At 46.8% G+C, this 144,179-nt stretch overlaps 2 protein-coding genes and 1 long non-coding RNA gene across 16 annotated transcripts in view; all 3 read right to left on the bottom strand.

Moving 5' to 3' along the window:
• The window catches only part of LOC142256749 (IgGFc-binding protein-like), a 135,105-nt gene extending 127,419 nt beyond the window's left edge, over positions 1-7,686 (bottom strand). For 8 of the 14 annotated variants that reach the window (XM_075328615.1, XM_075328618.1, XM_075328616.1 and 5 more), the window contains exons 1-3: positions 7,671-7,686; positions 6,755-6,811; positions 919-963 (exon numbers count right to left, since the gene is read on the bottom strand). In XM_075328615.1, coding sequence (XP_075184730.1) covers positions 919-963; positions 6,755-6,791 — 82 coding nt within the window. In that variant the 5' untranslated portion in view covers positions 6,792-6,811; positions 7,671-7,686. The remainder of the gene's footprint in view (positions 1-918; positions 964-6,754; positions 6,812-7,670) is intronic. The other 6 variants (XM_075328612.1, XM_075328614.1, XM_075328613.1 and 3 more) reach the window with 1 other exon arrangement.
• Positions 7,687-26,609: 18,923 nt separating this feature from the next.
• LOC142256203 (uncharacterized) lies at positions 26,610-34,542 on the bottom strand. Its single transcript, XR_012727498.1, has 3 exons — positions 34,464-34,542; positions 33,341-33,385; positions 26,610-26,917 (listed from the first exon to the last, which is right to left on the bottom strand). It is a non-coding gene; the product is annotated as an uncharacterized LOC142256203 (long non-coding RNA).
• A 12,784-nt stretch (positions 34,543-47,326) lies between these two features.
• On the bottom strand, positions 47,327-123,181 carry LOC142256202 (neo-calmodulin-like). The gene is made up of 7 exons (XM_075327772.1): positions 123,137-123,181; positions 119,012-119,126; positions 114,490-114,623; positions 107,235-107,291; positions 102,482-102,601; positions 83,381-83,636; positions 47,327-48,534 (listed from the first exon to the last, which is right to left on the bottom strand). The coding sequence occupies exons 4-7, from the start codon at positions 107,269-107,271 to the stop codon at positions 48,309-48,311; spliced, it is 639 nt and encodes a 212-aa protein (XP_075183887.1). The 5' UTR covers positions 107,272-107,291; positions 114,490-114,623; positions 119,012-119,126; positions 123,137-123,181; the 3' UTR covers positions 47,327-48,308.
• Between the last annotated feature and the right edge of the window lie 20,998 nt (positions 123,182-144,179).

The following is a 144,179-nucleotide window of genomic DNA, read 5'->3' as shown; positions in this document are numbered from 1 at the left end:
TCGGTGTACATAGATCGTCTGTGACATTCCAGACGATCGCTAGCAGCAACCCGCTCACTCTTCACCCACCATAGCGGCGGTCCCTTACACCGCACAGTGGACCTTGACCGGCGGAAGCAGTCCATTTCCCATCTTGGCACGCTTCCCCGGGTCCCCCTCGTAACAGGTACCATATATATGTATACAGTATGTGTGTATGTGTACAGTATGTATATATAACAGAAGACAGAGGAAAGCTGAACACGCCCAACAATGTGAGTCACCATGTATCCATGTAGTGCACGGTGACAAATATGATAAAGGGTGCTTCCTTGCACCGGAAACAGGTCAAGGCTACTAGGTCTATGTATGTACTGTATACAGTATGTGTGTATGTATGTGTGTATGTGTATAATATGTGTGCATGTATGCATGTATACAGTATGTGTGTATGTGTACAGTATGTGTGTGTACTGTATGTGTGTATGTACTGTATGTGTACAGTATATGTATGTGTACAGTATGTGTGTATGTGTACAGTATGTGTGTATGTATGTATACAATATGTGTGTGTATGTACTGTTTTTGTACAGTATGTGTATGTATACAGTATGTGTGTGTATGTGTATAGTATGTGTGTATGTATGTATATAGTATGTGTGTGTATGTGTGTAGTATGTGTGTATTTATGTTTCAGTATGTGTACAGTATGTGTGCATGTTCTGTATGTGCACAGTATGTGTATGTATACAGTATGTGTGTATGTATACAGTATGTGTGTATGTGTACACTGTGTGTATGTATACAGTATATGTGCATGTGTACTGTATGTATACAGTATGTGTATGTAGTATGTGTACAGTATGTGTAGTGTGTGTATACAGTATATGTGTGTGTTCACAATATTTGTGCATTGTATACTCAAGAAATCTTTCTTACTTGGAGGGAGCCATACTGCTGGTCCCTGACTCAGACACTGCAGAACTGTGGACACAAAATTAAGATTAGAAGAGGTTAGATATTTTTCCCTGCCAGTATGTATCACATATCATGTATACCAGGCTGCGGAAATAACCTTTAGGGTATGTGCCCACGATCAGGAGCCGCTGTGTTCAGAATGCAGCGGGTCCTGACCAGGGGGGGATGCACGAGTCTCCTCCGCAGGTGACCGCAGGAGAACGCAGCTGCTCGTACCCAAGTTCAGGGTTCAGTGCACTGCGGTCTCTCGCTTCTGTTCTCCCTAGGGAGGACGCAGGCATTTCCGCAGCAAACAATTGACATGTTGCGGGCTGGAAACATGCACCGCAGGTCAGTGTTTGCTGTGGACAAACAAGCACAGTGGGCACGGGATTTCTAGGAATCCATCGACTGTGCTTGTCCTGTACAACGCTGACGTATGCTGCATCCAAAATGCTGCAAACACTGATCGTGGGCACACACCCTTATCTCGAATTCTGAAACATATTAAAAAAAAACTGGCGACATTTTTTGGTTCCCAAGCAAAACATCACTGGTTGGAATTGAGGAGACCTTGAAGAAGATTTCCCAAGAAAAGAGGAGGATTCTTTGTAAAATGAAGGCAGTCTCATACTCAAATATGTAATGGATGGAGAGATATAGAGCCTGAAATTCAAAAGTTTAAAACGTGGTTACCCTTGTGTTTGTCACCATAGTGACTGAATACCACATACAAGGGAGAAATACCACCATACCACGACCAGACCACATATTACCACCACATAGCATGGTGGCTCAGTGGTTAGAACTGTATGGTTGCCCTGATGGGGACAGTGTTGAAAATGTATGTAAGGCCCCTTCACACGTCCATGAAAAAACACGCACGTGTGTTACGTCCGTTTTTCGGGTCCATTTTCCGTTTTTGTGTCCTTTTTTTGTGTCCGTGTGCCATCTGTGTGAATGCCGTATGTTAGCCGTGTGTGCATGTTGGTTGTCCGTTTATGCGTGAGAGAAATAACTGACATGTGTATGTGTTGTCCGTGTGAATTTATGCGTGTTTGTGATGCACAATGTCGTAGATACATACCCGCTGACAGCAGACAGAATCGCGCGTACAGAATGAACTGGGGTGAACTTCACCCGACTTCATTGTCATACCGCGGCTCTGTCTGTGTCGCGTCCTGATTAGCGGTCACCCGTGAAGGACTCACCGGTGACCGCTAATCACCAGAGTGACTGAATGGAGTACCCCTCTCTCATACTCACCGTTCCCCGATCACCGGCGCGACGCTGCACGGCTGTTCACTAAACTCCGGCTGCTTTTCCTCTTTTGAAAAAGCCGGCCGCTCATTAAACAATCTCGTATTCCCTGCTTTCCCCGCCCACCGGCGCCTATGATTGGTTGCAGTGAGACACGCCCCCCACGCTGATTGACAACTGTCTCACTGCAACCAATCACAGCCGCCGGGGTCGGGACTATACTGTGCAGTTAAAAAAATAAATAAATAATTAAAAAAAAAACGACGTGCGGTTCCCCCCCCATTTTAATACCAGCCAGGGTAAAGTCACACGGCTGAAGGCTGGTATTGTCAGGAAGGGGAGCTCCACATTATGGGTAGCCCCCCAGCCTAACAATATCAGCCAGCAGCCGCCCAGAATGGCCGTATCCATTAGATGTGACTGTTCTGGGACTCTACCCGGCACTTCCCGATTGGCCCTGGTGCGTTGGCAATCGGGGTAATAAGGAGTTAATGGCAGCCCATAGCTGCCACTAAATCCTAGATTAATTATGTCAGGCGTCTCCCCAAGATACCTTCCATGATTAATCTGTAAGTTACAGTTAAAAAACAGACACACCCTTAAATTCCTTTATTAGAAATAAAAAACACTAACAAATTCCCTCGTCAACAATTTATTAACCCCAACAAAGCCCTCCATGTCCGGCGTAATCCACGGACCTCCAGTGTCGCATCTAGCTCTGCTGCATGAAGGTGACAGGAGCTGCAGAAGACACCGCCGCTCCTGTCAGCTCCACGCAGCAAATGAGGTGAGTAGCGCGATCAGCTGAGCTGTCACTGAGGTTACTCGCGGCCACCACTGGATCCAGCGGTGGCCGCGATTAACCTCAGTGACAGCTCAGCTGATCGCGCTACTCACCTCATTTTCTGCGTGGAGCTGACAGGAGCGGCAGTGTCTTCTGCAGCTCCTGTCACCTTCATGCAGCAGAGCTGGATGCGACACTGGAGGTCCGTGGATTACGCCGGACATGGAGGGCTTTGTTGGGGTTAATAAATTGTTGACGAGGGAATTTGTTAGTGTTTTTTATTTCCAATAAAGGATTTTTCAGGTGTGTCTGTTTTTTAACTGTAACCTACAGATTAATCGTCTCTCGGGGAGACGCCTGACATGATTAATCTAGGACTTATTGGCAGCTATGGGCTGCCATTAACTCCTTATTACCCCGATTGCCAACGCACCAGGGCCAATCGGGAAGAGCCGGGTAGAGTCCCAGAACAGTCGCATCTAATGGATGCGGCCATTCTGGGCGGCTGCTGGCTGATATTGTTAGGCTGGGGGGCTCCCCATAACGTGGTGCTCCCCTTCCTGACAATACCAGCCTTTAGCCGTGTGACTTTACCCTGGCTGGTATCAAAATGGGGGGGGAACGCACGTCAGTTTTTTTTAATTATTTATTTATTTTTTTAACTGCACAGTATAGTCCCACCCCCGGCGGCTGTGATTGGTTGCAGTGAGACAGTTGTCAATCAGCGTGGGGGCGTGTCTAACTGCAACCAATCATAGGCATCGGTGGGCGGGGAAAGCAGGGAATACGAGATTGTTTAATGAGCGGCCGGCTTTTTCAAAAGAGGAAAAGCCGCCGGAGTTTAGAGAACAGCCGTGCAGCACCGCGCCGGTGATTGGGGATCAGTAAGTATGAGAGAGGGGGGAGACTGACTGACAGACAGCGAGAGAGGGACAGACAAGACAGAGAGAGACCGACAGACAGACAGAGAGATCGACCGACGGACTGAGGGAGATTGACCGACATAGACAGGAAAAGAAAAAATGACCGACATCGCTAGAAAAAAACACAAAACGTACACGGAGCATACAGAGATGCATCCATGTCACGTATTGTGCGCACATAACCATTGACTTTCATGGTGTCTGCGTGTGCGTGTTCCGTGCAGAAAACGGACATGCTTCCGTGCAAAACAGAAACACATACGGATCACGGACACGGACACACGGCCATTATGAAATAATGCATGTGTGCCCTCAAACATAGATTAACATTGGTGCACATTTGGCCGTGTCTCCGGTACATACGGAAACGGACCAAACACGCACGTGTTTCACGGACGTGTGAAGGGGGCCTAAAGCAGTATGGAATTAATAGCGCTATATAAGTGAATATATATTATTATTATATTACATAGTGACTGAATTATACATCATAAAAGGGAGAAATACCACCACACCATGACCAGCCCACATATTACCACCACATAGTGACTGAATTATACTATACTGATCATTAATAAAAACACAAAACTAATAATGCTAACATTATTACTAGTGACATTATACATAGAAGCTCTGTATATAGTGTTTAGTGTACAGTTAATACAGTTAACACTTGACACATTTTACACAGGAGCTCTGTATATAGTGTATAGTGTACAGGTAATACAATGATTACTTGAGACATTATACATAGGGGCTCTGTGTACAGTAAATATAAAGCAGTGTATTGTGTACAAGTAATACGGTAACTTACCAATGTTGTCTCTAGGTGAAGTCATTCATCTTCGCTTTTCCTCTTCATCCAGTACAGACCGCTATCACTTCTTCCAGCCAGGACTCGCTGTTGCAGAAAATAACATGCAGACATCTATAGCGGATCCCGTCTACTGCACATTCCCCACTTTTTTCCTGTTTCTACTCTGTGCCAGATGAAGAAAAAAGCAGCATAGTGCCGCCCTGCACAGTAACAGGACCTCTCTTGTGTCCATCCTTATGGAAAACAGTATCCTCAAAAGTAAATATATATTACAGTAGTAGTAATGTCCCCTAATTGGCCCCTACAGCAATTATGTCTCCCTCTTGTTACCATAAAGTAATTATCCATGTTCCTAATTCTGGGACTCATGTAGTAATTATGTCACTCATCCTGGTCCCTTCCTGTAATAAAGTCCCCCATCATGTAACAATTTGCTCTGTCCTGACCACCTTCTGTAAGAATGTCCCCATCTTGTAATAATCCCCCATCCTGGCGTCTTTATGTAGTAACATCCCCCATCCTGGTGTTCATAATGTTTTCTATCCTGGCCCCCATATAATCCTTCATCCTGGTCCCCTTATAATCCCCCATCTTGGTCCCCATATGTCATATATTCCTGGTTTCCATATAATCCCCAATCCTGGTCCTCTTATGTCTTCCATCCTCAATATAATCCCCCATTTGATACTTCATATGTCCTTTATCTTGGTCCACATATAATCTGCTATCCTGGTCACTATATGTCATCCATCCTGGTCCACATATATTCTCCCATCCTGGTCCTCATATTTCCTCCATCCTGATTCCCATATAATTACCCATCTTGGTTCCCATATAATCCCCCATTCTGTTCCTCTTATTTACTCCATCCTGGTCCCCATATAATCTCCCATCATGGTCCTCATATGTCATCAATCCTAGTTCCCATCTTGGATCTCACATGTTCTCCATCCTGATATCCATATAAACTCTCATCCTAGTTCCCATATTTCCTCCATCCTGGTCCCCAATATAATCCCTCATTTGGACCTCAAATTTCCTCTATCCTGGTCCACATATAATCCCCCAACCTGGTCACCATAAAATCCCCTATCCTGGTTCCCATATATCATTCATTCTGGTCCCCATATAATCGCACTTCCTGGTCCCCACATGTCAATCATCCTGGTCTTCATATAATCCGCATCCTGGTCCCCATATATTATCCATTCTAGTCCCCATCCCGGATCTCATATGTCCTCCATCCTGATATCCATATAATCCCCCATCCTGGTCACCATTTGTCCCCCATCCTGATCCTCATCTAATCCCCCATGCTGATCCCCATATAATCCCCATCCTGGTTCCAATATGTCATTCATGCTGGTTCTCTTACGTCCTCCATTCTGGTCCCCATACAATCTCCCATCTTGGTCCCCATATGTCATCCATCCTTACCCTAACATAATCCCCAATTCCGGCCCCCAGATGTCCTCCATCCTGATTTTCACATAATCCCTCATCCTTCTCCCCATATGTCATACATCCTGGTCCCCATATAATCCCTCATCTTGGTCCCCATATGGCATCCATCCTGGGCCCCATATGTACCCTGTATGGCAGGTCTTTTGCAATTATTTTTTTTTAAAATAAGATTCTTCTTACCCGTCCCCGGTCCAGCAGTGACTTCTTCTTGCTTTTGTGGTGTCAACAGGCCGGAACATAGCAGTGACGTCATACGCCAGCAACCAATGCGCTGACATAAGCTACCAGACTTTTATAACTATTGCAGTGCATGAAGGGTTACCTACACCGTAATATGTTTCATCTGAATGTGCGTCTGAGGACGGTGCGCTTCCAGAACCAGGTCGGGGGCTGCTCCTCGCTCGTCTGGGGATTCGACTGCAAGTTTAAAAATTGGTTCCCCCGAACCAGAGAGAATTGAGTGAATTCCCCCCCCTGTGTACATCTGTCCCTGCAGGAAGCTTCTGATCCCAACCTCATCTGATAACATAAGTAATAACTAGAAGATACAAATGTATTAATGCTCCATACCGGGGATCATCACCAGAAAAAGGGTCAGCAGAGCCATGTCCAAGTAGATTGCAGAGTCTGGAAAACATAAAGTACATGCACTGTATTTCTATATGTATAAGCTCAATGCCAGTCTGCAGCTGCAAAGAAAGTAAAGTTCTAGGATGCATAAAGGTATAAATATAATATAAAAGTGTAAGACATCATATTGCAGCCCAGGACAGCCGGAGCCCGACAAAGAAAGATATAGTCTGCAGTCATATTCTGTCTATACTCTAGGATATCCTAGACCTCCAGATTACTCCTGAAGGTGAAGATGCCGATGTCCCATGTCTTACTATTCTTGTAACCAAATCTAATCTGTTACCCTGCCAGGGAAGGAAGGAAGGGGCAGGAGTGTGATGGAAACACAGATTAAGACAAACAGAGGAAAACAAAACTTAGACACACTGCAAACTTACAGGAAAAAAGTAAGCAACTAAAGAGAAAAGCGGGAGCAGAAAGGCAGCAACAAAAAAGACAACAAGCATTACCCCTGTAGGTGAAGACGTCAGAGTCCCATGCCTTACTATTCTTGTTACCAGATGTAATATATCACCTCCCTCCAGGGAAGGAAGGGGCATGAGTGTGATGGAAACACATATTAAGACAGACAGAGGAAAACAAAACTTAGACCCACTACAAACTTACAGGAAAAAACAGTAAGCGACTAAGGAGAAAAGCAGGAGCAGAAAGGCAGTAACAAAAAAAGACAACAAACGTTACCCCTGAAGGTGGAGAGTCCCATGCCTTACTGTTCTTGTGATCAGATCGAATCTGTCACTTCTATCCCAGGGAAGGAAGGGGCATGAGTGTGATGGAAACAAACAGATTGCCATCTAAAACTCCTTACGTTGATAATCTTCATCAAGGACAAATTAAATAAGTAGTAACTCACCAATAAGACCTCAGTAGTCAGTGATGGCTCAAGCAAGAGTCCAGAAGTCAATGTGATGCGCTGTGAGTCCTTGAGATGAAATTTATAGAAAAGTGATTCCAAGGGATACAATGGACTGCACAACGTCAGCCAATAACTATACCATGAAAGAATAGTCTTATATATCCTTATATAACTTTAGGAACAAGGTGCTACAGTCCTCCAGCACAGAGTACACTGGTTCTCTTTGTCTTTCCTTGGCTTGCTCTGTATCCGTGTACGCACAGGATCACACTTATGCACACGTGAGCTTGACTTTCGTCTTAGCCAATATCTTACATTTGTACCTGTTACTCCATCTTGTCTTGCTAAGGTCTGAAGCTCCGTCCATGAGACCTTTGTGAAGATGAGATGTTTTCTCCATTTCAGCTTATCCTGATGTAACCATCAGTGACCGGGAGAATCTATGTTTTCTACTTCTTTCTTGGAGACCCCACTTCCTCCAAGACTATTTTATCATACTGTCATAATGCAGGACCGGTATCCCCACTCCAGAGTTTCCCAGACATGACCCGGTGATGTCAGGGGTTAAATCCCATCAGCCTCATTCTGGTTTCAGGAGGCACTATATCTGGGTGTGTAGATTTCCTTCCTTTCTTAGCAGTCCTCCACTCGCACAGTCGCCGAGGATGGCTCACCTTCAGAGGGGGAGTATGTAGTGGCCCGGTCCAGATTGTGTCTGTTTCTTTAAGTACATTCACTTATATATAATATTATGTTATAAGTTATAAGTAAAGCATTTCTCATTTGTTGTGTTTTAGCACCATCTACTGGTGAAAACTGTAAGAATCTGAAATGTGCATTGGGTGTTATCCTATTGGCTAGTTCTTTGTCACATGGCTCAATAGGTGGAGCTATTCTCCAGCTTCTGTCTGGAAAGAACTGGAATGAACTGGTTCTGGCTGAGTCTCCTCTGAGGGCAGACATTATATGGAGAATCTCTTCACTACAAGACTCCTACTAGGCCCGAGGCCTAGAATTTCACCATTTACTGACTTTTACAGCCAATATACTGAAGGCTTCCTATCCTGAATCCTCACTGGCCAGATATACATTGGTCATCTCTTCAGACAGTAGGGCATACTGGGTATATACAAGACCCTACTGCACGCAGATTGGGGAAGTTTGAGGGTCTCCCGCCCCACTGCAATATTAGTGGCTTGCATGCCATTGTCCACGCACCAGCCGTCCAGTCTCCGTAGCGCGCTGGGCACCTTTCTACATTTGCTTACAAGTACTGCACGTGTCTGAACTAGCAGTGAAATTAACCCCAGGACTCCAGGTCTGTACAATCTTATTATCATATCTACCCTCTAAGCTCAAGAAACTCTGAACCTGCTTCTAAAAGCATACCAGAATTACATCTTAAACAAATTGTGCTCTTAAAGCTCCAGAACCCTAATTGCACTTCAGCATTCAACTCCAAGCTGTATTTGCCGTGGCCTACGCACAAAAGACTGAAACATACAGTATTTTCCGTGTTGTTTTCCTTTGTTCCTGCTGTATTAAAGCAACTGTTATCCCCAAGACCGTGTTTGTGGACTGTCCATGAGCTGTGGATACTGTGTGGGGGTGGATAGCAGGGAACATCAGGGCCTTGTAGACCACCCAGGGAACATGGCCCCTGCACCCTTGTGCCAGAACAGCAAATGTGACATATAGAACATTTGAGGTCCTCTGTCCCTGGGCCCTTACAAAGGTCGAATTTGGCATCACGAACAGGATCATTCCTCTGTGCCTATCTTCTCTTACTGCACTACAAGTCTCAGCATTGCTCATTAACCTCTATCTTGCCAGTGAATACTGCCAAAGATTGTTTCCTGTTTCATGCTGGGGTTAACAGCACCTGCACTAGCTCTTCTACTCTCCTGCCTTCCAAGTTACTCAAATAAGTGCAAATCCTCATTCACAGCAGTGCTATATTCAAGAGGGGGAGCCTTCCATCTCAGAGACTGTGTTGGTGCCTAATAGTGCATCCTTAAAGCTACAGTGTTGTCATTATTCTTAAAGAGACAGTACTTGCATCATCCCGAAAATGTCTGAACCTCTTCATAATGGCCAGGCCGAGTCTGTTAACTCTGTACCATCATCATCATCAGCTAGTGCTCCAGTGGAACGGGCTAATGCCGCCAACCCAGTTCCAGCCCCTGTCATGACTACCGGCATGCCATTCTTCATTGGATCCTCTAGTCTCCCAAGCTACAGAGGAGATCCTCATACACTTGCTGGGTTCAAAGAAAAGATTATGTATACTCTTGAGCTTTTCTCACTTTCTCCCCATCAGCAGGTACAACTTCTCCTGGGACAGCTTGATGGACCAGCTGCTGAGGAAGTCCGTTCCTGGCCATCAACTGAGAAAACCAGTGTAGAAGCGATCCTCACCCACCTGAGAAAAGAATTTGAACACCAATCATCCACCGAGGTTCGTCTCAAATTTTACAACAGACGTCAGGGACCAGGTGAGACTCTTAGGGACTACGCACTAGCCCTTCAGTCTGCCTACAGGGCTTTACAGCAAATAGACACTATAGATCCTGCTGCTGCAGAAAACATAATCACTGACAGATTCATAGAAGGTTTGGACTCCAGGCTAGTACAAAGTCAACTCCGCATGCTAGCAGCACAAAATCCAAACATGACTTTCTTAGACTTTAAAGCTCTAGCCCTGCGAGTCGTGGGTACTGACTCACCTTGTACCAGCTATGCTCTTGTGCCTCGTTCCTCAGACCTTGCTGCTGGAATTTCTACTGTATCTCCTCTTTCAACTGTTTCCCCTATGCGGGCCACACAGTCTGTGCAAGCCCCTACTCTCATTCATGCACCTCCTACCACGGATGCACTTGTCCAAGTCCTTGAATCTGTATGCCAAGCCTTAAAGGAGCTAAAAGACCAACCCCCTGCATCATGTGAATCATCTGAAAACTGGACATTGTCCCCAGAGTCACGTTCTATAGGTCAAGTCCTGATAGGCCCCCTCCTGGAAGGCCTCCATCTGGTGATTGTGTGTACTGTACTTATTGTGAGCGTCTTGGACACTACAAGTATCAATGTTATAAGTTAAACGGGCCACCCCCGAGGCCAAGGGCCGCCCCTCGGGAGGTGAATCCAAGGGATGGATAGATAGAGATATAGAGTAGGCATTAAAAAATAGGTGTGTGTATACGTGTATATGCTGTATAAACTTGGTTATAGAGAAAACAATGATATATACTAGGACACATATACTTCTGTTGCTTTATCACTTGTAATAAAAGGCATGGCCCATGTACAAGGTGCTGTTGTATCTCCAAAAGGAGGAAGTCCTCGTGTCTCCTATTCCTTTTCTTATATAAAGAAGTGATGGCCGACAGTTCAGGGGAGACAGATACAGGTCAGCAAACAGATTTCCATCTAAAACTCGTTACTTTGACAATCTTAATCAAGGACAAATTAAATAAGTAGTAACTAGAGTTGAGCGCGGTTCGCGGTTCGTGGTTCTCCAGTTCTAGGCTCGAGTGATTTTGGGGGCTGTTCAAGATCGAACTAGAACACGAGCTTTTTGCAAAAGCTCGATAGTTCTAGATATGTTCGAGAACGGTTCTAGCAGCAAAAAGCAGGGCTTTTTACAGCTACAGTGTGCAGGAGCCATTGCTGACAGCCTGCCAGAAGCTGGTAACCAAGATAAACATCGGGTATCCAAGCAAAGCGCTTTGGTTAGTAACCCGATGTTTATCCTAGTTACGTGCAGGAAGCCCACACTTTCCCGCTCAGCTCGCTCCGCCCCCTCCTGCCCGCGGCATGTACACACACATACATACACACATACATACACACACACACACACACACACACATGGTCCCGCTCAGCTTACCTGCGGTGATGAAGTCCCGCCATCCCGACCTCAGCGCTGTCACTGTCCTCCATGGCCGCCGCTTGTCACATCACCTCTCGCTTCCGACCCGAGACTGACTAGCGGTGACGTCACGGACCTCTCGTGATACTTGATGTGAAGGCGCCGGTCATTGAACTCAGTGACAGGGGCTGTCAGTGTGCTGGAGATCAGCGCAGGTAATGTACCTCGCTGACAGCAGCACTTGTCATCCCCTGCAGTGACCTGGGCTGACCCATTGATGTTAGCTCAGGTCACTGCACTGCTCTCCCAGCCAATGGGGAATATCCTGCTCTTCATTGACTGGGACAGTGTGGATCGTCATGGCAACCCCTTGGATTACACCAGACCTGGATTTGTTTTTCATTCTAATAAATTGGTTAAAGAGGGAATGTTTTGGGGAGTGTTTTTTCAAATAAAAATGTGGTTGTCGTCTATTTTTTTTTTATTACTGACTGGGTTGGTGATGTCGGGTATCTGATAGACGCCTGACCTCACCAACCCCAGGGCTTGATGCCAGGTGACATTACACATCTGGTATTAACCCCATATATTACCCCATTTGCCACCGCACCAGGGCGCGGGATGAGCTGGGGCGAAGCACCAGGATTGGCGCATCTAATGGATGCGCCACTTCTGGGACGGCTGCGGCCTGCTATTTTTAGGCTGGAGAGAGTCCAATAACCATGGACCTCCCTAGTCTGAGAATATCAGGCCCCAGCTGTCTGCTTTACCTTGGCTGGTGATCCAATTTTGGGGGACCCCTACGTGTTTTTTTTTTTAATTATTTATTTAATTTAAAATAACAGCGTGGGGTGCCCTCAGTTTTGGATTACCAGCCAAGGTGAGGTTGCCAGCTGTGGTCTGCAGGCTGCAGCCGTCTGCTTTACCCTAGCTGGCTACAAAACTAGGGGGAACCCTACGTCATTTTTTTTTCATTTTTTTGGCTAAATACAAAGCTAAGCACCCCTTAGTGCCACATGAAAGGTACCAAAGGGTGCTCCACTTTTTCTCCATTTTTTCTCCACTTTTTCTCCACTTTTTCTCCTCTTTTTCTCCACTTTTTCTCCATTTTTTCTCCACTTTTTTCTCCACTTTTTCTCCACTTATTCTCCACTTATTCTCCACTTTTTCTCCACTTATTCTCCACTTATTCTCCACTTATTCTCCACTTTTTCTCCATTTTTTTCCACTTTTTTTCCACTTTTTCTCCACTTTTTCTCCACTTTTTCTCCATTTTTTTCTCCACTTTTTCTCCACTTTTTCTCCTCTTTTTCTCCACTTTTTCTCCACTTTTTCTCCATTTTTTCTCCACTTTTTTTCTCCACTTTTTCTCCACTTATTCTCCACTTATTCTCCACTTATTCTCCACTTTTTCTCCACTTATTCTCCACTTTTTCTCCATTTTTTTCCACTTTTTTCCACTTTTTCTCCACTTTTTCTCCACTTTTTCTCCATTTTTTTCTCCACTTTTTCTCCACTTTTTCTCCTCTTTTTCTCCACTTTTTCTCCACTTTTTCTCCATTTTTTCTCCACTTTTTTCTCCACTTTTTCTCCACTTATTCTCCACTTATTCTCCACTTTTTCTCCACTTATTCTCCACTTTTTCTCCATTTTTTTCCACTTTTTTTCCACTTTTTCTCCACTTATTCTCCACTTTTTCTCCATTTTTTCCACTTTTTTTCCACTTTTTCTCCTCTTTTTCTCCACTTTTTCTCCATTTTTTCTCCACTTTTTTCTCCACTTTTTCTCCACTTATTCTCCACTTATTCTCCACTTTTTCTCCACTTATTCTCCACTTTTTCTCCATTTTATTCCACTTTTTTTCCACTTTTTCTCCACTTTTTCTCCACTTTTTCTCCATTTTTTCTCCACTTTTTCTCCACTTTTTCTCCACTTATTCTCCACTTATTCTCCACTTTTTCTCCACTTATTCTCCACTTTTTCTCCACTTTTTTCTACTTTTTCTCCACTTTTTCTCCACTTTTTCTCCACTTTTTCTCCACTTTTTTCTCCACTTTTTCTCCACTTTTTCTCCACTTTTTCTCCACTTTTTCTCCATTTTTTTCTCCACTTTTTCTCCACTTTTTCTCCACTTTTTCTCTACATTTTTTTCCACTTATTGTCCACTTTTTCTCCACTTTTTCTCCATTTTTTCTCCACTTTTTCTCCACTTTTTCTCCACTTTTTCTCCACTTTTTCTCCACTATTTCTCCATTTTTTCTCCTCTTTTTCTCCACTTATTCTCCACTTTTTCTCCACTTTTTCTCCATTTTTTTCTCCACTTTTTCTCCACTTTTTCTCCACTTTTTCTCCACTTTTTCTCCATTTTTTCTCCTCTTTTTCTCCACTTTTTCTCCACTTTTTCTCCACTTTTTCTCCACTTTTTCTCCATTTTTTCTCCACTTTTTCTCCACTTTTTCTCCACTTTTTCTCCACTTTTTCTCCATTTTTTCTCCTCTTTTTCTCCACTTTTTCTCCACTTTTTCTCCACTTTTTCTCCACTTTTTCTCCACTTATTCTCCACTTTTTCTCCACTTTTTCTCCATTTTTTTCTCCACTTTTTCTCCACTTTTTCTCCATTTTTTTCTCCACTTTTTCTCCACTTTTTCTCCACTTTTTCTCCACTTTTTCTCCGTTCTTTTTCTATGGTCGGTCTACCCATTAGCTCTGCCATGCATACTGTAGCTCTACACCTACTGCACATGTTACTTTATGATTGACATCTCTTTCGTACCAGAGCTGTCTAAGCCTACTCTGACCCCATATTTGTCATTACTATATTGTCCTTGTACTGTATTATGACATTTGTATCATGTGTTTCATTTCTTGCTGTGTTGCAATTTTTTTGCTGCATCCCAATTGTACCTCTACATTGTTCGAGTTTATGTTATTGTTCTCTCCCTCTTATGTGATACTGATTATTGTCATTTTTCATGATTACATGCAGATAAGTCCAATCTGACGAAGGCTCAGGCCGAAACGTCATTTATAACTTGTTTTGGACAAAAACATATATGCTTATGAAAAAAATTTTTTTCTTAATACGGACCAATAAAGAGTGATTTTGCATTACTATCCGTTGTGACTTACTGACTTAGTCTGGGAGATTTAGAGTGCCGAGGTTACTCACTAATTTTATCTATTATTACCTCTGAGCACCTATATACCAGTGAGCAGAGCTTCCTCTACAGTAGTTCTCCTGATTAGGCATGCCCTTACCTCATGAGCAGGGCATTGCAGCTTTGGTAGCAACCATTACGACATGGACTCTGCTGCTGTGGACCCGGGGAGAGTGAGTGCAGATTCATTGCACCCAAACGCCTCACATGAAGGGTCCGCACTCCTAGAAAATGGGGGATACGTTCCCTGAGTGTCTCCCCCCCATATTCTAGATGGTCCAGAGTCGTCGTGGGACCCCTTTATTTTTTTTCTTACAATAAATTGGTGAAAGAGGAAATGTTTTGGGGACTGTTTTTTCAAATAAATTTCTTTTGTCGATTTTTTTGTTTTTGTTAGTACTGACAGTTTATGATGTTGGGTATCTAATAGACGCCATGACATCACAAACTGCTGGGCTTGATCTCAGGTGACTTTACAGCTAGTATCAACCCGATTTATTACCCCGTTTGCCACTGCACCAGGGCACGGGATGAGCTGGGGTGAAGCGCCAGGATTGGCGCATCTAGTGGATGCGCCACGTCTGGGGTGCCTGCGGCCTGCTATTTTTAGGCTGTGAAGGCCCAATAACTATGGACCTTCCCACCCTGAGAATACCAGACCACAGCTGTCCGCTTTACCTTGGCTGGTGATCCAATTTGGGGGGGACCCTACTTTTATTGTGTAATTATTAATATTTATAAAATAATTATAAAAAAGAGCCTGAGGGGACCTCCACATTGGATCCCCAACCACGGTAAAGCTGCCAGCTGTGGTTTTCAGGCTACAGCCGTCTGCTTTACCCTAGCTGGCTATCAAAAATGGGGGGACCCAACGTCATTTTTTTTTTAACTATTTTTTAAATAGAAAAAATTAATGGGCTTCCCTGTATTTTGATTGCCAACCAAGGTAACGGCAGGCAGATGGGGTTGGCAACCCATAGCTGTCTGCTTTATCTGCGCTGAGAATCAAAAATACCGCAGAGCGCTACGTCATTTTTTTAAAGATTTATTTTTACAGCACTGTGATGTCCAGCAATCAAAATACAGGGAAGCCCATTTTATTTTTAGTTATTTAAATAAATAATTAAAAAAAATATATATGGGCTCCCGCTGCATTTTTTGTATTGCTAGCTAAGGGTAATCCAAGCAGCTACTGGCTGCTAACCCCCACTGCTTGGTGTTACCTTCACTGGCAATGGAAAATCCAGGGAAGCATTTTTTATTTTTTTTGCCAAAAAACTACAAAAAAAAGGACGTGAGCTTCGCCATATTTTTGTATGCTAGCCAGGTACAGCAGGCAGCCACGGGCTGCCTCCAACCCCCAGTTGCCTATTTGTACCCGGCTGGGAACCAAAAATATAGGGAAGTCCGTTTTTTTTTAATTATTTCACTTATTTCATGAAATAATTAAAAAACAAATGACGTGGGCTTTGCCCCATTTTTGTGTCCAGCCGGGTACAACTAGGCAGCTGGGGATTGGAATCCGCAGCACAGGTTAGCCCGAGGTTTCTGGGCGCCTCTACTGCGGATTTCAGTCCGCAGCCGTCCCAGAAAATGGCGCTCTCATAGAAGCGCCATCATCTGGCGCTGTATCCAACTCTTCCAACAGCCCTGGAGCCGGGTGGCTTGTTGGGTAATCATGAGTTAATACTGGCTTTGTTTTACTAGCCAGTATTAAGCCAGAGATTCTTAATGTCAGGCACGTTTGACCCGGCCATTAAGAATCTCCAATAAAGGGTTAAAAAAAACACCACACAGAGTAAAAATACTTTAATAGAAATAAATACACAGACACATTAGAGACTCCATCTTTATTACCCCCTGTCAGCCCTCCACGATCCTGCTCTTCTGTCTTCTTTCTTTCTAGTGTAGTAGTAGTGACGATTGTAGTGAGGATGAGGTTCACCAGCTCATCACTTGGGGCTGGGGAACCTCCATCCTCACTACAATCCTCACTAGTGTAGTAGTAGTGACGATTGTAGTGAGGATGAGGTTCACCAGCTCATCACTTGGGGCTGGGGAACCTCCATCCTCACTACAATCCTCACTACAATCGGGAAGCAGCGTGCAGCCTTCACTCCGTGAGTGATCAGTGCTGGCTGTCAGCGGTAACAGCGGTAACGCTGACAGACGCGTTACCATAGCAACGGTGCTCTCAGAGCCGCGGTTAGCGGTGACATCACCGCTAACTGCGTTGCTATGGCAATGGTGATCTCCGTTAATGACCGGCTGTGTCAGCCGGTCCCTAACGGAACGGGGAGTCGACCGTGTGCTAGAGCATGTCGCCGGTACACGGCGATACACATATGTGCACCGTGTACCGGAGAGATGCACTCGCAGGTCCTACATGACGTGTCATAGTCATGTGACCAGTCTGTAGCCAATGAGATAATAGCCACGTGACTGGTCACATGGCTATTTTGACGTCACGATAGGTCCTGCATCTCTGCTGGCAGTGCCGGTCACCGGGAGGATTCAGCGATCATCGGATGGAATAGCGGCAGGAGACAGAGTGCAGAAGGGATCGCGAGGACCGGTAAGTGTTATGGCAATGTTTATTAACTGTTTGTGTACATTTATTATGCATTTTTATGTGTTTGTGATTGCCTCCCATTCTAGCCTATACGTTCGAGTTTGGTTCGTCGAACGTTCGACAAACCGAACTCGAACGGGACCCCCGTTCGGCGAGCCGACCTCGAGCCGAACCGGGACCGGTTCGCTCATCTCTAGTAGTAACTCACCGGTAAGACCTCAGTAGTCAGTGATGGCTCAAGCAAGCGTCCAGGAGTCAATGTGATGCGCTGTGCGTCCTGAGATGTAATTTATAGAAGAGCGATTCCAAGGGATACAATAGACTGCACAACGTCGGCCAATAACTGGAACATAAAAGGATATAGTCTTCTATGTCCTTATATAACTTTGGCAACAAGCTGCTACAGTCTTCCAGCACAGAGTACACTGGTTCTCTTTGTCTCTCCTTGGCTTGCTCTGTATCCGTGTAATAGCCCATATCTGCTACGCACAGGATCACACTTATGCACACGTGAGCTTGACATTTGTCTTAGCCAATATCTTACTTTTATATCTAAATAGGAGACAGTTGCACTCTATAGTGCTAAGAACAATGGATATGGGAATATAGACATGCATTACTGCTATGAGAAATATGGAAAAATTGAGCTACTTAGCACCAAAAAATGGCCAATTACATTTGAGCCCAACAGCCAATGGCAAGGTGACCTTTTTGTTGGGCCCCTATCAAATTATTGCCTCTCTTTGGGTTAAAAAAAAACTACAATGGGCGGACAGGAACCTGCAAATGGAGAATTAAAATTGTCTGAGGCTGAAAAGCAGGAGTGCTCAATCAGAAGGTATGACCCTCTAATTTAAGAAAAAGGCTGATGGCACATCCCACCTTTCTAATGTGAACAGGTGCAAACTAAACATGAAACATAGTAACAAAAATTAGACAGTTGCCCTCTGTAGTGCTAAGACATGTGGAACAATGAATATGGGAATACAGACATGCATTACTGCTAAGAAAAAAACATGTAAAAATTGAGATACTTAGCACACAAAAATGGCCAGGTTTATGTGAGCCCAACAGTCAGCGGCAAGGTGACCTCTCTTTGTTAAGTCCCTATCATTTTTTAACTTCCAGACATTCCAATCAGAGGATTATATACCAAAAACCATTAACTAAATGTAACCTCGACAGTTTAAAAGAGATTCATGCGAGGAGAGTAGTTGAAATATTATTTTTATTGATAAATTAATTAAAAATATATTATCTAAAAAAACAGGGAACAAACTCCTATGAAGCAACATATGAATGGCCTGGGAACTCGGAGTTCAATTAGTTCTGTCTATAAAACCAGCATGAAGAGCACATATTAATCTATATTAATTGGCATGTAACAGTATTGAATAAATACGGTTTATATTTATACATTAGCTGTAGTATCCGGCGTTGCCTACAATAGTAACTGTCTCTCTCCCACTCTGTCTGTCTCCATAGATGTCTGTCTACCTCTCTCTTTCCCTGTCTGTCTCTGTCTGTTTCTTTCCCTGTCTTTCCATTTCCCTGTGTGTCTCTTTGTCTATGTTTGTGTCTGTCTGTCTCTTTGTCTCTTTCACTGTCTTTCTGTGTCTGTCTCTTTGTCTGTCTGTCTCTTTCCATGTCTGTCTCTTTCCCTGTGCCTGTCTCTTTCCCTGTCTTTCTGTGTCTGTCTGTCTCTTTGTCTGTCCATCTTTATCTCTTACTCTGTCTGTCTCTGTCTGTTTCTGTCTGTCTGTACCTTTCACTGTCTGTCTCTCTTTCCCTGCCTTTCCCTTTCCCTGTCTGTCTCTTTCCCTGTCTGCCTCTGTATGTCTCTTCCCCTGTCTGTTTCTTTCCCTGTCTGTTTCTTTTTCTGTCTGTCTCTTTCCCTGTCTTTCCATTTCCCTGTCTGTCTCTTTCCCTGTCTGTCTCTTTGTCTATGTTTGTGTCTGTCTGTCTCTTTCCCTGTGTCTGTCTCTTTTCCTGTCTTTCTGTGTCTGTCTTTCTCTTTGTCTGTCCGTCTTTGTCTGTCTTTCTCTGTCTGTCTCTGTCTGTTTCTGTCTGTCTGTATCTTTCCCTGTCTGTCTCTCTTTCCCTGTCTTTCTGTTTCCCTGTCTTTGTTTCCCTGTCTGTCTCTTCCCCTGTCTCTCTTTCTCTGTCTGTCTCTTTCTCTGTCTGCCTCTTTCTGTCTGTCTCTTTCCCTGTCTGTCTGTCTTCCTCTTTCCCTGTCTGTCTCTGTTGATTTGTCTTTGTCTCTTTCCCTGTCTGCCTCTGTCTATCTGTCTATTTCTTTGGGAACTCCTTCAAGACTGTTGGAGAACCATTTCCGGTGACTACCTCTTCAAGCTCATCAAGAGAATGCCAAGAGTGTGCAGAGCAGTAATCAAAGCAAAAGGGGGCTACTTTGAAGAACCTAGAATATAAGACATATTTTCAGTTTTTTCACACTTTTTGTTAAGTATTTCATTCCACATGTGTTAATTCATAGTTTTGATGCCTTCAATGTGAATGTACAATTTTCAGTCATGAAAATAAAGAAAACTCTTTGAATCAGAAGGTGTGTCCAAACGTTTGGTCTGTACTGTATATATAAACACACACATACATACACACATACACACATACACTCAGCTTTATATATTAGATGTAATTAAATGTAAACATAAACACACTTGGGGTGTGCTCACTTTTGAAATTGAAATGCCGGCCCACAGCCTGTGTGTTGCATGGACCGCACCTCCCTGCTCTTTTAACAATTTGTGAGGAAAGGGGCAATTGATACTGTGAAGGTAGCCTAGGCTAAAGATTGCTTGTTCAAACGTAATAAGATTATCTGTGTATGTAAATAATCAAAATATAGATGTAGTTGCATAATTATCTGTGCGTCTATATGGCAATCGCACAGACGCCATAATATGATTCTAAGCTGTATAGTCAAAAAAGGGTTACCAAGGATAAGTGAACAAATGTACAAACAATGAACAAAGAAGTTACTTATGCTTATCAGTAGTTTCACACAAAGGAGGAATGTGTCATCTGTGGGATAAAATGTGGGTTTCTATGTCCCTATGCACCTCCGTGTACTGTTTAAATGTGAGAAAAAAGACAGATTGATACTTTTGTACATGTCTAAAGGTTGAAATGTAATACTAATATCTGATCTATGGAATACACGAGTTCAAACGCAAGCCTGGGCTCAATCAAAGAACATGTCCTGTGTTCATTATTGAGTCTTATCATATCTGCGCAGATACCTAATTTGGCCCCGTGCCTCTGCTGCCCTGAACAAGACTACATTAGCAGTCTTACCCAAATTTCTCCCTTGACAATATTACTGTACCGCTGTGTTCCTGGAAGGATTTTTAATATCCAGACTCCAAAAAGGGTGAGAAACTTATGTCTTGTGGGTAATGCCAGGCGTCTGCGACCAAGAGGCCTAGACCGGTCACTGTAGCATGTCTTCCTTTTTCTATAGGCCTGTCTGTTGCACGGACCTCTCTCGGTACTTTGTTGACCGACTTTGATAAATGGCTCCACAGAACCTGGAGCTAGGGAATGGCCATGCATGATTAGGGTGCAAACCTAGTGGTGGCACAACGGCTGGGTGATATCATGTGTGCACTGCATGGATCAACGTGGCTGTACTGCAATTTCTATGACAGTCTTATGTCCTTAATGCGCTGCTGCAGAGGTCAACTCTTGCTAGCCTGCCTATGACTCAGCACACAGCAGGTCGACACCCGAGTTTGCCATTGTTGATCCCAGACACCGGAGAAACCATTGGAAAGAGTGTCAGAATCTGCAATGTGAACAGAGTCCAATGCCTTCATGACAGTCAAAAAAAGTTTGTGCAAAGCTCCGTGTGACACGGGAACGTGACAACTGGCTTTTCTTCCTGTGTCTCGCTGTGGTTTTCCACTGAACATTGAGAGAATTAGGAAGAGCAGCTCGCCGGCACGTGACTGTAAGTTTCCAAATCACATAGGAATGATTTGTCACATGATGACTGCTCAAAGGAGTGTGGCAGTGAAGGCGCCAAACCTAATTCTTGCCCTTGGCGCTAGAAAACCTAGATCCGTCTCTGCATTAGATCGGATGATTTGGCCAACATCCATCTTGGCCGCCTCTCCTATAGAGAAGCAGGTCTGATGTCTCCTAGAGTCCAAAATCAGATACGCCTGACCAATATCTCCCAGATAACTGTTGGCAGAACCCGATGTTATTGCCGTATTCGACTAATGTGTTTGTGGTCCTTGTATTAATAGCATAGTGGCAATAGCAGCTCTGGATGTTGCATCTCAATCTTATTCTAAAGCACGTCTATAAAATAAAAGTCCCAGTTAGCGATCACCATGAAAAAGCAGAACAAGATCATTAAAGGGAACCTGTCAGGAGCAATATGCAGTACTACGAGCAGTTCTGGGTGCATATTGCTAATCCCGGCCTAACTGTCCCTGTATACACTAGCATAGATAAAGGGATCTTTAGAACAAGTATTTCTAAGGATCCTTTATGATATGCTAATGAGGGTGTGCACTAGTCACAAGGGCATTAGTTCCTGCGCTCGTTCCACCCTCTTAGCATGTTAGTATGCCGACAGGGGTCCACAGGGGCGAGCTGCCATGCTATTCAATATGCATTGCCTAGCGTCATCAGCGGTGACGAGCGTACCTTTGTCTATTGTCACTGCATCAAATGCCGGGCAGTGAGCATCATCAGAAGTCCCCGCACTTCTGGTCATACGCACTATGAAGCTGGGTGTTCATGTCCCGGCTTCAGAGAGGTTTAGTGTGCATGACCCGAAGTGCCAGGGACTTCTGATCATGCGCACTGAGAGAGAGAGAGATATCCAGAAAGAGACAGCCAGACAGCCCTACAGAAACAGACAGAGCCAAACAGAGACATACAGAGAGACAGATAGAGAGAGAGAGACAGAGAGACAGACAGAGAGACAGATAGAGAGAGACAGATAGAGAGAGACAGAGAGAGAAAGACAGACAGAGACAGACCGAGAGACAGAGAGATTCAAACAGCCAGAGAGAGAGACAGAGAGAGACAGCCAGAGAGAGAGACAGACAGTGAGACAGATAGAGAGAGACAAACAGCCAGAGAGAGACAGCAAGAGAGAGATATCCAGAAAGAGATAGCCAGAGAACCCTACAGAAACAGACAGAGAGCCAAACAGAGAGAGACAGAGAGAGAGACAGCCAGAGAGAGACAGACAGACAGAGACAGAGAGAGACAGTCAGAGAGAAACAAACAGCCAGAGAGAGACAGCAAGAGAGAGATATCCAGAAAGAGATAGGCAGAGAACCCTACAAAAACAGACAGAGAGCCAAACAGAGAGAGACAGAGAGAGACAGAGAGAGACAGAGAGACACATACAGGGAGAGACAGAGAGACAGACAGAGAGAGATCCAGATAGAGAGAGAGAGACAGGGAGAGATCCTGTTTTGCTAATATTTTTAACACTAAGGTTCAGATACGGCTTTAAAGAAGGCAAATAAGTAATTTTATTATAAAGGTTAATATGAAATACAAACTTAAAGGAAAAATATGATATTGCGTACACTTTTGTATAATCAACATACTAAGGTTAAGTACAGTTAAATATACTTACAATCACCAAGGAGCTTTGGACACCATCTGCCTGGAACATTAAGAATCAGAAGCACACCAAGGACAGAGAACTCCTGGAAAACCCCAACACTGACCGGACGTCTCGGTACAGGTAACACGAGCTTCTGTCCTTGCTATACTTATCTGATCTTAAATAGAGGTTTGTACAATAATTACAAGCCTTAAAGTTAATGTGTTGTAGTCTTATTGATCCATGCCCTTTGATGGCCAGTCATTGGGCATAGATGAATCAGAGATAGGCTATGTGCACACGGTGCGTTTTTCTCGGCGTTTTTGCGCGTTTTTCGGGTGCGTTTTTGGCCTCAAAACTGCATGACTTTGCTTCCCCAGCAAAGTCTATGAGTTTTCATTTTTGCTGTCCCCACACAGCGTTTTTTTTCAGCTGCGTTTTTGTGGTGACCACAAAAACGCAGCATGTCAATTATTCCCGCGTTTTTCACTGCGCTTTTCATCCATTGAGTTCAATGGGATGTTGAAAGACGCAATGAGAAACGCAAATAGCTGCGTTTTGGTGCGTTTCTAAGACCAAAAACGCAGCTATAAGCGCAGGAGGTGGGTAGTAAAGTGACGTGTACAGGAAGAGGATTCCTTCTGTCAGTATAGACAGAAGCATGAATCCTCCCGGTACCGTCACCGCCGCGTCCATCTCCCGTCCTGTGCATGTATGCTGCCGTGCGGCGCCATGTACAGGCAGGAGGAGGAAGCGGCTGCGAAAACAAAAGTTAACAGTAGAATAAAAAAAAAAAAAGTTATACTCACCTGTCTGCAGCCTCGCGGTGCCATGCCCGCTCCCAGCTCCTGTCACGGTATCGCCGCTCCCGCTCCGGCTGTGTGCAGTCTCCCCGGGGCAGGACCTTGCTTGCAGGACCTGGCGATGGATCACCTGATGCAGTCACCTGACGCATCAGCTGATCGAGTCTCGGGCTGACGCGGGCGCCCGGCCGGTATCAGCGGATGCGTCAGGAGACTTCATCCCTGATTACCGGCAGCTGCTGCAGCGATCGGACGGGATCAGACTCCCGCCCCATCGCTCCGGGAGCTGCCGGTAATTCAGCACATAAGTGAGTATTATTTTTTTTTTTTTTTTTTTCTACTGATGCATCAGCTGATTGTATAACCGGCTTTTATACAATCAGCTGATGTGTGATGTGATTCACATCCTTGAACCTGACAGATCATCTGATCGCTTTGCCTTCCAGCAAACCGATCAGATGATATTGGATCCGGATTGGACGGCGCGGGACCCTGACCCAGGATTACTGCGGAGGGGGGTTTATTTCAATAAAGATGGAGTCACTAATTATGTTGTGTTTTATTTCTAATAAAAATATTTTTCTGTGTTGTGTTTTTTTTTTATCTTTACTAGAAATTCATGGTGGCCATGTCTAATATTGGCGTGACACCATGAATTTCGGGCTTAGGGCTAGCTGATAATATACAGCTAGCCCTAACTCCATTATTACCCGGCTAGCCACCCGGCATCAGGGCAGCCGGAAGAGTTGGATACAGCGCCAGAAGATGGCGCTTCTATGAAAGCGCCATTTTCTGGGGTGGCTGCGGGACTGCAATTCACAGCGGGGGTGCCCAGAAAGCATGGGCACCCTGCACTGTGGATTCCAATCCCCAGCTGCCTAGTTGTACCCGGCTGGACTCAAAAATGGGGCGAAGCTCACGTCATTTTTTTTTTTAAATTATTTCATGAAATTCATGAAATAATTTAAAAAAAAAGGGCTTCCCTATATTTTTGGTTCCCAGCCGGGTACAAATAGGCAGCTGGGGGTTGGGGGCAGCCCGTACCTGCCTGCTGTACCCGGCTAGCATACAAAAATATGGCGAAGCCCACGTCATTTTTTTTTTTTGGGGGGGCAAAGAAATCCTGCATACAGTCCTGGAAGGAGGATGCTGAGCCTTGTAGTTCGACAGCTGCTGTCTGCTCTCCTGCATACACTATTGGATGGAGGATGCTGAGCCTTGTAGTTCGACAGCTGCTGTCTGCTGTCCTGCATACACTATTGGATCGAGGATGCTGAGCCTTGTAGTTCTGCAGCTGTCTGCTCTTCTGCATACACTAGTGGAGAATGAAGAACACATTGAAGAAGGAAATGACATCAGACCTTTTTTTTTTTGTTCACTGATAAAAAACGCATAAGGACGCAGTGAGCAAAAACGCAGCAAAACGCAGCAAAAAAACGCACCAAATCGCGGCAAAACGCGTGCGTTTTTTGCCGCGTTTTTTCGACGCAGGTGCGTTTTTGTGCGTTTTTAGCGGCCAAAAACGCACAAAAACGCAGCGTCAAAAAAACGCAGCGTGTGCACATAGCCATACACCACACATCAGACAATGGGGTAATAAACCCACAGACATTCAAATCTCCCAAAAATACACATCAGGTATTTGAGCTAGGTAAATGGATATATTGTCTATCTGTGTATATAGCAAACACATAAAACATCAGATTGTTGAACTAAAGTAAATCATAAGGTTTCTGTTACAATGGTATATTGTCTGTCTGTATATTCAAGACAAACACACAGAAATCCTTAAGTATATACAAGATTTTGTAACCATGTACACTTTGTCTGTCTGACTAATCAATATGTTCTAGTTTAACATAATGTATAGACTCAAAAAATAGCCATTTTTATATTTGCAATACAGATCCAGATAGAGAGAGACAAACAGCCAGAGAGAGACAGCAAGAGAGAGATATCCAGAAAGAGATAGCCAGAGAACCCTACAGAAACAGACAGAGAGTCAAACAGAGACAGACAGAGAGAGAGAGACAGAGAGACACAGAGATAGAGACAGAGAGACAGACAGACAGAGACAGACAGAGAGAGACAGAGAGAGAGATACAGAGAGAAAGACAGACAGAGACAGACAGAGACAGACAGAGAGAGACAGACAGAGAGACACAGAGAGAGATAGAGAGGCACAGAGATAGAGAGACACAGAGAGAGAGAGAGACAGAGAGAAACAGCCGGAGAGACACAGAGATAGAGACAGAGAGACAGACAGAGAGACAGACAGAGACAGAGAGACAGACAGAGAGAGACAGACAGAGAGACAGATAGAGAGAGACAGAAAGCCAGAGAGACAGACAGAGATAGAGACAGAGAGACAGACAAAGTGAGACAGCCAGAGAGCCACCAACAAACAGACAGAGAGCCAAACAGAGAAAGACAGTGAGAGAGAGAGATGGAGACATACAGAGAGACAGAGAGTGCGGTGTCTTCTGATCATGCACACTGAGAGAGAGATAGACAGAGAGAGAGAGATAGATAGAGCCAAACAGAGACAGACAGTGAGAGAGACAGAGAGAGACAGAGGGAGAGACAGAGAGAGACAAACAGGGAGAGAGACAGACAGAGACAGACAGGGAGAGAAACAGACAGGGAGAGACAGAGACAGGGAGAGCGACAGAGTGCAGTGACTTCTGATCATGTGCACTGAGAGAGAGCAAGAGAGCTATCAAGAGACAGACAGAGAGCCATACAGATACAGACAGAGATACAGACAGACAGAGACAAAGAGAGACAGATAAAGAGAGAATCAGACAGAGAGAGACCGAGACAGACGGAGACAGACAGATAGTGACAGAGAGAGAAAGACAGAAAAGGAGAGAGGGAGAGAAAGAGATACTATCCCGGGCAATGCGGGGTATTCCGGCAGTTATTCATGTAATGCACGGTTTAGTCAATGAGATATAGTGCTTTTATTTGTATTGCAGATTAATTACATTTTTGTTTATATTTTCAAGTACAGGAATCAAAACAAATTGACGTCATCATATCTCAGAACATAGATGTTATACGATGTGTTCTGCATTCTATTGTGGACATTCATCACGTGGAATACATCAGTTGTCAAAACGTCGAGGAAATCCTTGATCAAAAACACAGTCACGACGTAGAAGTGACAGAAGGCAAGCCTCCACCTTACAGTACGCATCACAGGATCCAAAGCCAATGTGACTGCTCTCGCCACACGGTGAACCTACTAAATTTGAAAATCAATGTATCACATTAATCAAATCTACCATTACAGCCATACAGAGCAAGAGAAACAAAAAAGTTGCAAAATATTAAGAAAAACGAGATATGTTTTTTTACTAATCATTGTTTCTCCTCCTATTTTCCACACTTTTACCTTCTTGTCTTGTTTCTTTACAAATCATGTGAAAGTGATAACAGTTTGAGAAGTGCAGTCACGTACAGACTGGGAATCGGAAACTTCAATGTATGTTTTTGGACGATATGCACTGTACGTATGCGAGCCGATGGAATATAAAGTGTCTGGCTGCTGCTGCTTCTGCTTCTTATTTTAATAATTATGTAACTTTACCTTAATTGTAACAAATTGTTTGGATAATTGATCTGAATTCTTGTTTTCCAGTAACAGTGCCCATCGTGTCTATGGAGAGTATCTGAAGAAATGTTGTTTTATGGCAAAATGTCAGACTCTTTTTTCTCCAATCCTAAACAGATCCTTTAAAGAAGGTTTCATATATTTCTATGTTGTGTAAGATGTGAAGTATTTTGATGGAGTAGAGAGCAGAGAAGACTCCACTCCATCCATGACAGTCCATGGTCCTTCTAGACAATACACTTGTATGTATGAAAATTATTTAAAATACACATGTTTTATTATACACATGTTTATTTCCTTTGTGTGTATTGGAACAATACAAAAAAAAAGATAAAAAGAGGCAAATTGGACACAATTTCAAACAAACCCCCCAAAATGGTCCGGACAAAATTATTGGCAACTTTCCAAAATTGTGGGTAAAAAAACTTTGCTTCTAGCATGTGAAGTTCATTCAAAAACACCTGTGGCAAGTAACAGGTTTGGGCAATATGGAAATCAGACTTGAAACCAGATAAAAATGGGAGAAGTTGACTCATTCTTTGCATTGTGTCTGTGTGTGTTGCACTAAGCATGGAAAATAAATAAAGAAGAGAACTGTCTGAGGATTTGAGAACCAAGATTGTGGGTAAACAACTTTGTTCCCAGAATGTGATGTCAGTTCAAGCTCCCCTGTGACAAGTAACACGTGTGGGCAATGTGAAAATCACACCTGATTCCAGATAAAAATGGGAGAAGTTGACTCAATCTTTGCATTGTGTGTCTGTGTGTGCCGCACTAAGCATGGAGAAAAGAAGAGAACTGTCTGAGGACTTGAGAACAAAAATTATTGAAAAATATAAATGATCTTAAGGTTACAAGTCCATCTCCAGAGATCTTCATGCCTCTTTTATCCATGGTGTACAACATAACCAGGAAGCTTACAACCCATGGAACTGTAGCTAATCTCCCTGGATGGGAAATAAAAACTGATGAAATGTTGTGACGCAGGATAGCCCGGATCGTGGATAAGCCACAATCAAGTTCCAAAGAAACTCAACCTGTCCTGAAAGCTCAGGGGGCATCAGTGTCCACACCAATAATCTGTCCACATCTGAATGAAATAACATACTATGGAGGAGACCCAGGAGGACCCCACTGCTGACACAGAAACAGAAAAAAAGCTAAAAAATATTTGAGTAACCAAAATCCTTCTGGGAAAGCATTTTTTTGACAGATGAGAACAAGATAGAGCTTTTTGGTAAAGTGCATCATTCTACTGTTTACCAAAGACACAATGAGGCTACAAAAAAAGATCACAGCACCTACAGTCACATATGGTGGAGGTCAGAGATGTTTTCGGTTGTTTTTCTGCCTCTGCCACTAGGGGCCTTGACTGTGTGCAAGACATCATGAAATCAGAAGATTACCAACAAATTCTGGGTATCAATGTAGTGCCCAGTGTCAGAAAGCTGGATGTGCGTCATAGGTCAGGGGTCTTCCAGCAGGACAATGACCCCAAACACTTTAAGAAGCTCAAGGAAATGGATGGAAAGAAAGTGCTGGAGAGTTCTGAAGTGGTAGCAATGAGTTTGGATCTCAACCCCATTGACACCTGTGGAGAGATCTGAAGAGAAGAGAGAAGAGAAGAAGGGAGGAGAGGAGAGGGGAGAAGAGAAGACACCTTCAGATATGAGAGACCTGGAGACGTTTATAAAGAAGAGTCCGAGATTCCAGGTGAGAGGAGGAAGAAATTTGTGGACAGTTAAAGAAGGAGGCAACTGATGGAAGGGATTTATTCCCAAGGACGTGCAAACAAATATTGAGTTGAGGAGGACAACAATATGGTGCGGCACATTTATTGAGCTTTGTGTCAAATTATGTCCAATTTGCCTTTTTTACTCTCATTTTTTTTTGTATGTGCGTTGTTCCAACACACAGAAAAGAAATGAAGGGTGCCAACACTTTTGTCCTTGACTGTATGTGTACAGTATGTCCATCGTATGTGTGTATATAATATTTTGTGCGTTTGTATGTGCACATTATGTGTACCGTTTGGAGGTATATAGTGTGTGTGTAAGAATGTGCACAGTATGTGTACCATATGTATACAGTATGTGTGTGTATGTATATCTACAGTATGGGTATCATATATATGTATACAGTATGTGTGTATGTGTACAGTATGTATATATAACAGAAGATAGAGGAAAGCTGAACACGCCCAACAATGTGAGTCACCATGTATCCATGTAGTGCACGGTGACACATATGATTAAGGGCGCTTCTTTGCATCGGAAAGGGGTCAAGGCTACTATGCCTATGTATGTATACAGTATGTGTGTGTATGTGGACAGTATGTGTGTTTGTATGTATACAGTATGTGTGTATGTGTACAATATGTGTGTATTGTATGCAGTATGTGTGTATGTATGCAGTATGTGTGTATGTGTACAGTATGTATGTGTATGTATGTATACAGTATGTGTATATGTATGTATGCAGTATGTGTGTGTATGTCTACAGTATGTGTGTATGTATGCAGTATGTGTGTATGTGTACAATATGTGTGTATGTATGCAGTATGTGTGTATGTATGCAGTATGTGTGTATGTGTACAGTATGTATGTGTATGTATGTATACAGTATGTGTATATGTATGTATGCAGTATGTGTGTGTATGTGTACAGTATGTGTGTATGTATACAATATGTGTGTCTGTGCATTGTATGTATACAGTATGTGTGTATGTGTATTTTATGTGTACATTATGTGTGTATGTATGTAAACAGTATGTGTGTATGTATGTAAACAGTATGTGTGTATGTGTATGTAACGGGGTGCCAGGGGTGCCTCCGGCCTTGTAGTCGTGGCCCTTGCTGACAGGCTTACCCCTGGTTCCACCGTCACTTTGGGGACAGGAGATGTCGTGGTGGGGCAGAGTGTGGTGGTGCAGGTGTTGTCCGGCGCACAAACACTCTTCAGGCATGGTTCGATGCAAATAACAAACATGTTTTATTCTTCGCAAGTCTCCACACGTGGCAGTAACAAAACACAGTGCTGTGGCGCTTCCTTTAGCTGAGGGAAAGCCTGCCCTAGCGTCCCCTCAAGTGGGTGACTTGCCTGACTACTCCTCTTCGCCCGGCTCCCACTTCTGGCTACCCACAGCCCGGACCCAGACCGGACTGCTTCACCCTACGAGGTTCCGCCCGCTCCTTTTCTCTCCGGCTTCCCTGTTCTTCCAGCTCCCTTCTTTCTTTCTTTCTGCCCACTCAGCTCCACACTCTGCCCCTGGCTGTTTCTTCTCTCCGGTCCCGGACACAACACCTTCAGCACACACTTCCTTTCCCCCTAAGCTGCCGGCTCCTCCTCCCTCCTGTACAGTTTCTATGGGGACAGCATTAACCACTTCAGAGAAAACCTGTGCTTCCTTGTAAGGGGTCTGCCCACCCCTTACATACCTCCCCTCTTTAAGTCTAAGCCTCCCGGCAAGGCATAAATCTAAAATCACATTTTAAAACTAAACAAAGTCATTTTAATGAAACTGCGAACATGTTCACCTGAGGGCACCCGCAAGGGCACACCAGTCCAGCGCCCGGAGTTCCTCCTGGAAGCTCCCGGTCTTAGTCGTGCCCGGAGGCCGTTGGCAGGCACTCCCGGTCTTAGACGTTAGCTGGCAGGAACACAACTCGGCAAAAATCTTCTTAACGACGCGGAGGGAGCCCCTGGCTCAGTCCAGCATCAGGCTCTCTTCCGGGCTCAGCAACTTGAACGGTTACAAACAACACACCTTCTTCCGGCTCAAAACAACGCCGGTGTTGAACAAGAACAGGCCCGCCATCTTCCGGTCTTGAAAAGTCACTCCGGATGATATGCACGTTGCCATTCGGCTCGTTGGGCCTGCATGTACTCCGACAGGGACTGTCCGGGCAACCGGTGCAGCCTCCGGAAGGGCTCGTAGTTGGCGGGTTGCTCCAACGTCTCGGGTGGGAGAGTTCAGCTAGCACCGGTCTTTGCTGCGACCGCCGCCGGTATTGGCATTCCTCCCACTCGATTTCCTGTTGCCACTGTGCGGCCTCTTGTGTAGTGGGCCGCTCCGGTCCTCCTGGCACAGCCAGTAGGTTAAGGGTGGGTCCTTCCGCAGCCACAGTCTGCTTCGGGCGTCCTCTGCCCAGGCTAGTTGCTACTAGTGCGGCTACCGCAGCTTGCTGTCTTCCTGGAGTCTCTATCTTGCTCGGAGTCAGCGTTTCTGGTAATGGCGTCGGGGTCAGTGGAGATGCTGGAGGAAGTGGAGGCGGGCTTACTTTTCCCGCTCTTGGGTATACTCCACTCCCAGTCTCACAAATCAGGTCGACCCCTACGCGGCGGTTCTTCTTTTTCTCTGGAACACCGCCCACTTCACATATCTTCCTTCGTGCCCTGGGACCGGCACCTCCCCTCTTTGGGTGGAGTACTCCGAACTTCTTTTTCGGCACCGGCCAGCCCCAGGCTCTTCTTTTGGCGCCAATTTTTCGCGCGCTTTCTGTTTCTTCACAGACGACGGCCACCTTGCCGCCATCTTGTGCCCGGTCCAACGCCTCAGGCACTGTTTCTTCTTCCCACCATGGGACTGGAAATCTTCGCTGAAAGTCCTGATCAGGGGCCCTTGGCACCACTTGGTCTCCATCTTCTTGGAGCGGGTCCCCTTGCATATGATCCGGATCCTGCCGACTACGCCACATGTAACGGGGTGCCAGGGGTGCCTCCGGCCTTGTAGTCGTGGCCCTTGCTGACAGGCTTTCCCCTGGTTCCACCGTCACTTTGGGGACAGGAGATGTCGTGGTGGGGCAGAGTGTGGTGGTGCAGGTGTTGTCCGGCGCACAAACACTCTTCAGGCATGGTTCGATGCAAATAACAAACATGTTTTATTCTTTGCAAGTCTCCACACGTGGCAGTAACAAAACACAGTGCTGTGGCGCTTCCTTTAGCTGAGGGAAAGCCTGCGTCCCCTCAAGTGGGTGACTTGCCTGACTACTCCTCTTCGCCCGGCTCCCACTTCTGGCTACCCACAGCCCGGACCCACACCGGACTGCTTCACCCTACGAGGTTCCGCCCGCTCCTTTTCTCTCCGGCTTCCCTGTTCTTCCAGCTCCCTTCTTTCTTTCTTTCTTTCTGCCCACTCAGCTCCACACTCTGCCCCTGGCTGTTTCTTCTCTCCGGTCCCGGACACAACTGCCTTCAGCACACACTTCCTTTCCCCCGAAGCTGCCGGCTCCTCCTCCCTCCTGTACAGTTTCTATGGGGACAGCATTAACCACTTCAGAGAAAACCTGTGCTTCCTTGTAAGGGGTCTGCCCACCCCTTACATGTACAGTATGTGTGTATGTATGTATACAGTATGTGTGTATGTGTACAGTATGTGTATTGTATGTATACAGTATGTGTGTATGTGTACAGTATGTTTGTATGTATATATACAGTATGTGTACAGTATGTGTGTATGTATGTATACAGTATGTGTACAGTATATGTGTATTGTATGTATACAGTATGTGTGTATGTGTACAGTATGTTTGTATGTATATATACAGTATGTGTACAGTATGTGTGTATGTATGTATACAGTATGTGTACAGTATATGTGTATTGTATGTATACAGTATGTGTACAGTATGTGTATGTGTATTGTATGTATACAGTATGTGTGTATGTGTACAGTATGTGTGTATGTATGTATACAGTATGTGTACAGTATGTGTGTATTGTATGTATACAGTATGTGTACAGTATATGTGTATTGTATGTATACAGTATGTGTACAGTATGTGTATGTGTATTGTATGTATACAGTATGTGTGTATGTGTACAGTATGTGTGTATGTATGTATACAGTATGTGTACAGTATGTGTGTATTGTATGTATACAGTATGTGTACAGTATATGTGTATTGTATGTATACAGTATGTGTACAGTATGTGTATGTGTATTGTATGTATACAGTATGTGTACAGTATGTGTGTATGTGTATCGTATGTATACAGAATATGTGTGTGTTCACAATGTTTGTGCATTGTATACACAAGAATTTTTTTTCTTACCTGGAGGGACCCACTCGTCTGGCAACTCATTCAGACACTGCAGAACTGTGGACACAAAATTAAGATTAGAAGAGGTTAGATATTTTTCCCTGGCCAGTATGTATGACATATTTATACCAGGCTGCGGAAATAACCTTTAGGGTATGTGCCCACGATCAGGAGTCGCTGCCTTCAGAATACAGCGGGTCCTGACCGGGGGGGGGGGGGGTGGCCGGCTCTGAGTCACTGTGTCTCCTTTATATAACGCCATGACACAGTATATAAACATTTACACTATAAGATACATAAATCATTGTGACAATTCCAAGTAAAAGTAATTCTGAAACATATTATAGAAATAACTGTCTGCATCTTTTGGTTCCCAAGGAAAACATCACTGGTTGGAATTGAGGAGACCTTGAAGAAGATTTCCCAAGAAAAGAGGATGATTCTCTTTAAAATGAAGGCAGTCTCATACTCAAATATGTAGTGGATATAGACCCTGAAATTCTAAAGTTTAAAACTTGGTTACCCTTTTGTTTGTCACTATAGTGACTGAATACCACATACAAGAGAGAAATAGCACCATACCATGACCAGACCACATATTACCACCACATAGCACGCTGGCTCAGTGGTTAGCACTGTAATCTTTCAGCACTGGGTTCCTGGGTTCAAATGCCACCAAGGACAACATCTGTAAGCACTTTATTTGTTCTCGCCGTGTTTTCATGTGTTTCCTTCCGCACTCCAAAGACATCCAGATAGGGACTTCAGATTGTGAGCCCCAGTGGGGACAGAGTTGCTAATGTATGTAAAGCGCTATGGAATTAATAGCACTATATAAGTGAATAAATATTATTATTATTATATTACACAGTGACCGAATTACACGTCATAAAAGGGAGAAATACCACCACACCATGACCAGATCACATATTACCACCACATAGTGACTGAATAATACAATACTGATCATTAATATAAAACACAAAACTAATAAAGCTAACATTATACATAGGAGCTCTGTATATAGTGTATAGTGTACAGGTAATACAGTTATCACTTGAGACATTATACACAGGGGCTCTGTGTACAGTAAATATAAAGCAGTGTATTGTGTACAAGTAATACAGTAACTTACCAATGTTGTCTCTAGGTGAAGTCATTCATCTTCGCTTTTCCTCTTCATCCAGTACAGACCGCTATCACTTCTTCCAGCCTGGACTCACTGCTGAAGAAAATAACATGCAGACATCTATAGCGGATCCCGTCTAGTACACATTTCCTACTTCTTTCCTGATTTCTACTCTGTGCCAGATGAAGAAAAAAGCAACGTAGTGCCGCCCTGCACAGTAACAGGACCTCTCTTTTGTCCACCCCCATGGAAAACAGTATCCTCAAAAGTAAATATATATTACAGCAGTAGTAATGTCCCCCATCCTGATCCTCACATGTCATCCATCCTGGTCCATAATATAATCCCCCATCTTGGACCTCATTAGTCCTCTATCCTTGTCCACATATAATCCCCCATCCTGATCACTATATGTCATCCATCCTGGTGCACATATAATTCTTTATCCTGGTATCCTGGTACTCATATTTCCTCCATCCAAGTTCCCATATAATTACCCATCCTGGACCCCATAAAACCCCTCATCTTTGTCCTTATATGTCATATATCTCCTAATTTCCATATAATCCCCCTTCCTGGTCCTCATGTCCTACATGATAGTCCCCATATAATCTCCCATCCTGGGCCCCATATGTCCTCCATCCTGATATCCAAATAATCCCTCATCTTGGACCTCATATGTTCTCTATCCTAGTCCACTTATAGTCCCCCATCCTGGTCACCATATGTCATCCATCCTGGTCCACATATATCCTACCATTCTCGGCCCCATATAATCTTTTATCCTGGTTCCCAGAAGTCATTCATCCTGGTCTCCAGATGTCCTATGTCCTGATCTCCATATAATCCCCCATCCTGGTTCCAATATGTCAGTCATGCTGGTCCTCTTACGTCCTCCATTCTGGTCCCCATACAGACCCCCATCTTGGTCCCCATATGTCATCCATCCTTATCCTAACATAATCCCCAATTCCGGCCCCCAGATGTCCTCCATCCTGGTTTTCATATAATCCCTCATCTTTGTCCCCATATGTCATACATCCTGGTCCCCATATAATCCCTCATCCCGGTCCCCATATGTCATCCATCCTGGGACCCATATGTACCCTGCTTGGCAGGTCTTTTGCAATCATTTTTTTTTAAAAAAGAGATTCTTCTTACCCTTCCCTGCTCTAGCAGTGACCTCTTCTTTGTTTGGTGGTTCGGACAGGCCGGCACATAGCAGTGACGTCATACGCGAGCAACCAATGCGCCGACATAAGCTACCAGACTTTTATAGCCATTGCAGTGCATGAAGGGTTACCTGCACCGCAATATACTTCAGCTGAATGTGCGTCTGAGGACGGTGCGCTTCCAGAACCAAGTCGGGGGCTGCTCCTCGCTCGTCTGGGGAATCGGCCTGAAGTTTAACAATTGGTTCCCCCGAACCAGAGAACTGTCTGAATCCCCCCCCTGTGTACATCTGTCCCTGCAGGAAGCTTCTGATCCCAACCTCATCTGATAACATAAGTAATAACTAGAAGATACAAATGTATTAATGCTCCATACCGGGGATCATCACCAGAAAAAGGGTCAGCAGAGCCATGTCCAAGTAGATTGTAGAGTCTGGAAAACATAAAGTACATGCACTGTATTTCTATATGTATAAGCTCAATGCCAGTCTGCAGCTGCAAAGCAAAACAAGTTCTAGGATGCATAAAGGCATAAATATAATATAAAAGTGTAAGCCATCATATTGCAGACCAGGACAGCCGGAGCCCGACAGAGAAAGATATAGTCTGCAGTCATATTCAGTCTATACTCTAGGATATCCTTGACCTCCAGATTACCCCTGAAGGTGGAGATGCCGATGTCCCATGTTTTACTATTCTTGTAACCAAATCTAAAATGTTACCCTCCCAGGGAAGGAAGGAAGGAAGGAGCAGGTGTGTGATGGAAACACATTAAGACAAACAGAGGAAAACAAAACTTAGACACACTACAAACTTACAGGAAAAAAAAGTAAGCGGCTAAGGAGAAAAGCGGGAACAGAAAGGCGGCAACAAAAAAAAGACAACAAATGTTATCCCTGAAGGTGGAGAGTCCCATGCCTTACTGTTCTCGTGACCAGATCGGATCTGTCACTTCCCTCCCAGGGAAGGAAGGGGCAGGTGTGTGATGGAAATAAACAGATTTCCATCTAAAACGTCTTACGTTGATAATCTTAATGAAGGACATATTAAATAAGAAGTAACTCACCGGTAAGACCTCAGTAGTCAGTGATGGCTCAAGCAAGCGTCCAGGAGTCAGTGTGATGCGTTGTGCGTCCTAGAGATGAAATTTATAGAACAGTGATTCCAAGGGATACAATGGACTGCACAACGTCGGACAATAACTGGAACATAAGAGAATAGTCTTATATATCCTTATAGAACTTTAGGAACAAGGTGCTACAATCATCTAGCACAGAGTATACTGGTTCTCTTTGTCTTTCCTTGGCTTGCTCTGTATCCGTGTACGCACATAATCACATTTATGCACACGTGAGCTTGACTTTTGTCTTAACCAATATCTTACATTTGTACCTGTTACTCCATCTTGTCTTGCTAAGGTCTGAAGCTCCGTCCATGAGACTTTTGTAAAGATGAGATGTTCTCTCCATTTTAGCTTATCCTGATGTAACCATCAGTGATCAGGAGAATCTATGTTTTCTACTTCTTTCTTGGAGACCCCAATTCCTCCAAGACTATTTTATCATACTGTCATAATCCAGGACCGGTATTCCTTGCTCCAGATTTTCCCAGACCCGGCCTGGTCATGTCAGGGGTTAAGTCCCATCAGCCTTGTTCCGGTTTCAGGAGACACTATATCTGGGTGCTGCACTGGCATTCCAGTGCTGGTTATAGTTTTGCTCTGCAGCCTGTGACTGGCTCTAGTGAGATTTCCTGTTTTATCTGACTCCTAGTTACCTTGCCCTGACCTGTTCCCTCCCCCATTCGTTTGTCTGTCCCAGTCCCTGACTTCCTACTCCTGTCAGTTGTTTACCCATCCTGGTTCATCCTCTTCTCGTGTTTGTGTCTCCTCACCCTCCGGTCTTGTCTTCTGTTCCCTGTGCCCTTTGTGTTTCCCTCTGCATTCCTGATCTCCCGGCATCCGACCTCGGTTCTGTTTTCTGACCTGATCTTGATTCTCCCTCTGCATTTACTTGACTTTCTGGCTAGACCCTGACTGCTTAACTACTCTACTGCCCCCTGGTGGTTCACTGTGAACTGCCTGCTGGAGATACTCTGCTGTAATTCAGCCTCCTTTCTGTTACAGTGTTACTTTGACTCTCCGTCATTACACTGCTGCCACCTAGTGGGGAATACGCTGTACTACTTCTCACTAGCCCTTTGTACAGCGTGACACATACATTGTATGGTCTCAACTCAGCCAGATCAGCTCCATTGGATCCCCCCGGCCAGAAGACCTCTTGAATGTTGACTACTTGTCTGCCTAACATTTTTACATAACTCTACAGATCAAAAAAACTGCAGGAAATCCATCAACAAAGACAGATATCATAAAAATATAACCTTTACTCACAGCTTAGTAAAAAAAAATGTCAAGTTATCTGCTTATTTAGAAAGTTTCGTAGGACCTGTAAATTCTGAGATCGCATATGGACCCTTAGGGATACTTTGCACGATGCGACATTGCTACTGCGATATCGTCGGGGTCAAATCAAAAGCGACGCACATCCGGCGCCAGTAACGATGTCGCAACGTGTAAATCCTAGATGCGCCGATAAACGATCGCAAAAGCATCGTAAATTGGCGATCTGTGTAGCGTCGGTCATTTCCATAATATTGGTACGATGTTGTTCCTCGTTCCTGCGGCAGCACACATCACTGTGTGTGAAGCCGCAGGAGCGAGGAACATCTTCTACCTGCGTCCACTGGCTATGCGGAAGGAAGGAGGTGGGCGGGATGTTTACGTCCCGCTCATCTCCGCCCCTCCGCTTCTATTAGCCGCCTGCCATGTGACGTCACTGTGACGCCGCACGAGGTGGCGAGTCGCCGGCCAGAGCGATGTCGCAGGGCAGGTAAGTCCATGTGAAGCTGCCGTAGCAATAATGTTCGCTACGGCAGCTATCACAAGATATCGCATCTGTGACGGGGCGGGTACTATCGCGCTCGGCATCGCTAGCATCAGCTAGCGATGTCGCAGTGTGCAAAGTACCCCTTACTCATAGTCAAACTTGTGTCTAAATACCCCGGCCAAATCAAAGTAGCTAATTTGTTCTTTCCAAGACGCTAAAGTTGTGGTGCATGTGACATGACTTGGTAACCACTTTTGGTTAGGCCACTGCTTGTTAAAGGGGTTGTCTGGTTTTAGGTTACAAGTCTGTAGTTACTTTACGTGACTGCAGAATTGATTCCTCACAGTACACACTGTTAGGATTCTCCGAGAGCAGGGGGTGCATGCCTGTAATTATGTGATCTGCATATATGCTGTTACGCCCGGAGTGGGAGAATTCCATATGTACCACGTGACACATGCATTCAGCCCAACATGAATGTATGCAATTGTGTTTTGTTGTGAGCAGCAGAGAAAACCAAATTCTCATTAAAGCTTACAATACATGTTATACAGATGGAAATACACATGTAGTAATTATCTGTGCTGACTAGGAACAGGGCGCCACATTCCCCCCAAGTTAAGAGTAGTACGTCCTCAGACTACTTAACTGAACTCCAGTCCAAAGTAGGACAAAATAACAATTGCACAAACTTGGTTGTGGATTACAGCCCAAAACCGCTTTTGATTGTCCCCAAGTGCAGCTGCAGGGCACACAGGCCATATTGTAGGATTTCACTGCACCAGCTGTTTTTAATTGTTTCTTGACAAGACACAATGAAATGGGTTCCTGGTTGGTTTGCAAGTCCTTACAAGAGTTCTTGTAGTGGAGAAAAGTGTAATGGTTACTAACATCTCAAATTAGTCCATGTGGGCACATTTTCTTTAACATATTTCAATAACTTTACATAAAGCATGAGTCAACTATAATGCCAATCAAATATATGGAATATTGTGGATTGTGTAGAATTTTGTGTGGGTTAATGTTTGGGCGTGGTTCACTAACCATTCTGTATTCCTTATGTGTACATTGTCCCATTTGCAGGTTTAATTCCTCCCCTGCGAGCCTTTTGTTCCTAAATTGGGGGAGGGGGGTGGGAGATCCACCTACTGTAAACTCTCTGCTTACCTGGGAGATGGTCAGTCTGCTTAGAGACTTTGAAGAAGGATTGAACCTCTGGGAGAAGCTGTGGCTTCTCAGAGAGAAACTGGACATTTTATTTATCGCTTATTGGATTATATTCATATTTTTGGACTAATTTTTTCCTGTGTTTTGTGGATTATCTTATGAACCATTTAATTTGCTTGGAATAAATGCTTATTGGATTGAACAGTCATCGCTCGCTCTGTTGATCGTGTGATATGGGAGAAGGACCCCGTGACAGTTACTAACATCTCAAATTAGTCCATGGGGGCACATTTTCTTTAACATTTTTCAATAACTTTACATAAAGCATGAGTCAACTATAATACCAATCAAATATATTTACTAAGTTTTATACTTTGAAAACCTACAGGAAAAACACTGAAACACATGCTGTAAAAACAATAATTTTTATTATTGAATACATTTTATAAAGTGAGTTTAAAATTACAGAAGAGAATTGTAGAAAAAAGGAGAGAGAAAATAAAACAGTGATTATACAAAATGACCCCCAGTTGGTCACCCAAAGCTTGTAAAGGGAAATTGTAGACAATCGATGCAAAATATCTATTGGTACACCTATGGAGTGGTGTAAAATGAATCAGTCCATGCAACTTGATGTAATCTAGAGCCCGTATATAGCCGTAAATCCAAATATATAGGAAATAAGAATAGCATAAATTATTAATCATATAAGATGATAATAGCCACAGGTAGGTGTCCAAAGAGTATGGTAAATACTCCTGACTAGTATTAAAGGGCTTTACTATATGAGTGGACAAATTCAATTACATGAGACCATATGTATATAAGATCTATAGGAAAAATGCTCAAAGCCCTGGGCTGATGGAAAATATTTGATAAACTCCTATATGCAGACTGAACTAATGATTAAGGTCACAACAAAAATTCTTGTACTAATATATAAAACAACAGTGTATTCTCACTGTCAAATGGAGTAGAGGTGGAGTATATCAAGCATTAATAGATTAAATATGATTAGTGCCTAAATAAAAAGCCAGTGCTTTAGTATGTGAATACTCAATTTAACTAACACAAGTATATATATTATAAGCAAATATATATATGAGAACTCCATGTGTACTCCATCTGACCAGAGAACCTACACTAGTCATACAAGAGATACATAGCATGCTCAGCAAGGTTGTTTAACCAGAGCCCCGTGTATAAGTATAACCAAGTAAAGAACTAGTTAAATATAAAGTGCCCAGTGCACTAGTTATAACAAAATTCCTATAGGTAAAGGCACATATAGATATATATCTTATAATTTATAAATAGACACTATCTAAGGAGTGGAAATGGAGTCAATCAAATAATTACATATGTATAGACTCCATGTACATTCCATAAATTCAGGGAGTGTAGCAACGATCATTTACAACAGGCATACGATGTACTCAGCATGTGTGTTCATCCAAAGCAAAATACATTTCATACAGGGATAGAAGTATCTATTACCAAATAGGTATTAAGTAAAATGAAGTGCCCAATGCACCAGATATTGCAGAGAAAGCCTATAACTGTGAATTACATATATATTTCCCTGAAGCCACGGTGAACAATTTGAGCTAGTGAGGATATCAAGCCTGAGACATGCCAAGGCATACATATAAATGTATCATGTATCATTCAAAGGATTTACTTACAAGCAGGGGACCACTGGGAGGCTTCCCAACGCGCGTTTCGCCGTCTTTATCAAGGGAAACGTAAGTATGTGTGAAGTAGGATGCCTTTTTAAAGAATGTATGGCGTCCGGAGGCACCACATGCACGGCCGTGCGGCATCTGTCATCACTTCCGGCCGCGGGACCGCAGCAATGTTATGCGCGATCCCGTGATAGGAAGCGTCGAACACTTTCAAACATCTTCAAACACCATTGAAAACAATGGCAGGCAAACACAAACACACACAAACACGCACACACACACACACACACATATTCTGCTCACCTTACCTTCCGTTCCATCGCCGGCCTCCTGGGACTTGTAGTTTGCCGGTACAAGATGTGTATTGGGAAACTATCACGACCAATGCCGGAACTTCCGCTGCCAGAGCGCTGAGGTCAAAGGCAGGAGCTGCTTGCCTCTGATTGGCCAATGCACTGCCTTTGAGTAGCGTCTGACAGAGGAAGTTCCGGCATCGGTCGCGATGGTTACCTGATACACGTAGTTCGCCGCTACAGGATGTGTATCGGGTAACCATCGCGACGAGGGAGGAACTTCTTCTGTCAGACGCTACTGAAAGGCAGCGCGTTGGCCAATCAGAGGCAAGTGGCTCCTGCCTTTGACATCAGCGCTCTGGCAGTGGAAGTTCCGGCATTGGTCGCTATGGTTACCTGATACACATCTTGTGCTGGTGAACTACAAGAACCAGGAGTCCGGCGATGGAACGGTAGGTAAGGTGAGCATAATATGTGTGTGTGCATGTATGTTTGTGTGTGTGTTTGTGTGTTTGTGGAATGACACAATAGGGGACCAGGATGGGACATGTAACAAGTTGTGGAAGGAATTGTCCGAGCGTCCATTATTTCCTATGGGAAATCTTGCTTTGCTGAACGAGACCTTCCTTGGTAACATCAGCAGAAACACTGCACCTGCCAGGAGCTTCATGGACGAGCGGCTGCAGCCCTACATCACCAAGCACAATGCTGAGCCATACATCACCAAGCACAATGCCGAGCCATACATCACCAAGCACAATGCCGAGCCATACATCACCAAGCACAATGCCGAGCCATACATCACCAAGCACAATGCCGAGCCATACACCAACAAGCACAATGCTGAGCCGTACATCACCAAGCACAATGCCGAGCCATACATCACCAAGCACAATGCCGAGCCGTACATCACCAAGCACAATGCTGAGCCATACATCACCAAGCACAATGCTGAGCCGTACATCACCAAGCACAATGCTGAGCCGTACATCACCAAGCACAATGCCGAGCCATACATCACCAAGCACAATGCTGAGCCATACATCACCAAGCACAATGCCGAGCCATACATCACCAAGCACAATGCCGAGCCATACATCACCAATCACAATGCGGAGCCGTACATCACCAAGCACAATGCTGAGCCGTACATCACCAAGCACAATGCCGAGCCATACATCACCAAGCAAAATGCCGAGCCATACATCACCAATCACAATGCAGAGCCATACATCACCAAGCACAATGCCGAGCCATACATCACCAAGCACAATGCCGAGCCATACATCACCAAGCAAAATGCCGAGCCATACATCACCAAGCAAAATGCCGAGCCATACATCACCAAGCACAATGCCGAGCCATACATCACCAAGCACAATGCCGAGCCGTACATCACCAAGCACAATGCCGAGCATACATCACCAAGCACAATGCTGAGCCTTACATCACCAAGCAAAATGCCGAGCCATACATCACCAAGCAAAATGCCGAGCCATACATCACCAAGCACAATGCCGAGCCATACATCCCCAAGCACAATGCCGAGCCATACACCACCAAGCACAATGCCGAGCCATACATCACCAAGCACAATGCCGAGCCGTAAGTCATCAAGCACAATGCTGAGCCATACATCACCAAGCACAATGCCGAGCCGTACATCACCAAGCACAATGCCGAGCCATACATCACCAAACACAATGCTGAGCCGTACATCACCAAGCACAATGCTGAGCCATACATCACCAAGCACAATGCCGAGCCGTACATCACCAAGCACAATGCCGAGCCGTACATCACCAAACACAATGCTGAGCCGTACATCACCAAGCACAATGCTGAGCCATAAATCACCAAGCACAATGCCGAGCCTTACATCACCAAGCACAATGCTGAGCCATACATCACCAAGCACAATGCCGAGCCGCACAATGCCGAGCCATATATAACCAAGCACAATGCTGAGCCTTACATCACCAAGCACAATGCCGAGCCGTACATCACCAAGCACAATGCCGAGCCGTACATCACCAAGCACAATGCTGAGCCGTACATCACCAAGCACAATGCTAAGCCGTACATTACCAAGCACAATGCCGAGCCGTACATCACCAAGCACAATGCCGAGCATACATCACCAAGCACAATGCTGAGCCTTACATCACCAAGCAAAATGCCGAGCCATACATCACCAAGCAAAATGCCGAGCCATACATCACCAAGCACAATGCCGAGCCATACATCCCCAAGCACAATGCCGAGCCATACACCACCAAGCACAATGCCGAGCCATACATCACCAAGCACAATGCCGAGCCGTAAGTCATCAAGCACAATGCTGAGCCATACATCACCAAGCACAATGCCGAGCCGTACATCACCAAGCACAATGCCGAGCCATACATCACCAAACACAATGCTGAGCCGTACATCACCAAGCACAATGCTGAGCCATACATCACCAAGCACAATGCCGAGCCGTACATCACCAAGCACAATGCCGAGCCGTACATCACCAAACACAATGCTGAGCCGTACATCACCAAGCACAATGCTGAGCCATAAATCACCAAGCACAATGCCGAGCCTTACATCACCAAGCACAATGCTGAGCCATACATCACCAAGCACAATGCCGAGCCGCACAATGCCGAGCCATATATAACCAAGCACAATGCTGAGCCTTACATCACCAAGCACAATGCCGAGCCGTACATCACCAAGCACAATGCCGAGCCGTACATCACCAAGCACAATGCTGAGCCGTACATCACCAAGCACAATGCTAAGCCGTACATCACCAAGCACAATGCCGAGCCATACATCACCAAGCACAATGCCGAGCCATACATCACCAAGCACAATGCCGAGCCATACATCACCAAGCACAATGCCGAGCCATACATCACCAAGCACAATGCTGAGCCATACATCACCAAGCACAATGCCGAGCCGTACATCACCAAGCACAATGCCGAGCCGTACATCACCAAGCACAATGCCGAGCCATACATCACCAAGCACAATACCGAGCCATACACCACCAAGCACAATGCCGAGCCATACATCACCAAGCACAATGCCGAGCCGTACATCACCAAGCACAATGCTGAGCCATACATCACCAAAAACAATGCCGAGCCGTACATCACCAAACACAATGCTGAGCCATACATCACCAAGCACAATGCCGAGCCGTAAATCACCAAGCACAATGCTGAGCCATACATCACCAAGCACAATGCCGAGCCGTAAATCACCAAGCACAATGCCGAGCCATACATCACCAAGCACAATGCTGAGCCATACATCACCAAACACAATGCCGAGCCATACATCACCAAGCAAAATGGCGAGCCATACATCACCAAGCACAATGCTGAGCCATACATCACCAAGCACAATGCCGAGCCATACATCACCAAGCACAATGCCGAGCCGTACATCACCAAGCACAATGCTGAGCCATACATCACCAAAAACAATGCCGAGCCGTACATCACCAAACACAATGCTGAGCCATACATCACCAAGCACAATGCCGAGCCGTAAATCACCAAGCACAATGCCGAGCCATACATCACCAAGCACAATGCTGAGCCATACATCACCAAACACAATGCCGAGCCATACATCACCAAGCAAAATGGCGAGCCATACATCACCAAGCAAAATGCTGAGCCATACATCACCAAGCACAATGCCGAGCCATACATCACCAAGAACAATGCCGAGCCGTACATCACCAAGCACAATGCTGAGCCATACATCACCAAAAACAATGCCGAGCCGTACATCACCAAACACAATGCTGAGCCATACATCACCAAGCACAATGCCGAGCCGTAAATCACCAAGCAAATGCCGAGCCGTACATCACCAACCACAATGCCGAGCCATACATCACCAAACACAATGCCGAGCCGTAAATCACCAAGCAAATGCCGAGCCGTACATCACCAAGCACAATGCTGAGCCATACATCACCAAACACAATGCCGAGCCATACATCACCAAGCAAAATGGCGAGCCATACATCACCAAGCAAAATGCTGAGCCATACATCACCAAGCACAATGCCGAGCCATACATCACCAAGCACAATGCCGAGCCATACAGTACCAAGCACAATGCTGAGCCGTACATCACCAAGCACAATGCTGAGCCTTACCTCAGGGTACCGGTCACCGCCGTGCTGGGCCCCAGCGTTGTTGGGGAGCATGTGAGACCTTCCTCCTTGCACTTCTAGAGTCGGATCCCCATGGCCTGAAGCTACTTGGAGACCCTGATGCTCTTGGCTTTAGTTTCCATCACGTACGTAGGCAGTGCAGCACCATTGTAAGGCCTGGCCTTCATCACAATGCCTGGCCTCTATAAAGCTTCTGTGCCCCGGGATATTTGTGGTGGTGGGCAACGAGACATGAAATTCCCCTTCCCTGAAGATTCTGGTAGTCCAATGTAGAGTATGTTCTACCCTAGGGTTCTGCACCCTGACTGCGCCGCTGCCGAAGGGACTTTTTGGTCTCACCCTCTGGCTACCATGTTGCTCCTCCGTCTCACCAACTCCACCCGGTCATCTCCGTCTGCCCGGTCCTCTTCAATCTGCCCGGTCCTAATGGAGGGAGCTCTGAAGCACACCCCTCCACAGCCGTGGTCCTACGAGTCCATGATGCCCTGGCACTCTGTCTCCTTCCCCGGGATAGCTCTGAAACACTCATCTCAGGCGGTCTGTCTGAGGGGAGCTTATTAGCACACCCCTCAGTGACCTGTTCCTTCTCCAGCATCTCAGACTGAACTGAAGTCATTTCCTGTGTGTCCTGTAACTTCCCCAGTCAGCCCCCACCTTTCTGATGACTCACCCTGCCCAGAAAAAACCCATTGCTATGGTGACCACCTGTATTGTGTAACTGCTGACTAGCTGTGGGGTGTAAGCTATGAGCACAGGATGTTGTGTAAGCTCTGAACACCAGTGGTTAACCTCCTCTTACCTGGGATACGTACTGCACCTTAAGACAGATGCAATACCCTGCAGCGACTTAAGCCTCAGGGTGCCACAGTACAGGGTCAGTGATTGGTGTGACCATGTGCTGGAGGATCAGGGGCTGTGGTGGAGGGTCAGTGATTGGTGTGACCATGTGCTGGAGGATCAGGGGCTGTGCTGGAGGGTCAGTGATTGGTGTGACCATGTGCTGGAGGATCAGGGGCTGTGCTGGAGGGTCAGTGATTGGTGTGACCATGTGCTGGAGGATCAGGGGCTGTGGTGGAGGGTCAGTGATTGGTGTGACCATGTGCTGGAGGATCAGGGAGCTATGATGGAGGTGCCGGTGATTGGTGTGACCATACGTGGTGGAGAATCAGGAAGCTGTGGTGGAGGTGCCGGTGATTGGTGTGACCATTTGCTGGAGGATCACGAAGCTGTTGGTGACCACCATAAAAAGTCAGAAGACTAAGAGACTAAAACTCAGAATATCATTCAAGGAAATAAAACTTTGCTCTTTATGAGAATTCAAAAAGATTATTAGTTTCAGGATCTGCAGAAATTATCCGTGTAATCGAAGATCTTAATCAAAGAGAAATGGTGTTTATATTTGTATTGCAGATTCATTATTTTTGTTTTTATTTTCAGGTGCAAGAACAAAAACAAATTGATGCTGCGATATCTCAGAATATAACATATGTTGTGCTGAGCTTTATTGTTTTCGGTATTTATTGTGGACATTCAACACATGAAATACATCAGTTGTTATCATCTTGAGCAAATCCTGAGTATAATGTGCGTGTACTTTATTGTTTGTATGTGTATGGTTCATGTATACATTGTTTACAGTGCGTATGTGTACAGTATATGTGTACAGTGTGTGTGTGTACAGTGTGTACAGTATGTGTATAGTGTGTATGTGTACAGTATGTATACAGTGTGTATGTGTACAGTGTGTACAGTATGTATACAGTGTGTATGTGTACAGTGTGTACAGTATGTGTATAGTGTGTATATGTACAGTATGTGTATAGTGTGTATGTGTACAGTATGTGTACAGTGTGTACAGTGTGTGTATGTGTACAGTGTGTACAGTATGTGTATAGTGTGTATGTGTACAGTATGTATACAGTGTGTATGTGTACAGTGTGTACAGTATGTATACAGTGTGTATGTGTACAGTGTGTACAGTCTGTGTATAGTGTGTATGTGTACAGTATGTGTATAGTGTGTATGTGTACAGTATGTGTACAGTGTGTACAGTGTGTGTATGTGTACAGTGTGTACAGTATGTGTATAGTGTGTATGTGTACAGTATGTATACAGTGTGTATGTGTACAGTGTGTACAGTATGTATACAGTGTGTATGTGTACAGTGTGTACAGTATGTGTATAGTGTGTATGTGTACAGTATGTGTATAGTGTGTATGTGTACAGTGTGTACAGTGTGTGTATGTGTATAGTGTGTATGTGTACAGTATGTGTATAGTGTGTATGTGTACAGTATGTGTATAATGTGTATGTGTACAGTATGTGTACAGTGTGTACAGTGTGTGTATGTGTATAGTGTGTATGTGTACAGTATGTGTATAGTGTGTATGTGTACAGTGTGTGTATGTGTATAGTGTGTATGTGTACAATGTTTAAACACATTCTGTACAATCTTCACTTTGCTGGCATCATTTGTGCAAACTCTTCATAATTTATTTGACCGTCCTCATTGATATCTGCTTCCCTGATCATTTCGTCGACCTCTTCATCCGTTAATGACTCCCCCATATGTATCATCACATGACGGAGCTCAGCAGCGCTAATGAAGCCGTTTTCATCCTTGTCAAACACATGGAATGCTGCTTTGATGTCTTCTTCACTGTCTCTGCCCCTCATTATTCTGCCCATCCAGGGGCTGGCTGACATATTTTGACCTGGGGGGTAAGCACACAGCAGTGCCCATGAGCAGCGGTCCATCCTTACTGCTATTACCTCCGGCAGAGGTTACAAGGCCTTCAAAAGATAAAGCTGCAGTAATGATGATATCGTTGTGGTGAAATGCTGAGTAAATATCATATGAAGATATCCACTCAGAATAGCGTTTGAAATATACTCAGATACAAGACTTTCTGGTCATAAGATTTTCGTGATTCATGCTGACTTAGCTTAATATAAACTGAGGAAAAACATATACAGTGCCTTGCAAAAGTATTCAGCCCCCTTGAATCTTTCAACCTTTTCCCACATTTCAGGCTTCAAACACAAAGATAAAATGTGAATGTTCTGGTGAAGAATCAACAACAAGTGACACAATTGTGAAGAGGAAGGAAATTTATTGCTTATTTTAAATTTTTGTAAAAAATAAATAACTGAAAATTGGGGCGTGCAATATTATTCATCCCCTATAAGTGAATACTTTGTAGCGCCCCCTTTTGCTGCGATTACAGCTGCAGTCTCTTCGGGTATGCGTCTATCAGTTTTGCACATGGAGAGGCTGAAATTCTCGCCCATTCTTTGTAAACAGCTGGAGCTGAGTGAGGTTGGATGGAGGCGTTTGTGAACAGCAGTTTTCAGCTCTTTCCACAGATTCTCGATTGGGTTCAGGTCTGGACTGTGACTTGGCCATTCTAACACCTGGATACGGTTATTTGTGAACCATTCCATTGTAGATTTTGCTTTATGTTTTGGATCATTGTCTTGTTGGAAGACAAATCTCCGTCCAGGTCTCAGGTCTTTTGCAGACTCCAACAGGTTTTCTTCAAGAATGGTCCTGTATTTGGCTCCATCCATCTTCCCATCAATTTTAACCATTTTCCCTGTCCCTGCTGAAGAAAAGCAGGCCCAAACCATGATGCTGCCTCCACCATGTTTGACAGTGGGGATGCTGTGTTCAGGGTGATGAGCTGTGTTGCTGTTACATATCATTTGGCATTGTGCCCAAATAGTGTGATTTTGGTTTCCTCTGAGCAGAGCACCTTCTTCCACATGTTTGGTGTCTCCAGGGGCTTGTGGCAAATATTAAACAACACTTTTTATGGATATCTTTGAGAAATGGCTTTCTTCTTGCCACTCTTCCATAAAGGCCAGATTTGTGCAGTGTACGACTGATTGTTGTGCTATGGACAGACTCTCCCTCCTCAGCTGTAGATCTCCGCAGATCATCCAGAGGGATCATGGGCCTCTTGGCTGCATCTCTGATCAGTCTGCTCCTTGTGTGAGATGATAGTTTGGATGGACGGCCGGGTCTTGGTAGATTTGCAGTGGTATGATGCTCCTTCCATTTCAATATGATCGCTTGCACAGGGCTTCTTGGGATGTTTAAAGTTTTGGAAATCTTTTTGTAACCAAATCCGGCTTTAAACTTCTCCACAACAGTATCACGGACCTGCCTGTTGTGTTCCTTGGTCTTCATGATGCTCTCTGCGCTTTCCACAGACCCTGAGCCTATCACAGAGCAGGGGCATTTATACGGAGACTTGATTACACACAGGGGCTTATATTTATCATCATCAGTCATTTAGGACAACATTGATCATTCAGAGATCCTCAATCAACTTCTGGAGGGAGTTTGCTGCACTGAAAGTAAAGGGGATGAATAATATTGCACGCCCCAATTTTCAGTTTTTTATTTTTTACAAAAGTTTAAAATAAGCAATAAATATTGTTCACCTTCACAATTGTGTCACTTGTTGTTGATTCTTCACCAGAACATTAATATTTGTATCTTTATGTTTGAAGCCTGAAATGTGGGAAAAGGTTCAAAAATTCAAAGGGGGCTGAATACTTTCGCAAGGCACCGTATATATATATTTCAGCGCGGAATTTACAGCAGATCAAGAAAAGTGGCAATAAACACTTTTTAGATACTGCACTGAAACTTTATTAGGACCGCCGATAAGATGTGGTATACACAGTGCCATGTTTTTTTCATTTTGTAAAGGCAATTAAAATTGGCAAGATGCAATGTGTAGACACTGCACCAACAATGTTTTTGTAGCCCACCAATAATACGTGGCTACAGTGGCTAAAACCAGAGCGGTCTTTTTCAGTTTTCTAAAGGCAATTACAATTGCCAACATGCAACTGTTTATCACGCACTACAAGTACCTGCAATCCTGATTTGTATGATTTCATGTGCCTATTTGTGGTACAGACGTCACTACACTGCACGTCCCTATTCTAAACTATCGCCGGCCTATGTAACTAAACTGCCGAGCATTAGCACTAAAAGTCCCAGAAATTTCTTGCTCCATAGGGTTCCAATGGTAAAAATGTCAAATGACCCCTCTCTGGGACTTCTAGTGTTAAACTCCTAATCTCACTATCCACGTGGAGCAGCAGCAGCTTCCCTATTAAATAACTGTAACGCCCAGGCCGGTGTAGCGCCCAGAGAAAGGGGTACTCGGTCCCGGGCAATATATGTAATGGGAATGTCACTTTGGTGGCCGTTGCCCGTTTCCGTGCCCTCGGCCCCTTTTGTTAATGGGAATATTTACAGGGGATGATGAGTTTTTGTCATGTGGCGCCACCTGTGGGTTGCGGTTAAGGAAGGGAACCGCCGCTGCTGAATGTGGGTACTCCCAGAGCTGGTGGTGATTGCAGCAATGGTGTTAGGTCCTCCGCAGGTAGGGCTGTGTCTGGGAGATGTTTGGTGTATAATAACGGAGACCACACTAGGTTGACTTTAACAGTCTACTCACATGGACCCTTGGTATGCTGGTTGCGGTCCCAGGAGTATCAGTGCCAATGTAGTGACCCAGGTTGCTCTGTCCCCGGCACTATCTGTTGGTTGAGTCTCCGTAGCATGAAGCATTTGGGGGCCCTGACTGTCCCTTTTGGGGTACAGTCTCCTTCTCCGTACGGCAGGCAGTGCGGACCCTGCAGGGAGGTAAGTGTCCGAACCTCAATCCTAGTTTACCGCTGATGCCCCCAGATTATTTGGTTCGGTGAAGTCCGTGAAGGTGTCCTCACCGGGCAGGTATTTGCCAGACAGTATAAAACTTGAGCTTGACCTAGGGCCCCGTGCCCCGTTCGTGCTCGGTCCCAGCGGTATCTCCGGTACCCGACCTGGAGACCTCTCTCCTGTGTCCCCGGGGACACCGCTGCACAGACCCAGCTCAGGCACGTCCATACACCTCTCCGTGTACTCTCAACTGACTGACTGTGTCCTCCCACCAGGCTGGCTAATCCCTTTTGTTAACCCTTCTATGCCTGGTGTTGAGTGGATACTAGGATTTCGGTTGTGCTTTGGTGGTATCGGCACTGTTACTCCAGGTCCCAGGGGGTAGGTGCTGCATCCCCAAAAGAATGCAGTTCCCTGTAGTGCCCTGAGGGTCTCAGGGGCGCTACACCTGTATCCTAGCAGGCTCCTACCGGCGTTCTCACCTGTCTGGGCGTCCTGCTGCAAGGGTTCCATCTCTGTCTCATGTTGCTGCCTCCCGGAGCGTCTGTACACCATGCAGAGCTCCAGCTTCTGTCCTTAGGGTGCACCCCCTTTCTTAATGAGCCAGTAACCTGTTACCTGGATGTGCTACCCTGGTCACCTGGGAGGCTGTAGGTATTTAAGACTTCCTAGCCCTATGCTTGGTGCCTGGGCGATGAGTTTAGTCATTGCTAGTTGTCAGGTCCTATAGCACTGTGCTGCTGCTTCTGCTGCTGTTCTCTGTTGCTAGTCATATTGCTCATACCTGTCTGTAATGCAGAGTTCTGCTGCTGTTTACACTATCTGCTGCTGCTGTGAGCCATCTGTCCATCCATCCATCCTGGACGGAACCACTACACCAGCTGCTGTCATCCATCCATCCCGGATGGAACTGTGGCACCCTGAGGCTTCAGTCGCCACAGGGTACTGCACCTCACTTAAGGTGCAGCATTCATTCCAGGTACAAAGGAGGTCAGTGCCGATACCACATTATCCACCTAAACACACAGCTAGTTGCTCTTTTCCTGACCCGGACTATGGTAGGGTTTTTTTAGGATGACCACCACAAGGTATGGGGCCTCCCACCCACTAGTCCAGAAGATCTGGGAGAGGAGCGAGTTACAGGGGTGGAAGGAGCACAAAACACACAACAGGAGAAGGGAAGTCTGCGCCAAGCAGACAGGAGTAGGAGACAACCGGTGGAATATGTGAAACAGAGGAGTACACAGTCGCTGAGGATAGATTGTTAGCTCCCTCAGGACCGGCGCAGACGGTGTGCAGAACTCTAGGCTGGTGGGAACTTCAAGTCCCACCAGTAGAATCTGCCGGGCGGGGGTTTCCAAATCCCTTAGCCTACAAACAGTGCCCGGGGCAAAGCAGCAAATATAGCCAGGAGTCGTGATCATGGTCCGGCTCAACAGTGGACTCGCGCTGCCTGCTATACGGGACGGCAACCAAGCCAAGGACATGGGTCCCTGTGTAGCTATAAGTCACAGGGACTCACCAAACACAGCTCAGGGAGGAAGGGCTCACAATCCACAACACCGATCCTAGCCTCCAAAATACCCGGGATCGGATGGAGCGCATCACGGCGGAAATCAGCACTCCAAGGGCGGCAACAGCTCAGTGAGTAAAGGAACTTAGACTGCAACCCCTGTATCGTCCCATCACTGCTATCGCTGTTGCCCTGCGCTCCGGCGCCAGTGGCCACTACTATCACCATCATCCTCCCTGGGGCCTAGCTCTACCTGTGGAGAGCTGCAACAACCGAGCTGAGTTATCATCCACCCCAGAAGAGAGAGACCTTCCGCAGCGGCGGCTCCCATCATAGCCGCATACTACAGGTGGCGTCACGAGACAACTACTCCCAATATCCCCGACCCCTGCCGCATCTTTATTGACTCTGCCGGGGAACAGAACCGGGCCTGGCTGCTGTGACAACCCTCTCCTACACCGGCCCTGTGATGAGAAATCCCCAAGCCCCGGCTGGGCGCATCAGAACCTCTACACCAGCTGCTGTCATCCATCCATCCCGGACGCAACCTCTACACCAGCTGCTGTCATCCATCCATCCCGGACGCAACCTCTACACCAGCTGCTGTCATCCATCCATCCCGGCGCAACCTCTACACCAGCTGCTGTCATCCATCCATCCCGGACGCAACCTCTACACCAGCTGCTGTCATCCATCCATCCCGGCGCAACCTCTACACCAGCTGCTGTCATCCATCCCGGACGCAACCTCTACACCAGCTGCTGTCATTCATCCATCCCGGACGCAACCTCTACACCAGCTGCTATCATCCATCCATCCCGGATGGAACCTCTACACCAGCTGCTATCATCCATCCATCCCGGATGGAACCTCTACACCAGCTGCTATCATCCATCCATCCCGGATGGAACCTCTACACCAGCTGCTATCATCCATCCATCCCGGATGGAACCTCTACACCAGCTGCTGTCATCCTTCCATCCCGGATGGAACCTCTACACCAGCTGCTATCATCCATCCATCCCGGATGGAACCTCTACACCAGCTGCTGTCATCCATCCATCCTGGACGCAACCTCTACACCAGCTGCTGTCATCCATCCATCCCGGATGGAACCTCTACACCAGCTGCTGTCATCCTTCCATCCCGGATGGAACCTCTACACCAGCTGCTATCATCCATCCATCCCGGATGGAACCTCTACACCAGCTGCTGTCATCCATCCATCCCGGACGCAACCTCTACACCAGCTGCTGTCATCCATCCATCCGTCTGTCCATCCATCCCAGACGGAACCACTATCCCAGTTGCTGTCATCCATATTTCCGTTCATCCATCCCGGACGGAACCACTACACCAGCTGCTGTAATCCATCTATCCGTCCATTCACCCATCCCAGACGGAACCTCTACACCAGCAGCTGCCATCCATCCATCCGTCCATCCCGGATAGAACTACTACACCAGCTGCTATCATCCATCCATCACAGACGTAACCTCTACACCAGCTGCTGTCATCCATCCATCCATCCATCCATCCCGGATGGAACCGAGGCTCTACACCAGCTGCTGTCATCCATCCATCTGTCCGTCCATGCATCCCAGACGGAACCACTTCACCAGCTGCTGCCACAATCCTATACCAGAGTCTGTTGCTCCCATACCCCTGGGGGCCGGCCGACGTGCCACCAGTCTTCCCAAGTGGCACCCAGACCAGTCCTGCAGTGTAACACCTTCACCATGAGGAGCTCTGGTGAAAACCAGGTTTGGGTCCGTAGTCAAGCAGCCCACCTGGGTTTTCTGTGTTTTGCAGCCCAGTGGGTCCACTATATCCTTGCTCGCCCGGCAAGCGTAACAGCATTCACAAAACACTGATGTGACTTATCAAGCCAATCACATATATAGTGTATATATCACTCTATCACATATATAGTGTATATATCGCTCTATCACATATATAGTGTATATATCGCTCTATCACATATATAGTGTATATATCGCTCTATCACATATATAGTGTATATATCGCTCTATCACATATATAGTGTATATATCGCTCTATCACATATATAGTGTATATATCGCTCTATCACATATATAGTGTATATATCGCTCTATCACATATATAGTGTATATATTGCTGTATCACATATATAGTGTATATATTGCTGTATCACATATACTAGAGAACTAACATTATCAACTTCAGTTTGGAAAGACCCAACCATGTAATAAAATAAATAACTATAAGATATAAGGGCACAAATGCGCCATACCTGGGATGAATATTACTAGAAGAAGAATCAGCAGAGACATTTCCAAGAAGATTATTTAGTCTGAAAAGTATAAAGTAACATATATTACATTTCTATACATTCTGTAAATATTAACCGCTCAATGCCAATCAGCAGCTGCAAAAGCAAACACAATTAAGGGACACATAAAAATGAATATTTCCACTAATATTACAAAACAACGTTTAAGGCGTCTAAGCGCAATACATTGGCAGACTCTAAATATAATTTGATTCTTTCCAGCTCTCTGGTTTATAGAAGCGGCAATTAAAATGGGGGACAATTCTGAACCCTTTTTTAGAACATATTGATGCTTTATGAGGCTTTTCCCTTTTCTGGACCTGTCTCTTTGCGTCATTGTGAAATGACACTTTACTATAGGACTCTGCACAATCACATATTTTTATAATTGTCTATTTATTATTAGCTTATCATTATTTATTCTTCTATATTTAATCTATAATCTAAGTGCAGATCAGTTAGAATAATATCGTAACTCACCGATCAGACCTCCGTAGTCAGCGAAGGCTCCGACAAGCGTCCGGAGACAATGTGGTTCCCTGTGTCCTGGAGATGTAATTTATAGCGGATCCGGGTGATGCAATAGGCTGCTTCCTTGCAATGTTCTCCTCTGTGTCCTCCTTCTGCACTAGCTCATATCTGGCACGCATAAGATCACACGTACACACGGGAGCTTGGTTCTTGGCCAATTTCTTATTTTTATATCTGTTAGTCCATAATATTTGAAAAAGTAATAAAAACAGGATGGTGCCTTGTATAATACGTGTCACAAGGAGATTTTTTGCCGGCATCACCAATTGTCATGGTGGCATCATGATCCTCTCACGCACGTAGTAGGAGAAGTCCGTGATCAGACCAACGTGTTTTGACACACAACAAAAACATCACAAAATAAGGGGGAACACCGGGGTCACAATACAATGGAAGTCCCAGCCGGTAGTCAAACCTCAAGTGACTCAGTCTTCGGGGAGGCTTCCCCCAACTACATAGGTTCGTCGGCTTGCACCGGTGAGAGCTCCTACCTTGGGAAAATGACAGTGGACAGGGTCTTGGAGGGTCTTTCCCTGAGGCATCGATCCACTCTACTGACGCAGGCCATGGAGGCCTCCATAAACTCCGGGGCGGAGTATTGCACCTGAGAGTCCCTAGGCTTAGCTGACAACCTCTGACAGAAATGACTCCTAAGCGCTGGGTCATTCTACTGGGTTTCAGTGGCCCACCTCCGAAACTCAAAACAATACTCTTCCACTGGCCATGCTCCCTGCTGGAGCCTTTGGAGTTTATACTCTGCTAGCATAATGCCTTCAGGGTTCAAGGGGCAAAGCCGCAAAAAACTCGTCCACTGAACCTAATGATGGAGAGTCGGTCGGCACACAGAAGGCTCAGGACTAGAGATCTCCCCACAACAGAGAGACAACAATCCCCACTCTGTTCCTCACTCCTGGAAGTGAGAGGGCGGAGCCTAAAGTATAATTTACAGGCCTCCCTGAAGGTGGTAAACCTATCCCTCCCACCAGAATACTTATCCGGAAGTCCTATTTTGGGTTCTGGTTGTGCCTGGGCATGCGCAGACACCAGAAAGCCAGTAATTTGTTGCAGCTGCTGCACAACCTCAAACCACATGTCCAAAAGCTCCTGGGACAGGGTCTGCAACAGCTGTTAGTCCATAATATTTGAAAAAGTAATAAAAACAGGATGGTGCCTTGTATAATACACGTCACAAGGAGATTTTTTGCCGGCATCACCAATTGTCATGGTGCCATCATGATCCTCTCATGCACGTAGTAGGAGAAGTCCGTGATCAGACCAACGTGTTTTGACACACAAAAAAACACCACAAAATAAGGGGGAACACCGGGGTCACAATACAATGGAAGTCCCTGCCAGTAGTCAAACCTCAAGTGACTCAGTCTTCGGGTAGGCTTCCCTCAACTACATAGGTTCGTCGGCTTGCACCTACCTGGGCAAAATGACAGTGGACAGGGTCTTGGAGGGTCTTTCCCTGAGACGTCGATCCACACTACTGGTGCTGGCCATGGCGGCCTCCAGCAACTCCGGGGCGGAGTATTGCACCTGAGAGTCCCTAAGCTTAGCTGGCAACCTCTGACAGAAATGACTCCTAAGCGCTGGGTCATTCTACTGGGTTTCAGTGGCCCACCTCCGAAACTCAAAACAATACTCTTCCACTGGCCATGCTCCCTGCTGGAGCCTTTGGAGTTTATACTCTGCGAGCATAATGCCTTCAGGGTTCAAGGGCCAAAGCCGCAAAAAACTCGTCCACTGAACCTAATGATGGAGAGTCGGTCGGCACACAGAAGGCTCAGGACTAGAGATCTCCCCGCAACAGAGAGACAACAATCCCCACTCTGTTCCTCACTCCCGGAAGTGAGAGGGCGGAGCCTAAAGTATAATTTACAGGCCTCCCTGAAGGTGGTAAATCTATCCCTCCCACCAGAATACTTATCCGGAAGTGCTATTTTGGGTTCTGGTTGTGCCTGCGCATGCGCAGACATCAGAAAGCCAGTAATTTGTTGCAGCTGCGGCACAACCTCAAACCGCATGTCCAAAAACTCCTGGGACAGGGTCTGCAACAGCTGTGCAATTGCTGCAGCCTTAGACAGAGTGACGCAGGAAAAAAATATGGGCTGCTGTTAATGTCATGCATGGAGTAGGAGAGGGCGTATAAATGGGTGACACACACGATGAGACCAACCGGTGTCTGACGCACAACAAAAACACCACAAAATAAGGGGGGAACACTGCGGTCACAATACAACAGAGGTCCCTGCCGCTAGGGAGAGGGGTGAGGAGGCACCTCCTGAACTCACCTCAAGCTGACTCCTAAGCTCCCTAGTGTCCCTATAAAGGTTCTTTCGACCTGTCGGCAAGCAGGATACCTGGGTCCCTCAGCTGGCCCTAAACTCACCCTGTCTAGTGAGTAGGCCGGCGCGTACACTAGACTCGTCAGTACAATACAGAAATACCAGGGAAGGAATACAGACAGGGAGAATAGACAGAAGGATACAAAAACACCAAACTTCACCATATTAGATGGACTCTAATAGTAACAGGTGGATGGGCACAGGACAAAACCTCAGCAGTTCCTTCCACCAGGGTGGCCAGAGTAGGAATGATTCTAACAGCAGCAAGGACTCCTGGGAAGGCTCCAGTTTTTAAACTAAATGGGCGTAGACCCAAAGCAACAACAGCAGCCAACCTGCCCTGCGCAGAGCTGCTGGCAACAAAAGCGAAATTAACTCATGAAACGCCAAAGGAAAGGAAACCTCGTTTAAATGAGGAGACTAGATGGAGGTGGAAGGCGCCAGTCCTAAGGCTGTCACTGGTCTCAAAACAGCAGGGAGACGACCGAGACAAATCTGTGGAGACTACAGATTCTGACACCTTGGCTGCTAGCTTCTCAGATGTCTATGATCAGGGAGGCTGAGACTCTGGCGTCGACCCACAGACATAGACAGCCTAGTAAGAGCTAATCTCTGCTGAGCTGCTTGTTAATCTCCTTTGATCACATGTTGTGGGGGAGCCAGTCACATTTGCTTTCCTCCTATAAATGCTGGCTGGACTATTCTATTAATGCCAGCTATAGTTTACCTATACTGGTCTAGTGAGGTGTTGTGATCCAGACTTACTGGTGGTTGTTGTGGTGTTAACCCTTGGTGTAATTTGTTGCTGCCTTCCTGCTCTTGCTTTTATCCTTAGTCTCCTACTGATTTTGCCTGTGAGTTTGTGTGTGTCTGAATTTCTGAATTTTGGTTTACACTTGTCTATCTTAATCTATTTTGCCACCACACTTCTGCCCCTTCCTTCCCTGGGGTTGGAACAGATTAGATCTGGTCAGGAGATTAGCCAGACATGGGACTCGGGTACCGCCACCATTAGGGGTAACTCTGAGGTTAGTGATAGCCTAGGGTGCCCTAGCATGAAAGACCTTATAGGAGCTCCCTGTCCCTCACTATTCTGCAATCACATTGTGACAATACAGTTAGGGTAAAACATCTCTACCCTATTAAAGCAAACTAAGCCTTTAAAGTGACCTCACAATACTGTATATTGCTATAGATAAATGAATGGTATACTTTCTGACTGCTGAGCTGTCACACACTATCTGTACAGTTTCCTCAGTGTTTTATGGGGTTTTTTCCCCCTTATCTCTATGACTGAGCTGTGAGCTGTGATGTTCTTTCACTATACAGATTTACCATAAAACGGCTGCTGCATTCCCTGCTTTGGCTTTTATACAGGACTAGCTGTACTACCCGGCTTCGCCCGGGTTAATAACTGTTGTTAATAAAATAGAATGTATTAACATTCCCGGGATAGAATATATAAATAGAATGTATTAACGCCCAGGTTAGTAACTGTCTCTCTGTTTCTCTCTCATTCTCTGTCTGTCTCCCCCTCTGTATATATCTCTCTGTCTCTCTCTCTCCATCTCTTTGTCTGTATGTCTCTTTCCCTGTCTGTCTCTGAGTGTCTCTGTCTCTTTCTCCGTCTGTCTCAATCTCTTTCCCTGTCTGTCTATCTCTTTCCCTGTCTATCTATCTCTGTCACTTTCCCTGTCTGTCTCTTTCCCTGTCTGACTCTTTCCCTGTCTGTCTCTTTCCCTCTCTTTCCCTGTCTGTCTCTTTCCCTCTTTCCCTCTGTCTCTTTCCCTGTGTCTGTCTCTTTGCCTGTCTCTTTACCTGTCTTTGTCTGTCTCTTACCCTGTCTGTCTCTTTCCCTGTCTGTCTGTTTCCCTGTGTCTGTCTCTTTGTCTGTGTCTGTTTCTTTGTCTGTGTCTGTCTCTTTGTCTGTGTCTGTCTCTTTGTGTCTGTCTCTTACCCTGTCTATGTCTGTTTCTTAGCCTGTCTGTGTCTGCCTCTTTCCCTGTCTGTGTCTGTCTCTTTCCCTGGCTGCATTGCGACACGCCAACATTCCATATAAGGGCGTGGCTGCGTATTCTTCTGAAGTTCTGGCTGCATTGTGGCTCGCAGCTCCATTCGCTTAAATGAAGGCAGGTTTTTTAACGAATAACTGTAAAGCGCAGGGTTAAAATTTCCCCTCAAAACATAGCCTATGACGCTCTCGGGGTCCAGACGTGTGAGTGTGCAAAATTTTGTGGCTGTAGCTGCGACGGTGCAGATGCCAATCCCGGACATACACACACACACACACACACACACACACACACACACTCACACATTCAGCTTTATATATTAGATATGACAGTCCCTCCTAATTGGCTATTTGATTAACTAAAACTGACTCATTAATTTCTAGTTAATAAGGTTAACTGAATAAAAACACGTTTTATGGGCTAAAATCATTTTTGCGTCACCGCATTCTGACGAGAGTATGAAGGCAAAAATACAGGTCTTCGTGAAAAATAAAGGCAGACTCGGTGATTTGATAAACCAGCTTGAACCACGATGTTCTTGGCTTGGTGCTGTGGCTGCGACATAGAGCAGACGTCTGTACAATACGCAGCATTATTGATTCATCACTCTGTGCACAGTCTGTGTTTTCTGTATTCCATTGTTCACTATTCCGGGAATCTTTGGGAATAAATTCAATTTACGGGTCCAAATCACAATGTCTCCTATTCACAACTTTTCAACAACTCATTCATTTGTTTTCTTCAGAACATTGTTTTTTGTATCTACGAGTAAAGGAATCAGCTCTGAAGTGACAGTAGCAGGCGACGGACGTGTCTCCCAACTGGGTCGTGTAACAGTGACCTGGCTGGTATAGGAGAGTGGTTGTCAGGGAGGGTACGACGAGGTACCCCTGGAACCAAAGCACCGACGGGGCACAGGGCCCTAGTTCAGGCGAACGCTTCAGGCTACCTGACAAATACCTGCACAGTGAGGGGACCATCCAGGACCATACTGACCCAAAAGTCCGGGGGCATCAGCAGTAATGGGAGAACCAGGGACCGGAACAGAACACCGACCCTACAGGGTTCACACTGTCCGCCATACGGACCAGAGACTGAAAGACAGAAAGGAGGGGACCCCCAGACGCTCCCGGGAAGGGAGTTCCACCAACAAGTGGAAGGTGTAGGGGAAAGAAGCTACCAGGTTACTAAACCGGCACCGGGATGAAGGATACCAGAGGAAGGAATTGGGTATTCACTTTCACCGAACAGTGAGTAAAAGACCCAGTTGCACTTCAACCTACTGTGTGGTCTACATAATTTCCACGCCTAACTCCACCATCAAGCCCCTGGGGCCCAGCCCTACTTGCGGAGGGCCCAACATCCCGGCTGCCATTACCATCAGCCCCAGCGGTGATAACCTGTGCAGTGGTGGCTCCATCAACATAGCCGCAACCTGCAAGTGGCATCACGATATAAACCTTCATAACATTCCCTTGTACATAACCCCTTTTACAAGCTACCCCCAGGGTCACGGAACCAAGAATCAGCAAAAACATTAGTGCATGCCCTCATCATCTCCCGCCTCGACTACTGCAACCTCCTGCTCTCTGGCCTCCCTTCCAACACTCTTGCACCCCTCCAATCTATCCTAAACTCTGCGGCCCGCTTAATCCACCTCTCCCCTCGCTACTCCCCAGCCTCGCCACTCTGCCAATCCCTTCACTGGCTTCCCATCCCCCAACGACTCCAGTTCAAAACACTAACCATGACTTACAAAGCCATGCACAACCTGTCTCCTCCCTACATCTGTGACCTAGTCTCCCGATACCTACCTGCACGCAACCTCAGATCCTCACAAGATCTCCTTCTCTGCTCCTCTCTTATCTCCTCTTCCCACAATCGCGTACAAGATTTCTCCCGTGCCTCCCCCATACTCTGGAACGCTCTACCTCAGCACATCAGACTCTCCCCTACCGTGGAAAGCTTTAAGAGGAACCTCAAGACCCACCTCTTACAACAAGCCTACAACCTACAATAGCCCTCAGTCCAGTAGACCACTGCGCAACCAGCTCTGTCCTCACCTATTGTACCATCACCCATTCCCTGTAGACTGTGAGCCCTTGCGGGCAGGGTCCTCTCTCTTCCTATACCAGTCTGTCTTGTACTGTTGATTGTTGTACGTATACCCTCTTTCACTTGTAAAGCGCCATGGAATAAATGGCGCTATAATAATAAATAATAATAATAATACACCCGTGGAACAGCATCCGTGTACATATACGGCCCGGGGGTGAGTACCCCATAGCCCGGGGGACACACCTCTACCAAAATACTTTCTACAACTCATGTTTATTTCAATAAAGGGATACCTTACATGATCATCAAGCTCGCAACCGGGAATAGGACCCACCCTGATCTGAGCATTCGAGGTCCCAGAAACTTGATTCCCCACGATCAATAATCATTATGAAGTGGTGCCTTCATTCTCTAATGTTACCGGTACAGCAATTAAAAAATCATGTTTTATTTTTTGGGAAGAAACATTCATATTGGCTCAAGGGGAGCTCGTCCGGGTCCCATCCCCTGCAGCACTGCATAATGGTCTGTAACCTGCCTCCTGGCACCAATTTGAGATTGTCCGTAGTGCCCCGGTAGCTTGGAGCTTTCTGGGCTCCGCTCCCCACTGTGGCTAAGTGAAGGAGCCTGCTCTCAGGAGCTCACCCTTGGGATTTCAGTGGGCCGCTAGTTAGGAAAGCCCTACCCTCCTCATTGCGCTCGTGCCCCCGATCTCTGAGCTGGGTGGGAACAGTCCATAAAGGCCATGTCCTCCGCAGGTTAATTGCCGGGTCGCCTGAAGCTTCTCCCCGACCTAGAGTCCGTGTACCCCGCCGTGCCTTCGGTCCTGGACCGATGATAGATCCAGGCTGCTAGCCGTCCTCCTCGACAGGTTCCAGGCACCTAGCCTCAATCCCCTGCGACCGGGGGTCCGACTCCTCTAGGTCCAGACCACTGTCTGCGACCTAGTCTGCTTCTCCCCTGGGAGCTACAACTCCCAGCTTCCTCAGAGCTCCTCTCAGCTCGAGGGTTACCATTCAACTAACTGACCTTGACACCTCCTACCTCCCTGCCTGACCCTAGGTGGGCGGCCGCATTCCTGCTTAAGCAGCCCACTGGTGTGCCTGACAGGTGTGGTGCGAGGTGTATCTAGGATTTGTGAAGGCTGGTGGAGGCAGTACTGCAGGTTAGTTTCCCAGAACCTTGAGGTGTTGAATACTGCACTGGGAGGACAGTTTGTGCAGTACCCTGCGACGACTCGAATAGGCCAGGGCGTCACATCTTCATCGCTGGTTTCCTTCGGTGTGAGGCTTTTGGCCATGGTCATCTTCATTGCTGGTCTCCTCCGGTGTGAGGCTTTTGGCCATGGACGTCTTCATTGCTGGTCTCCTACGGTGTGAGGCTTTTGGCCATGGACGTCTTCATTGCTGGTCTCCTACGGTGTGAGGCTTTGCTGCCTTTACTGCGGCAAATTCATTTGTTTCTTGTTTGTGTATTTTTCTCTTCAAGTTTTATCTTAATCCTGTGAAATGCAGCTCGATGGGGCTGAAATCTGGGGGTGACTCGGCCATTCCAGAATATTCCACTTCTTTGTTTTCGCAGGACATTTTGGGTCATTGTCCATCTGTCTGTGAAACACTGTCCAATCATTGCTGCATGTGGTAAAATCTGAGCAAAATGTTTCACCCTGTACATGTGGTGCCCTGTGCCTAGTCCCCACAGATAACTACATGTGTGGCGCCCCTGACCTGGTCAGGCACCACTGAGTACTGCACCCATGCTGGGATAATGCTTCCATGTAAATTCCAAAGGCCAGAATGGGGTGTGTACGCACAGACACATAGCAGCCAGGTCTCCAACACCATTAGATGGGACCCATGGGCCGTCCCCAAAAGGATGCGGGCTTACAATTCTTATCAAGGGGTGGAGTGGAGAGGCTGGGAACTAGTTTTGCAGAGGCAGGCACAGAGGGAAGGGAGTAGTGAGCCAGTCTGCTAGTGAAGCTCAGAGAGCAAGGAAGAGGAGTGGAGTGGAGTGAAGAGAAGCTAGGCAGACCCTGCACGTGTAGTAGCTGTTGGCGGGGGAGATCGGCTACCTGTGAGTGAGCCTGAAAGACACCTGCAGAGAGGTGGCCGATTACAGGGACTGCTGGTAGCCAGGCACGCACGGGGAAACAGGTCCCTAGAGCAGAAGCCCATTTATTCGGTCTGCTAAACCTGCCGGTGAGGGCACTGAATGTGCCTCACCAACCAAACAGAGTCCGAGCTTCAGCAGCAACAAGGGGACTCATAAGGAAACAGTGCCAGAAGCCATCTCACCAAGGTTCTGGCAAACAGGCCAGAAAGGGGAGAAAAGGCAATTGCGACTTCCCTGGATAGACCCCACGGTACTTCAGGTCAGGGGTAATCCAAAACAAAGAGTGCTAGGAAGGTGAGCCGACAGTTACCCTCAGAGCGGCCAAAAGGAGTTCCTGGTTTCACCTGGTTATCTCAGCATCGCCCGGGTTACCTCACAGAAACAACTAACAGTAAGTAAAACAAGTTAAACGACTTTCCGGACTGTGCTTGAGTTATTCTGCGACCTGTGGTTCTACACACATACACCCGAGCACCTGGGGACAGCCTCACTCTCGGGAGGCCATAACACGAGACTGCAGACACCATCAGCCCCAGATGCTTGTTAAACTGCAGTGGCGGTCACCCATCCTCCTGACCGCAAATACCGAGAGTGGCGTCATGACTCAGAATTAAATGAACTGACTTACCTGTTGCCAGAGGTGTCCCTAAGGAGAAGTCCCCACAGTGTCCCGGAGGCGACCGCTGCAGCACTGTGGTGGGCGACTCCCATGTGTATTACCATCTGTATAACATGTATTGTTAGTCTTAATGAGAATTTGGTCATCTCTGCTGCTCACTACAAACACACATTTGCCCATACTCCCTTACTGGGGTTATTCTCTTGAGCAAAAACCAATGCTTGAGTAAGACCCCTAAAAGGAGAAATGGGAGGAGGTTAGTTCTGAGGTAAATTTCAGTTAGTGGCAGTTAGTCAATGTGGTAGACGAAGTGAGGAGTGTACTGAGGAGAGGTCCTGTCCTGAGACGATTTCGGAAACTTCTGGAGAAGCAACTACACTTGTCAGGATATCAGTCCCTAGGTCACCAGGGCCTTCAAGGTCGGAGACAGAACTGAGAGACTGCAGCCTTTTTAAAAGGGGCAGTGAAGTTCCTTGGGTCTCAGTGGCACGTGTGAGTCTGGAAGCTTCTAGAAGAACTAGAGAGTATTCCTTTAGGATTCCAGTCACCTGCTCACCAGAAGGTATAATCAGTCCAGATTGTTCTTGTCTTAGGAATCACAGATTACCAAAATACCTACTCCCAGGTAGGTAAATAGTGGCAGAGGAAGAGTACACCATCACTAAACAGCAGAGGAACCAACTCTCATCAGGGCAGGAAGTACCCCCATCATTGTATGTTGTGTTGTCACCCTGCAGAGCGTCAGTAAAAAGTAAAAACTCCCTGTCCTGTCTCGCATCACCACCTAACTCCTGTGGACCTCCAGCAGTGCCCGGCCATACCAAAGCCGAATAGCCCAACTGGCGTCACAAACTCTTTATTTATTTATTTTATTTTCCTCCTCCCCATTTTAAACATTATTTTTACCCCCCCCATTACAAAACCTGTCACTCACAGCCAGTATGGCCTTATCGTCACTCGGAGCCACCACCGTGACATCGGAGGTCTACCTGGGGTGGCAAAGTCCTAGCTTTTCCTAGCGTCATGATCAAGACTCTGCGTGCCAAAAGTCCAGCAGCAGCCGGATTGGTGAGTCACACCCCTGCAGGGGTTAACAAGTGTGTAAATATTTAATCCCAGTAACCCTGGGGGGACGCAGCTGTGGCCCCTATATTGCCACAGTCTAACCGTCTGGTGGAGGATCAGGAAACTGGGGTGGAGGTGTCGGTGATTGTAATTGGTATGACCATGTGGTAGAGGATCAGGAAGCTGTGGTGGAGTTTTCGGTGATTTGTGTGACCATGAGGTGGAGGATCAGGATGTTGTGGTGGAGGTACCGGTGATTAGTGTGACCATGAGGTGGAGGATCAGGAGCTGTGGTGGAGGTACCAGTGATTAGAGTGACCATGAGGTGGAGGATCAGGATGCTGTGGTGGAGGTACCAGTGATTAGAGTGACCATGAGGTGGAGGATCAGGAAGCTGTGGTGGAGGTACCGGTGATTAGTGTGACCATGTGGTGGAGGATCAAGAAGCTGCGGTGAAGGTGTCAGGGAGTGGTGTGACCATGTGATAGAGGATCAGGAAGCTGCGGTGGAACTGTCAGGGATTGGTGTGACCATGTGGTGGAGGATCAGGAAGCTGTTGTGGAGGTGTCAGTGATTGGTGTGACCATGTGGTAGAGGATCAGGAAGCTGCGGTGGTGGTGTCAGGGATTGCTGTGACCATGTGGTGGAGGATCAGGAAGCTGCGGTTGAGGTGTCGGTGATTGGTGTGACCATGTGGTGGAGGATCAGGAAGCTGCGGTGGAGATGTCAGTGATTGGTGTGACCATGTGGTGGAGGATCAGGAAGCTGCGGTGGTGGTGTCAGGGATTGGTGTGACCATGTGGTGGAGGATCAGGAAGCTGCGGTGGAGATGTCGGTGATTGGTGTGACCATGTGGTGGAGGATCAGGAAGCTGCGGTGGTGGTGTCAGGGATTGGTGTGACCATGTGGTGGAGGATCAGGAAGCTGCGGTGGAGATGTCGGTGATTGGTGTGACCATGTGGTGGAGGATCAGGAAGCTGCGGTGGTGGTGTCAGGGATTGGTGTGACCATGTGGTGGAGGATCAGGAAGCTGCGGTGGAGATGTCGGTGATTGGTGTGACCATGTGGTGGAGGATCAGGAAGCTGCGGTGGAGGTGTCAGGGATTGGTGTGACCATGTGATAGAGGATCAGGAAGCTGCGGTGGTGGTGTCAGGGATTGGTGTGACCATGTTGTGAAGGATCAGGAAGCTGCGGTGGAACTGTCAGGGATTGGTGTGACCATGTGGTGGAGGATCAGGAAGCTGCGGTGGAGATGTCGGTGATTGGTGTGACCATGTGGTGGAGGATCAGGAAGCTGCGGTGGTGGTGTCAGGGATTGGTGTGACCATGTGGTGGAGGATCAGGAAGCTGCGGTGGAGATGTCAGTGATTGGTGTGACCATGTGGTGGAGGATCAGGAAGCTGCGGTGAAGGTGTCAGGGATTGGTGTGACCATGTGATAGAGGATCAGGAAGCTGCAGTGGAGGTGTCAGGGATTGGTGTGACCATGTGGTGGAGGATCAGGAAGCTGCAGTGGAGGTGTCGGTGATTGGTGTGACCATGTGGTGGAGGATTAGGAAGCTGTGGTGGAGGTGTCGGTGATTGGTGTGACCATGTGGTGGAGGATCAGGAACTGTGGTGGAGGTACCAGTGATTAGTGTGACCATGAGGTGGAGGATCAGGATGCTGTGGTGGAGGTACCGGTGATTAGTGTGACCATGTGGTGGAGGATCAAGAAGCTGTTGTGGAGGTGTCAGGGATTGGTGTGACCATGTGGTAGAGGATCAGGAAGCTGCGGTGGTGGTGTCAGGGATTGGTGTGACCATGTGGTGGAGGATCAGGAAGCTGCGGTGGAGATGTCGGTGATTTGTGTGACCATGTGGTGGAGGATCAGGAAGCTGCGGTGGTGGTGTCAGGGATTGGTGTGACCATGTGGTGGAGGATCAGGAAGCTGCGGTGGAGATGTCGGTGATTGGTGTGACCATGTGGTGGAGGATCAGGAAGCTGCGGTGGAGATGTCGGTGATTGGTGTGACCATGTGGTGGAGGATCAGGAAGCTGCGGTGGTGGTGTCAGGGATTGGTGTGACCATGTGGTGGAGGATCAGGAAGCTGCAGTGGAGATGTCGGTGATTGGTGTGACCATGTGGTGGAGGATCAGGAAGCTGCGGTGGTGGTGTCAGGGATTGGTGTGACCATGTGGTGGAGGATCAGGAAGCTGCGGTGGAGGTGTCAGTGATTGGTGTGACCATGTGGTGGAGGATCAGGAAGCTGCGGTGGAGGTGTCAGGGATTGGTGTGACCATGTGGTGGAGGATCAGGAAGCTGCGGTGGAGATGTCAGTGATTGGTGTGACCATGTGGTGGAGGATCAGGAAGCTGCGGTGGAGGTGTCAGGGATTGGTGTGACCATGTGATAGAGGATCAGGAAGCTGCGGTGGAGGTGTCAGGGATTGGTGTGACCATGTGGTGGAGGATCAGGAAGCTGCAGTGGAGGTGTCGGTGATTGGTGTGACCATGTGGTGGAGGATTAGGAAGCTGTGGTGGAGGTGTCGGTGATTGGTGTGACCATGTGGTGGAGGATCAGGAGCTGTGGTGGGGATGTCGGTGATTGGTGTGACCATGTGGTGGAGGATCAGGAAGCTGCGGTGGAGATGTCGGTGATTGGTGTGACCATGTGATAGAGGATCAGGAAGCTACGGTGGAGGTGTCGGTGATTGGTGTGACCATGTGATAGAGGATCAGGAAGCGGCGGTGGAGGTGTCAGGGATTGGTGTGACCATGTGGTGGAGGATCAGGAAGTTACGGTGGAGGTGTCGGTGATTGGTGTGACCATGTGCTGGAGAATCAGGAAGCTATGGTGGACGCAGAGGCAACAGAAAGGGGTCAGGTGAGGGCTTAGGTCAGTTGAGTTTTATTTAGCTATTTTTTATTTTTATTCCCTTTTGTTATATTTTGGGCTCTGATAATAAATATCTCTGTAAGACAATCCCGGCACGTTTGTTTAGTATTGATTTTAGGCAAACAGAATTGAATCTGAATTTACCCAAAACAAATTTTGGAAGATTTGCTTATCGCTAATCCTTTTTATAAAGGAGTGATACTGTAGGATACCACCTGTGAGTGACCACCACAAAAAGCCAGAAGACTTAAACGCTAAAACTCAGGATCTCATTGAAGGAAATCATCTCAAGGAAATCCTTTGTGACAAAAACAGCCAGTGTGTAAGGACAGACAGCGAGGCTCTTCACAGGGTTAGGTGAACAAAGGAATGATCCAGCTTCACGTTTCCGTAAAAACACAGCTTTAATAAAAAAAACTTTTTTAAAATACAAGGAATATTTTTCTTGTAATAAAGATAAGCCACAAAAGTATACCATCTCTGTGTCAGGAAAAAGCCAAAAGGTTCTTTAAACCGCACACCAGACGCGTTTCGAGTGCATGGCTCTTAGACCTTAGGTACTGTATGTGTATACATTGTTTACAGTGTGTATGTGTACAGTGTTCATGTATACAGTGTGTATGTGTGCAGTGTATTGTTTGTATGTTTATACATTATTTACAGTGTGTACAGTATGTGTACAGTGTATAGTGTGTATGTATAGTGTGTACAATATGTGTATAGTGTGTATGTGTACAGTGTGTGTATGTGTACAGTGTGTACAGTATGTGTATAGTGTGTATGTGTACAGTGTGTGTATGTGTACAGTGTGTACAGTATGTGTATAGTGTGTATGTGTACAAAGTTTAAACACATTTTGCCAAAAATCTCAAATTTATAATAAGTACAGTTGGAATTTTTAGGGCTGTAGTGCACATTTAGTGCTAGCTTTTTTGTTTTTTCTTCATTGAATTGGTCGGTGGCTGACCCCCACCTTGCTATGCACCCCAATTTGGGATGTATTCCACCCGTCTAGATTTTGGCGGTTGGTGACTGTTCACATTCAGTCATCAGGCCCTGTCCACAGGCTATTTACTTCATGCAGCATTTGCTTGGACCTGTCCCGCCCACAGCCATGATTTAGTCATGGGTACGGGATTGAAATAGACCAGGTGAGTGCTGCTAACTAACTATTCATATGTGAGGCCATATGGCACATTTTATAAAAATACTAGCTGTACTACCCGGCTTTGCCTGGGTTAATAACTGTTGTTAACAAAATAGAATGTATTAACATTCCCGGGATAGAATGTATAAATAGAATGTATTAACGCCCGAGATAGTAACTGTCTCTCTGTTTCTCTCCAATTCTCTGTCTGTCTCCCCCTCTATATATAGCTCTCTGTCTCTCTCTCTATCTCTTTGTCTGTCTGTCTGTCTCTGTCTCTTTCTCCATCTGTCTCAATCTCTTTCCCTGTCTGTCTATCTATCTCTGTCACTTTTCCTGTCTGTCTCTTTACCTGTCTGTCTCTTTCCCTGTCTGTCTCTTTCCCTGTCTGTCTCTTTCCCTTTTTCCCTGTGTCTCTTTCCCTGTGTTTGTCTCTTTGTCTGTCTCTTTACCTGTCTTTGTCTGTCTCTTACCCTGTCTGTCTCTTGCCCTTTCTTTACCTGTCTGTTTCCCTTTGTCTGTCTCTGTCTCTTTCCCTGTGTCTGTCTCTTTCCCTGTCAGTCTGTCTCTTTGTCTGTGTTTGTCTCTTTGTGTCTGTCTCTTACCCTGTCTATGTCTGTTTCTTACCCTGTCTGTGTCTGCCTCTTTCCCTGTCTGTGTCTGTCTCTTTCCCTGGCTGCATTGTTACATGCCAAAACCTCAAAAAGATTGTTTCTTTTCGATAGGGGTGTAATCAACTATTTATACCAAACAACAACCCCCATCTTTTATATAACAAAGTATACATTTTATTCAAAACAGATAAATCAACAAAAGTGCGGGTTAAAAGTCAATCCATTGGTGCATAGTTTATGGTCAGAGGAGAGTCCTTGGGCACCTTCCCTATCTTCCCCCTTCCTATCAGTGGGGGTCAGCACCCTAATGCGTTACGCCGTGGTGCCCCCACTCAATGTTGACTGATCCCGGCTGGCCCTTTGCTGTACACTAATTCGTGCTGCTAACCTTCATGAGGTGCCTTACAAAAATACAGTGATTCTCACTCATACCACTCACCATATGATCACAATGGTATCAATTTAGCCAATAGTTCCCCCTTATTATATTTTTATGATTTTATATCACATCTAGGGTACAAATTATATCACTCAAAGATTTCTATAGGATACAATCATGTTTCTATGCCACAGTTCATAATTATAAATAAACCAGCATAATAGCCCGTCCTTCACCGCCCTAGGCGGTTCTCTGCCCAACGCATTTCCCCTCCAGGACTTTCAATCAAACGGAGGTTCCTCAGGGGCTGTCCAACATTTGGGATCATTTATATGGTAGAATTATATCCAAAATATCAAGGAGTTAAATCCGTCCTTCAATGAGGAGTCCTCAATTATTGTGAAAAGAGGCTTTGTGGAAACAATAGGCACCTGCCTGTAAAGCAGTAATGAAATGACGCCTGCTTCTTATGTCCACCCACGGGGTATAATTATTCCTCCAATGTGGAGTTCTTAGTCACTGTTGGTGTTGCTGTGTGGTAAAGCTGGGCATCTGCCTGTGTGGCAGTCTCAGGCGTTCACTACCTACTGCCACACAGGCAGGTGCCTATTGTTTCCACAAAGCCTCTTTTCACAATCAGACCCCCACTGATAGGAAGGGGGAGGATAGGGAAGGTGCCCAAGGACTCTCCTCTGACCATAAACTATGCACCAATGGATTGACTTTTAACCCGTACTTTTGTTGATTTATCTGTTTTGAATAAAATTTATACTTTTTTATATAAAAGAAGGGGTTTGTTGTTTGGTATAAATAACTGCATTGTGACACGCCAACATTCCATATAAGGGCGTGGCTGCGCATTCTTCTGAAGTTCTGGCTGCACTGTGGCTCCCAGCTCCATTCGCTTTAATGGAGGCAGGTTTATTGGTGAATAACTGTAAAGAGCGGGGTTAACATTTCCCCTCAAAACATAGCCTATGACGCTCTCGGGGTCTAGAAGTGTGAGTGTGCAAAATTTTGTGGCTGTAGCTGCGACGGTGCAGATGCCAATCCCGGACACACACACATATACACACACACATACATACAAACATTCAGCTTTATATATTAGATTTTAGCGTAGGACTGCCCCAATAGAGATTTGCCGTGAAGTGGCGGAGAGGCTCAAGAAATTGCAATTTTTTGACAAAATTTGAAATTTATAATAAGTACAGTTGGAATTTTTAGTGCTGTAGTGCACATTTAGTGCTAGCTTTTTTTGTTTTTTCTTCATTATTTACAGTGTGTAAAGTATGTATACAGTGTGTACAGTATGTGTATAGTGTGTATGTGTACAGTGTGTGTATGTCTACATTGTGTACAGTGTGTGTGTGTACAGTGTGTACAGTATGTGTATAGTGTGTGTATACAGTGTGTGTTTACAGTGTGTACAGTATGTGTATAGTGTGTATGTGTACAGTGTGTGTGTACATTGTGTACAGTGTGTGTGTGTACAGTGTGTACAGTATGTGTATAGTGTGTGTATACAGTGTGTGTGTGTACAGTGTGTGTGTGTACAGTGAGTACAGTATGTGTATAGTGTGTATGTGTACAGTATGTGTATAGTGTGTATGTGTACAGTGTGTGTATAGTGTGTATGTGTACAGTATGTGTATAGTGTGTATGTGTACAGTATGTGTATAGTGTGTGTGTGTACAGTGTGTGTGTGTACATTGTGTACAGTGTGTGTGTACAGTGTGTACAGTATGTGTATAGTGTGTGTATACAGTGTGTGTGTGTACAGTGTGTGTGTGTACAGTGTGTACAGTGTGTGTGTACAGTGTGTACAGTATGTGTATAGTGTGTATGTGTACAGTGTGTGTGTGTACAGTGTGTACAGTATGTGTATAGTGTGTATGTGTACAGTATGTGTATAGTGTGTATGTGTACAGTGTGTGTGTGTACAGTGTGTACAGTATGTGTATAGTGTGTATGTGTACAGTATGTGTATAGTGTGTATGTGTCGCGGGCGGGGAGGAGGGTGTCAACACACCGCGCTCACCCCTTCTGCTCGGGTCCGGCTGCTCAGTGGTGGCTCGAGCCGTGGGCCGGATCCCGGGGGTTTCTCGAGCGGCGCTCCTCGCCCGTGAGTGAAAGGGGGGTTTGGGGTGTTGGGATAATGTCCGTGACACCACCCACGGTTGTGGTGATGTGTAGCACCACCGCTGCTCGATGCGGGGATCCCGGGGATGGTGAAGGGGAGCAGCCAGGTGTTGTGTTGCCCCTCCGTGGGTAGGGGTTGGTGATCCCGGGGCCCGGTGATGGCTTGGGAGGTGCAGGGCCTGGTGGGCGCAGGGACGCGGGGGCAGCGCTGTGCCTTGCGGCACTGTGGTACTCACTCAGCCTGAGACGTGGACACAGTTTGTACGGTAAACCAAACGGCTGGTAGGACGGTCCCATAGACAGCTGCTTTGCTTTCCCGGTAGGTGATGGTGATGTCACTTTTCCTTGCACCTGTATGTACGGTTGGTTGCGATGGGTCCCCACCGGTAACCCGCTCCCCGGCTTCAAGCTGGGCCGGAGGAGCACTACACTTTGCCCGCAGGCGCTGGCCCTCAGAGACTGGTGCCCTGGCGGTGGCGGTGTCTCTGTTGTTCAGGTTGAGCTGTTGCCTTCAATCGGGACTTGGTTGTTGGGGGAATCTACGTCCCCTTCACTGACGGATTCGGCAAATTTGGTGACTCCTAGCCTTGCCGGGGTCCGAGAGGCCCCTGCCCTGGTGCTGACTGTCCTTCGGAACACTGCTCCAGACCACCGGGCACACAGCCAACGGGGTCCTTCCAGGAACGTCCAAACGGTCCCCCTCCGGACAGTCACCGCCGTCGCTGACCTTGCTGTTCTGGCCCTACACAAAGCTGGACCTTCAGGCTTCTCTCTCTCTCTCTCTGTCACCACACTTGCTTTCCTCCTTTACCACTTTTCTTTCTTTTCTGTCACTTGGTTGTTTACACAAGCCCTGCCTGGGCTAATCTCTCCATGTCCCTTACTGGACTGCCTGGAACTTCCTGCCTCCAGAGCTGTGATCTCCTAGGTGGGCGGAGCCAACCGCCTGGCCCACCCCCTGGTGTGAATCATCAGCCTCTGGAGGAAGGCAACAAGGATTTGTGGTTCAGCTTAGGTGTGCCTACCTGGGATTTGGGGTGTGGTGGTGTGTGACCTGTGTCCCCTGGCTTGCCCAGGGCGACACATTCCCCCTTAGCAAAACGCAGACCGTCCGCGGGCTGCCGTCCTACACCGGTTTTATTTTCTGTAAAAAGGGGATAACAGGGTTAAACATAAGACATTTTTAATAATCTTCCCAAGACGGGAGGCACATTTTACTTTAACGTTTCAACGGTTTACGGTTACGGTTTCCGCTCTCTCCCACCCAAGTAACCTGGCCCTGGTGCTGCCCCTAAAGCCCAGGCAGCACCCCTTGACCCACAGTCCAGTACACGGTACCCGAGCGGGATCTGTCCTTGCCCTCCAGAGGGTAGCCACCGGTTCTTTTGGTGGCTGGGCCCTAGCCTGCTCTGCTCAGGGCCCTCCCTCAAACCTGCCTCTCCGGAGGCGGCCTGCGGAAAACGGTAACGGTAAACAACATATTTACAAGCCACTAGCGTCTGTGGTTGCCCTGCAAGTTCATGGGCTTGTCCATGGATAGTTCCCATGCAAAACAACTTTTTAAACGGTCCCCACGGGGACAACGGTGCCGGCTCCAGCCGGTTGCAAATCACACGGTGAATCAGGTGAAACTTCGGTAATCATCTTTTCTTATCATTCTTTAACTTTTCAACAACAAACAACAAGCACTCTTTACATTCCCTGACCCCTTTTCCTCACAGAACGGTCTCCCTGTACCTAAGTGGAGGTCTACCTAGGTTGGAACGGGTGGACCTTCGGGGCCCGGTGTCAGTGGTGCTAGACAGTGGGGTAGAGGGAACAATCGGTTCCTCCTCCCGGCTATAGTGTGGAGCAGGCGGGGGCGTAGGGGAGCTGGGTACAGGTTCATCCCTGGGCACTGGCACTGGTTCTGGCTCACGGTTAACCACTTCCACTACTCCTTCATCCACGGGTTGTGGGAACAGTATCACTGGAAGAATCACCGCGCCGTTCTGTGTAGGCCAGTTTTCTGGGAAGTCACCCATTACCGTGTGGATTACCTCTGCTGCCTTCTCCGCTGGTGGAGGAACCGGTACTTCAGCCTCTGCCCTCAACACTGGAGGGCACCTTTTTAGATGGTCCCGGGAAACTGTGGCCAGGGTGCCCCCTTGGTCACGACTGATCTGGTAGGCCTTCCCATCTTCCCATTCTGTGGGTTGTATGACATAAGGGACTTGCTCCCACTGATCATCCAGCTTGTGGGCTTTCCTCTTCCGTTTCAGCACTACATCTCCTGGCTGGAAAGGATCCGCGGACGCCTTCTGATTGAACCGGTGCTCCTGCTGTTCTCGACTTCGACCGAGGTTCTTCGCCACATACTCCTGGATTTGCCGGTATTGTGCTCTCCTCCGGCTTTCCCACTCCACCGTCGAAGGGAGTGCTTCGGGGGCCTCCAACCCCATCTCCAGATCCACCGGCAGGCGGCCGGGCCGAGCCCTCATCAGATACGCTGGGGTGCACTTCGTCGAGCTAGAGGGGATATTATTGTACATGTCGACCAGGTCGGGTAGCTTTTCCGGCCACAGGTTCCGTTCTTCCAGTGGTAGCGTCTTGAGAAGCCCCAGGACCAAGTGGTTCATTTTCTCGCACATGCCATTGGTTTGGGCGTGGTACGGAGTGGTCCGGATTTTCTTGCAGCCGTACAACTGGCAGAATTCGTGGAACACCTCTGCTTCAAAGGCCGGGCCCTGGTCAGTCAGCACCTTCTCGGGTTACCCATGGGGTCGGCAAAAATAAGCCTGGAACGCTCGAGCAGCAGTTCGACCAGTCAGGTCCTTAACGGGGACTACCACCAAAAATCTTGAGTAGTGGTCCACAATGGTCAATGCATAGGTGTACCCACTTTGGCTAGGGGTGAGCTTGACATGGTCTAAGGCGACCAATTCCAGCGGCTGATGGGTGACTATTGGATGTAAGGGTGCCCTCTGGCTAGTCTTGTCCTTTCTCCTTAGCGTACAAGGACCGCATTCCCGGCACCAGGCTTCCACCGATTCGCGCATTCCACTCCAATAGAACCGCTCCCTCAACAGCATCTCCAGCTTCTTCCACCTGAAGTGGCCAGCACCATCATGGTATGCCCGCAGGACAGTGGCGACGTCAGCTTGAGGAATGACCAACTGGCATATTTTCTCATGGGTCTTCGGGTTGATCAGCTCACGGTACAGCCTCCCCTGGTGTAGGTAAAGCCGTTTCCGTTCCTTCCACAAGCGTTGGGCTTCGGCTGGGGCGGCAGGGTCTATTCCCGTAGCACCTTGTTCCACCAGAGTCTTGACAAGGCGAACAGCCGGCGCTTGATCCTGAGCTTCCTGCCACTCTTGACTGGGCCGTGGGTCCAGATCCACTCGTTGCTGATGTACTTGTACTCTCTAAGTAGGCGGTTGGTGAAACGCAGGCAACTCAATCTCCTCGAGGTCATCATCCTCGCACCCCTCTTCTGACAGATGGGGCATCCGGGAGAGTGCATCCGCATTGATGTTGACGCGACCAGCCCGGTACTTTATGGTGAAATCATAATTGGCTAGCCGGGCCACCCACCGCTTATTCAGCGCACCCAACTGGGCCGTGTTCAAGTGAGTCAGCGGATTGTTGTCTGTAAACGCGGTGAATGTTGCTGCCGCCAAGTAGTGGCGGAACCGCTCCGTAATAGCCCACACCAATGCCAATAGCTCGAGCTTGAAGGAGCTATAGTTCTCAGGGTTCCTTTCGGTCGGCCGGAGTTTTCGGCTAGCATAGGCGATCACCTTCTCCTTTCCATCCTGGACCTGGGATAGGACCGCTCCTAGCCCCACGTTACTGGCGTCCGTGTGGAGGATGAACGGGCGCCCATAATCAGGGTATGCCAGGACCTCTTCTCCGGTCAAGGCCGCCTTCAGCTGGCAAAAGGACTCCTCATGCTTGTCCTCCCACGACAGTGGGGCTCCAACGGGTCTACCACCTTTGGTCTGTCCCACGAGGATGTCTTGCATGGGGGCCGCCATCTTCGTGTATCCCTTGATAAAGCGCCGGTAGTACCCCACCAGGCCCAAGAACTGCCTTACTTCCCTCACCGTGGTTGGCCTCGGCCAGCTCTGGATGGCAGTAATCTTCTCAGGGTCAGGGGCAACACCATCTGCACTCACCACATGCCCCAGGTACTGCACTCTGGGTTTCAGCAGGTGACACTTAGAGGGCTTCAATTTCATCCCATACTTGGCAAGGGACGCGAACACCTCGGCCAGGTGCTCCAGATGGGCTTCGTACGTCTGGGAATAAACAATCACATCATCCAAGTACAACAGGACGATCTCGAAGTTTAGATGTCCCAGACAGCACTCCATCAGCCGTTGGAAGGTTCCTGGGGCGTTGCACAGCCCGAACGGCATACTATTGAATTCGCAGAGCCCCATCGGGGTGGTGAAGGCGGTTTTCTCCCGATCTTCTGGGGCCACGGCCACTTGCCAGTATCCGCTGGTGAGGTCAAGGGTCGAGAAGTAGTTTGCAGTTCTCAGCGCAGCCAAAGACTCTTCAATCCGAGGTAATGGATAGGCATCTTTATGGGTTATCTGGTTGATCTTCCGGTAGTCCACACACATCCGCATGGTACCATCCTTCTTCTTGACCAGTACCAACGGAGCGGCCCAGGGACTACAGCTGTCCCGAATAACCCCTGCCTCCTTCATATTCCTCAACATATCCTTGGCACACTGATAATGTGCAGGGGGAATAGGTCTATACCTCTCTTTGATAGGGGGATGTTCACCGGTGGGGATGTGGTGTTGGACCCCCTTAATCTGCCCAAAGTCTAGGGGGTGCTTACTAAAAACCTGTTCATATTCCTGCACCACCCTGTATACCCCTGCCCTGTGATGTGTAGGGGTGTCATCAGTGCCTACATGTAGCTGTTGATGCCACTCCTTTGTCTCCCCCTGGTGTGGGGAAGTGCTGGTGGTAGGTGGGAGTGTAGATGGACTGGCTTCATGGATAGTGTGAGGGTCCAGGGTGAGCAGCTTGGCAATGGTGGCATACCGGGGAAGCCTGACTTCTTCCTCTCCACAGTTCAGCACTCTCACAGGCACTCTCCCTTTCTTCACATCCACCACCCCTCGGGCGGCCATTACAGTGGGCCAGTGCTCGGAAGGCAGGGGCTCCATCATTGCAGGGTAGTCACGCCCCTGAGACCCTACTGCTGCCCTACACCAGATCATCATCTCACTCCTAGGGGGCACAGTCAATGGAGCAACATCCATCACTCTCACTCCACCAATCTCCCCTCCTGTTGAGCTTACATGCTGGCGGTACATCAGGGCTCGGATCTCACGCTGCACAGCCCTCTGCTGGCTCCCTGCCGCTGTGGCGGCCAGCTGTTGCAATAGGGACAACACATCAGTCATACAGTGCTCCATCACATTGGTTCCCAGCACTATTTTCGGGTTATGATCACTGGGCTCGTTCATAATCACAATCATACCCTGGTGTTGCAGTTCGGCCTGTCATAGCCACTTGTTTATACCCCACCTGGGTCAATGGAAGTCCATTAGCAGCAATCAATGTTATACTATTGTCTGGGGGCGCCAGGTCATCTACGGCCCAATACCGCTGGTACAACGTGTACGGTATGGTAGTTACCTGTGATCCAGTGTCCAAGAGAGCCATCACTGGTATGCCGTCCACAGCCACGGGGATGATAGGGCGGGCCCCGATATATCGGTCCCGCCAGTCCGGGGGGCCACGATGTTCTACTCCTGAGGATTGGCCCGGGGCCCCAGGGGTTGCTCGTTTAACGGGCACTGTCGGTAGTAGTGACCCGGTTTACGGCACTTGTAGCAGATTGGGGGTCTGCTCCGCGGGTTGTTAGCACTTTTCCGCTGCATCCAGGGAACATCCTCGGGACTGTCAGCAAGCTGGATCTGTGCTGGAGGCTGAGGTCTGGTCAGAGGTTGTAGTGCAGCCAGGATTTTGGCAAGGTCTCCGTCCATGCGACGGACCTGGGCTGCCAGTTCCTCCACTGTGCTGCTCGGGGCCGCAGATGTTGGAGAGGTTGGTTTGACTGAGGCCGCCACAACGGGAGCCGTCTCAACGGGCCACGGGGCGGGTTCCAGACCTTCGGTTGCTGGGGGCTGTAGTGCTTTAATGGCCCGCTCCTTTAACACAGCAAAGTCCACATCAGGGTGTTCCAGGGCCCACAGCCGGAGTTGCTTACGGTCCTCGGGGGACCTCATCCCCTGCGCAAATTGCTCCACTAACATCTTGTTGCTATCCGCCTCATTAATAGGATTCGCCTGCTTCAGCGTGCGGAGGGCGGTCTGCAGACGTAGAGCATAGTCCCGAATGCTATCCCCAGCTCGTTGCCGGCACTGGTAAAACTGCATCCTCAGCTCAGCTTCAGTCCGGGTCTCGAAGGCAGTCTGTAGCTTCTCAAAGATGGTGGCTACAGAGAGCCGGTCCCCCTCGGCCCAGGTCTCCGCTTTCTGCTCCGCCGCACCGGTAAGCTGGCCTAGCACTATCGCTGCACGTTGCTTATCAGTCAGGGGGTACAGCTCTAGCAACGGGTTAAGCTTTTTCCGGAAGGCCTGTAGGGCATCCGGTTTCCCGTCATACTGCGGTAGCCAGGCAGCTCCGGGCGCATAGGGCAAGGAAAACGGCATGACCTGAGCGAGCGTGGGGGCCGCGGCACCTCCCGCCGGTACGGCCGGGACCTGGGCAGGTCCATTCCCATCCGCGGGTGCCGCTGCGGCTGCGACCACCGCTCCTCCAGCGGCTCCGTCGGGCGCAGACATCTTGTTTCCGTCCCCCTTAGCTCTTTCCGGCCCCTCCTCTCTCGGGGCGGGGTTTTGGCCTTCGCGCCTCTACTGCTCGAGAAGACGCTCGAGCGGGAACTTTTCGCGCCAAAGATGGCGGCTTCTGAAATTTTTCTGCCGGATACCTCCGGCGGTAACAAGGCACACCTCTACCAGACGGCAGAGCGGTAAGATCCTGTTCGTGACGCTAAGTTGTCGCGGGCGGGGAGGAGGGTGTCAGCACACCGCGCTCACCCCTTCTGCTCGGGTCCGGCTGCTCAGTGGTGGCTCGAGCCGTGGGCCGGATCCCGGGGGTTTCTCGAGCGGCGCTCCTCGCCCGTGAGTGAAAGGGGGGTTTGGGGTGTTGGGATAATGTCCGTGACGCCACCCACGGTTGTGGTGATGTGTAGCACCACCGCTGCTCGATGCGGGGATCCCGGGGATGGTGAAGGGGAGCAGCCAGGTGTTGTGTTGCCCCTCCGTGGGTAGGGGTTGGTGATCCCGGGGCCCGGTGATGGCTTGGGAGGTGCAGGGCCTGGTGGGCGCAGGGACGCGGGGGCAGCGCTGTGCCTTGCGGCACTGTGGTACTCACTCAGCCTGAGACGTGGACACAGTTTGTACGGTAAACCAAACGGCTGGTAGGACGGTCCCACAGACGGCTGCTTTGCTTTCCCGGTAGGTGACGGTGATGTCCCTTTTCCTTGCACCTGTATGTACGGTTGGTTGCGATGGGTCCCCACCGGTAACCCGCTCCCCGGCTTCAAGCTGGGCCGGAGGAGCACTACACTTTGCCCGCAGGCGCTGGCCCTCAGAGACTGGTGCCCTGGCGGTGGCGGTGTCTCTGTTGTTCAGGTTGAGCTGTTGCCTTCAATCGGGACTTGGTTGTTGGGGGAATCTACGTCCCCTTCACTGACGGATTCGGCAAATTTGGCGACTCCTAGCCTTGCCGGGGTCCGAGAGGCCCCTGCCCTGGTGCTGACTGTCCTTCGGAACACTGCTCCAGACCACCGGGCACACAGCCAACGGGGTCCTTCCAGGAACGTCCAAACGGTCCCCCTCCGGACAGTCACCGCCGTCGCTGACCTTGCTGTTCTGGCCCTACACAAAGCTGGACCTTCAGGCTTCTCTCTCTCTCTCTGTCACCACACTTGCTTTCCTCCTTTTCCACTTTTCTTTCTTTTCTGTCACTTGGTTGTTTACACAAGCCCTGCCTGGGCTAATCTCTCCATGTCACTTACTGGACTGCCTGGAACTTCCTGCCTCCAGAGCTGTGATCTCCTAGGTGGGCGGAGCCAACCGCCTGGCCCACCCCCTGGTTGAATCATCAGCCTCTGGAGGAAGGCAACAAGGATTTGTGGTTCAGCTTAGGTGTGCCTACCTGGGATGTGGGGTGTGGTGGTGTGTGACCTGTGTCCCCTGGCTTGCCCAGGGCGACACATTTGTGTATAGTGTGTGTGTGTACAGTGTGTACAGTATGTGTATAGTGTGTATGTGTACAGTGTGTGTTTAGTGTGTATGTGTACAGTATGTGTATAGTGTGTATGTGTACAGTGTGTGTGTGTGTACATTGTGTACAGTGTGTGTGTGTGTACAGTGTGTACAGTATGTGTATAGTGTGTGTGTATACAGTGTGTGTGTGTACAGTGTGTGTGTGTACAGTGTGTACAGTATGTGTATAGTGTGTATGTGTACAGTGTGTATATGTCTACATTGTGTACAGTGTGTGTGTACAGTGTGTACAGTATGTGTATAGTGTGTATGTGTACAGTGTGTGTGTGTACAGTGTGTATAGTATGTGTATAGTGTGTATGTGTACAGTATGTGTATAGTGTGTATGTGTACAGTGTATGTGTGTACAGTGTGTACAGTATGTGTATAGTGTGTATGTGTACAGTATGTGTATAGTGTGTATGTGTACAGTGTGTGTGTGTGTACAGTGTGTACAGTATGTGTATAGTGTGTATGTGTACAGTATGTGTATAGTGTGTATGTGTACAGTGTGTGTGTGTACAGTGTGTACAGTATGTGTATAGTGTGTATGTGTACAGTGTGTGTACAGTGTGTACAGTATGTGTATAGTGTGTATGTGTACAGTGTGTACAGTGTGTGTATAGTGTGTATGTGTACAGTGTGTGTGTACAGTGTCTGTGTGTGTACAGTGTGTACAGTATGTGTATAGTGTGTATGTGTACAGTGTGTGTGTACAGTGTGTGTGTGTACAGTGTGTACAGTATGTGTATAGTGTGTATGCGTACAGTGTGTGTGTACAGTGTGTACAGTATGTGTACAGTGTGTGTATGTGTACAGTGTGTACAGTGTGTGTATAGTGTGTATGTGTACAGTGTGTGTGTACAGTGTGTACAGTGTGTGTATGTGTACAGTGTGTACAGTATGTGTATAGTGTGTATGTGTACAGTGTGTACAGTATGTGTATAGTGTGTATGTGTACAGTATGTGTATAGTGTGTATGTGTACAGTGTGTGTGTGTACAGTGTGTACAGTATGTGTATAGTGTGTATGTTTACAGTATGTGTATAGTGTGTATGTGTACAGTGTGTGTGTGTACAGTGTGTACAATATGTGTATAGTGTGTATGTGTACAGTATGTGTATAGTGTGTATGTGTACAGTGTGTGTGTGTGTACAGTGTGTACAGTATGTGTATAGTGTGTATGTGTACAGTGTGTGTACAGTGTGTACAGTATGTGTATAGTGTGTATGTGTACAGTGTGTACAGTGTGTGTATAGTGTGTATGTGTAGTGTGTGTGTACAGTGTGTACAGTGTGTGTATGTGTACAGTGTGTACAGTATGTGTATAGTGTGTATGTGTACAGTGTGTACAGTATGTGTATAGTGTGTATGTGTACAGTATGTGTATAGTGTGTATGTGTACAGTATGTGTATAGTGTGTATGTGTACAGTGTGTACAGTATGTGTATAGTGTGTATGTGTACAGTATGTGTATAGTGTGTATGTGTACAGTATGTGTATAGTGTGTGTGTACAGTGTGTACAGTATGTGTATAGTGTGTATGTGTACAGTATGTGTATAGTGTGTATGTGTACAGTATGTGTATAGTGTGTATGTGTACAGTATGTGTATAGTGTGTATGTGTACAGTATGTGTATAGTGTGTATGTGTACAGTGTGTGTATGTGTATAGTGTGTATGTGTACAGTGTGTGTATGTGTATAGTGTGTATGTGTACAGTGTGTGTGTACAGTGTGTACAGTATGTGTATGTCTACAGTGTGTACAGTATGTGTATAGTGTATATGTGTACAATGTTTAAACACATTCTGTACAATCTTCACTTTGCCGGCATCATTTGTACAAACTCTTCATAATTTATTTCACCGTCCTCATCGATATCTGCTTCCCTGAACATTTCATCGACCTCTTCGTCCGTTGACTTCTCACCCAGATGTATCATCACATGACGGAGTTCAGCAGCGCTAAGGTAGCCATCTCCATCCTCGTCAAACATACGGAATGCTTCTCTGATGTCCTCTTCACGGTCTGTGTCCTTCATTTTTTTAGCCATCGAGGGGCTGGTTGACATCTTTTGACCTGGGGGGTAAGCACACAGCAGTGGCCCATGAGCAGCGGTCCATCCTTACAGTATTTACCTCCGGCTGCGGGAGTAGAGGTTACAAGACTTTAAAAAGATAAAGCTGAAGTAATGATGATATCGTTGTGATCGAATGCTGACTAAATTCTCATCCACTTCTATCAGTGTCCTGCTGAGGGAGGTGACCACAACTATGCAAAATGCATGCATCCAATCACAACACTGGGAATACAGGGGAATCCTGACAGTGTGCACAGCGCTCTATCACCGTTCATCAGTCCACAGTCTCATAGTGACTAAAGAAATCTGTCTAGAGCTTGGAAAATAGAGTTGGAAAAAAAATATGTGGCTTGGAAATTGCATGTTGTCCAGAGAGTTGACTCATATATACTCACTTCTATTGTAAAACTGACAAAACAGTCACCTAAAGAAGCCTCATGTGACCCTTTTTCTTTCTCTGTGTAAATGTTAGTATAGTGTACTGTCAGTGTGTTGTTCATATACTTGTAATGGGATCAACAATTCAGACTGCATCATTAATGTAGAAATGGATTTGAATACTGTTTCAGCAATTGCCCACAAGGGGGCAGTGTCAGACTGTGCAATCACAAACACAGAGCTGGGAAATCCCCTACTGCAGCTTGTGTGGGAAAACCAGGAAGAAAAAAAGTGCGGGAAGGTTGTTCAGCTCCAGAGCTCAGCCAGAGGAAAGCTGCGTGTGGTGGTCTCCCTGAACAGAGGGCTCTTTTGCCACCGGAGTCTTGGAGAAATCACCCTGTGGAACTGGTTTCTGCCATTCCCGGTCTGCAGGACTTTGTTTTCACCAAGGATCTAACCGGACTGCAGAGCATCGCAACCAGAGTGTAAGTGCAGGGGCTGTGACCTCCCTTCTTCTGCTCGGCGTGCCCCGGGACTAAAAGACTGATTAGAATCCGTTACCAGCGGGGGAAGATCAAAGGAAAAGACCGAGGAGCTGCATCCCTTCAGCGCTGCACCGGGACCCATCATCGTGAGACTCCAGGCCTGCGACGTGGGAGCGGCATCTTCTTCCGGGATAGACTGGTACGTGATTGTAGGGAAAGTTAGGGAAAGTTGCCGACATTTCTTTGTTGTTGTTTTTCCTTTCTTCTTGCTGCGTACCCGGAAGGAGTGAAAATCCAGGGACTCCACTATACACATGTGCGCAGATAGTTCGGTTGATTGTATTATAAATATGTTTCCTAGTAAAGAAATGTTACTACCGGTAAAATCTGAGTATGGGGATTTTGTTGGAATAGAGCATACACACACACCCGCGGCCCTACCACCGGTCGCTTCATGTGGCGTAGTCGGCAGGATGTGTGACCAACAAAATCATCCCCCGGTAGTAACTTATAACCGGACAGCTCCCCCGCCGTCTATTGTCAATCAGGTGAGGAAGTTTGACAGACGGAACTATCCTGTAACTGAATGGACTGAACAACTTAAGATAGTGGGGGAAATGTATAACACTGATCCTAAGACCTTAGCAGAAATGGCCATGCTAACATTAGAAGGGGAAGCGTGGACGACAGTCAGGCTAGAGACGGTTAGGGGCCAGCGTACGTTGGATGACTTGGTGCGGGTGCTGGAGAACACCTATGGGCCGACCACATATGCGGGAACATTGCGCTATATGTTCTTCCGGCGTACTCAACTCGAGTCGGAGGACATTCCTCAATATGCCAATGCCCTTCAAGTGCTACTAGAACAAGTCGGTAGAAACGAAGAACAGATAGCTAGTACGGGTACCCGTGACCTGGTGTTGAGAGATCAGTTCGTGACCGGATTGAGAGACCCGTACCTTAACCGCTCATTGCAAGATCTACTCGGGATAAATCCGGCCTTTACGTTCGCTGAGGCCAAACAAGAAGCTATAGAACGTTCAAGGGGACCGGTCGTGGAGACACAGACATATACCGCGGCTTGCAGGTCCATATCTGGTATCGGGACTCCGAACAGCAACACGGAAGAACTGAAACAGATGGTGGCAGAGTTGCAGAAACAGGTGTTACAGCTCACCTTAGACCAACAGGCGGGCCGGCAAGCGAGACAACAACCCAGCCGGCCGATGGGAAGATGCTGGACATGCGGCGATCCCCGCCATAGAGCCAACCGTTGCCCCCAGAACTTTCAAGCTCCTCCACAGTCCACTCTACCAGAACCAGCAAGTCATGTCCCACAACAGTGGCCGCCTTTAAACTAGACGCCCCTGCCAAAGAGGCTCACTCGGCAGGGGATGCCAAAGAGAGGGGTGTAGGAAAACAGAGCCAGCCACGGAACAAACTTGCATCAAATAGCCCCACCCTGGAAGTATTACTGGAAGGGATCGCCGTACAAGGGTTAATGGATACTGGGTCTCAGGTATCCACCATCTCCGAGCAGTTCTACGAAGAATGTCTAAAGCCGCGGGTTGCCTATGACCCTGATACCGCCATCAAGATCAAAGCAGCCAATAATCTACCCATTCCGGTGACGGGAGTTGCCTGGATGAACACCGAAATCTGTGGCCAAGATCTCGGGAAGAGAGGGATAATCGTGGTCAGGGAAGGCTTTGGATCAGAAACGCCCATGATTATTGGGATGAACATCTTGAAAGACCTGAATCTGGTGTTGTTTACCAAGAAGGGGCCCAAGTACTGGCAAGAAGTGACCGCACATAGGGCCACCCGCCGTGCCTTTCAGCAAGTGGTCCGGACTTGCAACCTACAGCGAATGACAGAAGAACAACTGCCGCTGGCCACGGTCACTGTAACCCGCCATACTAGGATCACCTTACCAGCTGGGAAAGAGACAGTTATCTCACTACCCCTTAGCACCATGAGACAGCTTGAAGGCGTGGAGGTGCTGATTGAGCCGCGCTCCCCGAAGGAAGGGAAGCTGAATCCACTAGTCGCTCGAACTCTAGCAGTAGTGAGAAAGGGAAGAATTCCTGTCAGGCTGGGCAACACGGCTAACGTGAGCGTTGACCTAGAAGCCGGGACACAGCTCGCCCGAGTCTACGCTCTAACCGAAGAGGTGAACCCTATGAGCCCCCTTTAGTTTGTACCGTCTACAGAGGGAGATTGGACAGTGACGGTCTCTGCCATGGCCGCTGTCGCGGGTGACACCAACGCGGGGCGAGAACTACGAGAGAAGTGTCAGTTGGACGTATCCCAATACTCCAAACGGGAGGTGTCCCAGGTGGAAGAGCTACTTCAAGAGCATCAGGCGTCCTTTGCCCGGCATGACACCGACTTTGGGTGCACCACCAGTATCAAGCACGAAATCCCCACCGGTGACACTGCTCCTATCCGTGAAAGGTACCGCCAAATTCCTCCCCAGCAATACCAAGAAGTGAAAAATCTCCTGAATTCCATGTTACACGCGGGAGTGGTACGAGAAAGCCAGAGCCCCTGGGCGGCACCGGTAGTGTTAGTCAAGAAGAAGGACGGATCCCTGAGATTCTGTGTGGACTACCGCCATTTGAATGCTTGCACCATCCGGGACTCGTACCCTTTGCCAAGGATCGAAGAATCCCTGACAGCCCTGAAGAAAGCCAAATACTTCTCTTCGTTGGATCTGGCCAGCGGATATTGGCAGGTACCTATGCATGAGAAAGATAGAGAGAAGACTGCTTTCATCTTACCCATGGGCCTGTACGAGTTCGACCGGATGCCCTTTGGTCTGAACAACGCGCCGGGGACTTTCCAGCGGCTGATGGAGCGCTGCTTGGGAGACTTCAACTTCGACTTCACCCTCATCTACCTGGACGACATTGTAGTCTATTCGGCCACATTTGAAGAACACCTGCAGCAGCTGGGCCGTGTGTTCAGTAGGTTGAGAGAACATGGCCTGAAGTTGAAACCCAGCAAGTGCCGTCTTCTGCAGCCCGAGATCAATTACCTGGGCCACCGGATCTCAGCCGAAGGTGTCCAGCCATCTTCAGAGAAGATAGCCGCCGTACGGGATTGGCCGCAGCCCACAAACGTCAAGGAGGTCAGGGCTTTCCTGGGGTTGGCCGGCTACTACCGCCGGTTCGTCAAAAACTTCGCCCGACTTGCTGCACCCTTGCATGACCTGCTTCGAGGGACCACCAACAGCCCCAGAGGACGACCCATCAGCTGGGGACCCAGCCAGGAAGAGTCCTTCCAAGCCCTAAAGGGTGTCTTAATGTCTCCCCCCATCCTGGCATATGCGGACTACAACCTGCCCTTTCAACTACACACCGATGCCAGTCTACAGGGTCTAGGGGCAGTACTCTCACAGGTACAAGAAGGCAAGGAACGGGTCATAGCCTATGCCAGTCGGTCCCTACATGAGGGCGAGAAGAACCCCACCAATTATAGCTCGTTCCGGCTGGAACTGTTGGCCCTAACGTGGGCTATGGCGGAGAAATTTGCAGGGTACCTCACGGGGACCGAAGTACTAGTCCTGACCGATAACAACCCGTTGGCCCACTTAGAAAATGCGAAGCTCGGAGTCATGGAGCAGCGTTGGATGGCTCGGCTCTCCAAGTTGAATTACAAGATCAAATATAGGGCTGGAGCTGAGAATCAAAATGCGGACAGCCTGTCTAGAGTGTCATACCCCTTACTCAACCGAGACCGGGATGAAGAATTAGAAGGGGACGAGACGCCTGACTTTGCAAAGCTCGCCCAACAGATGGTGGATTACCACCAGTTCGTTGTGGGCGAAGCTGGAACTCCAGTGGGAGTCGCCTTGCCACCCCAGGAGTGGTGCAGGATCCAGGACCAGAACCCTGAATGGGCTCTACTCAAACAATGGGTGAAGCGGCAGCAGAAGCCTCCCGCCGATATACGGGTACGACTGTCTACCGGGACCTTGACCCTGCTCAGTCAGTGGGACCGGCTGATTCTGAGAGAAGGAGTGCTATACCGGAAGGTTCTCTTGTCGCACATGCTGGAGGAATGCACACAAGTTGTGGTGCCTGATCAATTGGCCCGTGAGATGGTGGCCCAAGCCCACAAAAGGAATGGACACTTCGGAATAGACAAGACCTTTCGGTGGATTCAACAGTCCATCTATTGTCCGGGGCTCCGCAAGCTGGTTGAAGACGTCTGCCAGACCTGTCGCACCTGCGAACTACACAAGTCCCCTGAGCAGCGTGCACCTGTTCAGACAATTAAAACATCCAGGCCCCTTGAGCTGTTGATGGTGGACTATCTGCTGATTGGGACGGCGAGCAGTGGCTATCAGTACTGTTTAGTCATGGTGGATCACTTCACAAAATTCGCTGTCGCTGTCGCTACCAAAGACCAGACGGCTGAATCGGCTGCTCGGGCCATCTGTCGACAGTTCATCCATGTCTACGGGTGCCCGGAGAGGTTGCACTCCGACCAGGGGGCTTGTTTCGAAGGCCGAGTCATCGAAGAGCTGCATCGGATGTATGGGATCCAGAAGTCGAGGACCACTCCTTACCACCCACAAGGGAACGGTGCATGTGAACGCTTCAACCGGACCCTACTCCAGCTGATCCGCACCTTGGCCGATGATAAGAAAGACCAATGGCCCCAATTCCTTCCTGATCTAGTATGGGCCTACAACAACCAGGTCCACTCTGTGACTGGCTACACCCCACACACCCTTCTCTTTGGCCGCCCCAGAAAAGGGGTCCATGACCTGAACCTATTCCGCCCTGGAGATGATGTCTGCCATAACTACCCCTCCTGGCTAAATGCTCACCGACAGAAGATGGAGACTGTACACCGGCTGGTGAGCCAACAAATCCGGGGCCAGATACATGCTGACCCACTCCCCGTGCAAGAGCAGCCCTTGAAGTTGGGACAGCTAGTCCTGCTCCGTATCAAGAAGCCCCAAGGGAAACTTCGAGCCAAGTGGGAGACTGAGGTCTACCGGGTAATCGAACGCCCCTACCCCAACGGGCATGTATACTGAGTGCGGGGTGAAGACAGTCGCAGCATCCGCACTGTGCACCGAAATATGTTGCGTCCCTGCCGATCCCAGCCTGACTCCCCTACCACAGTACCCGGAGGGGGTGACGCTACCAACACGACTGACGTCACGGACGTTTCCCAGCATAGTGATCACATTGACTCTGAGATCGGTCACCCACCTACACAACTCAGTTCTTCCCCCGGAGTGCTGACTGAAGTGGGGCGTAAAGACAGTGACAGGGAGGGGAACAACCGACCCTTGAGACGCACTGACCGCACCACTGCTGGGATCCCGCCCGGGCGGTCTTACAGGGACCAGTATGTATGGCCCACTTCTCAACCAACCCCTGTGACATCTGCAGTCATCGCTGCCTGGGAACCGACGGTAGTTGACAGGGACTGCCAACCTTTAAGTGGGGGGGTATGTAATGGGATCAACAATTCAGACTGCATCATTAATGTAGAAATGGATTTGAATACTGTTTCAGCAATTGCCCACAAGGGGGCAGTGTCAGACTGTGCAATCACAAACACAGAGCTGGGAAATCCCCTACTGCAGCTTGTGTGTGAAAACCAGGAAGAAAAAAAGTGCGGGAAGGTTGTTCAGCTCCAGAGCTCAGCCAGAGGAGAGCTGCGTGTGGTCTCCCTGAACAGAGGGCTCTTTTGCCACCGGAGTCTTGGAGAAATCACCCTGTGGAAGTGGTTTCTGCCATTCCCAGTCTGCAGGACTTTGTTTTCACCAAGGATCTAACCGGACTGCAGAGCATCGCAACCAGAGTGTAAGTGCAGGGGCTGTGACCTCCCTTCTTCTGCTCGGCGTGCCCCGGGACTAAAAGACTGATTAGAATCCGTTACCAGCGGGGGAAGATCAAAGGAAAAGACCGAGGAGCTGCATCCCTTCAGCGCTGCACCGGGACCCATCATCGTGAGACTCCAGGCCTGCGACGTGGGAGCGGCATCTTCTTCCAGGATAGACTGGTACGTGATTGTAGGGAAAGTTAGGGAAAGTTGCCGACATTTCTTTGTTGTTGTTTTTCCTTTCTTCTTGCTGCGTACCCGGAAGGAGTGAAAATCCAGGGACTCCCCTATACTCATGTGCGCAGATAGTTCGGTTGATTGTATTATAAATATGTTTCCTAGTAAAGAAATGTTACTACCGGTAAAATCTGAGTATGGGGATTTTGTTGGAATAGAGCATACACACACACCCGCGGCCCTACCACCGGTCGCTTCATACTCACCTGCCACAACCTTCTCCTGTGTGCAGCACCACTCTGCTCAGTGACGTCACCGCTCTGCATACTCTCTAAGTGACACTGCACTCTGCTCCTCTTCTCAGTGACATCACCGCTCTGCAGACTCTCTGGTCGCACTGTGCTCTGCTCCTCTTCTCAGTGACATCACCGCTCTGCAGACTCTCTGGTCGCACTGTGCTCTGCTCCTTTTCTCAGTGATGTCACTGCTCTGCAGACTCTCCAGGTCATACTGCAATCTGCTACTCTTCTCATTGATGCCACAGCTCTGCAGACCCTTCAGGTCATACTGTGCTCTGCTTCTCTTCTCAATGATGCCACAGCTCTGCAGACTCTTCAGGTCATACTGTGCGCTGCTTCTTTTCTCAGTGATGTCACAGCTCTGCAGACTCTCCAGGTCACACTTTGTTCTACCCCACTTCACCAGTGATGTTACAGCTCTGCAGACTCTTCAGGTCACACTGTGCTCTACTCCTCTTTTCAGTGACGTCACAGCTCTGCAGACTCCTGGGTCATATTGTGCTCTGCAACTCTTCTCAGTGACGTCACAACTCTGCAGACTCTCCAGGCTATACTGTGCTCTGCTTCTCTTCTCAGTGATGTCACAACTCTGCAGACTCTCCAGGTCATACTGAGATCTGCTTCTCTTCTCAGTGATATCACAGCTCTGCAGACTCTCCAGGTCACACTGTGTTCTACCCCACTTCACCAGTGATGTCACAGCTTTGCAGACTCCTGGGTCATACTGTGCTCTGCTTCTCTTCTCAGTGACGTCACAGCTCTGCAGACTCTTCAGGCCACACTGCGCTCTACTCTTTTCAGTGATGTCACAGCTCTGCAGACTTTCTGGGTCATATGGTGCTCTGCTCCTCTTCTTAGTGACATCATAGCTTTGCTGACTCCCTGGGTCAAAATGTGCTCTGCTCATCTTCTTAGTGATGTCACAGCTCTGCAGACTTTCCAGGTCGCACTGCGCTCTACTCCTCTTTTCAGTGATGTCATCGCTTTGCAGACTCTCTGGGTCACACTGCAATCTGCTCCACTTCTCAGTAATGTCACAACTCTGCAGACTGTCCGGGTCACTCTGTGTTCTACTCCTTTTCTCAGTGACGTCACAGCTCTGCAGACTCTCCAGGTTGCACTGCTATCTGCTCCTCTTCTCAGTGACATCACTGCCCTTCAGATTCTCCGGGTCACACTGCGATCTGCTCTTCTTCTCAATGACGTCACCGCTCTGCAGACTCTCCGGCATGCACTATGATCTGCTCCTCTTCTAAATAACGGCACCGGTCTGAAAACCCTCTGGTATGCACTACGATCTGCTGCTTTTCTCAGTGACATCACCGCTTTGCAGACTGTCCGGGTCACACTGCAATCTGCTCCTCTTCTCAATAACGTCACCACTCTGCAGACTCTCCGGTACACACTGTGATCTGCTCCTTTTCTCTGTGACGTCACTGCTTTGCAGACTTCCAGTACGCACTGTGCTCTTCTCCTTTTCTCAGCGACATCACCGCTCTGCAGACTCTCCGGGTTGCACTGCAATCTGCTTCTCTTCTCAGTGACATCACCGAGCTGGAGACTCTATGGTTCGCACTGTGATCTGCTCCTCTTCTCAGTGATGTCTCTGCTCTGCAGACTCTCCAGGTCATGCTACGCTTTACGTGACCTAGGGGATGCTTTTACAATGTAAGTCTATGAAACATCAGAATGAGGCTTCATAGCGTTACATTATAAAAAAGACTTGTACGTCACAAATCATAGTGTTACTCAAAGAGTCTGACGAGCAGTAATGTCACTCAGAAGAGGAGCAGAGTGGTGCGCGATACCGGAGAAGGCGCTATGTGAATATATTAACACACTCACACTGCAGAATACTAACATTTGCACAGAATTTGGGGTGAAAGCTCATTGGACGTGTCTTCAAAGCAGAATATAAGTGATATCCTGTTATAGCCTTTTTTTTGTAGTAGACCTGGTTACAGAAATATGGAGAAAGGATATATGTGACTGGTATATCATGTATCAGAGACATATCATCCTGCACTTTATATACATCTTTTCACACACACAACCAGGCCTCATATATACTTGCATACAGTGTATGTGTATAGAGTGTGTACAGTTTATGTGTAGTTTGAGTATGTACTGTGTGTGTAGTTTGTATGTGTACAGTGTATGTACAGTGTATGTGTAGGGTGTGTGTACAGTGTATGTGTAGTTTGTATCTGTACAGTGTGTGTATGGACAGTGTATGTGTGTCGCCCTGGGCAAGCCAGGGGACACAGGTCGCACACCATCACACCCTACATCCCAGTTAGGAACACCAAAGCTAACCAAAAATCCTTGTTGCCTTCCTCCAGAGGCTGATGATTCACACCAGGGGGTGGGCCAGGCGGTTGGCTCCGCCCACCGAGGAGATCACAGCTCTGGAGGCGGGAGAAACCAGGCAGTTAGAGCCCAGGAGAGTTGAGCCCAGGCAGGGCAAGAGTAAAGTCTAGCTGAGGGCTAGAAAGGAGTAAACAACTAAGTGAAAGTGAAGGAGAAAAGTAGTAAAGGAGGAAAGCAAGAGTGGTGACAGAGAGAAAAGCCTGAAGTAATCCAGCTGTGTGCAGGACAGGTCAGCAAGGTCAGCAACGGCGGACACTGTCTGGAGGGGGACCGTTTGGAAGTTCCTGGAAGGACCCCGGAGGCTGTGTGCCCGGCGGTCTGGAGCAGTGTTCCGAAGGACAGTCAGCACCAGGGCAGGGGCCTCTCGGACCCCGGCAAGGCTAGGAGTCGCCAGAATTTGCCAAATCCGTCAGTGAAGGGGACGTAGATCCCCCAACAACCAAGTCCCGATTGAAGGCAACAGCCCAACCTGTGTAGGAGAGACACCGCCACCGCCAGGGCACCAGTTTCTCAGGGCCAGTGCCTGCGGGCAAAGAGTGGAGCTCCTCCGGTCCAGCTTGAAGCCGGGGAGCGGGTTACCGGTGGGGACCCATCGCAACCAACAAGTACACAAAGGTGCAAGGAAGAGGGACATCACCGTCACCTACTGGGAGAGCAAGCGCAGCCGTCCGTGGGACCGTCTTACCAGCCGTTTGGTTTACCGTAAAAACTGTGTAAACGTCTCAGGCTGAGTGAGTACCACAGTGCCGCAAGGCACAGCGCTGCCCCCGCGTCCCTGCGCCCACCAGGCCCTGCACCTCCCAAGCCATCACCGGGCCCCGGGATCACCAACCCCTACCCACGGAGGGGCAACACAACACCTGGCTGCTCCGCATCACCATCCCCGGGATCCCCACACCGAGCAGCGGTGGTGAAATCACCACAACCGTGGGTGGCGTCACGGACAATAAACAATCCCCACACCCAACAACCCCCTTTCACTCACGGGCGAGGAGCGCCGCTCGAGAACCCCCGGGATCCGGCCCACCGCTCGAGCCACCACTGAGCAGCAGCCGCCGGACCCGAGCAGAGGGGTGAGCGCAGTGCTGACACCCTCCTCCCCGCCCGCGACAACTTGGCGTCACGAACAGGATCTTACCGCTCTGCCGTCAGGTAGAGGTGCGCCTTGTTACCGCCGGAGGTATCCGGCAGGAAAATTTCAGAAGCCGCCATCTTTGGCGCGAAAAGTTCCCGCTCGAGCGTCTTCTCGAGTAGTAGAGGCGCGAAGGCCAAAACCCCGCCCCGAAAAAGGAGGGGCCGGAAAGAGCTAAGGGGGACGCGATGGCGGCTGGACGCATGTAGCTGCAGCTATAAAAGCAGGGACGCCAGGACTCTGCAACAGTATTGGGTTCCTGGAAGGCACGACTGCCAAAGTGGACCACCGAGGTGGAGATGCTGATTACAGCCGTCCCGATGTACGGAGAGGGAACCGATGTAGCAGAGTCGACTGGTGACCCACGTCCCTATGTCCTCCCAGGACCGGCCGCTGCGGCTGAGGGGCCCGGCCTAGTCTCGGCCTATGCATCACCCTTGCCGCTACTTATGGGGCGCCTCAGTGTAGACTCGCCTGGTCCGCTATTCCGCGTTACTGCCGAGGGATCTGAAGCGTTGGATGTTGGAGATCAGGAGGCTGCGGCAGCTGGCGGCAACCCGCCTGACGCAGGAACAAGAGATGACGACTCCTGCCCCAGCTTCGGGTCCGCTGTTGCAGTTGAAGGAGCAAGTTAGCGTTCCCGCTATGTGGGAGACCCCGTGGTTTACCATACCCCGCGTACCGGTGGAAATGGGTACCGGGTACCTCTGTCACAGCAGGCATGTCAGTGCATGTTTGATGTGTTGGTGGCAGAGGATGGGTCCGCCTTAGCAGAGCAACCGGAGTAGGGCAGCGGATGCCCGCAGTACCGTCCCCGTTGGGACCACCACTTTGTTTGTTGAAAAGTTTGAAAGTTCTGCCAATGATGGAAATGATTACCGAAGAAGTTACCTGATTTGCTTGTGATTTGCAACCGGCCGGAGCCGGCACCGTTGTCCCCGTGGGGACCGTTTAAAAAGTTGTTTGGCATGGGAACTATCCATGGACAAGCCCGTGAACTTGCAGGGCAACCACAGACGTTAGTGGCTTGTAAATATATTGTTTACCGTTACCGTTTTCCGCAGGCCGCCTCCGGAGAGGCAGATTGGAGGGAGGGCCCTGAGCAGAGCAGGCTAGGGCCCAGCCACCAAAGGAACCGGTGGCTACCCTCTGGAGGGCAAGGACAGATCCCGCTCGGGTACCATGTGCTGGACTGTGGGTCAAGGGGTGCTGCCTGGGCTTTAGGGGCAGCATCAGGGCCAGGTTACTTGGGTGGGAGAAAGCGGAAACCGTAACCGTAAACCGTTATGCAACGTTAAAGAAATGTGCCTCCCGTAAGGGAAGAGTTATTAAAAATGTATTTTTGTTTGATTTACCATGTTATCTTTTACAGAAAAATAAAACCGGTGTTGGACGGCAGCCTGCGGACGGTCTGCATTTTGCTAAGGGGGAATGTGTCGCCCTGGGCAAGCCAGGGGACACAGGTCGCACACCATCACACCCTACATCCCAGTTAGGAACACCAAAGCTAACCAAAAATCCTTGTTGCCTTCCTCCAGAGGCTGATGATTCACACCAGGGGGTGGGCCAGGCGGTTGGCTCCGCCCACCGAGGAGATCACAGCTCTGGAGGCGGGAGAAACCAGGCAGTTAGAGCCCAGGAGAGTTGAGCCCAGGCAGGGAAAGAGTAAAGTCTAGCTGAGGGCTAGAAAGGAGTAAACAACTAAGTGAAAGTGAAGGAGAAAAGTAGTAAAGGAGGAAAGCAAGAGTGGTGACAGAGAGAAAAGCCTGAAGTAGTCCAGCTGTGTGCAGGACAGGTCAGCAAGGTCAGCAACGGCGGTGACTGTCTGGAGGGGGACCGTTTGGAAGTTCCTGGAAAGACCCCGGAGGCTGTGTGCCCGGCGGTCTGGAGCAGTGTTCCGAAGGACAGTCAGCACCAGGGCAGGGGCCTCTCGGACCCTGGCAAGGCTAGGAGTCACCAGAATTTGCCAAATCCGTCAGTGAAGGGGACGTAGATCCCCCAACAACCAAATCCCGATTGAAGGCAACAGCCCAACCTGTGTAGGAGAGACACCGCCACCGCCAGGGCACCAGTTTCTCAGGGCCAGCGCCTGCGGGCAAAGAGTGGAGCTCCTCCGGTCCAGCTTGAAGCCGGGGAGCGGGTTACCGGTGGGGACCCATCGCAACCAACAAGTACACAAAGGTGCAAGGAAGAGGGACATCACCGTCACCTACTGGGAGAGCAAGCGCAGCCGTCCGTGGGACCGTCTTACCAGCCGTTTGGTTTACCGTAAAAACTGTGTCAACGTCTCAGGCTGAGTGAGTACCACAGTGCCGCAAGGCACAGCGCTGCCCCCGCGTCCCTGCGCCCACCAGGCCCTGCACCTCCCAAGCCATCACCGGGCCCCGGGATCACCAACCCCTACCCACGGAGGGGCAACACAACACCTGGCTGCTCCGCATCACCATCCCCGGGATCCCCACACCGAGCAGCGGTGGTGAAATCACCACAACCGTGGGTGGCGTCACGGACAATAAACAATCCCCACACCCAACAACCCCCTTTCACTCACGGGCGAGGAGCGCCGCTCGAGAACCCCCGGGATCCGGCCCACCGCTCGAGCCACCACTGAGCAGCAGCCGCCGGACCCGAGCAGAGGGGTGAGCGCAGTGCTGACACCCTCCTCCCCGCCCGCGACAACTTGGCGTCACGAACAGGATCTTACCGCTCTGCCGTCAGGTAGAGGTGCGCCTTGTTACCGCCGGAGGTATCCGGCAGGAAAATTTCAGAAGCCGCCATCTTTGGCGCGAAAAGTTCCCGCTCGAGCGTCTTCTCGAGTAGTAGAGGCGCGAAGGCCAAAACCCCGCCCCGAAAAAGGAGGGGCCGGAAAGAGCTAAGGGGGACGCGATGGCGGCTGGACGCATGTAGCTGCAGCTATAAAAGCAGGGACGCCAGGACTCTGCAACAGTATTGGGTTCCTGGAAGGCACGACTGCCAAAGTGGACCACCGAGGTGGAGATGCTGATTACAGCCGTCCCGATGTACGGAGAGGGAACCGATGTAGCAGAGTCGACTGGTGACCCACGTCCCTATGTCCTCCCAGGACCGGCCGCTGCGGCTGAGGGGCCCGGCCTAGTCTCGGCCTATGCATCACCCTTGCCGCTACTTATGGGGCGCCTCAGTGTAGACTCGCCTGGTCCGCTATTCCGCGTTACTGCCGAGGGATCTGAAGCGTTGGATGTTGGAGATCAGGAGGCTGCGGCAGCTGGCGGCAACCCGCCTGACGCAGGAACAAGAGATGACGACTCCTGCCCCAGCTTCGGGTCCGCTGTTGCAGTTGAAGGAGCAAGTTAGCGTTCCCGCTATGTGGGAGACCCCGTGGTTTACCATACCCCGCGTACCGGTGGAAATGGGTACCGGGTACCTCTGTCACAGCAGGCATGTCAGTGCATGTTTGATGTGTTGGTGGCAGAGGATGGGTCCGCCTTAGCAGAGCAACCGGAGTAGGGCAGCGGATGCCCGCAGTACCGTCCCCGTTGGGACCACCACTTTGTTTGTTGAAAAGTTTGAAAGTTCTGCCAATGATGGAAATGATTACCGAAGAAGTTACCTGATTTGCTTGTGATTTGCAACCGGCCGGAGCCGGCACCGTTGTCCCCGTGGGGACCGTTTAAAAAGTTGTTTGGCATGGGAACTATCCATGGACAAGCCCGTGAACTTGCAGGGCAACCACAGACGTTAGTGGCTTGTAAATATATTGTTTACCGTTACCGTTTTCCGCAGGCCGCCTCCGGAGAGGCAGATTGGAGGGAGGGCCCTGAGCAGAGCAGGCTAGGGCCCAGCCACCAAAGGAACCGGTGGCTACCCTCTGGAGGGCAAGGACAGATCCCGCTCGGGTACCATGTGCTGGACTGTGGGTCAAGGGGTGCTGCCTGGGCTTTAGGGGCAGCATCAGGGCCAGGTTACTTGGGTGGGAGAAAGCGGAAACCGTAACCGTAAACCGTTATGCAACGTTAAAGAAATGTGCCTCCCGTAAGGGAAGAGTTATTAAAAATGTATTTTTGTTTGATTTACCATGTTATCTTTTACAGAAAAATAAAACCGGTGTTGGACGGCAGCCTGCGGACGGTCTGCATTTTGCTAAGGGGGAATGTGTCGCCCTGGGCAAGCCAGGGGACACAGGTCGCACACCATCACACCCTACATCCCAGTTAGGAACACCAAAGCTAACCAAAAATCCTTGTTGCCTTCCTCCAGAGGCTGATGATTCACACCAGGGGGTGGGCCAGGCGGTTGGCTCCGCCCACCGAGGAGATCACAGCTCTGGAGGCGGGAGAAACCAGGCAGTTAGAGCCCAGGAGAGTTGAGCCCAGGCAGGGAAAGAGTAAAGTCTAGCTGAGGGCTAGAAAGGAGTAAACAACTAAGTGAAAGTGAAGGAGAAAAGTAGTAAAGGAGGAAAGCAAGAGTGGTGACAGAGAGAAAAGCCTGAAGTAGTCCAGCTGTGTGCAGGACAGGTCAGCAAGGTCAGCAACGGCGGTGACTGTCTGGAGGGGGACCGTTTGGAAGTTCCTGGAAAGACCCCGGAGGCTGTGTGCCCGGCGGTCTGGAGCAGTGTTCCGAAGGACAGTCAGCACCAGGGCAGGGGCCTCTCGGACCCTGGCAAGGCTAGGAGTCACCAGAATTTGCCAAATCCGTCAGTGAAGGGGACGTAGATCCCCCAACAACCAAATCCCGATTGAAGGCAACAGCCCAACCTGTGTAGGAGAGACACCGCCACCGCCAGGGCACCAGTTTCTCAGGGCCAGCGCCTGCGGGCAAAGAGTGGAGCTCCTCCGGTCCAGCTTGAAGCCGGGGAGCGGGTTACCGGTGGGGACCCATCGCAACCAACAAGTACACAAAGGTGCAAGGAAGAGGGACATCACCGTCACCTACTGGGAGAGCAAGCGCAGCCGTCCGTGGGACCGTCTTACCAGCCGTTTGGTTTACCGTAAAAACTGTGTCAACGTCTCAGGCTGAGTGAGTACCACAGTGCCGCAAGGCACAGCGCTGCCCCCGCGTCCCTGCGCCCACCAGGCCCTGCACCTCCCAAGCCATCACCGGGCCCCGGGATCACCAACCCCTACCCACGGAGGGGCAACACAACACCTGGCTGCTCCGCATCACCATCCCCGGGATCCCCACACCGAGCAGCGGTGGTGAAATCACCACAACCGTGGGTGGCGTCACGGACAATAAACAATCCCCACACCCAACAACCCCCTTTCACTCACGGGCGAGGAGCGCCGCTCGAGAACCCCCGGGATCCGGCCCACCGCTCGAGCCACCACTGAGCAGCAGCCGCCGGACCCGAGCAGAGGGGTGAGCGCAGTGCTGACACCCTCCTCCCCGCCCGCGACAACTTGGCGTCACGAACAGGATCTTACCGCTCTGCCGTCAGGTAGAGGTGCGCCTTGTTACCGCCGGAGGTATCCGGCAGGAAAATTTCAGAAGCCGCCATCTTTGGCGCGAAAAGTTCCCGCTCGAGCGTCTTCTCGAGTAGTAGAGGCGCGAAGGCCAAAACCCCGCCCCGAAAAAGGAGGGGCCGGAAAGAGCTAAGGGGGACGCGATGGCGGCTGGACGCATGTAGCTGCAGCTATAAAAGCAGGGACGCCAGGACTCTGCAACAGTATTGGGTTCCTGGAAGGCACGACTGCCAAAGTGGACCACCGAGGTGGAGATGCTGATTACAGCCGTCCCGATGTACGGAGAGGGAACCGATGTAGCAGAGTCGACTGGTGACCCACGTCCCTATGTCCTCCCAGGACCGGCCGCTGCGGCTGAGGGGCCCGGCCTAGTCTCGGCCTATGCATCACCCTTGCCACTACTTATGGAGTGCCTCAGTGTAGACTCGCCTGGTCCGCTATTCCGCGTTACTGCCGAGGGATCTGAAGCGTTGGATGTTGGAGATCAGGAGGCTGCGGCAGCTGGCGGCAACCCGCCTGACGCAGGAACAAGAGATGACGACTCCTGCCCCAGCTTCGGGTCCGCTGTTGCAGTTGAAGGAGCAAGTTAGCGTTCCCGCTATGTGGGAGACCCCGTGGTTTACCATACCTCGCGTACCGGTGGAAATGGGTACCGGGTACCTCTGTCACAGCAGGCATGTCAGTGCATGTTTGATGTGTTGGTGGCAGAGGATGGGTCCGCCTTAGCAGAGCAACCGGAGTAGGGCAGCGGATGCCCGCAGTACCGTCCCCGTTGGGACCACCACTTTGTTTGTTGAAAAGTTTGAAAGTTCTGCCAATGATGGAAATGATTACCGAAGAAGTTACCTGATTTGCTTGTGATTTGCAACCGGCCGGAGCCGGCACCGTTGTCCCCGTGGGGACCGTTTAAAAAGTTGTTTGGCATGGGAACTATCCATGGACAAGCCCGTGAACTTGCAGGGCAACCACAGACGTTAGTGGCTTGTAAATATATTGTTTACCGTTACCGTTTTCCGCAGGCCGCCTCCGGAGAGGCAGATTGGAGGGAGGGCCCTGAGCAGAGCAGGCTAGGGCCCAGCCACCAAAGGAACCGGTGGCTACCCTCTGGAGGGCAAGGACAGATCCCGCTCGGGTACCATGTGCTGGACTGTGGGTCAAGGGGTGCTGCCTGGGCTTTAGGGGCAGCATCAGGGCCAGGTTACTTGGGTGGGAGAAAGCGGAAACCGTAACCGTAAACCGTTATGCAACGTTAAAGAAATGTGCCTCCCGTAAGGGAAGAGTTATTAAAAATGTATTTTTGTTTGATTTACCATGTTATCTTTTACAGAAAAATAAAACCGGTGTTGGACGGCAGCCTGCGGACGGTCTGCATTTTGCTAAGGGGGAATGTGTCGCCCTGGGCAAGCCAGGGGACACAGGTCGCACACCATCACACCCTACATCCCAGTTAGGAACACCAAAGCTAACCAAAAATCCTTGTTGCCTTCCTCCAGAGGCTGATGATTCACACCAGGGGGTGGGCCAGGCGGTTGGCTCCGCCCACCGAGGAGATCACAGCTCTGGAGGCGGGAGAAACCAGGCAGTTAGAGCCCAGGAGAGTTGAGCCCAGGCAGGGAAAGAGTAAAGTCTAGCTGAGGGCTAGAAAGGAGTAAACAACTAAGTGAAAGTGAAGGAGAAAAGTAGTAAAGGAGGAAAGCAAGAGTGGTGACAGAGAGAAAAGCCTGAAGTAGTCCAGCTGTGTGCAGGACAGGTCAGCAAGGTCAGCAACGGCGGTGACTGTCTGGAGGGGGACCGTTTGGAAGTTCCTGGAAAGACCCCGGAGGCTGTGTGCCCGGCGGTCTGGAGCAGTGTTCCGAAGGACAGTCAGCACCAGGGCAGGGGCCTCTCGGACCCTGGCAAGGCTAGGAGTCACCAGAATTTGCCAAATCCGTCAGTGAAGGGGACGTAGATCCCCCAACAACCAAATCCCGATTGAAGGCAACAGCCCAACCTGTGTAGGAGAGACACCGCCACCGCCAGGGCACCAGTTTCTCAGGGCCAGCGCCTGCGGGCAAAGAGTGGAGCTCCTCCGGTCCAGCTTGAAGCCGGGGAGCGGGTTACCGGTGGGGACCCATCGCAACCAACAAGTACACAAAGGTGCAAGGAAGAGGGACATCACCGTCACCTACTGGGAGAGCAAGCGCAGCCGTCCGTGGGACCGTCTTACCAGCCGTTTGGTTTACCGTAAAAACTGTGTCAACGTCTCAGGCTGAGTGAGTACCACAGTGCCGCAAGGCACAGCGCTGCCCCCGCGTCCCTGCGCCCACCAGGCCCTGCACCTCCCAAGCCATCACCGGGCCCCGGGATCACCAACCCCTACCCACGGAGGGGCAACACAACACCTGGCTGCTCCGCATCACCATCCCCGGGATCCCCACACCGAGCAGCGGTGGTGAAATCACCACAACCGTGGGTGGCGTCACGGACAATAAACAATCCCCACACCCAACAACCCCCTTTCACTCACGGGCGAGGAGCGCCGCTCGAGAACCCCCGGGATCCGGCCCACCGCTCGAGCCACCACTGAGCAGCAGCCGCCGGACCCGAGCAGAGGGGTGAGCGCAGTGCTGACACCCTCCTCCCCGCCCGCGACAACTGTAGAGTGTATATGTACAGTCTGGGTTTGTTTTCAAGCTTCTGCCTTTTTTATTCAAGATTCAAAGTCTCTCTTACTTGGAATTTCCTCCGGTACGATGTCCGGTTCGATCTCCCGTACGATGTCCTGTTCGATCTCCCATGCGATGTCCGTGTTGATCTCCTGTACCATCTCCGACTCTTGCTGACACTGCAGCCCTGCAGAAATGTAATAAGTACAGGTCAGAGATGGCGCTTTTCACGCACATTATAAGCCTATCATTTATAACCAGCTTCAGGTCAGTGTCATTTTCTCGGTCATTAGTAGAGACAAGACGTCTTACTAAGACGTCTTGTCTCTAGAGTTCAGATGGATATAAAGGGAAATTTCAAGTGTGTGAATAACGAGGCTCAAGTATGAGGCCCCTCTGGAGTGGACTCCTAACAGAGGCTCCACAGACTTTTTTAATTTGCATACTTCCCAGGGGGCAATGCACTTAGGATTTCACTGTGTTGAGTGCCTTTGTTGGCTGCCGGCAGTGTTTTCTCTGGCTGTTCTCCCCTAGATCAGTGATTGTTTTGTCTTGCTGGTCTACTAGGCATTGCTCCCACCTGGCCAGAATCCTACTCCACACTGATGAGGGGCAATACCCCGAAACAGCTGTCTATGGATGGATACCTGGCCTTGGTATTTCCCTTTTCATATCTTTAAACTTGTCAAAGAGTTGGATATTGACTAAAAGGGACACTTAATATGGTGGTTATGGTGGTCTCCTTAAAAAGAGGCATGCCTTGGCTAGGTCCTTCCAGGAGGGATATCTGGCTATTTTCTGTGTCGAGACTCCTAACAGAAGCTCCACGGACCTTTTTTGATTTGCATACTTCCCAGGGGGCAATGCACCTAGGATTTCACTGTGTTAAGCGCCCTCGTTGGCTGCCGGCAGTGTTTTCTCTGGCTGGTCTCCCCGAGATCAGTGATTGTTTTGTGTTGCTGGTCTACTAGGTATTGCTCCCACCTAGTCAGATTCCTACTCCACACTGATGAGGGGCAATACCCCGAAACAGCTGTCTGTGGATGGATACCTAGCCTTGGTATTTCCCTTGTCATATCTTTAATATTTTTCGGTATGCTTATGGCATTATACTATTATCTAAGTTTGATGTGCAGCCTTATCCTTATGTATTATGTATTTTTTTGGCTTGCACTCATAATATACATATATAAGTGCTGCTCACTTCAGTTATCCTATTTAGTAATATGAAGTTTTTTTCTGAATGTGAACACAGCTCCGCCCCTTTCGGCCATGTTTTTTCCATCTCCTATATAAGCAAGTCCTTGGTTACCCCTCTCCACACAGCAGTTTTTAATTGCAATGAGATGAAACACAGTTAAGGTCACAGAGCTAGGTGTTATGATCTGGAACCATGGAAGATCATGATAAATCATTGGCAAAAAAGGTGACAAGAGCATTTGCAAATAATCTGGCCGCCATCCCCTTACTAACCATCAACACTAGAAGTAGCCGAGGGGTGAACTAACATCCTATGCACCGCGAACCCAGCCAGAGAACTAGCTATCCTACAGGAAGGAAAGATGAATAACTCTCTGCCTCAGAAATAGACCGCCAAAGGTATAGCAAGCCCCCCACATTCAAAGACTACGGTGATATAGGTAAATACAATACACAGATGGATGATAGGATTAGCAAAGGTGAGGCCCCACTGACTAAATAGGAAAGGATAGGAAAGGGACTGATGCTGGCCAGAGAAAAACCCTACAAAAATCCAAATACCTGATAGTACAAAAAGACCTCAGATCGCACAATCTGCACTCCGTCCTATATCAGGTGTTCTTGTCATACCAATGAACAGAAAGCAGGAATCATTACACATTCAAGAAGCAACAAACACATGGACTTATAGGAGCAATACTCCAAACATAGCTGCAGGGAGCTTCCTAGCTAAGCAACAGAGAGGGAAGATCCCTGCATGCAAATAAACTGAAAACAACCACAGCAAATGACAAACTCAGATAAGATCAAAAAGAACAAAACAACATAAGAAAGAACCAAGCACTTATCTGGGGTAGATATGGTCTGGAGACAGATGAGAAGGCTGATAAACTAAAGAACAAATGACAACCGTCTCAGCCTGCTAGCAGACCAAGGTTTAAAAATGCAGAGAGTTAACAATGGAAACGTCCATTGCTCCAGCACACCTGGTCTCTGTCCAAACTATTCCTGGCCACAAGAGGGAGCCTCACAGCAGCAAAAGCATAACTGACATTCACAACAGCTAGGGTCCCTAATATAGGGATATACCTTGACGAGGTTTTGGGGCTCAGTTACATTGACCAATGCGATTGCTAAATATCTCCTTTTTCCTAATATTCATGGCAGGGATGCATTTCATTATTCACACTTTCAAGTTAGCAAGTGGCATTTTTCATTGTATGCTTCAATATTTTTCGGTATGCTTATGGCATTATACTATTATCTAAGTTTGATGTTCAGCCTTATCCTTATGTGTAATATCTTTAAACTCGTCAAAGAGTTGGATATTGACTAAAAGGGCCACTTAATATGGTGGTTATGGTGGTCTCCTAAAAAGAGCCACTCCTTGGCTAGGTCCTTCCCGGAGGGATACCTGGCTATTTTCTGTGTCGAGACTCCTAACAGAGGCTCCATGGACCTATTTTGATTTGACCCTCTGGAGAGTCACAGGATTAGTATATAGAAAGCCACTAACAGCATAACAAAACTGTAATCAGATGAATTCTAGGACACAGTATCAGGTTAATCTGAGTAAGTAATAGAGAAACCTCAGCCGACAAACCAACTGGTAAGAGGAGCAGGAGGAGGAGAACTGGTGACCACGCAGAGTCATCACTGAGGATTGCTGAACTCTTTCTTTAAGGGGTACTTTGCACACTACGACATCACAGGTGCGATGTCGGTGGGGTCAAATCGAAAGTGACGCACATCCGGCGTCGCTGTCGACATCGGAGTATGTGAATCTTTTTACTACGATTAATGAGCGCAAAAGCGTCAAAATCGTATCATCGGTGTAGCGTCGGACATTTCCATAATTTCGGAAGGACCGATGTTCCGATGTTGTTCCTCGTTCCTGCGGCAGCGCACATCGCTGTGTATGAAGCCGCAGGAGCGAGGAACATCTCCTTACCTGCGTCCCAGCTGCAATGAGGAATGAAGGAGGTGGGCGGGATGTTTACGTCCCGCTCATCTCCGCCCCCTGCTTCTATTGGCCGCCTGCCGTGTGACGTCGCTGTGACGCCGAACGACCCGCCCCCTTAGGAAGGAGGCGGTTCGCCGGCCAGAGCGATGTCTCAGGGCAGGTAAGTGCATGTGAAGTTGCCGTAGCGATAATTTTCGCTACGGCAGCTATCACAAGATATCGCACCTGCGACGGGGGCGGGGACTATCGCGCTCGGCATCGCTAGCATCGGCTTGCGATGTCGTAGTGTGCAAAGTACCCCTAAGATCTATTATACAATCGGCACACTATTATCTATGTGGCTTGTTCTAGTATTCAACTGGACACCTCCCAATATTCTGATGATAGATCTGCTTTATGTCTACAGTACCATGCTAAAGTTTGTGCACCTCTTTAGTAAGTATCACAGTTTGTAAAGGCTTTTTGTAGCAGCCAAGAGTCTTTTAATTCTTCCTTGAGGGATTTTCCTCGATTCTTCCTTGGAGACATCTTCCAGTTCTGTGAGATTCCTGGCTCGTCTTGCATGCACTGCTCTTCCTTGGGGACATCTTCCAGTTCTGTGAGATTCCTGGCTCGTCTTGCATGCTCTGCTCTTTCTTGGAGACGTCTTCCAGTTCTGTGAGATTCCTGGCTTGTCTTGCATGTACTGCTCTTTCTTGGAGACGTCTTCCAGTTCTGTGAGATTCCTGGCTTGTCTTGCATGTACTGCTCTTCCTTGTAGACATCTTCCAGTTCTGTGAGATTCCTGGCTTGTCTTGCAGCACTGCTCTTCCTCGGAGACGTCTTCCAGGTCTGTGAGATTCCTGGCTCGACTTGCATGCACTGCTCTTCCTTGGAGACGTCTTCCAGTTCTGTGAGATTCCTGGCTCATCCTGCATGCTCTGCTCTTTCTTGAAGATGTCTTCCAGTTCTGTGAAATTCCTGGCTCATCTTGCATGCACTGCTCTTCGTTGCAGACATCTTCGAGTTCTGTGAGATTCCTGGCTCATCTTATATGCTCTGATCTTCGTTGCAGACATCTTTGAGTTATGTGAGATTCCTGGATAATCTTGCATTCACTGCCCTTGCTTGGAGATGCCTTCCAGTTATGTGAGATTCCTGGCTCATCTTGCATGCACTCCCCTTCCTTGGAGACGTCTTCCAGTTCTGTGAGATTCCTGGCTTGTCAACTTGCTTAACTGTTCAAAATAGCAGTAATTTTGACCTGGAGTGCCCAAACCTTAGTGTGCCAGTGTATATATTTACATATATCCACAAATATGCACATACATAGAAGCTATACAGTACAGTACATCAATACAGTAATTGAAAGGTAACCTTTAATAATTATTGGGAACATATTTCAGCATGGCCCCTCTGTTCATAAAGTTGGGTGCTGACTCCAGCCCTCTTCTGCATAAATCACAATTTCACATATATCGCTCTCTCACATATAATGTATATATCGCTCTATCACATATAATGTATATATTGCTGTATCACATATACTGTATATATTGCTGTATCACATATACTAGAGAACTAACATTATCAGCTGCAGTTTGGAAAGACCTAACCATGTAATAAAATCAATAACAACTATAAGATATAACAGTACAACAGTACAAATGCGCCATACCTGGGATGATTGCTAGAAGAAGAATCAGCAGAGCCATTTCCAAGTAAATTATTTAGTCTGAAAATATAAAATATCACATATTACATTTCTATATATTCTGTAAATATTAACCGCTCAATGCCAATCAGCAGCTGCAAAAGCAAACACAATTAAAGGATGCATAAAAATGAATATTTCCACTAAAATTACAAAATAAAGTTTAAGATATCTCAGTGTAGACTCGACCTAAAAGTTGGTTCTTACCAGCTCTCTGGTTTATAGAGACGGTAATTAAAATGGGGTGATCTGGACAATTCCGAACCCTACATCTTTTTAGAACATATTGATACCGTACCAGGGGTTCCCCTTTTCTGGACCCAGCTCCTTGTGTCATTGTGAAATGACACTTTACTATAGGACTCCGCATAATCAAATATTTTTATAATTGTCTATTTATTATTAGTTTATCATTATTTATTCTTCTATATTTAATTTATAATCTAAGTGCAGATCAGTTAGAATAATATCGTAACTCACCGATCAGACCTCAGTAGTCAGCGAAGGCTCCGACAAGCGTCTGGAGACAATGTGGTTCCCTGTGTCCTGGAGATGTCATTTATAGCGGATCCAGGAGATGCAATAGGCTGCGGCGCATTGGACAATAGTTATAGTATAATAGCTTTTAGATTCTGATATAAGTATAGAGTATAGCACAGAGTATAGGGGATCTCTTTTGTCTTCCTTGGATTGTTCTCCTCCGTATCCTCCTTCTGTACTAGCCCATATCTGCCATGGATAAGATCACGTACACACGTGAGCTTGGTTCTCAGCTCGGCCAATTTCTTCCTTTTATATCTGGTAGTCCATTATTATTTCATAAAAATAATAAAAGCAGCATGGTGCCTTGTATGATACATGTGACAAGGAGATTGTTGCAGTCATCACCAATTGTCATGGTGGCATCATGACCTGTGGAGACTACAGATTCCTTCTCTGACTCGGGCGTTCACCCACAGACATAGGCAGGCTAGCAAGAGTTAATCTCTGCTGAGCTGCTTGTTAATCTCCTTTGATCGGTCATATTCACTTCCCTCCTATAAATGCTGGCTGGAATATTTCATTAATGCCTTCTATAGCTTTTCTATACTGGTCTGGTGAAGTGTTGTGATCCAAACGTACTGGTGGTTGTTGTGCATTATTATTGTGAACGGTTGTGGTGTTAACCCTTGTTCTCTTTTTTTGCTGCCTTCCTGCTCTTGCTTTTCTCCTTAGTTCCTTGCAGTTTGGTCTTGTGAGTTTGCAGTATGTCTGAGTTTTGATTTTTCCCTGTCTGTCTTAATCTGTATTGCAATCACACTCCTTCCTCTTCCTTTCATGGGGAGGGGGGGGGGTAATAGATTAGATGGGCAGTACTGTGTCTCAGAGCGTCACGGTAACTCAGTGGTTAGCACTGCAATCTTGTGGTGGCTCAGTGGTTAGCACTGCAGTCTTGCAGCACCTAGGACCTGGATTCAAATCCCTCCAAGGACAACATCTGCAAGCAGTTTGTATGTTTGCATGGGTTTCTGTTTCCTCTAAAGACATACTGATAGGTGATTTAGATTGTGTTAGGTTGGTCAAACGAGACCATTAGATATATTGGATGGAAGACAAATTGATTAGTGCGGCTGCAGCCTCATGCATACTTTCAGACGCAAAAGAATGAGTCCGACAAGGAGCAAGTATCACTCAAGTACTGGCCCCTGAAGGTGAATGCGAACAGATATTGACAGTCAGGGTGCAATGGTACCGAAAAGAATGCGTTTGCTAGGTCAATGACCGTAAAGCAAGAAATATCAAAAAACTGACCCGCACATCCAACAAATGTGAACAGGTGCTAACTGAAAAAACATAGTAACTATAAATGCAAACAGTTGCACACTGAAAAAGCCAAAAATGTACACGGGAAAATATGGCACTGCATTACTGCAAAAGAGAGATATTTAGCTTATGTATTGGCCAATGCATGTAAGCCCGGACACCAACGGCAAGGTATATCTCTAATACGGGAACCTAGCTTAAATGCCACTATCTAGGTTAAAAACATCCGTATCTGGGCAAAATGCCACTATTTGGACTACAAACCTCCATGTATGGGCAGCTAGGCTCCTGCTATAATGGTTATGAACACAGCCAGGTCTTAGGGCGGAGTGCCCAGTCAGAAAAAGACTCACTAGAAATATCAAAAAACTGACCCGCACATCCAACAAATGTGAACAGGTGCTAACTGAAAAAACATAGTAACTATAAATGCAAACAGTTGCACACTGAAAAAGCCAAAAATGTACAAGGGAAAATATGGCACTGCATTACTGCACAAGAGAGATATTTAGTTTATGTATTGGCCAATGCATGTAAGCCCGGACACCAACGGCAAGGTAATCTCTGTAATCCGGGAACCTAACATAAATGCCACTATTTGGACTACAAACCTCCATGTATGGTTATGAACAGCCAGGTCTTAGGGCGGAGTGCCCAGTCAGAAAGAGACTCACTAGAAATATCAAAAAACTGACCCGCACATCCAACAAATGTGAACAGGTGCTAACTGAAAAAACATAGTAACTATAAATGCAAACAGTTGCACACTGAAAAAGCCAAAAATGTTTTGATATTTCTAGTGAGTCTTTTTCTGACTGAGCACTCCGCCCTAAGACCTGGCTGTTCATAACCATTATAGCAGGAGCCTAGCTGCCCATACATGGAGGTTTGTAGTCCAAATAGTGGCATTTTGCCCAGATACGGATGTTTTTAACCTAGATAGTGGCATTTAAGTTAGGTTCCCGGATTACAGAGATATACCTTGCCGTTGGTTTCCGGGCTTACATGCATTGGCCAATACATAAACTAAATATCTCTCTTGTTCAGTAATGCAGTGCCGTATTTTCCCTGGTACATTTTTGGCTTTTTCAGTGTGCAGCTGTATGCATTTATAATGACCGTAAAAGAGACTGCTGTGACCAGAATTTGTGACAGAATGGTGTGTGGGTTTGGTACTACTGGTGTGAGCAGCTCGGGGACCGCATTTACTGCTCTGAGGTCATGCACCATTCTGTAAGTGACTGGCTCCCCGTTCTTGCCACTCTTTTTCTTCACCGGAAATAGAGGAGTGGTTGCTACCGATTTTGTGGGTTTTTTGTCGCACCTGAGGCAACTAGTTCTGTGATATTTTTGCCATTCGCTTCCTCTTGTGCGGTACTTAAGGGATACTGCTTAATTTGAGGAGGTTTTGCACCTGGTGTCAACTGGCATGCATCCAATGTCGGTCTTTGATGTTGCCCACAGTGTGTCAGGGACTTGTGTCAATTCTGCATCGTCAGTTGGGGATATGGAGTCAGATACATATGGGCATGCAAGTATTTTGCACATTGCTGTTTCGGGAACTCCTGAGGTCAACGTCACAGTACCGTCTGACTTGTATGTGATGTTTGCCTGTATGGCCTGAAGGACATCTGAACCTAGTAAATTAACAGGTGACTTGTCACTGACTATCAGTCTGGTCATGCAGGTGTGGTCAGCTAATTGAAGGGGTAATGGTTTGGTCAGTTGGCATTCCTGAATCAGTCCTTCAAATCCTTGGGTATGGAGGGTTTCATCTGATACGTCGGATGGGTTGACATGTTCCTGGCGGACAACAGTTTTGGCTGCCCCCGTATCCACCAGGAATGGGATTTTTCTACCATCTGGAAGACATACTGGGACTACCCCTTGTGGGCTCAGTTGTGTGGGGGGCCCTAAAGGGTTAGATGGCTACGGGGTTGCTTGTGTCTTATTGTGAGCTCCGGAAAGGGGCGTCCGTCCTGGTCTGTACCTTTCTCTTAGGGGGCAATTTGCACTGACGTTTGTAGTGCCCTATCTTCGCACAATTGTAGCACTCAACCTGACTGCGATCTCTACCAGAATTGCTAAACTCACTGGAGACATACTGTATCTGAACAGGCTTCATCTTCTGATCTAACTCAACCCCTTTTGCCACACGAACCAGCTCCTATAGTTCTCCAATCAGGCTTTGCTAGCTGAACCTTCTGTCTGAGCTGTGGTTTAAGTCCCGCCATAAATGCGCCTTGAAAAAGTTGTCTTCCCACTGGTCCTGTGTCTTGATAGCCCAAATCCATGTGTCTGAGCTTCAAATTACCCCAGAAGTGGTCTACTGTGTCTTTTGGTCCTTGGACCACATCCAAGAGAGAGATTGTGGATTCCCCCACCCTCCCCTTACACCGTGCATGTGGACCTTCCAGGAAGTGTAATCCTGATTCTACAGTGCGTATGTACTCAGTGTGCCGTCGGGGATCCAACAGGTAAAATCTTCTTTTCCTCTCTATGATCTCCATGACTGCCTGCATTCTAGCTTCCCCTATCTTGCCCTTCAGAATGGATGCCAAATATGTCCATGTACAGGTGTAGGTGTTGTTGAGTCCAAGTGTCCACCTGTAAAAGGCCATTGGGAGGTTAAATGGGTCTGGAGCGTCTTTAAGTAATGCCATCTGGTCCTTTGGACCCCATGGCTTGTAACGGGAAAGAGTAGTTATGGTGGGTGCCGGGGCTGTCTGGGTTTTCTGGGAGATTGGGGTGGACGATGTCATTTGAGAGGAGGATACCACGCCTGGTTCTCCAGTTGCATCCATGGTTTGGTACTGGGGGACGCGCGAGTCATTGTCCTCAATGTTGATTCCGATCTCATCCCCTGGTCTTGTGCCATAGATATGAGATTCATGTGTCCTAGTCTGGGTGAAAATGACTGGATAAAGTCCTGTTTCTTTGCGTGGTCTTGGTCTGCCACAGGCAGCACAATAGTCACGCCAATCACACAAGTCCATCCCTGTGGCCCCGTTAAAACGGGAACAGTGAGATGGGGTTGATATGGTGGGGTCGATCTTGCTTTTTTGAGTATTTTATCCCTTTTGGGGTCACTTCCTTCGTCCAACCACCTTCTCTTTTCATCTCCTTTGCTACTTCAGACCAAGCCTTTGCTTGTCTAGCTAATTTGTTATCATTAATTCATCCCGTGCTTGTTACTAGGGCTGAGAGTGTAATCCAGTGGATCACCTTTCATTCCTAGTCCCTTCAACATCTTTCCTGAATTCTTTTGTGCAACTTTACCCTTTCTTCTCTCCACTATTCTACCTGCATCACAACCCTCATTGTTTTCTTGGCTAACTGAATTACCCAATTCTATCTGTCTTCACTTCTGATCGTTCTTTCCCGTATGTTGAGCCTTGTCCAGAGTTATACTACCCGCGGTCTCCTCTCCTGCCATCAACTGGCGTCTAAAGCGCCCTTCCTAGTCCTACAACTTGCGGTACCTCCGAACTGACTTCAGTGCACCCTATCAGTTTTCAGGTGTGTAGACTATTAAAATTGAGATTTGTGACTTGGCCAAATGACTACAACAATAGTCGCGTCACCAAATCCCCCTAAGGCCGTATGGTGAGGGACAGTATGTATCCTAGACCTCTCTCCTTATATGTTGGTGCTCATTTCATATATCAACCAGACAGTGAAAAGGAACAATCCTAGGCAAACTAATGTAAGTAAACCTTCCTCAATTCTTTCTAATAACATGAGGTCAGTGGATACACGTAAAACAAACAGAAAGTAGAAGGACAAAGAAGACAAACTTATCCTCTGATACAGGGCGCCTTCAAAAGGTTCCTGCAGAGAATCTATCTTGATTCATCACTGTTTTCTCTTTCTGTCTCCAAGAGCGGGCACCACTCTCAATGGATATTCTGCTATGGGCATCAACTTCACCATGAATCTGGGCAAGCCAGTATCACAGGTGGGTTAACTTCCTGCAGAGACCACAAAAGAGCGTCCTACACCCTCAAGGTAGACTCATAGAGGTACTTTGCACGTTGCGACATCGCTACTGCGATATTGTCGGGGTCAAATCGAAAGTGACGCACGTCTGGCGCCGGTAACGACGTCGCAACGTGTAAAGCCTTATGCGCCGATAAATGATCGCAAAAGCGATCGAAAATCGGTGATCTGTGTAGCGCCGGTCATTTTCATAATGTCGCACCAATAGGAGATACGATGTTGTTCCTCGTTCCTGCGTCAGCACACATCGCTGTGTGTGAAGCCGCAGCAGCGAGGAACATCTCCTTACCTGCCTCCACCGGCTATGCGGCAGGAAGGAGGTGGGCGGGATGTTTATGTCCCACTCATCTCCGCCCCTCCGCTTCTATTGGCCGCCTGCCGTGTGATGTTGCTGTGACGCCGCACGACCCGCCCCCTTAGGAAGGAGGCGGGTCGCCGGCCAGAGCGATGTCGCAGGGCAGGTAAGTGCGTGTGAAGCTGCCGTAGCGATAATGTTCGCTATGTCAGCTATCACGAGATATCGCATGTGCGATGGGGGCGGGTGCTATCGTGCTCGGCATCGCTAGCCGATGCTAGCGATGTCGCAACGTGCCAAGTACGCCATACACTCACACGGTAGTCATACACTAGACATATAACAAAGTAGCAACACATAAAACTATCCAATCCAATATATGCATATATATATCATGTATCACTAGGATATTCTATGGTTCTTTGCCAAACAAATATTGGCCGGATACTGGAAGTAAGATGGCTATAACATACTACAAGATCCGGCTACTGATTAAAGGCCACTTTACACGCTGCGATATCGGTACCGATATCGCTAGTGTGGGTACCCGCCCCCATCGGTCGTGCGACACGGGCAAATCGCTGCCCGTGGCGCACAACATCGCCCAGACCCGTTACACTACTTACCTGCCTAGCGACGTCGCTGTGACCGGCGAACCGCCTATTTTCTAAGGGGGCGGTCCGTGCGGTGTCACAGGAACGTCACTAAGTGGCTGCCCAATAGAAGCGAAGGGCGGAGATGAGCGGGACGTAACATCCCGCCCACCTCCTTCCTTCCTCATTGTGGGCGGGATGCAGATAAGGAGATGTTTGTCGTTCCTGCGGCGTCACACGGAGCGATGTGTGCTGCCGCAGGAACGGCGAACTACATCGTACCTGCAGCAGTAACGATATTCGAGAATGGACCCCCCATGTCACCGATGAGCGATTTTGCACGTTTTTGCGACAATGCAAAATCGCTCATAGGTGTCACATGCAACAACATCGCTAAAGCAACCGGATGTGTGGCACAAAATCCGTGACCCCAACGAGATCTCTTTAGCGATGTCGTAGCGTGTAAAGCGGCCTTTAGAGGCAGTGGAGACACAGAGAGAAATGATTTGTAAGAATCTATGGTTCTTACCATACACCGGTGTTTTGGGTCTGTGTGTCCTCTGATCCTCCGTCTGCGGGTGCCGGGGTCTCAGGTATTCGTATCTTCCGTCTTCTCCTGCCCACCCAGGGACGCCAAATTGTTAGGTTGGTCCAACGAGACCGCTAGATATATTGGATGGAAGACAAATCGATTAGTGCGGCTGCAGCCTCATGCATACTTCCAAACGCAAAAGAATGAGTCTGACAAGGAGCAAGTATCACTCAAGTACTGGCCCGTTTGATGACCATTCCCGGGTCATATTTATACACATGTGGGTGTAGACATGAATATTAGAATCCGTTATGATCTCATACATACAAGTACAATAGAGGTTTTTTTCACAAAATCAAATACAATGCGGTTGACCATTGATAAAGCTAATCAAGCTTAATAGATTACACTAAACTTTATGTAAACTTAGGTCCGCTTGCTAATATAATCCCTAGAGTTACATTAATAGCTTTTATTACGATACTTCTACCTTTAACAAACATTGGCTTATGTTTGTCAAAGGAAAGTCCAAAAAGAGCGGAAGATTACATCCTAATATAACCTAGCTTCGATATAGAATATTATTTTATCTTTATTAAATCATATTTATATATGTGTAAGATATAGAGAGGGTTTCACTGCCCTATCAATTGTGAGCCCCAATGGGGACTGTATTGCTAATATATGTAAAGCGCTTTATTATTATTTAGATCTGGTCAGGAGAATATCCAGGCATGGGACTCAGGCATTTCCACCATTAGAGGTAACCCTGAGGTTAGTGATATCCTAGGGTCCCTTAGTATCCCCTGTCCCATATTATTCTGCAGTCACATTGTGACAATACGCTTAGGATAAACCCCCTCTACCCTACGAGAGGTCACGTTATCCAAGAAATATCACACAGAAGACTGAAATGGTCGCATGGAGGTGCACCAATAGAGCCAGCAGGAATATATCATGTAAAAAGCTCCATGATGCTCACCTGGAAGAGACATCAGGACTGCAAAGCAAATGGAAGATTCTTTGAAGAGACGTCTGCGCAGTAAAATATTTTCATATATTTTGCAGCGTCCACCTTTCCCCTCATGGTGTTTCTTCCTTCATTACATAGTACTGCTTATACTGCATCTTTTCTATATTTCAAGTCCATATATGTTTGTACTTTACCCCTTGGAGCGTGCATCTTTACCCCCTTGTAGCCTACATTTTTACCCCCTTACAGCCTACATTTTTACCCCCTTACAACCTGCATCTTTACCCCCTTGTAGCCTGCATCTTTACCCCCTTGGAGCCTGCATCTTTACCCCCTTGGAGCCTGCATCTTTACCCCCTTCTAGCCTGTATCTTTGCCTCCTTGGAGCCTGCATCTTTACCCCCTTGGAGCCTGTATCTTTGCCTCCTTGGAGCCTGCATCTTTGCCTCCTTGGAGCCTGCATCTTTACCCCCTTCTAGCCTGCATCTTTACCCCCTTGGAGCCTGCATCTTTACCCCCTTGGAGCCAGCATCTTTACCCCCTTAGAGCCTGCATCTTTACCATCTTGCAGCCAGCATCTTTACCCCTTTGCAGCCTGCATCTTTACCCCCTTGGAGCCTGCATCTTTACCATCTTGCAGCCAGCATCTTTACCCCCTTAGAGCCTGCATCTTTACCATCTTGCAGCCAGCATCTTTACCCCTTTGCAGCCTGCATCTTTACCCCCTTGGAGCCTGCATCTTTACCATCTTGCAGCCTGCATCTTTACCATCTTGCAGCCAGCATCTTTACCATCTTGCAGCCTGCATCTTTACCGTTTTGCAGCTTGCATCTTTACCGTTTTGCAGCTTGCATCTTTACCCTTTTGCAGCCTGCATCTTTACCATCTTGCAGCCAGCATCTTTACCGTTTTGCAGCCTGCATCTTTACCGTTTTGCAGCTTGCATCTTTACCGTTTTGCAGCCTGCATCTTTACCCCCTTGCAGCCTGCATCTTTACCCCCTTGCAGCCTGCATCTTTACCCCCTTGCACCCTGCATCTTTACCCCCTTGCACCCTGCATCTTTACCCTCTTGCAACCTGCATCTTTACCCTCTTGTAGTCTGTATCTTTACCCCCTTGTAGCCTGTATCTTTACCCCCTTGCAGCCTGCATCTTTACCCCCTTGTAGCCTGTATCTTTACCCCCTTGTAGCCTGCATCTTTACCCCCTTACAGCCTGCATCTTTACCCCCTTGTAGCCTGCATCTTTACCCCCTTGTAGCCTGCATCTTTACCCCTTGCAGCCTGCATCTTTACTCCCTTGTAGCCTGCATCTTAACCTCCTTGTAGCCTGCATCTTTACCTCCTTGTAGCCTGCATCTTTACCCCCTTGTAGCCTGCATCTATACCCCCTAGTAGCCTCCATCTTTATTCCCATGAAGCCTGCATCTTTACCCATTTAGATCCTGCATCTTTACCCCCTTGGAGCCTGCATCTTTACCCCCTTGTAGCCTGCATCTATACCCCCTAGTAGCCTCCATCTTTATCCCCATGGAGCCTGCATCTTTATCCCCATGGAGCCTGCATCTTTACCCCTTTGGATCCTGCATCTTTACCCCCTTGGATCCTGCATCTTTACCCCTTTGGATCCTGCATCTTTACCCCTTTGGATCCTGCATCTTTACCCCCCTTGGAGCCTGCAGATTGAATGGTGTCATTCAAAAGTACAACTCGTCCTGCAAAAAAACAAGCCCTTATATGGTTATATAGGGAAAAATAAAATATAAAAAAAGTTATGGCTCTTGGAACAAAGGGAGGAGGAAACGAAAACGGAAAATAACCAGATGGTGAATGGGTTAATGTTTCTTTCAGTGCAAGGAGAGGTTTATCTCTGTTTTTCCTTTATTCTACCTTGTCTTGATTGTAACGTGTCTGGCTGTATGACAACTTGCTGCAGCTGGGTTGAAAGGGGGGACCTGAACTGGTCCCTGCATTGACCCTTATCCCAGAGGTACACTTAAGGTAGTGAGGTCTGGGCCCCCAGCGTGTCCCTGTCTCCTCACTAACTCCCCTGTACCCCTAACCTTGGGTGACAGGAATGACCACCCTCTCTCAAAAGACACAGGGTAGAACTAACACTCGTTCACTCTGCAAATAACCACAAAGGGAAGACAATAAAGCCATAGGGGGAATAAAATATAAGGGAGGAAGAAAGACACACCAAGGGACACTTCACACCACACAAGCAGCAGATTGCAGGTCACCTAAAGAGGATTGCCAAGGACACCGGAGTTTCACAAGAGCAGGAGCAGATGCTATCTTCGGCATTCCCCTAACAAACTACCTAGCCTTAAATAGGGAGAGATCAGCTGTGGAAGGTAATCAGCAACCAATAGAATTAACTCCTACATGACTGGGAGCAGTAGAAAGAACTCAGCCGACGCCCGGTAGAGCTGAAGCTGAGGGGTTGTCTGTCATATATGACTGGGAGCAGTTGAAACAACTCAGCCGATGCCCGGTAGAGCTGAGCAATTTAAGAGAAACCAGGTTGACTGTCGGACTCTGGAATATGAACAGTGTCCGATGGCGCTCCTGTAATCCGCAAGTGTGGATCAGGACAGCACATGACACACAAGCTGCTTAACATTGTTTTATCTGATCACTCAAGGCGCCCTGTGAATGAGTAATCATAATAAAACTAAGGTTAAACACGTTAAAAAATGAATGATTTCTATAAGATTGTTTGTTTCATAAGCTGCAGAAAGTTTTCTGGATTTGTGTGATGGTAGCATATGGAGGATTGTGCATCATGTTGTGTAGGTTCGTATTTTAGGCGTGGTTCTCTGTCCATTCTCTGTATTGCTTGTGTGTACACTGTATTGTTTGTAGGTAATCAGCCCCTGTAGTGTTTCTATCCCTAGGTCTGGGGGAGGGGGGCCTGGGATTCACCTAAACTCTGCTTACTTGGCGGATTAGTCATTCTTGGTGAGACTTACAAGAGAGAAGGATTGAACCTCTGAGGGAAATGCTGAGGCTGCGGCCAGCACCCCAGAGAGACTGTGAGAAACCTTAATTTCCCTGGAGAAGTACTGCTGGAGTAGTGTGACTGATCCCTGCGACATTAATGCGCTTACTGGACTTTATACGTGTTTCTGGACTATTTTTACCCTCTGTATGGTGGATTATGTTATGGACCATTTGATTTGCTTGGAATAAATATTCTTGGATTGCTCACTCATCTCTCACTCTGTTGATTGTGTGACATGGGAGAAGGACCCCGTCACAATTTGTATCACATTTCCATGTTTATAATGAACTCTTAATCCCAATGCCAATCAGCAGCTACAAAAGCACATACAATTTTAGGATGCATAAAAATATTATTTCACCCAACAATGACATTGAGCACGGACCATGAAACGAGAGGTGCTATTTTTGGGGGGAAAAATTGTTGATTCCTATTCATTTGATACAATTTGATAAAATAAATGACTTTGCTGTTGTGATACCTTATAAATTCTTAGAAATAAGAAGAAGTCACAGATATAATATCACATAGTAACTCACCGATAAATCCTCAGTAGTCGGTGAAGGCTCCTGCAGCTTCCGGATTAATAATGTGATGCACTTTGTGTTATGAAGACGTCATTTATAGAGAAGACGATTCCAGCGATATAAGAAACTGCAAACAAGATTTTTATTTCTTTACATAATATTAGGTATAAAGCCTCTCCCCCCATTATCCTGGATTTCTTCTCTCCTGTTACATTAGCTCATATCTGGCATTTCCAGGATCACATATAAGCACCGGTGACATTTACTCTAAACTTGGCCGAGATTCTATATCTCTTACTAAATCTTGTCTTGTGACTTGCATCTCAGTGAAAAAGTCCAAATCTTCTCCCATGAATCTTTCAGGAATATAAAGTATTTTCTGCATCTCACTGCTTCTCTGTTTATCTTAATAAGGTTATCGGCAAAATAGAGCATTCATTTATTGTCTGACTGCTCTTATTGTAGAAAGTTTTATAGTCTGGTTGCAAAATTCCATACTGTGACTGCCCTTACAGTAAAGAATTCCATAGTGTTACTGCTCTTACAGTAGAGAATTCTATAGTTACCGCTCTTACAGTAGAGAATTCTATATTGTTACTGCTCTTACAGTAGAGAATTCCATAGTGTGACTGCTCATACAGTAGTGAATTCCATAATTTGACTGTTTTTACAGTAAAGAATTCCATAGTGTTACTGCTCTTACAGTAGAGAATTCTATAGTTACTGCTCTTACAGTAGAGAATTCTATATTGTTACTGCTCTTACAGTAGAGAATTCCTTAGTATGACCGCTAATACAGTAGAGATTTCCATAGTGTGACTGCTCATACAGTAGTGAATTCCCTAATTTGACTGTTTTTACAGTAAAGAATTCCATAGTGTGACTACTCTTACAGTAGAGAACTCCATAGTGTGATTGCTCATACTGTAGAGAATTCCATAATTTGACTGCTGTTACAGTAAAGAATTCCACAGTATTACTGCTCTTACAGTAAATAATTCTATATTGTTACTGCTCTTACAGTAGAGAATTCCATAGTGTTACTGCTGTTACAGTAGAGAATTCCATAGTATGACTGCTAATACAGTAGAGATTTCCATAGTGTGACTGCTCATACAGTAGTGAATTCCCTAATTTGACTGTTTTTACAGTAATGAATTCCATAGTGTGACTACTCTTACAGTAGAGAACTCCATAGTTTGATTGCTCATACTGTAGAGAGTTTCATAATTTGACTGCTGTTACAGTAGAGAATTCCATAGTGTGACCGTTCTAACAGTAGAGAACTCTATAGGGAGACTGCTTTTACAGTAGAGAACTCCATAGTGTGATTGCTCATACTGTAGAGAGTTCAATAATTTGACTGCTGTTACAGTAGAAAATTCCATAGTGTGACCATTCTAACAGCAGAGAATTCAATTGTGAAACTGCTCTTACAGTAAATAATTCCATCATGTGAACACTCTTATAATAAGGAATTCCATGTTGTGACCACTCTTACAGTAGCAAATTCCATAGTATGATTGCTCTTACAGTAGCAAATTCCATAGTGTGACTGCTCTTACAGTAGAGAATTCTATAGTGTGACTGCTCTTACAGTAGATAATTCTATACTGTTACTGCTCTTACAGTAGAGATTTCCATAGTGGGATCCCTCTTGCAGTAGAAAATTCCATCGTGTGACCTCTCTTACAGTAGAGAACTCCGCAGTGTGATTACTCTGTATCATGCTTTACTTCACTGTATGCATAATTGCAGGTATAATTATGTATAAACAATGATAATATCCAATATACATCCACACATAATAACAAAGGTCTAACAGTGGTTAAAAACAACTACAAAAGTCTCACAATAATAAAAGAGTGACTGACTTTTTCATGGATCTATTTAATTTTGTCTTATTCAAAAAAACTTTCTTTTCGGATCTGTTTTAGCTCCAGGTACAGGGAACTGCAATGGGGTCCAACATAACGCCTTCATGTGCAAACTCATAGAATCATAGATCATAACATGTTAGAGTTGAGTTAGAGCTTTATTTTATCCTTTTAGGCAATTGACATTTATTAATTTTGATTTGTCTCCATGTGAGTGAGATATTGGCAATGTGTTGGATCATAGCCATGGATTTCATCTATTTTTTAATTTTAAGTGTCAGGTTCTTTTTAGTGGGTATCTTTCTTTTTAATTTTAAAATAGAAATGCAGTTACTTGAGACGCAAGTAAAATTTCCAATAAAATAACACTGCTTTTTATATATATATATATATATATATATATATATACAGTACAGACCAAAAGTTTGGACACACCTTCTCATTCAAAGAGTTTTTCTTATTTTCAGAACTCTGTAAATTGTAGATTCACATTGAAGGCATCAAAACTATGAATTAAAACATGTGGTATGAAATGCTTAAAAAGGTGTGAAACAACTGAAAATATGTCTTATATTCTAGGTTCTTCAAAGTAGCCACCTTTTGCTTTGATTACTGCTTTGTACACTCTTGGCATTCTCTTGATGAGCTTCAGGAGGTGGTCACCGGAAATGGTTTCCCAACAGTCTTGAAGGAGTTCCCAGAGATGCTTGGCACTTATTGGCTATTTTGCCTTCACTCTGCAGTCCAGATCCCCCCCAAACCATCTCGATTGGGTTCAGGTCTGGTGACTGTGGAGGCCAGGTCATCTGGTGTAGCACCCCATCACTCTCCTTCTTAGTCACATTGCCCTTACACAGCCTGGAGGTGTTTGGGATCATTGTCCTGTTGAAAAATAAATGATGGTCCAACTAAACACAAACCGGATGGAATAGAGATGCTGTGGTAGCCATGCTGGTTCTGTATGCCTTCAATTTTGAATAAATCCCCAACAGTGTCACCAGCAAGGCCCCCCCACACCATCACACCTCCTCCTCCATGCTTCATGGTGGGAACCAGGCATGTAGAGTCCATCCGTTCACCTTTTCTACAAAGACACGGTGGTTGGATCCAAAGATTTCAAATTTGGACTCATCAGACCAAAGCACAGATTTCCACTGGTCTAATGTCCATTCCTTGTGTTCTTTACCCAAACAAGTCTCTTCTGCTTGTTGCCTGTCCTTAGCAGTGGTTTCCTAGCAGCTATTTTACCATGAAGGTCCGCTGCACAAAGTCTCCTCTTAACAGTTGTTTTAGAGATGAGAAGGTGTGTCCAAACTTTTGGTCTGTACTGTATATATATATACATATATATATATATATATATATATATATATATATATATATATATATATATATATATATATATATATATATATATATATATATATATAATTTTTTTATTTATTTGATTTTATTTATTTATTTTTTTACATTATATATATATATATATATATATATATATATATACATAAAAAATAATAATAAAATATCACTGCTGTTTATATGTATATATATATTTTTTTATTTATATATATATATATATATAAAAATAAATTAAAAAAAATATATATACATATAAACAGCAGTGCTATTTTATTATTTTTATATATATATAATCAAAGGTACAATTAGATAGAAAGGGAGGGTGCCTAGTATGTTTTTACATAATTAGTTCACAATTTGTAAATGGATTATAGTAAGGCCTGGGTGGTAGAAATTAAAAATTGTATACATCATGTGTTATTTAATATAGGCAGGTTAATACCTACTAATGATATGCCATATTTAAGGAACCACATATATGTAATTACCAGATGGTAAAGATCACAAGATCACATTCAATTAAAAGTGAAATACTAAATAATTATAAGCTTAAGCCCAGAACAGGAGAACAATAACCAGGAGCCTGCAGTACCTGATGCACGTTTCGCAGAAAAGTCTGGGATGAAGCATTTCCTGCGAAATGCACAAATTCTCAAGAGCAAGATGCATTTGATCAGGCCACTTTACCTTATTACAAGAATGTAATAATATCAGTGATACATTACTTACTAGAGACTACAATAGAGGTAAAATTCAACAAAATATAACTTAAATCCAGACATGATATGTTATATAAATAGCAAGACTCGCCCTGAGAAACATAATTCCATGCTGACATCCTCTACACTTTTGAGTCCACAATTCACTAGGATAAAAGACACAGTCTTAGGATATTTACCTGTGGTGGTGAAGCAGGACGATATTCTCCGTCAGTATATCAGCGGGGTTGTAATGATATAGCCTGAAAAGGGCGTTCCCTTGGGAATATTCTATCTCTCAGTATGACACATGTTTCAGACCCAGCTCCAAACTGGTTAAACATCATTTTTTTTTCAGTAGTTCAGAAACTACATGTAATGTGAGCCAGTTTGCTGATGGGAAAAAAAACCTCTTTTCCAACTGCCATTCACATCATGTAGTGCATGTGGTGCAAATCATGTAATAGTCGACTACGTTCGGGTGTCCGCCTGCAGAAAACGGAGCAAGACAGAGCACACGCTACCGGTGTCTGCTCCATTATAGTCAACGGCCCTGTCGGCGCATGCGTCCGAAACACTCTTGGGTCAGGGGCGGTTTGGATGTATGCCCCGACGGGACCACTGAACCTAAGTAATAGCGCACTGTGAAAGCCTGTCTAATAATAGAACGTCTTACTCACTTTACCTGTTTCTCCGCGGAATGTTTATCTTCGGGATTCCCTGTGTATACCTGAACTCCACTAATTACAGTTTACATTTTGTATTTTACCTGTAATGAATTCTTATAATAAAATCTTTTCTCTTTTGTGCATATAGGTTTTATGTGAATTTTTTTTTCACCTATGAGTCATGTTTGACTTCTATGACCCCTTAGCGCTCTTGGTTCACTAATTATTTAGTTTGGGGTGTAGTCTTGATTTACGAGTACTATGGTGTCATTATCTGTCCTATCTTGTTTTGTTTACTCACCGATTTTAGATGCAAATGTGAGTGAACCCTGACACTGAAAGTGGTCACACCCGCTACTCCGGTGCAGCAAAGCACTTCACAACAATCCATAAGGGAGATGCCTCCGTTTTTTTGTTTCATACTATAGAATAAGTTTTTGCCCAATAAGGGTGGGTTGGGGGTTGGAAACAATTATCGTTGCGTGAAGCCTTATGGATACTCAAATGTTATTGGATGGAAGAAAATCCTTTTTCCTCAATGGATCTACAATAGCTGAGCTTCACCAGGAGGAATCCTTCTGTAGCGCCCCTGAGGCTTTGGTCGCCACAGGGTACTCTAGCTCATTTAATGCGCAGTATCCATCCCGGGTATGGAGAGGTTAATCTCTGGTATGTCTCACTAACACCACACAGTTAGAGAATGAGTCAGAAGTTTCCTTGTATAACACAGACAACCGGTGCTCTCCACTAATTAGACTGAAGGTGATCATCATAACAATGGGACTTCCCCAGCTTGGTGATTCATCCGGAGGGAGGGGGGCACTGGTAAAATACAGGAGCAGGGAGAGAATTACCCCAGAAGAACACGGTGCTTCAGAGATCCACTGGGTAGAATTGGCCAGACCGGGGGCAGGCTGGAGACCTCAGGAGGAAAGGAGCCCGATACCGGTAGATCTTGTGGGACATAGGAGTTTATACGGTCACTGGGGAGAAGCAGCGCTACTACAGGGTGCAGAGCCCTTGGGCTAGCTATACTTCACGTTGTTAACCAAATATGCAGGACGGGAGGATTCCATGTCTCCCCGACCACTACCCACATAGCTCAAGGCACAGTGATACATAGGGTCTGGGGTCTAGATCCAGTCAGAATCCACGGCGAGGATCCGCTTTACCTGCGACAGAGCTGGGACATTTAAACAACCAAGGGGTTCCCCAAGGTGCTTCATGCCATGGGGACCGACACATTGCACATCGAGAAAAGGCCCACAGACTTCCATACCGGACATACCTTTAACCTGCCCAGAATCCACCGGAGCCCATCACGGCAAAGACCAGTACCTGGGGTGCGGCGTTGAACCAGTAAGTAAAGACCTGGAACCCGCACCTATTGACTCTGACTCTGATTGCCGTCGCCCTGTGCTCTGGCGCTGCCTGGGACTGCCACCCCCGCCATCCTCCCGAGGCCCGTTCTGCCTGTGGGGAGCGATACCATCCCGGCTGCACCCAACATCTGAGAGACCCTGCAGCGGCGGCCGCCTACCTGGCCGCGGACCACAGGTGGCATCACGATCATAAAAGACTTTCCTAACCGTCACTACCACTCCCATCCTCCATCCTTCCTCCCGTCCAACGCCTTCCCTCTCTCCTGTACGTCTTGGGTCAAGAAACCGGGCCAGGCCAGTCTGTGACGACGCAGAGGATCTACCCCCCTGGCCCGGCGACATGTCGGGTGAAAACCCCTCGACCCTGGGGAGTTACACTTCTCCATTCATCAACGTCCCGGTGTTTCCCTAACAATATTGTCGTGGTGAGCTATAGCTTTTCTTTCTGTGTTGCTAGAAGCTCGGCCATTGGTTTTGAGTTTACTTTCCCAAATATTTGCTGAGATATTTATTATATTACACTGGTTTACACAAGACAAGCTGTTTGCTCAACAGTGTTTGTTGATGCCACGGGATTGACTCGGGAGAGTTTTTTGTTTGCTCCATTTGTTATTGCCGCTCATCATTTACACTATGGATTCAAGGCTGGCCGGATCAGCACGGGTGGTCACAGGTACAGATACAGCGCTGGAGAATCAGGGGAGCTCAAAGGGTTAATCCACCATCCTGGAAAACTCTCAAGCCAAGATCTGCGAGCGCGGTGGGATCACAAGGCTCGTAAAAAGTATGTGAACAAAATAATAGCGCGAGGGCGACACCTTAAAAAGTTACCGACATTTATTTTTGTTGATTAATTTTTGGTGGGAATGGAAGACTGTGTCGTCACAATGTTCTGTGAATCTTACGCAACTTATTATATCTCAAGGAGAACAAAAAATTGTATCAATCATTGAAAAATAGAAATAAGATTCTCGTGAGTAAGAGCGGTCACAATATGGAATTCTGTACTATGAGAGTGTTCACACTGCGGAATTATTTACTGTAAGAGCAGGTTCACAATGGAAGTCTCTACTGTTAGAATGGTCACGCTGTGGAATTCTCTACTTTAACAGCAGTCAAATTATGGAATTCTCTACAGTATTAGCAGTTACACTAAAGAATTCTCTACTGTAAGAAGCGAAGGAGGGTACTTTTTGTATTTTATTCCAAATAAAAGATTTGTCTCGGTGTTTGTGTATTTCTTTTACAAATATGTTTTCAGTCTTTCCAGGCTCAGACGTAACAGAGCCAAGACCGTTGTGGGACCTCGTGTAGATTACGTCGTACCTGGAGGGGTTTTTTTTAGGGTTAATAAAGTGGTGAACAAGGGTGCTTTTTGTATTTTATTCCAAATAAAAGATTTGTCTCGGTGTTTGTGTATTTCTTTTACAAATATGTTTTCAGTCTTTCCAGGCTCAGACGTAATAGAGCCAGGACCGTTGAGGGATCTCGTGTGGATTACGTCGTACCTGGAGGGGTGTTTTTTGGGGTTAATAAAGTGGTGAACAAGGGTGCTTTTTGTATTTTATTCCAAATAAAGAATTTGTCTTGGTGTTTGTGTATTTCTTTTTACTTATAGGATTAGTGATGGAGGATCTCATAGACCCCTTCCCATCAATAATTCTGAGCTTGATAACAGTTTTGCGCTGTTAATAACCCATTACCCCAATTGCCACCGCAGCAGGGCAATCGGCAAGAGCCAGGTAAAGCATCGGGCTTGTCGCATCTAATAGATGCGACAATCTCAGGCAGCTACAGGTTGATATTTTTAGGCAGGAGGGGCCTAATAACTATGGCTGTTCCCACCCTGAGAATACCAGACCACAGCTGTCAGCTTTACCTTAGCTGGTGATCCAATTTAGGGGGAACCTTTAAGGTTTTATTTTAAAATATTTATTTATAAATAATTTTAAAAAAACAGCGTGAGGTACCCTTCATTTTGTATTACCAGCCAAAGTGAAGCTGCTACCTGCGGCTGTAGGCTTTACTTTACTTTACCCTAGCTGGCTATCTAAAATTGGGGGGACCACGTGTGTTTATTTAAATTATTTTTTTACTAAATACAAGGCTAAACACCCTTTAGTGGAACATGAAAGGCAGTAAAAAGTGCAAGTGTGTAATCTGTATGTATGTATGTATAACAGAAAAACAAAACATGCTGTCCCACCCAAATTGGACCACCAGCCAAGGTAAAGCGGACAACTGCGGTCTGGTATTCTCAGACTGGGGAGGACCATGATTATTAGGCCCCCCCAGCCTAAAAATAGTAACCTGTAGCTTCCTGAGATTATTGCATCCATTAGATGCGACAAGCCCGGGGCTTTACTCGGCTCTTCCAGGTTGCCCTGGTGCGGTGGCAATCATGTAATGAGGGGTTAATAACAGTGAACAACTGTCATCAAGCTCAGTATTAGTGATGGGAAGGCATCTATGAGATCCCCCATCACTAATCTTATAAGTAAAAAAAAAATACACAAACACCAAGACAAATCCTTTATTTGGAATAAAATACAAAATGCACCCTTGTTTGCCACTTTATTAACCACAAAAAACACCTCTCCAGGTACGACGTAATCCACACGAGGTCCCACAACGGTCCTGGCCCTGCTACGTCCGAGACTGGAGAGACTGAAAACAAATCTGATCTCTCCAGGCTCTGGGAAACATTAACAAGGGGGACTCAGCTGGCAGCAGTGACATCCCTCAGTTCATCGGAAGTCATACCCGGGTTCCCACGATATGACCTCTGGTGACCTGAAGCACTCTGGCATAAAGTATGGGGACATGTCCCACTCCCCGCCTGTCCTTTAACACTGACAGTGCTGGTCGGGGAGTGTGGGGCAGAGCACGCAGCTCTGACAGGAGGAGCTGCTGAGAACCGAGGTCAGGACATGTTGCGGCCAGCAGTAATCACAGCCTGTCATCTCCTGTCAGACCGGTGTCTCTCGGCAGCTCCTCCTGGCAGAGCAAATAGCTCTGACAGGATTAGCTGCCGTGGGCCAAGGCGAGAGAGGAGAGAGAGGCCCCGCCCCTTCTGGTCACATGGGCATGACGTCAGCAAAGGTCCTGCTAGCCATTGAGATTTAGATGTTCCCATAGTCATGGACCCGGAATCAATAGCATAGCCAGGGACAGCATCGCCGGTGAATATCCAGCAGTGTCAGAGGTCATTGGAGTATCTAATGAACTCGGATGAGCTCCTGATTACACCAGCTCTTACAGGTGGCTCCGTTGTCGTCAGGAGGTCATCCGAGTTAAAGGTCTAAATGCTCGGGTTTGGATTGGGCTCGGATCAATAATGGTTCGGCGAGACTTGGGTGTTTCACCCATCTCTATCCATAATATTGGAAACAATAATTAAATCAGGATGGTGCCTTGTATAATACGTGTCACAGGGAGATTTTTGCAGGCATCACCACATGTCATGGCGCCATCATGATCTGTGGAGACTACAGATTCTTGCACTCTGCCTGCTAACTTCTCTGACATCTGTGATCAGCGCGGGCAGACTCGGGCATCCACCCACAGACATAAGGAGGCTAGCAACAGTTAATCTCTGCTGAGCTGCTTGTTAATTTCCTTTAATCAGTCTTATTCACTCCCCTCCTAAAAATGCTGGCTGGACTCTGGACTATTCCATTAATATCAGCTATAGCTTCTCTATACTGGTCTGGTGAGGAGTTTTGATCCAGACTTACTAATGGCTGTAGTGAATGGTTACATTATCTTTTGTTGCTGCCTTACTGCTCTTGCTTTTATCCTTAGTCTCTTACTGTTTGTTCCTCGGAATTTGTTCGTCTGAGTTTTAGTTTTCCTCTGTCTGTCTTAATCTGTGTTGCCATCACACTCCTAGTCCTTCCGTCCATGGAAGGGTAACAGATTAGATGGGCAGTATGGTAACTCATGGCAGCACGGTGGCTCAGTGGTTAGCACTGCAGTCTTGCAAAGCTGGGGTCCTGGGTTCAAATCCTACCAAAGAAAACAACTGCAAGAAAATTGTATGTTCTCCCCGTGTTTGCGTGGGTTTCCACTGCAAGCTCTGGTTTCCTCCCACACTCAAAAGATATACAGATAGGGAATATAGATTGTGAGCTCCTATGGGTCCAATGTTGCTGATGTATGTAAAGTGCGGCAGAATATGTTGGCGCTATATAGATTTGTTATTTAGATCTGGTCAGGAGAATAACCAGGCAATGGACTCAGGAAACTCCACCATTAGGGGTAACCCTGAAGTTAGTTACAGTCTAGCGCCCCCTGTCCCTTATTATTCTGAAATCACATTGTGTAAGAGACATCAGGACTGCAAAGCAAATGGAAGATTCTTTGAAGAGACGTCTGTGCAGTAAAATATTTTCCTCTATTTGGAGCATCCAGCTTTGCCATCGAGGTGTCTTTTTCTTCATCACGTAGAACAACTTATACTCCAACTTTTCTATATTTCAAGTCCCGATATGTTTTTTTCTTTACCCCATTGAAGCCCTCATATTTACCCCCTTGGAGCCTGCATCTTTACCCCCTTGAAGCCTGCATGTTTACCCCCTTGAAGCCTGCATCTTTACCCCTTGAAGCCTGCATCTTTACCCCTTGAAGCCTGCATCTTTACCCCTTGAAGCCTGCATCTTTAGTCCCTTGGAGCCTGCATCTTTACCCCCTTGGAGCCTGCATCTTTACCCCTTGGAGCCTGCATCTTTATTCGCTTGGAGCCTGCATCTTTACCCCCTTGGAGCCTGCATCTTTACCCCCTTGGAGCCTGCATCTTTACCCCCTTGGACCCTGCATCTTTACCCCCTTGGAGCCTGCATCTTTACCCCCTTGGAGCCTGCATCTTTACCCCCTTGGAGCCTGCATCTTTACCTTCTTGGTGCCTGCATCTTTACCCTCATGGAGCCTGCATCTGTACCCCCTTGGAGCCTGCATTTTTACCCCCTTGGAGCCTGCATCTTTACTCTCTTGGAGCCTGCATCTTTACTCCTTTGGAGCCTTCATCTTTACCCCCTTGGAGCCTGCATCTTTATTCGCTTGGAGCCTGCATCTTTACCCCCTTGGAGCCTGCATCTTTACCCCCTTGGAGCCTGCATCTTTATTCGCTTGGAGCCTGTATTTTTACCCCATTGGAGCCTGCATCTTTACCCCTTGGAGCCTGCATCTTTACCTTCTTGGTGCCTGCATCTTTACCCTCATGGAGCCTGCATCTGTACCCCCTTGGAGCCTGCATTTTTACCCCCTTGGAGCCTTCATCTTTACTCTCTTGGAGCCTGCATCTTTACTCCCTTGGAGCCTGCATCTTTACTCCCTTGGAGCCTGTATTTTTACCCCATTGGAGCCTGCATCTTTCCCCCCTTGGAGCCTGCATATTTATGTGACGCCCTGACAAAATAAGGGTGTCACATATGACTGCACCCCTCTTCTAGGTGCACCTCCTCCTTGGCCCTCCATCACAACCCCACATCTAGTTACACAACATCAGCCAGCAAAGCCTAGTCACCAGTGGGTGGGGCCAAACAGGTGGTAATGCCCACCTAGGGTTTCTGAGGTGTTCTGGGAGGGGCGAGTTCAGTCTGAGTCAAGGGAGTTGAGTGCTGATAGAGAAAGGGAAAAGAGCCCCTGGACTAGCGGACTACTAACTAGGTGGCAGTCGGCAGAAAGGCCCACAGGCGATGGAGATCCGGTCGCGGGAGACCTTAAGTGGATGGAGGCAGGGTTGTAGCCCGCCGGTATCGACAGCGGGAATCCGGTCCAGAGCCTTGCACGACAGGGTACCTGGACCCTAGAGCAAGGACAGCTTCAAGCACATTACTAATTGACCAGCCGGGGGCAAGATTTCAGGTCTTGTCCCACAGAAGGCCCATATAGAGCGAGACGGAAGCCCAACGAGGGGGATAGGGCTCCGCAATTGCCTGCTAAGATCCCACGGGTCAGTTCTCGCGGGCCACAGCTCCCAACACACAGTATCACTGGGAGTGGACTTCCCTGTTTCATGTGGCGTAGTCAACAGAAAGGACACAAACATTAAGTGCAGGAGGAAGGGACCCCTGTTCTGCTGTACCAGGGTGTGGGATCCGAACACACCCGCCGGAGGTCACCGGTCACTGGCAATTTGGTTTACCATCTGAACTCTGTGTGAATTTATTCAGGAACCGTGAGTACACCAATACCAACCCTGCAGATTGCGCTCCGCAACACCATCCCACCTGTATTGGGGCCCCGGGAAAACACCTCCCCTACCCATGGAGGAGATAATATCAGCTGTCCAACTCCATCGGTCCCGGGCATCACCCCCAGCGACAGCGGTAGTGTCACCAACAATCACCGCACACCATGGGCGGCGTCACTGACAAAACCTTCCCTATATAACAAATCCCCCTTTTCACTTGCGGACAATGGATGGATGCTCAGGCCCGGGTCTGGTTCCCCTCGAGCCACCGCCATGACCCCGGATCCGAGTGTCTCGAGCAGCCCTCTGCCGTAGTCTGTCCCCTGCCCACAACATTTACCCCATTGGAACCCTCATCTTTACCCCCTTGTAGCCTGCAGATCGAATGGTGTCATTCAAAAATACAACTCGCCTTGCAAAAAAACAAGCCCTTATATGGCTATATGGGGGCAAAATAAAAAATAAGAAAAAGTTATGGCTCTTAGAAGAAAGGGAGGAAAAAACGAAAATGGAAAATCACCAGATGATGAATAGGTTAATGGTTCATCTAGTGCAAGGAGAGGTTTATCTCTGTTTTTCCTAAGATCCTGCCTATATCCAAGAGGTTCCATTCATTGCAAACCACGTATTACATAGTGCATGCAATGTGATGCCACAATAAGGAAAAAAAGAGTCAAAGGTATTGTATCAAATATATAATCACATTACCTACCCACTGGATAAATAAGCAGGATCAAGCAGTCATCTGTCCAGGACCGACGCGCGTTTCGTGATCCTTTTTCAAGGGCCACGACACGTTGTCTGAATGAACCCAGAGTACCCGCCTTTATAGGAGTAATTCCCTGTTGTTCACAGCTGAGCCAGCTATCAATCATGCGTGCGCTGCCAACGGGGCCCAGAAAAGAATAGTATCTCACCCGGCGGTAATCATTGAATATCCACGCATGCGTCGGAAAAATTCCTTTCCCAAACATCACTTAAGACAGATGCAATACCCTGCGGCGACTGAGGCCTCAGGGGTGCCACAGTGAAGGGGTCAGTGATAGGTTGCTCTCCAACACTGTATCTGTCTGTAGGACGGACAAGTGTTTCGAAAGTGCATCCCTCATCCGTCCCCATTGTCCATTAAATGTAGAGATGAAGCGTATCCCGCCCCCACCTTCCTTACGCTTAACTGGATGGGATTGGTATAACAGCTGGTTCCTCGATGCGGCTTTTGCTCTTTGATATCAATTTTTAATACTGCGGTTGCCGTAGACCCTCTCCCTAAACCGCATGCACAGGTCTCCGGTCTGTTCCTCAAATCTCTGTGATGTAGAACAGATTATCTTAGCCCTGAGGGACTGCCCTGTGGGTATGGCTCTGACCGTGGACCTCATGTGGGCTGAAGACGCATGTAATAATGCGTTAACCGAGGTGGTCTTCCGATATAAGTCTGTCTCAATCAACCTATCTTCCCCCACCTCCACCACAACGTCCAAAAAAATCTATCTTTCTCCTATCTGCCATAAAGGTACTTTACATGCTGCAATATCGGTATCGATATCGCTAGCGAGCGTACCTGTCTCCGTCGGTTGTGCTACACGGGCAACTTGCTGCCCATGGCGCACAACATCGCTAGGCCCCGTCACACGTACTTACCTGCCTAGCGACGTCGCATCACATTGCATGCACCATGTAATACGTGGTTTGCAATGAATGAAACCTCTTGGATATAGGCAGGATCTTATTGGGACATTAGGTCTGAGGGGAGCCAGATATATGGTATTTATCCAATCTGCCTTTGTCTTCCCTCAGACTATCTATATCTTAATAAATGTATATTGGATTTATCATACTCCATTGTGTGCTTTCACATAGTTGGTATTCAGGTAGGAGTATATCCTTTTATTTCTAATCCTTTGATATGGGGGAGTGTATGAGCACTAGCAGTTTATAAACGTCACAACATGTTTTCCTCTAATCATTCCATGAATATTGTGTTCATTACCTTGTCTTGATTGTAACATGTCTGGCTGTATGGCAACTTGCTGCAGCACAGTAATGGGTGGGCTGGATTGAAGGGGGGGGACCTGAACTGATCCCTGCGTTGACCCTTATCCCAGAGGTACACTTAAGAGTAGTGGGGTCTGGGCTCCCAGCGTGTCCCTGTTTTCTCACGAACTCCCCTGTCCCCCTAACCCTGGGGAGCAGGACACACCGAAATAACCACCCTCTCTCAAAAGACTCTGAAAACAACTACAAAGGGAAGAAAATAAAGGCACAGGGAGAAATAAAACATAAAGGAGATAGTAAGACACACCAAAGGACATTTCTACACCACACAAGCAGCAGATCGCAGGTCACCAAAAGAGGATCACCAAGGACACCGGAGTTTCACAAGAGCATGATCAGATACTATCTTCGTTGATCCCCTAACAATCTGCCCAGCCTTTAATAGAGAGAGACCAACTGTAGAAGGTAATTAGCAACCAATAGGATTAACTCCTACATGACTGGGAGTAGTGGAAATAATTCAGCCTAAGCCCGGTAGAGCTGAGGAGTTGTCTGTCCTATATGACTGGGAGCAGCGGAAACAACTCAGCCGCCACCCGGTAGAGCTTAGGGGTTGTCTGTGCTATGTGACTGGGAGTAGAGGAAACACATCAGCCGACACCCAGTAGAGCTGAGGGGTTGTCTGTCCTATATGGCTGAGAGCAACGGAAACAACTCAGCCGTCGCTTGATAGAACTGAGGGGTTGTCTGTCCTATATGACTGGTAGCAGAGGAAACAACTCACCCGACACCCGGTAGAGCTGAGAGGTGTTCTGTCCTATGTGACTGGGAGTAGTGGAAACACTTCAGCCGACACCCAGTAGAGCTGAGGGGTTATCTGTCCTATGTGACTGGGAGTAGTGGAAACACTTCAGCCAACACCCAGTAGAGCTGAGGGGTTGTCTGTCCTATGTGACTGGGAGTAGTGGAAACACTTCAGCCGACGCCCAGTAGAGCTGAGAGGTTGTCTGTCCTATATGACTGAGAGCAGCTGAAATAACTCAGCCGATGCCCGATAGAGCTGAGGTGTTGTGTGTCCTATATGATTGGGAGTAGCGGAAACAACTCAGCCGACACTCGGTAGAGCTGAGGGGTTGTCCGTCCTATGTGACTGAGAGTAGTGGAAACACATCAGTCGACGCCTGGTAAAGCTGAGGGATTGTCTATCCTATATGACTGGGAGCAGCGAAAACAACTCAGCCGATGTCCGGTAGAGCTGAGCAATTTAAGAGAAACCAGGTTGACTGTCGGAGTCTGAAATGTGAACAGGGTCCGATGGCGCTGAAAATCCGGACAGCATATGACTTACAAGCTGCTCAACATTGTTTTATCTGAACACTCAAGGAGCCTTTTCACTGAAGAAAACGAGCAATCATAATAAAACTAACTAAGGTTAAAGAAGTTAAACAATGAATGATTTCAATAAGATTGTTTCTGAAGCTGCAGAAAGTTTTTTTTAGTCCCATTAAACTCAAATTTACATTTATAGAAAAGTATCAGATGATAGAAACAGGTAATAAATGTATCTCAGGCCTCGGCTGTTACACGCTGTGCACACTGCGCTTTACTGTGTCAGGTATTTAATACGGACATTGTTCCTTGGAAATACATTGCCCCGAATCAGGATCTCGGACAAAACCAGTGTCGCAAAAACAGTTTTTGTTCCACTTTTCAAGACACGGCTGCTTAGTCGGTTCACAGTTGACATCACAATATCCCATCCTCAGGGTGCTGTGCGGTGCGCAATAAAGACCTGGAGAAGCAGAACGGTCACATTAACCCATCACAAGCGTAAAGACAAGAGAAAACAAAAAAAAGGGGCAAAGTAACAAATAAAAAGATTTCTACTTCACAGGTTTTTATTGTGTTTTTTTTTTCTATTTTTTTTCTCTTTCTATTTGATAGAAATTCTTCAAAAATTTGGTGCAATCCTTTTCCAGTTAAACAAAAATATATGTTCTTTAATATATTTAAGCATAAAATTTGGTCTTTGAGGATTATTAGCCGACCACAAAGAGAGGTATATACTCTTATTCCAGGGGTATAAAACTGTAATACCAACAAACAAAACCCCTTTTGTTATAAATATATAAATTGCTGGATGTTTTGCTGGGAGTGCAGGTAGTACACATAGGCGTGTATAATTCTGCACTTAGAATAGCAGCACAAATTAGTGTGAAGCATAGGGCTATAACAGGGCCAGTCGACGCAGAGTGGGGGGCACCTTCAGCGTGACGTCATAGGGTGCCGACCCCCACGGGTAGGAAGGGGGAGAACAGGGAAAAGCCCGAAAACCCTCCACCAACCATAATATATCCATTAATGTATTTTAATTTTGCACTTGTCTTTGGTGTGGTGTATTGATTAAATTTATATATTTATAACAAAAGGGGTTTTGTTTGTTGGTATTACACTTTGAGGATTATTACCAGTATTATGTGGGGTTTATATCCTATATCAGCGTGAACACACATAGAGACCAATATCGATACACACATATATATATATATACATATATATTCCCATGTGTATATGTGGGTCTGTGTGTATGTACACAGTGTGTGTGTATATATATATATATATATATATATATATGTGTATATATATATATATATATATATATATATATACATACAGTTAGGTCCAGAAATCTTTGGACAGTGACACAATTTTGGCGAGTTGGGCTCTGCATGCCACCACATTGGATTTGAAATGAAATCTCTACAACAGAATTCAAGTGCAGATTGTAACGTTTAATTTGAAGGTTTGAACAAAAATATCTGATAGAAATTGTAGGAATTGTCACATTTCTTTACAAACACTCCACATTTTAGGAGGTCAAAAGTAATTGGACAAATAAACCAAACCCAAACAAAATATTTTTATTTTCAATATTTTGTTGCGAATCCTTTGGAGGCAATCACTGCCTTAAGTCTGGAACCCATGGACATCACCAAACGCTGGGTTTCCTCCTTCTTAATGCTTTGCCAGGCCTTTACAGCCGCAGCCTTCAGGTCTTGCTTGTTTGTGGGTCTTTCCGTCTTAAGTCTGGATTTGAGCAAGTGAAATGCATGCTCAATTGGGTTAAGATCTGGTGATTGACTTGGCCATTGCAGAATGTTCCACTTTTTTGCACTCATGAACTCCTGGGTAGCTTTGGCTGTATGCTTGGGGTCATTGTCCATCTGTACTATGAAGCGCCGTCCGATCAACTTTGCGGCATTTGGCTGAATCTGGGCTGAAAGTATATCCCGGTACACTTCAGAATTCATCTGGCTACTCTTGTCTGCTGTTATGTCATCAATAAACACAAGTGACCCAGTGCCATTGAAAGCCATGCATGCCCATGCCATCACGTTGCCTCCACCATGTTTTACAGAGGATGTGGTGTGCCTTGGATCATGTGCCGTTCCCTTTCTTCTCCAAACTTTTTTCTTCCCATCATTCTGGTACAGGTTGATCTTTGTCTCATCTGTCCATAGAATACTTTTCCAGAACTGAGCTGGCTTCATGAGGGGTTTTTCAGCAAATGTAACTCTGGCCTGTCTATTTTTGGAATTGATGAATGGTTTGCATCTAGATGTGAACCCTTTGTATTTACTTTCATGGAGTCTTCTCTTTACTGGTGACTTAGAGACAGATACACCTACTTCACTGAGAGTGTTCTGGACTTCAGTTGATGTTGTGAACGGGTTCTTCTTCACCAAAGAAAGTATGCGGCGATCATCCACCACTGTTGTCATCCGTGGACGCCCAGGCCTTTTTGAGTTCCCAAGCTCACCAGTCAATTCCTTTTATCTCAGAATGTACCCGACTGTTGACTTTGCTACTCCAAGCATGTCTGCTATCTCTCTGATGGATTTTTTCTTTTTTTTCAGCCTCAGGATTTTCTGCTTCACCTCAATTGAGAGTTCCTTAGACAGCATGTTGTGTGGTCACAGCAACAGCTTCCAAATGCAAAACCACACACCTGTAATCAACCCCAGACCTTTTAACTACTTCATTGATTACAGGTTAACGAGGGAGACGCCTTCAGAGTTAATTGCAGCCCTTAGAGTCCCTTGTCCAATTACTTTTGGTCCCTTGAAAAAGAGGAGGCTATGCATTACAGAGCTATGATTCCTAAACCCTTTCTCCGATTTGGATGTGAAAACTCTCATATTGCAGCTGGGAGTGTGCACTTTCAGCCCATATTATATATAGAATTGTATTTCTGAACATGTTTTTGTAAACAGCTAAAATAACAAAACTTGTGTCACTGTCCAAATATTTCTGGACCTAACTATCTATATATATATATATATATATATATATATATACATACATATGTAGATATATGCTACAAAGTAGAAGATTAGAGCAGCACTTCCACGTTATCTTTTTGCATTATATATATATATATATATATATATATATATATATATATATATATATACATACATATATATATACACAGTATAAGTTAGTATGCATACACTACATAGAAACCTGTTCACACTGTGACCATTTTACAGGCATTTTAATACTGTACTGTCACAAGGAGATTTTTATAAATGTCACCGACTGTCATGGCGGCGTCAGGATCTGTGGAGTCTATAGATTCTGGCATTCTGCCATCTATCTTCTCTGATGTCTGTGATCAGCACCAGCAGACTCGGGCATCAACCCATAGATTTAGGCATTTAGGCAGGCTATCAACAGTTAATCTCTGCTGGTCTGTTTGTTAATCTCCTTTGATCACATGCTGTGGGAAAGCCATGCACATTAACTCCACTCCTATATATGCTGCCTGGACTATTCCATTAATGCCAGCTATAGCTTACCTATACTGGTCTGGTGAGGTGTGGTGATCCAGACTTACTGGTGTTTGTAGTACTTCATTGCTGTGAGTGATTGTGGTGTTAACAGTTGTTGTATTTTTGTTGCTGCCTTCCTGCTCTTGCTTTTTTCCTTAGTCTATTACTGCTTGTTCCTATGATGCCAAACACCCAGATGTAATGAGACGCTAAACCCCTAGGAGTCACTAGATACACTAGTAGAGGAGATCTGCAGGGAGTCGAACAAGCCATGGATCAGGAGCTGGGAGATCACGTCCATAACAGAGGGAGAGAGAAGCCGAAGTCAGTTTGGATGCCAATGATCTGTATTCAGGAAGTCATGTCAAGTACCAGGAAGAGAGCAGGGCCGGGTCAGGGTAGGAGCCGAGGTCGGTAGCCAAGAGGACACGTCAGGTACACGAGAGAGAGCGAAGCTGGGGTCAGGAAATAAGCCGAAGGTCAGGGAGGCAGGCAGTCAAGTCAGAGCACGGGAGTGGACGAGATAAGAGGAACTAAGTAGCGGGACAAGATCAGGTCAGTCACTTACGGGAAGCAGAGACAAACACTGCTAAACTGGAACTATCATTGGCGGCGTTCCGGGTGAAACAGCTCCCAGATAACCCGTAACGAGGCTCCAAAAAAAGGCCCTTCCCATATCACACAGGACTCGACCGGGAACAACGAGTTCACCGGAGGAAAATATAAGGCCCAGTATAGGCTCTGCAGGAGAGCAGAGCACCGCTCATCAGAATCATGACCGTTCCTGTGACTTTGCAGTGTGTCTGAGTTTTGGTTTTTCCCTATCTGTCTTTATCTGTGTTGCCATCACACTCCTGCCACTTCCTTCCCTGGGGGGGTAACAGCTTAGTTCTAGTTAGGAGAATAGTAAGGCACGGGACTCCTGCATCTCCACCATTAGGAGTAATCTGGAAGTTAGGGATAGCGTGAGGGACAGTATAGGAGCCCCCTGTCCCTCGCTATCCTACAGTCACATTGTGACAGGTGCACCTTGTAGCGGTGGTATGGCTTTACACTTTTATTAATCAAGAACAGTGTGTACTAAGCACTCTACGTTATTTATATATACTTATTTTTCACAGCAGGGTATATGTTTATTTTGCTTCTATCTTACCGTAACAGGTTGGTGGGCTCTGGCTCAGACACGGCAGAACTGCGGAAGTGTAAAAGTTACAGATTATTTTTTCTTCTTCCCTTTTTCATGCTGACTATCATCTTGAATATTCAAAATATTCCGTATCAAAAACACCTTAAATAATCGAGAATCTCAAAATACCTTGTAAATAACCATGGGAGATCACAGAAAAGGAATTGATGCTTTTTTTTCTCTTAATAAAATATTAAGTGGAAGGTATATAAGCTAAAGTATAAGAAAAGTGACTTGTTGCAATAAAAAGGGCATGTGTTGTGAAAAGAAATTATTTTACAGTCAAATATACCTTGTGAATGGTCCAGGAGATCCTGTATATCGCTATAACCCGACGCGCATTTCAATCGTGCTTTTCATCAGGGGGTGCTAGATCACTTGAAACGCGCGTCGGGTTATACAATATACAAGGTATATTTGACTCTAAAAGAATTTCTTTTCACAGCACATGCACTTTTTATTGCAACAAGTCACTTTTCTTATACTTTAGCTTATATACCTTCCACTATTGGTATTATACATAACTATATATGCACTTTGCACATTGTTACTTATATGTTATATACCAAGTGATTGATATTTTTATGATTGGTCCTTACACTAGCTATTTATTCTTCCTGTTTTACCTCTGCTAATTTATTTGGATTATCACAGATCCTGTCCTATATTGATGTTGAACATGTTTTTATATGCATTTTTAAAAATGTAAATAAAATTCTCATTTTATTAAGAGAAAAAAAAAGCATCAATTCCTTTTCTGTGACCTTCCATGGTTATTTTAAAGGTATTTTGAGATTCCTGACTATCATCTTGTAGATGTTTCCAGGTCCTTACTCCTCATCAGCACAAAGCATGGTTTTGCAAATGGCAAATGAGATAAAGGACTCCTTGCTGCTACATCTTTGGTTGGGGATTACCATCTTTAAAAAAACATGATTTCTTGATACTATGTCACGAGATGTCTATATGCTATATATTCATTTGTGTGGCCAGCAAGGAGTTGTTATATTTTTGTCAGCATGTCAAGAAAAATATATAATGGGTGGTGGCCACATTTGTGCTAAAAAATGGAAAAAAATCTGCCATACCAAGGGTCACCGCCAGAAGAAGTTTCAGCAGAACCATCTTCAGTTGTTTAATCTGGAAAATATAAAGTGAAGGTGTCACATTTCTATATGTATAATGACCTCTTAATCCCAATGCCAATCAGCAGCTACAAAAGCTCAGACAATTGTAGGACGCAAAAAATATTATTATACCAATGACATCAAATACAGACCATGAAAGGAGAGAAAATAATGTCAATTCCTATTCATTTGATACAATTTGATTAAATAAATGACTTTGTTTCTGTAATAACTCATAAATTCTTAGAAATAAGAAATCACAGATAAAAAAAATATAGTAACTCACCGACAAGTCCTCAGTAGTCGGTGAAGGCTCCTGCAGCTTCCGGATTAATGTGATGCACTTTGTGTTATGAAGATGTAATTTATAGAGAAGACGATCGCAGCGATATAAGAAACTGCAAACAAGATTGCACCATTAATTGGAAAACAATAGTATTTTATTTCTTTACATAATATTAGGTATAAAGCCTCTCCCCCCATTATCCTGGATTTCTTCTCTCCTGTTACATTATCCCTTGTCCGGCATTTCCAGGATCACATATAAGCACCGGTGACATTTACTCTAAACTTGGCCGAGATTCTATATCTCTTACTAAATCTTGTCTTGTGACTTGTCATCTCAGTGATAAAATCCAAATCTTCTCGCATGAATCTTTCAGGATTATAAAGTATTTTCTGCATCTCGCTGCTTATCTGCTTATCTTAATAAAGTTATCAGAAAAATAGAGTATTCATTTATAGTCTGACTGCTCTTATTTAGAAATTTTCCATACTGTGACTGCCCTTAAAGTAGAGAATTCCATAGGTTTCTGCTCTTACAGTAGAGAATTCTATAGTTACTGCTTTTAAAGTAGAGAATTCCATGGCGTGAAAGTTCATACAGTAGTGAATTCCATAATTTGACTGCTGTTACAGTAGAGAATTCCATAATTTGATTGCTGTACCAATAAAGAATTCCATAGTGTACTGCTCTTACAGTAGAGAATTCCATAAGTTACTGCTGTTACAGTAGAGAATTCCATAGTGTGACCACTCATATACTAGAGAATTCCATAATTTGACTGCTGTAACAATAAAGAATTCCATAGTGTTACTGCTCTTACAGTAGAGAATTCTATAGTATGACTACTCTTATAGTAGAGAATTCCATAGTGGGACCATGCATAGTATAGCGAATTCTATAATTTGACTGCTGTTACAGTAAAGAATTCCATAGGGGTACTTCTCTTACAGTAGTTAGTGTGACTGCTCTTACAGTAGAGAATTCAAAAGTGTGACCGCTCATACTATAGAGAATGCCATCATTTGACTGCTGTTACAGTAAAGAATTCCATAGTGTTACTACTCTTACAGTAGAGAGTTCCATAGTGGTACTGCTCTTACAGTAGTTAGTGGGACTGCTCTTACAGTAGAGAATTCCATAGTGTGACTGCTCTTACAGTAAAGAGTTCCATAGTGGTACTGCTCTTACAGTAGTTAGTGTGACTGCTCTTACAATAGATAATTCCATAGTGTGACTGCTCTTACAGTAGAGAGTTCCATAGTGGTACTGCTCTTACAGTAGTTAGTATGACTGCTCTTACAGTAGAGAATTCAAAAGTGTTACCACTCATAACTATAGAGAATGCCATCATTTGACTGCTGTTACAGTAAAGAATTCCATAGTCGTACCGTTCTTACAGTAGAGAATTCAATCGTGAAACTGCTCTGACAGTAAGTAACTCCATAATGAGCAACACCCTTACAGTAGACAATTCTATAATGTGACTACTCATATGTAGAGAATTCAATAATTGTACTGCTCTTACAGTAGAGAATGCCATAATTTGGCTACTGTTACAGTAAAGAATTCCATAGTTTGACCGTTCTAACAGAAAATTTCATTGTTAAACTGCTGTGACTGTAAATAACTCCATAAGAAGCAACACTCTTATAGTAGAAAATTCCATATTGTGACTGCTCTTACAGTAACAAATTCCATAGCGTTACCACTCATACATAGAGAATTTCATAATTTGACTACTGTAATAGTAGAGAATTCAATAGTGTTACTGCTCTTACAGTAGAGAATTCAATAGTGTTACTGCTCTTACAGTAGAGAATTCAATAGTGTTACTGCTCTTACAGTAGAGAATTATATATTGTTACTGCTCTTACAGTAGAAAATTACATAGTGTGACTGGTCATACCGTAGATAATTCCATAATTTGACTGTTGTAAATGAAAATAATTCCATATAATGACCATTCGAGCAGTATAACATTCCATTGTGAAACTGCTCTTACAGTAAATAATTCCATAGTGTGAACACAGCTGCTTTTACTAGAGATCTCCGTAGTGTGACTGCTCTTTATCATGCTTTACTTCACAGTATGTACAATTGCAGGTATAATTATGTATAAGCAATGCTAATATCCAATATACATCCACACATGATAACAAAGGTCTAATAGTGTGTAAAAACAACAACAAAAGTCTTACAATATTAAAAGAGTGACTGACTTTTTATGGATCTATTTAATATTGTCTTATACAAAATCATTTTCTTCTCCTAGGATCTGTTTTAGCTCCAGGTACAGGGAACCGCAATGGGGTCCAACATAACTCCTCCATAAGCAAACTCATAGAACCATAGATTATAAAATGTTAGCGTCGGAAGGGACCTCCAGAGTCATTGTATCTAACCCCTTTCTGAAAGAAGGATTCACTAAACCATCTCAGTCTCTGTAAGAAGATATCCATTGATGGAGAACTCACCACCTCCCGTGACAGCATGTTCCACTCTTTGATCACCCTCACTGTTAAAAAGTTTTACTAAGCCCTATTTCAATTTTTGAGGAAACCCAGATTTATTAATTTTGACTTGTTCTCCATGTGAGTGGGATATTGGAAAGCGTATTGGACTATATCCATGCATTTAATCTCTTCCTCAATTTTAAGTCTCAGGATCGTTTTATTCGGTATCTTTCTTTTTAATTATAAAATACAAGAAATACAGTTACATGATATGTGAAATAGTAAAGAATTCTAAGTGTAAGCCCAAAACAGGAGGACAATAGCCAGGAGCCTACAGCACCCAACGCGCGTTTTGCAGGAAAGTCCAGGATGAAGCATTTCCTGCGAAACACCCAAATTCTCAAAAGCAAGATGCATTTGCTCAGACCACTCTACCTTCAATAGTGCAGGAACTAGACGTACTGTGTGTATGTTTGCTGAAGGGAAAATATACTCTTTTTCGCTCCCCCATGGGACAGAGCACAGAATTCATATATTTTACAAAAGAAATTCACATTATGTAGTATATTGCATGTGGTGCAAATCATGTAATATATAGGAGTTATACCAATAGAAAACTGAAAAATGTATAGATGCAGATTTGGCTAAGGGTTCGCTCACATCTCTGCATATAAAATCACTATAATAAACAAATAGATAGATATATATATATAGGGTAGATAGATAATAGATAGATAGATGGATAGATAGATAGAGGGATAGATAGATAGATAGAGGGATAGATAGATAGAGGGATAGATAGATAGATACATAGATAGATAGAGGGATAGATAGATAGATAGATAGAGGGATAGATAGAGGGATAGAGGGATAGATAGATAGATAGATATAGGGATAGATAAATGAATAGCTAGATAGATAGATAGAGGGATGGATAGATAGATAGATAGAGGGATAGATAGAGGGATAGAGGGATAGATAGATAGATAGATAGATAGATAGATAGATAGATATAGGGATAGATAAATTAATAGATAGATAGATAGATAGATAGATAGAGGGATGGATAGATGGATGGATGGAGGGAGGGATAGATAGATTATAGATAGATGAAAGAT

The sequence above is a fragment of the Anomaloglossus baeobatrachus genome, chromosome 11 (assembly GCF_048569485.1).
Source record: "Anomaloglossus baeobatrachus isolate aAnoBae1 chromosome 11, aAnoBae1.hap1, whole genome shotgun sequence".
NCBI classification, from domain to species: Eukaryota; Metazoa; Chordata; class Amphibia; order Anura; family Aromobatidae; genus Anomaloglossus; species Anomaloglossus baeobatrachus.
The sequence above is the reverse complement of the archived record's forward strand: the minus strand, read 5'-3'. Positions and strand labels throughout refer to the sequence as shown.

Bases quoted from the DNA above. Each gene is read 5' to 3' on its own strand.
- LOC142256202 (XM_075327772.1), bottom strand. From the start codon at position 107,271: ATGGCTCTGCTGATTCTTCTTCTAGCAATCATCCCAG. The intron at 102,602-107,234 runs GTATGGCGCATT...ACATTTCTGCAG, and splicing joins TCTTCTAGCAATCATCCCAG to GGCTGCAGTGTCAGCAAGAG. The intron at 48,535-83,380 runs GTGAAGATTGTA...CTGGATGGGCAG, and splicing joins GTACAAATGATGCCGGCAAA to AATAATGAGGGGCAGAGACA.